The sequence below is a fragment of the Polyodon spathula genome, chromosome 13 (genome assembly GCF_017654505.1).
Source record: "Polyodon spathula isolate WHYD16114869_AA chromosome 13, ASM1765450v1, whole genome shotgun sequence".
In the NCBI taxonomy this organism is placed as follows: Eukaryota; Metazoa; Chordata; class Actinopteri; order Acipenseriformes; family Polyodontidae; genus Polyodon; species Polyodon spathula.
The window spans coordinates 28,933,797-29,061,744 of record NC_054546.1 but is presented as its reverse complement, the minus strand read 5'-3'; the positions used below and the strand labels follow the sequence as shown (position 1 = coordinate 29,061,744).

Sequence of the window (127,948 nt, the reverse complement as noted above, 5' to 3'; positions counted from 1 at the left end):
GGTTGGTACAGTAGCTTCAGTTTGGCAGGGTTGGTACCGTAGCTTCAGTTTGGCAGGGTTGGTACCGTAGCTTCAGTTTGGCAGGGTTGGTACAGTAAAATAAGGGGACAAAGAAGAATATAAAAAGAGAAGGTAAAAGGGGCTTCAGTTCGGCAGGTTGGTACAGTAACTTCAGTTTGCGGGGTTGGTACCGTAGCTTCATTTGGCGTGGGTGGTACATATCTTCAGTTTGTGCAATGGTTGGTACATTAGCTTCATTTGGCAGGGTTGGTACAGTAGCTTCAGTTTGTCGGGGTTGGTACAGTAGCTTCAGTTTGGCAGGGTTGGTACAGTAGCTTCAGTTTGTCGGGGTTGGTACAGTAGCTTCAGTTTGGCAGGGTTGGTACAGTAGCTTCAGTTTGTCGGGGTTGGTACAGTAGCTTCAGTTTGGCAGGGTTGGTACAGTAGCTTCAGTTTGTCGGGGTTGGTACAGTAGCTTCAGTTTGGCCGGGTTGGTACAGTAGCTTCAGTTTGGCAGGGTTGGTACCGTAGCTTCATTTTGGCAGGGTTGGTACAGTAGCTTTGCTGCTCCCCTGGTTTTTGTTTTATGATTTCCAATCATTCTGAATCATTCTTATTGCAATTACTCGTATCATATTGTGTTTTCCTCTTTTTTTATGTTTTGTGCATTCCTTTTATGCATGAAATATTGAAAACAGCTGGGAAAGAAAAGTAGTTTTGGACACATAATAAATATATTTTTCATTGCTTTGTATATTGGGGCATCCTCATACGAGGCTGTCATGCATCTGAGTCGTCCGTATGTCCCCATACCATCTCCAGACTAGAAGAGGTTTTTTATTTCTCCATCACCATGCATGACCAGGGTAAGCTGCTCTGACACCACTTGCCTAAGTTCTGTTCCATTCACAGTCATAACACTCTGCACTCCCTTCGATGCAGCATTACCCAAATTAAACTGTAGCATAGTTATTTTAGAATAGTACTTAATCCATTGTGTGAAAATTGTATGCTGAATGTTCATTTGTATTTCCACCTGTATTGTACCTTTTTATCAGGCGTTCAACGGCCCACAGTGCGAGCACCACTACCCCCAAGCTATTAGATACAGTAGCTGTTACTGGCACTAATGCATCGCTGCAGAATTCAGTGTCCATGGCAGATTCCATAGCCCTGGGGATAATCCCTAGTTGCTGGGCAACTAAAGGACAATATGAAGAGATTACAGTAACCTATTGTTGTTCTATTATGTCCCTGTCGGCTGATTGAGAACTGAGGCTCAGCTGGTGAACAGACACAGAGGACCGTGTTCACAACCTAGGGATAGAACGACTACTAATCTGACAGTGGAATAGTTGCAGTCATATAGATCGACTAGTTATCATATTGTCACAGATACTTTGCAATGAGTGACCTGCACCCGAAGCCCACAGTGTGTACAATACCTAGTGGAAACAGGTGGTTCTGGTAGGCACTGCTGCTCATCTGTAGCTTATCCCACGATACGGTGCACGTCATCCTTTATGAAAGTTTACCATAGCAAACGCAAAGCAGAGTGTAATAAAGCATATTAAATCATAGGTAAGCATTGTAAAGAATAGCGAGATACCAGTGGAGGAGCAATAGCAGGTGAGCACGCACTCAGAGAACCCCGGAGGGGTTCGAAAGTTGTTATTATTATTATCTTTTTTTTTTAACAATGATAATATCCTTCGCATTTATATTTGCAGATGTTACACATTTGTATCACTGTAGCTGCCGCTGTGCGGGGCCAGTAATTCAGATTGTATCTTCCCTCATTTCAACAGCTATCGCTATTGTCTTAATTATCCTAAACGTTTCCCCCCGGAAGCTGGTACGAGGCACGTGTTCATGGAAGGTTTTGGGGTACTATTCAGCACAGACATTTGCAGTTATATTCTGTGTGCACGATTCATCTTGTAGTTTAGACGGAAGCTGTTGGGTGTTGCTGCGGGCACCAAAATAAACTACAGCAAATCAACATGCCTGCATTTCTGATTTAATAAATAATAATAATAATAATAAAATAAAAAAAAACCCAAGACACACTCTGTAACAGACGTTTACATACATCTAACCCACTTAAGCCATTTTTTAGGGGTAATTTCTGTGATAGCAGAATTGGGGAATCCTAGTAGGACTGGTGATTAAACCTGTTTGTTTATGATTCAAAAAAATAGTGTAGTGCTGGAGATTATAAGGTCCTGCAATGGGACCCAACTTCCTCTTCCTCTGCCACTGCAAGATATGGTTGAGCATATTAATAAACCTTGCAAACCAGGGTGAACTATAGTAAATGTATAGAATAACCATAGAAAACTATGGTAAAACCAGTGTAAATATACTGTTGTAAACTTGTATAAGGGATGCCCCACTTCTACAAACATTACCAGTCCAGGAACCTGTGCATGTCAAGTAGCCGTTTGAATGGTCACCTGCTCTGACGTTTCTGTGAAGTCCCTGAGTACCGCCACCCTTCCCGTCATTGTTGCTGAATAGATGCACACAACTCTCACACAGCCTAGGTCGATCCAGGAATTCGGTTTGTATTTAAGTAAAACTGGAAACAAAAAGTAGTTTGACCCCTCGCCTTAGAACCACACTGTTTTATGTTAATGCAGAATATCTATATTGTCTTTAATAAACCCATTAAATAAGCAGTCTAGGGTGCATGGCTTCACAGAGGTGTCTAAACCCAGGCCGGGGGCAAATGTGTTCCTCCAAACTAGCGAATCCAGCCCTATGACCTCTGAGCCCGAATTCATCTGACAAGCAACTTCTATTGGTAATTTGAATACTATATATATTCAGCTATAGCGAACCTGTTGGATTCCAAGCCTTTTGTTTGTTATATCGAAGGGTTTGTTATAGCAAAAGGACAATCAAAATGAACAATAAACTGTTGGAGTAAGTTAGTGAGATGAGATTGTGAATAAGAGTAGAATTACAGGTATCTGTTCATTTCTTGTATGCAGTATTCTGCCTTTGCTTTCGTTAATGAATTAAAATGCAGTACAAAAAGCAGAAATCCCGAATTGAAGCTGCACTTTTATTAAAAATCGTATGTTTTTATATTATCTTTTTATTAAGAGTTGTCTTCACTGCAGAGGAGGCATCCCGTATGTACAGACCAGGATGCTGACAGCGTGTGTTTATATTATCTTTTTATTAAGAGTTGTCTTCACTGCGGAAGAGGCATCCCGTGCGTACAGACCAGGATGTTGACAGCGTGTGTTTATATTATCTTTTTTAGTTTTTTTTTATTTTTTATTTGGGGTCCTGGGGCCAGGTTCATTATAGCCGAAGGTATGTTATAATGAAGGGCGTTATAGCAAGGGGCGTACAGTATATTTGTGTATGTGTGTGGTGTGTGTTTTGTGTTGTGTCACGATATATATGTATATTATCTTATATATATATATATATATATATTATATATAATATATATATATATATATATATATATATATATATATATATATATATATACTAGATTATATAGAGACTATATAAAATATATGGATAAGATTTATATATATCTATATATCTATATATATGGTAGTAAGATTATAAACAGTGCAAAGATATAACAATAATAAAATTGCTGTGTAAATTAAGAAGTTGTCTCAATAATCTATCGGAATAGATTGTGTACAATTTTACCACCGACAGCACTGTACTGATCTATTTTCGGCTCCTTTGTAATATGTGTAATAGAGAAGAGTCTGTTTGTCTGAGAATAAGAAGCAAGGTAAAGAGTTTAAAAGGTTCCCATGAGAAACCTTCCAGTTTGTGGTCTGCTGCGGAAGTGGCGGTTTCACGATGCAGTGGTGGTAAGAAAGAAGTGAGTGGCTGTCTGCTTGAGGAGAATCGAGAGCAGGTGCAGATTCTGATTATTCACATGACAAGGACAGGAAACCAAGAGAACCAAGATTGAGAGGTCACAGATCGGTCACCAAGACAACGGCCGGGGCAGGCGTCTTAGCAACTTCACAGTTTCTGATAACGACATCTATAGTCTGAGATAGCCAATGCAAATCTGTATAGAATGGTTGTTTTAAATTGTAGACGCTTGCAATCTTTGATTACGAAGGATAACTATACAAGAGGTTCCCTTTCCCGTTTAGTATGTGACAATGTACGAAATAGTTAAAAAGCAAGACAAAATCTCCTCATTTAAACTACAGAAAAAGTTCCTGTCGTTTAGCAGCTTTTTAGGACATTTTGGGGAATTACCTGAAATATGCTGAACACACAGCAGAAAGCAAAGGCCTTGCTAGGAATGCTACATGTGATAGAATGGTTTTAGTTGCCAGTGGGCCTGGCCAAAAAAAAGAAACGCAACTTTCGGTATTTGCAAGTGAATTTGAAACAGCCTCCAACCACTTGGGCAGATAATATGTCAATACGTTTCTAACGTGAAAGCTGCTGAAATGAGAAATAGAAGGAAGTCAGATTGCAGCACATGCAAAAAAAAAAAAAATTTCTTTTTACCAAATCCACTGAAACTAATCGGGAACACAGGGTGTTCTGAAAGTCTCTTTGCTCTGAAAATTGAATGCGTGCTGCAAGTTGTTGAAATGACAAGAAAGAGAAGGCAAACTGACACTGGATTTAAAAGGAACACAATTAAAATACATATCGCTTAATAGTTGGTTTTACTCAGTCATATCAAATACCCACTTTATTGTGTTATTTTCCTAACCTATCCACTGTGCTATTATCGTATGTGGAGCAACTGTCATTCTCAGCATTGGTTAGTGTCATGGTTACACATTGTACATTTGACTCGCTCTTTAGTCTGGCAGTTTACTGTCACAGGGAAACCCTACCCACAATACAGACTCGATTCACATTGTGTGGAAGATGTCGTAAGTCCCTTTTCACAAGGTGTGCAATTTGTTTCCATTTAGTTTAAATGAGGCTCAGGGGGGGGGGGTGTATTTTACTGATCTAAACCAGGACTGTAGCCATTGATTAATGGGACTGTATTAGAGTTCACCACTCCAATAGACCCCCAAGTAAAATAATAGAAGTAACACTGAAGCAAGGACATCTATGTGATTTTTATTAAAAAATAATGTCGAAGTTATAATGCTAGTTTGCAGTATTGTCCCTTTCCTGTAGTAAAAACAAAGCAAAGTGTGGAAAAACATAGGTAAGCACTGTGATGACCAGAGAGGAACAGACGCTAGGATTACAAAGGGGTTTGGATCATTTGTCCTCAATTTAACCTAGTTTGTTTTCAACTTTATTACTCTTACAATAACTTGAGACTTTATTAGTTCTAGTTCCAACATGCTAGATTCTCAGAGCTCTTTTCTCCAGATCATGAGCAGGGTTGGGATCAAAGCAAACAGGCACTACTGTAAAACCGATGGGGGCTAAGGTTGCCCCAATTGTTTTAAATACACAAGCTAAGTTAGAAGAAACAATTGAAAACTTTTCACTGGGAATCGAACCCGAGACATTGGTCCAATGCAGCTTGCAATGCAGACACCCTACCTTCAAAGTTTGTACCATTTCACAACATTTGCAAGTAGTATATCAGTAAAGTTACAGTTTTTAACAAGTAACGATGAACAACATTTTGTAAATAATGATTATGTATTATCCCGATTGTATTGAAAGCTTTCATCTGATTTTGCAAACTATCATAATAAGCTTAATTCATTAATTTAGTATAGTGTAACATTTTCATGTTTAGGAAGTAGTACTCAGGGAGACAGTGTTGAATTCTCAAAATGTTTTATTTGAAACTACAGAGAATTCCTGTCAGGGGGAGGAATTCACGGCACCAAATTAACAACCCTACATTTTAGTCTTGGCACTTTCGCGGCATATTGTCTCCGGTCACAGCTCACACGCTCGCAATTGTCCAGGTTGTTACAATGTATCTTAATTTGAAAGGAAAAATATGATGACCTTTAAGTACAAAAGTCTTCGCTAATATACAGTTGAACAAGAACTGTTGATTATTCATTTCAACAGTCAAAATTACCTAACCCATCTCTACTAATAATCTTTAGGTAGGATGATAGATAAAGAAATAAATAAATGTCTAAGTATTAATTTATGTATTCATGTATTTCAATATTTATTATTGTTTTACTTTTACCAAATATATAGGCTATCCTTCAGCATAGCTAATTCTCAGAAAAATGTACGTTTCTTTTTGTCCAGTGGGGACCACAAATAGCGTTACTCTCATCAACCAGTATCGAGTGGAACTGTACTTCCTTGCCCCAATATGGACCACAATGAGCGTTACACTGACAGGAAACCAACAATGTTTCAGAGCTCAAGATCAGAATCGCATAATGATGATGATGATGATGATGATGATGATGAGCTGAGGAAATCTTGTAGAATCAACACACAGTTCCTTATATTCCTCGGGCTCGTAGAGATCCCACTGCGGTAAGACAAAGTTTTACGTTACGTCCACAACATACCTAATGTGGACTAGCGAAACGTGTGATTTCCAAATAACAAAAGTTACGGAGCAGTACCTGTCCTGGAAAAAGTTTCTATTACAAATATAATTTTTTTTTACAAACGTCCGTTGCAAGGTAAAGTTTTATCTTTAGTAAATTACATATTTACATATACAGGTGTTATTCATTGTTATTTGCGTGATAGTCTCATATAAAGGTACATAAATACAGTATTGATGTCCTAGTAATATACAATGCATGGTAAAAAGTGCCCTGGTTCACGACCCAAAAAATTTTAGTGAGAAAAAATTACTCCTGAGATAAGAAGGAGGAGGGCATATTCCGTATGTTGTTTTTTTTTTTTTTTGTTTTCTACATTTCACCTAAAAGTGTTGGGAACTACAAATTAAAAGTAAAATGGTGCTTTTGGCTGATTTACTTTTGCTGTGCCAATACACTGAAAACACGTAAACTATCCTTGCTGTATATATAACAGGCATTGTTTAATTTACCTCCTCACCATAAGTTGCCCAACAGTTTAAAAAATGACAAATGAAAAAGAAGTCCACGTCAAATGTGAGATACTTCTATAAAAACACAGGATCAACACAGCAGCTCTTGAGCCTATGCTTAAAAGTTTTAGACAGCAAAAAGTAAACAAACCAGATTGAAACCGATGGAAAGCCAAAAAACACATTGTGCTGCTTTAGAGCAAGTCAGAATCTCATGGGACAGAAAAAAGGCAAGCACCTCATTCTGAAATGCCTCGCTTAAACAGTGCCCAACTTGCTGGAAATGTTGTGTCGTGATTTTTTATATAGATTGTATATATTATATATGTTTTTGTTGTGACTTTGTTATGTAGAATGTAATAAACGAGAACCAAAATGATGTTTTTTGCCCATACATTTACAACTACGTTCAACCGTTGCCACTGTTTTCGTGACAAGTTCAATTAATATATGTAAATACAGTCTTTATGTACTAAAGACCTCTCTCCTCTTAGTTCTGGGATGAACAAAACGGAATGTATCTGCCGCATCCTTCTAGACTGTAGTTACGTTCACTGGGGTATGAGTTTTAAGCCCATACACACTACAACTTCTTTACACAACTGGCACATTGTTCTACTTTAACGTGTTACATATTGTAAGTGTCTTGCTGTAATTTAATAAAGGAACACACATGAGGGGCCACGGCATCCCTGCCCCTGCTGCTATGCTGTCCTGCCTGCATTCTGAGTAATATAATGGCTTCTATTTTTTTTTTTGTATTCACCCCCCTGCACAGTTTTTTGTTAATATCTGTTGACCGGCCCCCCCTGCAACAAAGTTTTTCCCCACCCTCCCACAATTTTGTTGGCAACCTAGACTCATTCCCTCTCCACGACAGAGCTTTATCAAAAACTAGACACTTTAACTATGTAGAATCTACCACGTAAACTACTTTACTCTGGCAAGTCCATAAAGTAAAAAAAATGCAGACTCTACACAAACTACTCCACATTGATAAAGTAAAAAACATGCATATAGAATATAAATAAAATTTACAGAAAAACAGATTAATCTCAATTGCATAAGTATTCAACCCCTTTGCTACTGCAGACTCCTAAATCAGCTCAGGTGCAAATGATTTGTTTGAAAGGTCACAAAATTAGTGAAATGGTTTCAGCCTGTGTGTACTCAAAGTGGTTTAACTTGTAGATAATTTCCCTCAGGTATATAAAGACTTTCAAGCTGCAACTCACATAGTGATCCAACAAAGCAACCATGAAGACCAAGGAGCTTTCAAAACAAGTCAGGGATAAAGTGGTAGAGAGGCACAGAGCGGGAGAAGGGTACAAGAACATTTCAAAAAAGGTGCTGATTATCCCTCTCAGCACAGTGAAGTCCATCATAAAGAAACCTCTCCCCCCGCCTGGAAGATGCATCATACCCCCACAAAAACCACCCAGACACTACCCAGATCAGGTCGCCCTCCGTTTCCCCACTATAGAAGTCAGTCTACAGCAGGAGCATTTAAAAGTGAGCAGCCAGATCAGGCAAGCAGGAAACTGGAAATTGGTTTGGGATGTCACTCTGAAGCCAACAATTAGCTTGAGAGATCTGCAAAGTTCTGTGTCTGAGATGGGAGTCAGTGTTCACACATCAACAATAAACAGGTCTCTACACAAAGTTGGCCTGTATGGAAGAGTGGCAAAAAAGAAACCATTACTCAAAAAGCCTCATCTTAAAGCATGTATGGAGTTTGCGAAAAAGCATGTAGATGATACTGCAGACATGTGGAAAAAGATTTTGTGGTCAGACCGCGAGGAACTAATAAATGGTAAAAATTCTACAAGCGTTTACCAAAAATCTAAATTCCAAGCATTACATCTGGCGCAAGCCCAACACTGCACATCACCCAGTCAACACCATCCCAACTGTCAAGCATGGTGGTGGCAGCATCATGTTATAGGGATGCTTCTCCTCTTCAAGCAGGGACTGGGACAGCTTAGAAATTCTCTTATATCAGGATAGAGGGAGATTGATTGGTTTGCAAAGTAGAGAGGGGAGAATGGATGGTGCAAAGTACAGGAGATTCCTTGAGGAAAACCTGTTTGAGTCAGCCAAGACTCTGAAACTGGGGAGGAAATTTACATTTCAGAAGGACAATGACCCGAAGCATGAAGCCAAAGCCACACTGGAGTGATTGAACAAGAAGAGAATTAATGTTCTTCAGTGGCCCAGTCAAAGTCCTGACTTAAATCCAATTGAAAATTTATGGCGAGACTTAAAGATTGTAGTCCATTCATGATCCCCAACAAACTTGTCAGAAATGGAGCAATCTTCCTGTGAAGAATGGGCAAAAATGTCACCATCCTACTGTGCAAAGCTAGTAGAGACCTATCCAAAAAAGACTCATAGCAGTAATTGCTGCAAAAGGTACTTCTACCAAGTACTGACTTAAGGGCTGAATACTTATGAATGCACTTTCCAGAAGAGAAGGGCTGAATACTTATGAAACCATTAAAATTTTTCATTTTTGCCAAGCACATATTTTAAATAATTAAAAAATTTTTATATATTATTTTTAATTTTTATATATATTAAAAATAATATTATATATTAGAATAACACTACAGCTTTGAATGAAGTATTAAATTAAAACAAGTTGGGCTGACATTTTTGAATTTAACACCACAACCCCTCTTCCCCTCTTTCCCTTTTTCCTTAAACTCTCACTCTTGTCCCTCCCCGTTATCCCCACCCTTCGTATTTTTCTCCCCTTCTTTTTCCTTCCTTTCCTCTTCTCTTTTTCTTCCCTCCCTTAAGTTTAAATAAAAAAAACTTTTCTTCTTTGTTCCCTTTTTCTCCTCGCTCCTTCTCTGAATAATAAACCCTCTTTCTCTTCTTTCTTTTTTTGTCTTCTCCTTCTTCTCTCTCTTCCCCCCCTTCCTTCCCCCTAATTGAAAATACGCGCCTCTATTCTTCCCTCGCTCTGACCACTCCCCTTTTTGTCCCCCCTTCCCCGTCTTTCTTTTTTTCGTTTGGTAAACAGTACGTTTTAGTAAAAAAAAACCACTAAACAAAGCTTTGAATAAAACAAGTTTGTTTTTTTGAAAACTGTAACATTTTAACATTATGTAAAATTTCAATATAATGTTCATACATATATACTTCTGTTTCTGCAAACCCACATATGCCTGTAAGTTTGTGTGTATTTTTAATAATAATAATATATAATATATATACACACACACACACACACACACACACACACACACACACAACACACACACACACATATACACACACAATCATCCCAACTGCACACTTTTAAACTGGCCTGGAACACTGCTCTGAGTAGGTCATGTGAAAGACTCTGTTGATGGAGCACAGCTGTGTGAGAAACTCCAGAAAAGGGTGTACGTTTAATAATGAAACTACTGTATGAATACTCATTATAATATTACACAATGTTGCTTCACTTTGTCTGATATGCACGCTACTAAAATTACAGCAATACAATTGTCACTGTCTTTTAGTCTCAAGATATTATTTCCTGGTTTAAAAAAACAGAACAAACTTATTTTAGTTGCAAAAACCAGACAAACAAACAAAAAAACTCAGACAAACAGATTCTTCACATTAGCTTTTTCTGATTTTATAAAAAAAAAAAAAAAAAGATTTTCGATTACTTACTACGAACTAATGACAATTGCTTGATTTTAGGTTTTTTTGTGTTTGTGCAGTACTGAACTAAAATCTAATTTGTGACATGAACACCCATGGGTTTTTTTTTTTTTTTTTTTTTTTTTTGTATAAAGGCCTTTTTTTTATTTTTAAAGTATAAAAAGGCCTAATACTCGCGAAAAGAAACCACTCACTTTGGAGCTGAGAGCGTACTTGGAGCTCAGCCCTGACATTAGTGTAATATCCACAGTATGTTAATCCAATAGAAGCTGTAATTCTTTTCTTTGAAGTAAATGCACTGCGTTGTGTGTTTCATTGAGATCTCTGCCCACTTTGCCATCAAAGCATTTTATTCAAATAGATTACATCTGGCATTATACATATGGTAGCAGTTTGCAGAACATTCTTTATTGTATGCGTGCACAATACTTCAATAGTTGGCTTAGAATGTATATTGCAACTGAATCATTTTAAATGACATTGCTTCAAACCCACAAGATTGCACTACAGTGTTGCAAAAATAAATAAATAAAAAAAAACATAAACAAAAAAACGAAGAAACAATAAAAACAAAAAAGTTTGAAAAAAACAAAATGTACTAACATAAAACACAAAAAAAAAACCGTGCGCCACCCGAGGGTGCCCTGAAGGCCGGCCGCGGCCGGGCAGCGTCTACAAAAAAAATTACTGGCTTTTCTTTACTCCCTACTACCTGATCTGAATTGCAATCACGAAGTATTAGTATCAGCACATCTCAATATTAATAAATTCTTGCTTGTATGAGGAGTCCCTTATAGGAAATGGGTGGCAAATTTAATTCAACCCTGCTAACATTCTTGTAGATATCGCCCCTCCGCTATTCCTTCCATTTAACTATACAAGACAGCGATTATATGTTGAAGAGAGAGAGCGAGAGAGAGAAGAGAGAGAGAGAGAGGCCCAACTAAATGTGCTTGAAGACACACAACTCAAAAGTGGGTCAGTGATCTAAATTGTAAATGCCACGTCATTGCTGAATTATATCAGACCCAGTGAACACATTACACTCTCCCTCCACCCCCTTGCCTCTCTATCTCCTAGTTTCCCCATCTAATTTCGTTTTACTTCTATACTCATCACGCAACAATTGCCCTGTTTCCAGGCTAGCACAGCAAAGCTCACAGCAGGCAATTTCAGCACCAGACACAGCATAAGAACTACGGCTTTTATAGCGTTATATAGTGTTGTACCGCAGGAGGGAGAGGTGTGGTGGGGGGGGGGAGGTTGATAAGCAAATAACATTGTTTTTAACATGCATCAAGTTCCTGTTGATCTGTGCTAACTGTAATTGCTTTTACAAATCCTGAATTACCGTGTCATAACAATGAATCTTATTTGCATTTTAAATTGAAATTGAGAATGAAGGTGATGGTGAAAGAGAGAAAGGGGAAGAGGGATAGAGAAACACAGTGAGGTAGATAGAGAGATGGCGAGATAGAGACAGACGAGATAGAGACTGCACTAACCTGAGCATTTGAAATAGAAGTATTGTTACACTCTCGTGCTGCTAATAATATTCTGAACTACACAAGAGTCAAGTCTGGTTTCTGTTGATGTGTAGCGTTTTGTTGTAGAAAAACTACAAACGTAGCTGTCTTTTTTCCATTCTGAAAAAGCTGAAAAAGTCTCACACAAGAGCAAATATAACGGTGAAGGGTCTTAGACACTATTTGGTTATGTTATTAAGGTTTGAAAGTTTGAAATAAACGGCAGAATGCACACTAACTATTCCTCTACCTATGAATGAAATATTATATACTATATACTATATATATATTATATATATATATATATAATATATACAATACTCCTGGCGCATCGGCGTAAAAGCCATCATTTTTTGGGAAATGGAACTTGTTTACAGGGTGAGTAATCAGCAGTCCGTGTCAATTGCAACCTCATTACCATATTCCTAGTAACTGACATTTATTTTTCAAAAAATTTAGGAACCAATTTTGTTTTTTTAAATCCATACTAACGAAAAAAAGATTTAGTTTTATGAATACTTCTGATCTTTTACATAATACATCGAGCTTTCAATGTCATATTTGATACATATATATATATCTATATATATACATATATATATATATAATACACACACACACCACACACACACACACACACACACCCACACACACACACACACACACACACACCACAGCTCTGGAAAAAAATAAGAGACCACTGCAAAATTATCATTTTCTCTGGTTTTACTATTTATAGGTATGTGTTTGGGTAAAATGAACATTTTTGTTTTATTCTATAAACTACTGACAACATTTCTCCCAATTTCCAAATAAAAAATATTGTCATTTAAAGCATTTATTTGCAGAAAACGACAACCGGTCAAAATAACAAAGATGCAATATGTCAGACCTCGAAGATGCTAAGAAGATAATTCATGTTCATTTTTAGATATACGCACATCACTAATGTTTTAAACTTAGGAAAAGTTCGAAATCAATATTTAGTGGAAAAAACCCTGATTTTTCAAGTACAGCTTTCATGCGGCTTTGGCATGCTCTCCCACCAGTCTTTTCACATTGAGGGTATGTTGTGCTTTATGCCACCTCCTCTGGTGGCAAAAATTCAAGCAGCCATTTCATTCATACTTGTGGTTTGTTCATTTTCATTTTTTGTTACTACTTAGGTTTGTGTTCAAATAAAAAGCAAACCACTTCCTTGACTCCTCACAATTCTTGACTAATTTAATTACCGTTTGACTGGCACAGGACTGCTGGTGGTAGCTGCTAGCTTGTTGTCTTCAGACGGTTCATCAACAGTTTTCTGCTGTTTAGACAAATTAGGACGACCAAAACAAATAGCTAATTTTTTAATTATGTTTCCCTTTCCCCTACCGCTGTCAGGCCATACTTCACGTCTCTCACTCAGTGTTACGTCACGTTGCGCATCCGTTTGGACTGTAAAGTGTAAAAGCTGTGTGCATTGTCCAATCAGAAGAGTTCAAGGTTGAACCTCTCACAAATGACAGTAAATAGCCCAATCACAAACAGAAATTTGAAATGCGCGCTTTGGCAGACAGCAAGCATGTCATTGTTCAGTTGTGAGTGGCAGTTCACGTGTGTACTAATTGAAAGCGGTACCTATTGAAGTGTATTGAGGCCACCAAAAGAACATCCTTTCAGCAGTTTTTTTTTTTTTTTTAAGAAATATATGCGCCGCCACTGCTCGCAAGCATTTTCATTTCTGAAAGTATAGTGTAAATATACATATTTTTATAACTTAAAAATAAACATAGCAATCGTTTGTCTGATTGACACACTACCTGTTACACTGAAGGAACCTAGCAGCCAGTTTAGTTTGCTTCCTGTAAATTATTGAACACACAGAGCTGCAGGCTTTCTTTAAAATGTCTTCAACAAAAAAGACCCCAGCCGCAACAGAGATCAGAAATATTTCTACTAAAGATCGCCACTGTCCATTTATTTACAGTGTACAGGAGTTAATTGCTTACAGACTACCTAGAAAATTCAATATTTGTAATTATGAAAATATTTTAGCCTTTTCTATACTTGTAGTTATGAATGAGATTTATTCACTTGTTTTAACCATTTGTAACCTTACTGAACGTTTGTTGTATTGCTAAAATGACATATCATTATTTGCACCCAGTGTAAAGTTACTACCAGGAAATTACCAAAAGAGTATAACTTACCTTGAAACAGAAATTTAACAGACGGTGGCTGTTGTATTATGCACTTTGCCTTTCCATTGTATTTTAATGTTATTTAATGTGTTTTTTTTTTTTTTGTTTGTTTTGTTTTGTTTTTTGCTTTATATCATGTATTATGCATTTCTCTGTATTTAAAGTATTATGGATTTTCTTGTTGTTACTGCATCTTGTAAAGCACTTTGTGATGGTGGTCCACTATGAAAGGACACTATATAAAATAATGATCGATTGATTGATTGTGAACCCAACGATTCAGAGAGAGGTGTACAAGAGTTAATTTCTTACAGACTACCTAGATAATTCAAAATTTGTAGTTATGAAAATATTGTAGCCTTTTCTATACTTGTGGTTATGAATGTGATTTACTCACTTGTTTTAATGATTTGTAACCTTATGAACGTTTGTTGTATTGCTAATATGACATATCGTTATTTGCACCCAGTGTAAAGTTACTACCAAGAAATTATCAATACAACTGTAGTCTATCTGAACTCTGGATATGTACATTATATGACAACTGACTTCTACTGTAGATTTTATTTGAATTATACAAATAAAAACCTAAGAGTAAAAAATAAATCTTGGTATAGAAAACAGCATATTTGATATTATAATAATGTTTCCTTAAGTGACCTTGGCTTTTAACACCTGTGTTTTGTCCACACAAGAACAAAGAACAGACGTCAAGGATACACAGATCCACTTGGAATGTGATCGAGAATCGAGAATTTGCCAAAACATATTTAATGTTGTCAGACTCCCACCACACTTTATGCACAATGTGCACTTTCACCTTCACATGTTTGTATGTATAGAAAATATTCTTATAATACTGTAAGTGTTCTGTGGCTATACTTCTAATCATGTTGAATTTATTTATCGTGGAGGCGAGCAAAGAGTACCGGACAAAATGTATGATTAGAGGAATTCACTGAACAATTAATTATAAACAAATTGTGTATTGGGTTAAGGAGTTCTATCATAATTGTAAAAGCTTCATAAATATATAATGAAGTATTGCATACATGGTATACATGTATAATAACTAACAATTACAAAACAAATGTATTTATTTATAGCCTACAATCGTACATACTAAAATACACACAAAAGTAGATGTCAACACAAGAAAATAATTTTTTTTGTCTTTTTAACCAAAATAAGATTGCAGAATTTACATTTAAAGAGTTGCACATAGTAAGCTGTGGCAAACTATTCCCTTTTAATCCTGCCGTCTGATTTTTCCCCGCACGCCAGATAATCATGAATCACCATATTCTATGTGATGTGTTCTAAATAAATACATGACAAAATGCACAATTTTAAAAGAAGTTCACATTTAGACACAAAATCGATATTCCCATTATTTTTTATTTCCATTTGGCTGCTACTTGCTTGTGGGACAGCCATCTCCCTCTACGCTTGTAGTTTCCATAACAACGAATTATGCTTCCATTAGTTTCTATTGATCTCGTTGACATGCATTTTATACGTTCATTAACAACCTCGTCGACTTAATTACAAAGCATGACAGATTGATTTTTTCAAATTTCATTTGAAAATCACTTGCTACTAAAGCTCTTGTTACTATACCACGAGTTTGATACAATAACACTGGTTTTGAAAATGTTTAATCATGAAATATCTTGAAATGCCTATTTTTAGACCCTGAAAACATGAAAAAAGCTCTATCCATAACTATTGAACAATCAACAATGTTACATTTATAAATTCTAAAATAAACTTAGTCACTGAAAAAGATTTCTAGGCAGAACTTCCATGGATGTATCTCAATATCCTCATAACTAGAAAATGCATTAATGTTTTTTTAATACATTGCTTTGAATGTTAGGTGTAGCTGTGGTGCTTCGGTCTAATGAAGTGTGCTGTCTAGTTTGGATTTTCCCAGCAGGGCAGTGGGCTCTAATGAACCGTCAGTAATTAACCCTGTGACCTTGGTAATGCATGGATTAACCCCTAATCACTGAATTTATTCTGTGATTTGCCATAAAAAGCCACGGATTAAGGAGGCTGCTGTCGAGATTAAAAGCTTCTCAAGGAAATACAACTGTCGAGAGAGAAGGGGAGGGGTGGGGGGACATAAGGGGGAGGAGGAACACAGAAAGGGAGAGTGAAAATAATAATGGAATAAAGAAAGTGGAGAGGGACGTTGGAGGAGAAAAAGGGGGAAGGGAGGAGTGGAGGAGAGGGAGAGGGAGAACAGGGGGGTGAGAGGGAAGAAGAGTAAAAGGCCAGGAGGTGGGAGAGAGAGAGAGAGAGAGAGAGAGAGAGAGAGAGAGAGAGAGAGAGAGAGAGAGAGCGAGAAAGAGAGATGCTAGTGTGAAATTGGAAAAATAGAAAACCGAGACACTTTCTGCAGTAAATACTTTGGAGTGCAACCTGTCACAGCCTGAGAGACCCAATAAAAACATTGCTCTTTCTGTTTGTATTTGTTACTGTTACATACAATAACATAAAAACATGCATACTATGTGGATCTGAGAGGGAAAGAGAGATAGAGAGAGAAATGAAGGGAGCGCTGACACATTCAGAGCAAGATGATGAAAAGGCCAGTCATGCGTGAATAGCTGAGTATTTCCCCGGGACGGAAAGTGAATTCTCTAAACAAGGTGACTGGAGAGACAGAGACACACAGAAATATATTCATATGACTTGAGTGGGCTTATTTCTGTGGAGGTATCAGCTGATCCCGGGGCATTGTGATGACATGCTGCTTAGAAACTATAATGCATCAATTTCAATGTACCTCAAGCTGCAGGATGACATCTGGGTCATTCTTTGCTAAAGGGTACAAAAAAAGTCCATCCAATTGAATATGCAAACATGATAGAAGAAAAATAAACTTGTTGGAAGACACTGAGAAAGACTTCTTGTTATGTCTAGTTATGGATGTACAGCTATGGTCAAAGGATTGAGACATCATTTAAAAAAAAAAAAAACTATATGAACTTAATTTACGTAATTTGTTTAACAACATGTAATCAAAGAACTTTGCAGTTTTAATATCGCAAAAGTCTACAGATATATTTCATGTTAGATTTGGAAATGTCACATTTTCAATTGTCTTTATTTTGTTATTAAGTCTTTTTTTGTTAAGTATATGGACAACTACAAAGTGGTATGTAATTCAATATGTTAATGTAACATGATTCAGCAGGTTTCATTTGACTTTATGAAGAAGAATTAGTTCATTCTACAGAGTGATGCAAAACCTTTGGCCGTAGCTTTAAGCATTAAACATGGTTAAAGGTGTTAACTTGAAAGCATTGAGAATGTTTGTTACCAGTAAGAAAAGCCACCATTAGAAGCCCAGCATTGCTTTTGAATAAATTATTGAAACACATATTTGCGTATGAGACTACAATTAGCACAGATTTTTTTTTTCATTAAAATTTTAAGACAGTTGGTGTGAACTCTATGGAGTTTGAGAAGATGTCCTGCAATGATTGAAGGGGATATGGACTGTGAATAAATATGAATATGAAATACATTGGCTTAAACTATCCACTTATAGTATTACTAAGTAAACATGAATGCTACATTTGACATGCACATTCTTGAAAACCGTTACACATTTTAAATACTTTACACTTGGCTGCTGTTGAAATGATTAAACTATAAAGAATGACACCCCAATTTCACGCTCAAACAGAGATCGACTGAACATGTTATTCAATGTAAAAAGTGTGCAGTACAGTTCTGTGCTCAGGACAGATCTATATGTAATTGATTTCTTATCCGTTATTCACAGAAGTTCACCTTGGTATAGCTCTATCTGTCTTTTCTGGAAAGTTATATACCTTGTGCTAGTATTCCCAGAGAATGCATTCCTTTCAATCAAATACTGTAATTATTCTGACAACTTCCGTGAACCTGTCTGTCTATTCTGATAACACTGTGTAAATTTTTTTTTTTTTTTTGTTCCTGGGTAGTAAGTGTTATTTCCTAATTGCTTATGCCTCAAAAGTATAGAAAATGGCTATTATTCCCCACAAACTTTGCTTTTGTGACCAGGAGAGTGATATTTCAAAATATCACTATTTCCAATGGGAAAACGGGCAAATGTGTGTCTTTTCGTTCACATAAAGTCAGAAAAAAAACAACATATGAATCCAAATTAACATGTATTTATACTAAAGTAATACAAAAATGACTACAAAAGATTTAGAAGTGAGTAGTTTTTCGAGATTTACGATTATACTGTATTTACAGTATAATCTATAGTCTTTGCATTTAAATGCAGTTGTGCTCAACCTTGACTCAACTTGTCCAAGTAAGTCTCTCAAGTGTGTTTTTATTGTGTTCAGTTCACAGCTAGAAAAGCTGCCTTTCCCTCATTTTCCCTCATCTATACAAGCAACTGCAATGAACATTGAGTGAACACATCACTGGCAATGAACCTCTGCCCTGAGTGATTTAAGCGCTGAGTGAATTATATACCAGTGTTATACATTAGGAGCGGTATGTATCTGTCAAGTATAAACATGTATCTGCACAGCCCTACAATAACAAACTTGGATTACAATTTGAACTACAAAATTAATTAAAACAGCTGACACATGTTGCCAGACTGTGGAAGGGCTGAAGGTCTGCACATACAAATGTTTTGTTTTGTTAGTTGTGTTTTTGCTGTGTTTTGTATTGTTAGTTGTGTTTTTACTGTGTTTTGTGTTGTTAATTGTGTTTTTACTGTGTTTTGTTTTGATAGTTGTGCTTTTACTGTGTTATTGCTGGTAGTGACACATGGTTGTTTTGGTTGTAATGAATCTGCAAGCCTGAGTGGTAATGCCAACTTTCTCTCTCCAATCTCTACTGTCTGTCAGTGGCTACCAAATCCTCCTATTACACCCCTTCGATCCGTCCCTACGTGAAATGCCTGAGCTGTTTATTTCGGGTATGAAAACTTTACTGGGGGTGTTTTTCCCTTTCTGAAAAAATTACACTATTGACACTCTGGTGTAAATAGCAAAAATTCCTTACCCAATAAAGAGCCTTTGTTTGTTACAAACTCTCAGGTAGGTGAGAGGCTGCGAACCCTCTAACTGGGTTTACATTATTCATTGAAGTACAATTGGTGAAACTGGCCATCTGATCTGTACAACAGCAAGTACTGTGAGTCCAGACCCACTGAACTGCTTTTAGTATTTCCGAATCATCTTGTTGTCTTACCAGTACAAGCGCTCCCGTTCTGATTGGACTCAAACCCCGCCTCACATACACACACCCCCACAGGCACCATCCAATCACCATCAGCATTGCAGTGCAACTTGGGGGGCGTGGCTGTCTGGGATTGGGCGTTAGGCACACAGCTCCCGTCCACCGGCACCAGCGAGGAGGGCTCTGCCCCTGAGGGCATATCCGGGAAGTGAGCAAGGCTATGGAATGTCTCGGGGCACTTCCTGTAGAACAGTGAAACACCAACCAGAGAGATGCAGGCGCCACTGTCCACAAAACCCAGAATGAAGCTGAGGAGAGAGAGAGAGAGAGAGAGAGAGAGAGAGAGAGAGAGAGAGAGAGAGAGAGAGAGAGAGAGAGAGAGAGAGAGAGAGAGAAGAGAGTCAAAATACAGACCCGAGACAAACACACTGTCACAGCTAGAACAAGATAGACACACACATTGACAGACCGACACTCAGACAGACCGGCACATATAGACAGTCCCACCACATATAGAGTCACATACACATACAAAGTGGAAAGACAGAGAGAGAGAGAGAGAGACACACACGCAAACACCCACAGACAGACACACACATGCAAACAAACAAACAGATGTACACGTATGGACACATGGAGACATACAGACAGGCAAACACATGCAGTCAGACTCAAACATGCATGAAAACACATAGACAGACAGACACACCCTTTGTGAGTGAGTGGTCCGAAGCTCCTGGTCTTGACGTTCATTCTGTGGCCCTTCTTGCTCTCATATTGTTGGCTCTGTTCCACTCTGGAGAAGCTCTTATCAGCAGCGATGGTGTCAATCTTCACCCAGCCACCACCTCCCGGCTCTCCGTCATCCTCCTGCAAAACCACCACAAGACACGGTCAGAATCAGCAGCCATGCCTCCCTGTGAAGGTTTCTTTCCAGCTGTCCTCTCTCCACTCCTCACTCCCAACTCCTCACTCTCCACTCCCCTCTCCTCTCTTCTGTCTCCTCTCTCTCCTCACCGTCTCTCCCCAGCCCTGCAGTGCCTCTGTCTGGGAGTCAGCTTCCTTGTAGTACAGGGTGAAAGTCTCCTTGCAGCTTGCTCCCACGTTCCGCACGCTGCTGCAGTCTCGCACGCTGAAGCGCAGTGTCACATGCATGCGGGTGGCGGGGCCTCGCATCACAAAGGGCGTGGCCAGCCAGTTGTTCTGATTGGGCAGGTTGAAGTTACAGACCTCGTAGGTGCGAATCAACTGGTTGCGATCGTCCAGGACACTGACCTCATCCCACTGAGAGAGAGATAGAGAGAAAGAAAGAGAGAGAGAGAGAGAGAGGAGAGAGAGAGAGAGAGAGAGAGAGAGAGAGAGAGAGAGAGAGAGAGAAATACTGAGAGAAATACTTGCAATAATTTATGGCAAGGAAGTAGAACATAGACTTATCAAAAATATAAACCATCATTTATTTGTGTAACTGGATTCTGTTTTTTGTACAAAACTATTTTTGTTTCACTTTCTGGCAACACATAATGTTCTGCATGTGAAATATTTGTGAGGCTGGATTTAAATAAAAATAATATAATAGAGGGGTGGCTAATCAGTATATCATAGTGATGCAGAAATGAGCGCTGCAGGGTTAAGGATTGTTTTAAATAATGTTTTTAAGGACTAAAAAAAGATATTTCCACAGCAAAGTGTAATACAGCACAGTGAAAGCATGGGAAAGCACAGGGAAGCTTTGTAAAGCACAGATAGGTATGATAACGCACATTAAGAAAAAAAAACTAAATGTTTCCCATAGTAAAATCATAGTGTGACAGGGCAGAAGCCATGCTGGTGTAAATGGTGTGTGGGTTGATGTAAGGCTGGCAGGAATGGGGTTAAATCTACAAGTGTTGTTCTTTTTAAAACCTTTTATTTTGGCCCTTGTGCAGTGTTTTGTTTGTTCCTGTTTGTTTTTATGTTTATTAAATGTGTGCTTAAACTGCAGTGTTCTGTCTCTGGGTCTGATTCCTGCAGGTAGCCAGCCTGGGCCATAATGCTACACTGTCACATGCAGTGTCAGCAGTTGGACAGTGTCCCACTTCAGTTAAAAAAAAAAAAAAAAAATTCATTCTGGCTCCTTTTATACATGTGGCCACACCCCAATTAGCACCAATTACCTAATTCAGGAATGGCCACACCTGTGATTGCCGACAGGGACAGATTTAACCCCATCCCTGCCAACCTTACACACACACACTATTTACACCAGCATGGTGAAATCACGATAAAGCATAGGTAAGTATTGTAAAGGACAGAGAGGTATGATAGCACACATTAAAAAACATGGTAACCTATGGTTAATGCATTGTATAACCATGAGAAAAGCATGGGGTTAAAAAATACTGTGCAAGAACTGGTCAGCTTTTATAACGGGACATTTATAAATTATATTAGATTCAGTATCATGATTTTAAATATTTCCAAATGAATACCAACATTTTGCTTTATAAAAATATGTTTAAAAAATACAACTTATATGTATGTGCCAGTTCTCCAAAGAGGGCTGCCAAACACCCTTGGTGAAATAATTCAAACCTTGAGACCACATCATTTGTTTCGGTTCAATAAAAAATGCTTCATGTTTTGTTTTTGCAGTTCTTTGAAAATAGCTTGAAGCAGCCTTTGTGCAACTATGGCTGATTAAAAGGACTAAACTGTCAAATCTTTTTCTGTGAGTGGCGGCTTAGAGCACTACCAAACACATTAGTCACTAATTATCTTTCAGGGCATTGCAATCATTCTCAGTGATTCTAGGTTCTGTTGCTCCAGCACATTATTACTAAATCCAAATCTGTGGGAAAATATGCAAAAACAATGCAGAACTTTTAAGTAGCTATCTGGGGAGTAGTATGTGTTTAGTATTTGGGTTAATAATGGCTGATAAAAATGAAAATCAAGTAACATAATCATATCAAACAATGGATGGGTTAAGAACTTTCAATTTAATATAGCAAGCATTTGTGTCAGTAAAATCTTTAGAAACTGTCAAACAAAAACCATCACATCACATCACAAGAGACTTCTTATTGGGCCACATTTTCAAAGCCTTAACTCCAGTCTTTAATTAACTCCTACTTTTTAAAGGAGACAAAGCTACTTGTTCATTTAACAAAACTGGAACTGAACAACTAAGTATATAATCCAGGTGCCTTTAGCAGTCAGTTTATGAAAATTAAGAGGACGATGTAGCTGTAGAACATGGCGAAACTGTGAAAGAGTGTAAATTCTGCTTTTTCCGAGGAGGTCTGTTATCCTCAGAATTGTCCTGCCCATACTTATTATCATTGTCTCTAAATCTGCTTTTACCTGGCTTAGACTTCTTTGAGCTTGTCTGGAGAATCCTAAGTGTCGGGACTAACCAGCCTACCTCGTATCGTCATTCCACACATATTCTCTTTGTATATACAGTCAACTGTCATTAATGCGAAGTTCAAGCAACCAGCAAAAAAAAAAAAAAAAAGTCTTTCAGTAATTCTAGTGTCTGTTTCTTTTGATGTTGGAGTAACCCTGTAATCCAATTTCAATTACAGTACATTTTGAGCAATGTTTTATTAATTCGCACAACCAGATAATTGGTGTTAAGTGAATCTGTATCATAAGAAGTCATTTATAATAAGTGACTGCTAAATTTGCCAAGTACCATGTAGAAATTTGTCTAATCCCAGTTTGTCCTGATGAGAATTGACTATTAGAACGAGAGAGAGAGAGAGAGAGAGAGAGAGAGAGAGAGAGAGAGAGAGAGAGAGAGAGAGAGAGAGAGAGAATTGAGAAGTCATATTGATACATGATTTAAATTGAATGAGGTAAGCTGTTCAGTCCTGGCACTTAGAATTCTCCAGATAAGATCAGAGCAGCTCAAAGCCAGTTAAAGGCAGATTTAAAGAAAGTGGCAAGGTAAATATAAGAAAAGACTATATGGATACTTTATACAATCTACATGGAACAGCGAGTCAAATGGATTGTGAACATAAAATAAAATGGATATGTGAAAAAGAACTGTGTCATTCAGGCCTGGTTAAAACAATACAGCAGTAAACTGGTTATCTTTTACCAGACAAAGGAGAAAATCATAGAATACAGCGGTGTACCATATCTGAAGACACTATATGAAGACACACAGACATACTACTGCTTACCCCAGTGTCTGGATGTGTGCTCCATCCCATCTCAGCCGTTGAATGAGTCGTGTCAAGAAGCATCACTGCCAAGAGAAAAAACAACACAAGTGTCTTTATAGCATGGTATCTATCTACCATTGCCAGAGGTAGGGGCAATTCCTGTTCTTTAATTCCATTTCCAGTACCAATCACAATTCCAGAATAAATTCCCAATTTCAATTCCAATTTCTTTAAAGGAAATAAAATTGAAAATTTCAGACACATAACAATTGTTGTGATTGTTCAACTGATTTCATTTGATGCCAATTTAATTGACTACAAAACAGTCACTTCAATTTAAGTAACGTGTTGATACTGAGAAAAGCTCATTTTAACAGAACGTGGCTAATTGCAATTTTGATTAATAATGTGTTGGAATTGATTAAACGGGAAAGGGAATTGGAATTGCGAATTGATTTTAAAAAGGAACTGGAAATAGAATTGGTATTGGAAAACAGGAATTTACTCCACCCCTGACTATTGCTCCTTAGTATCATACAGAACCCTAGCATTGCCACTGCAGTGCAATTCTGTCTCTGTTGCAATTGAACATCATTTGGGAAAGGCATAGTTACTGTAGCATACTGCGGTCCTATTCAACCATTGGAAGCATCATGCCATTGTAGCTTGCCGTTGTACTGTATAAATATCACTGCCTATCTGTGTAACTGTGTGTCTGCCAATAAAGATAATTTAGGAAAGGTATAGTTAGCAAACTGTGGTCCTGCTCTATCAATGGTATCCATAATGTATTCTAGCTGCCCCATACTTTATTCCCTCAGTATAATACAGAACCATTTTTGCATTACCATTGTAGTGCCACTGCCTGTCTATCTGTATTGCCACTAAAATCATTTGGGAAGTGCATACAGTAGTTAGCATACTGTGGTTGAGTTCTACCAATCATCTAAGTTACCCTTAATATAATGCAGAACCATTGCATTGCCATTATAGTGCCACTTTCTGTCTGCCGATCTGACAGTGTGTCTGTCTTCGCCATCCACCTTAGTGCAATACAGAACCATTGCATTGACATTGCTGATCCAAGACATATTTAGTATGAAATACTGATGGTCATCTTACTTGTAATTACCATATTGATAAAATGTTTTTAAAGTTAGGACATAAATTAGGTTTTCTTTTTAGGAACAGGACAGCATTTTTCCTGTCTAGCAGGTTAAAGTCAGTGACTGTTGCTATCTTCCCTGTTTTTGACAATGATGATTCTATTTGCCAGTTTGCTTGTAAGCAGTCTCTACATAAACTATGTGTACTGTGTAATTCATGTTGCAGATTTGTTCTAGAATGTTCCTCTTTGACACATCATTGCCAGAAATACATAAAATGAGGCTTATCAACCGTAGGCTTTTTCATTGGTATTGTTTCAAGTTTTCCAAGGCTTGGTACAGTACCTCCCTAGTTGAGTGTTCTGGTAGAAAGGACGAACATTGGCTAGAGTTGAGCTCTCAGGATTCTGTTCATTTCACTGTTCTACAGGTTCAAACACGTTTGGGACAATTATAATTTTCATATCAACTCCCAAAGACGTGGGACTGTTTCCATCACAGAATGAAGGTGGAATTTGATCATCTTTCTTTCTCTGGTTTTAAAGATCTTAAAGATGGTTTTTGTAAACTAGGCCTTGGTCACAATGGGTAAATCTCCTGGTTAAATGAATAAAAATATCCTTGGCGCCGGGTGCAGTGTTTTGGACCCAGTCAGTGAGACGACGCATGGCTGGTGTATCGAAGACATTTCTAGAATCTCTCTGGATAATAATCATAGATGGGGGCTGGCAGATTTGTAGCTCTCAGACTCTTTACACAAGGGATCTGATCCTTTCTGCAGAAAAATGGATTCATAATAAAGCAGTGGTTCATTCCACAAGATAGTACTGTAAATGAATGGATACAAAAAAAAGAAAACTACAGTACATACGTACAGACATATACGCAAATAACAATCAAAAATCCTAATCCAAAAGTATCTAATGGGACATTTAAAGGAAAGTGAATTAATTGCACAAATGAGCTTTAATCAATTCAATTTTTGTTAATCCATAAATTAAACATATATATATATGTTGCTGATCACTTTATAGGTGCCTGTGTTAGAGACTATTATGTCCCCCCTAGCAACCATTACTCAGGAATTGGTTCCCCGTCTGAATATTTGTAACTCCTTATTTTCTTGTAACAAACACTTGTTTCTCTTTCTTTGCATGCACATCTATATCCATGAACTTTTAACTAAAACCTTAACTTTAAGAGCCAAACCCCAAACAATAATCCTAAACTTGTACCATTTTGTACAATACTACATGATAAAGGCCAGCAAACATTTACTAGCAACTTGCATGCATAATTTACATTAAAATAGGATAAGTAACAAGCACGCATGTAGAGGCAAAGAAATGTTCACTGGTGTGAACAAATATTCAGGGGAACAAATATACGTTGGATTCACAGAGTACTGTAGTTACCGTAGTTACTGTAGTCCTCTTGAGTGCAGTAAAAATCAGCAGCACACTAAAGTGCATGGGTTTTCTTTTTCAATATATGACAAAGAAAGTATATTTAAACCTTGTTTAATTTAAGGATCATTAGATCAGACTCTGAAATCTGCTTTGTGGAATCTGGAGCATAGATTCCAAAATGAGACCCGGTAAAAAAAAAAATTCAGTCTGGCATTGAATCCGGAGAAATTCCACTCCCAATACAAAATACCAGTATGAAATACAATACTGAAACTGAAACCATTGATATTTAATAGTTGCATTTTAATACATTGTAAATATCTTATTTTCAGATCTGGGTTACAAACAATAGGTATAAATACAACTAAAAAGTCTCCATATTCATAATGGGTATTTCACAAGCTCAGGGTTTTACTGGCATTGCCTGTTCTGTGCTGGGCAGAGCCTTGCTGTACTGTACTGTACTGTACAGGGCAATGCTGGCAAGACCTCAATATAAAATCCTGTATAGCAGATTCCCAACATGGTGTCTATATACAGTTGTAATCCAGTGCGCTGGCATTGTCTGCTGTGCGCTGGGCAAGGCCTCACTGTACTGTACACAGGGCAATGCTGGTTGAAATAACAGATGTATTTACTTTTTAATGGCTCAGAGTAAACTACATTTATTTAAAAAGCAAAATAGTTTTTCACAGTTAAAGTCACTTTAAATCTTGAACTGTTTCGATTGCTAATCCATCATATATCTTGTAAACATTTATTTAAATCAGTATGCAGAAAATAATAATAATATTTAATTGGCCTATGGCTACATTTCAACAAAAAAATATTCAGATAGTTTCCCAAGATTCCATGTTTTTGTATCTTTTTGCAAAGGGTTGCCAAAATGACATAGACAGTTCCTTCAAGTTTCCGTCTCCACAGTTTGATATATTATAAAGCAGTGGTATCAGCAATGATTCAGGTAGTGGTCTTCATAGGAATTTGATGCCTGTCTACAGTTCTTTTCTGTAGCATTCTACTTGAAACTGGAAAACCTATAGGAAAACCTATAGGGGGAAACAGCCTGGCTTTAACATTGGGGTCTATGGAGGGAAACAGACTGGCTTTAACATTGGGATCTATGGAGGGAAACAGACTGGCTTTAACATTGGGGTCTATGGAGGGAAACAGACTGGCTTTAACATTGGGGTCTATGGAGGGAAACAGACTGGCTTTAACACTGGGGTCTAAGGGTAGAAACAGCCTGGCTTTAACACTGGAGTCTATGGGGAAATGTAAACTGAGATTTGAAGAAGATCTTTTGTATGGATAACCCCTTATAAAAGTTTACCATGCCATTTTTGGAGATGCTTTCTTTTCCCATGGCTATACTATACAGAAAAAAACAAAGCAAAGTGTATTAAAGCATAGTGAAAGCATAGTAAAGCATAGGTAAGCATTATAACATATAGCAAGGTATGGTAAAGCATATTAATAAACATGGCAAACCAGGCTGAACTATGGTAAATGTATAGTATAACCATCGGTAAGCATGGGGGGAAAACCTCAAAAATATCATGGCAGACATTTGTAAGGGTGTTGGGGGTATATCTGCAGAACTTGTTTATTGTCTCACTTTTCCCATGTGTTTTGAATCCTGTTTAGGTCCAGATGATGCTCATTCTAAGGTCATGTCGCCTACTTTGACTCAGTCTTTAGTGTGGTGTTTAACATGAGGAGATGTGATACATATTAAAGATCTTTTTGTTTCAAACTAAGCAAAATGACCTTAGAAATTTATGTCCTTTTACTTAGCAAAATTGTGCAAGTGGACCTACCTAATACCATACACATGGAATACAAACGTGAATGTTAATTCCTGCGAATATAGCCTATGGTGTTACCATTAAAGGGGAAACCACTTTCACCTGTGGAAGGGGTGTGGGTAATTCACTGACCAGGAGACAGACAGGTGTAATTGAAAACACCACACAGGTGCCCAGTTTTTTTTCAGGGGCACGTTGGGTTTCTTTAGCCCGCAGAGGGTGCTGTTGGTCCGTGGTCTGCTTACCAACTATGGTAAACAGAACCACGGGAATACCAAGCAAGGGTAAACAGTTCAGGCGCACTCGCAGGTGCTTCAAAACAATACTACAAAAATCGAAGGCACAAAGAAACAGGAAAAATAAAACAATAACAAAACTACAAAGAAAAGGTGCTGCACTCTGTAGCAGTATCCCAGTCGCCGCTGCCCGTGCGACCCGGATCACCGTCCTACGCTGCCGGCTACCTAGCCTGCTCGGCTATCCTTATTCAGGGATCTGCCCAAGGGTTCACCTCCCTCACTGTCTCGCTCTGAACCTCCGTTCAGTTCAGTCGTGGACCAGCGTTTCCGCGCACTCTATGAGTTTAAAAGGGCAGATCTGAGGAAACAACAGACCATTAATTTATAGGGCTAACAATCTCCCAAGATGCACCTCTCAGCCATTCAGAGAGGGGGAAAGTCCACACACCCACTTTCCCACCTCCCTGTGTCACTGCCATGACTCACAGGCGGTTGTTGGACGACTGCCGCCCTCTTCCTGCAGCCTGTGAACACGCCAGCAGAGTCAGTACAGATCTCTCCCTGTTACACCATCTTATAATAGTTTCCCACAGTAAAAGCATAGCAAAATGTAATCAAGTATAGTGAACGTATGGTAAAGCATGGGTAAGCATTGTAACCAGGAGAGCACAAAATTCAGCAGTGATATCAGGTCAAACTGACTGTAGTACTTTCCATGCGTTTAAATCATGTATGGAATAGCTCTCAGGCTAACAAGTGTATGTGGCTTCACACAAATATAATGCCAATGCATTTTACATTTTTCTCCTTACAGGCAACATAATTATTATTTTTAAAGGAGTTCTAACCATGGCTTTTTGGAAATCAAATTTCTTACCTCTTATTAGCCACTGGCAAAATATCACTAAAGGAATTGTCTGAATTATTGTTGGTCGCACTGCTGTGTAATGTATAAAACTATGGAGACTGAAACTCAATCATATGAACTGATCTTCCAGTGTGGATGCAATATTCTTCCAATACACAGTTACATACAGTATAAAGCTGGTTCTTATTACATTTCCTGCTGGAAACCCATTACACAGAAGTACAAAATTGCACACCATACGTTCCACCATGTGTGTCAGACGCTATGAAGATGCAGATGTTGACTGTGTAAGTTAATGGGTGCAGAGACTGGAACACATCATTCAAGCTCCATCTGCCCACAGAACCTGTCCACCAGGTTTAGTCAGAGAGGTTCAAGCATGTTATGTTGTGTATAATTGGTATAAAGCTTTAAAAAGGTGCCATTTATAAAAGCTACAGAGGCAAGGGGAGGGGGATGGGTGTTACTAGAGGTAGAAAGAGGTAAGGAAGTGTATTTAAAAGCCCCAAGTTGCACTGTCGCAAAAAATGATGTTGTTGCCAGGGCTAATGCAAAGTAAGAACATGGAGTTAATAGCCTTACCATTCCTTTAAAAGCACTGGTTAGCACTCCTTCAAAGGAGGATCAGTAATAATGTTTCTAAGGATAATAAGAGATATGAAATTTATTTTAAAGCCCTGGCCAGCACTCTTCAAATAGGGATCAGTATTATGGTATTAATAAAGATGATAAGAGTTATGGAATGGATTGTAAAGCATTGGTTAAATAATTCTAGAATTTTCATTATAGCCAGAGAAACACAACCCCACTCACTCCCTGTGTAGCCTTGCTCTCTCCACTTTCCCTATCTCTCTGTCCCATGCCTTCTCTCCTCTCTTCCTCTCTCTCTTTATCCCAGTCTCTCTCTCTGCCTCTCTGCTTCCCTCCTCTCCCACTCTCTGCAGTCTCTCTCTCTCTCTCTCTCTCTCTCTCTCTCTCTCTCTCTCTCTCTCTCTCTCTCTCTCTCTCTCTCTCTTCTCCCTCTCCCTGTAGTCTCTCTCTCTGCCTCCCTCCTCTCCCCTCTCTCTCGCACTGCTGACTTGCTCTGTCACCGTGTATTAGTGTCTGTTAGGCCCAGAGGGGCTTTGTGTTAGATGGATATTCTTACCCCCACCCCCCTTTGGTCCACTTACTGCAAAACATAGATCAGAGGGGAAGAGAGGGAGGAAGGAGAAGAGAGAGAAAGAGAGGAAGAATGGACTTTAATCCACATGTAGTTTTAGCTCATTGCAACATCAAGTTTTTTCACCAACTTAAATGTGTTACTTACTGATAAATACTCAATGTACTATATAGTGTAGTATGCCATAAATGTTTGTCCTTCATACCTACTGTATATTCTAAAGAAATGCCAAATGGCTGTGTCACATCAATATCAGGGTCAACTATATATTTATAACATATAGTCAACCCTGATATTGATGTGATACAGCCATCTGAAATGTCTTTATAATATATAGTAGACCCTGATATTGATGTGATACAGCCTTCTGAAATGTGTGTGTGTGTGTGTGTTTGTGATTATGTAACACCTAGTGTAGTACGGCTTTATTTACAATGGAAAGGTTGAAATATTGTTTTTTTTTTTGTGATGTCTCCAGTTGAAAGGTCACATTGAAATATCACATTTTCACATGATTTCTCAAAAACCAGGAAGCAAAGACAAAAAGCATAACAGCACATGTATCAAGTAAGAGATCATTTAAGAAAATCTCAATATTGTGAACCATTGAGGGAAATGATCAGAAAGGGCAAGAGAGGAGTACAAAGACATACATTAAAATGTGCAGCTACAGGGATTAAATTATTGTTTTGAAAGAAATAAATCCATTTATCAGGTACATTTTAGATTTAGCATCAGAGTTTAAAATCACCTTCAATCTTTTAAATTGAAGGATTAAAATATCAACCAGAACTAAATTCAGATTCTTAAACAGAAGTGAGGATAGTAATTTCTCATAGGACAGACTTAGAGATATTGTAGACATTGCCTGCTGTGTGTGAGCAGAGCCTTGCTTTACTGTACTGTACACAGGGCAATCCTGACAGGACCACACTATGAAATCTGGTAGAACCACAAGATTGGAACCCAGGCCTTCAGATAAAGGTGAGACGAAAGAATGAGAGATTGTTAAAATAGCCCTCTGTCTGTCTATCTGTCTAAGAATGACAACAAAGCCCATTTCAAGACGAGTCTCTAACTTATTGTAATAAAGACGAATACTGAAATGTGTCTTCAATCCATTTCTGTGCTTGCAATTTATGATTCCCGTCACGTGTAAAAGACAGCAAGAAGGAATGCATTGGGACACTTAAGCGCACATTAGCACACAATGAAAAATTGAAAGGACTTACTGCAGTCATTCTTCTGTCAAAAAGCAGAGAGCACGGACACCTCGCAATCAATAATACATCGGTCCGTTTATCAATTATTGCTAGCCGTGGGGAATGATACACGGAAAAGTACAATATACAAATTCAAGGCCCCCACACCTTCTGAAACAGTGGCAACTTTTGCATAGATATTTATATTGTACTATCTCACAGTTGCCAATTGCAGAGGGGCCAGAATTTACAGTAGCACACTCCTCATGGTCGTTTCCAAACTTCCTCACTGCCGAAATTCAGCTTTTAGGAGTCTTTTCAGAAGCAGCTGCAGAGACTGAAAAGGATCTGGAAGGTCAATAGTGATCTGAGCAGAAATGGCCAATGCGCACAATAGCATATTAAACACATTAAAGAGGTAAAGAAACGAAATATTCTGAAAATGTAGCTGGAAGCTGCAAAACTTCTGTTCCTAATTCCCTAAAACAGAGCTGGGATATTTGAGGTAAGCCACACAATTTTCTTGCAACTCAGCCCCAGCTGTTTTGCATTAGAGATACAATTTATTGGCAACCAGGTAGAGGTTTATTTACAGATTTTGGCATCCCAGTTTAGAATTTTTATATTGGCTTTATACTTTAATGGTTTTTTCCTTTCTTTTTTTTCTTTTTTTGCAATGAATATGGGAATTCTTTAATAAATCTGAGATGGGTTGATAGACTACATTCAAATAAAACTTCTTAAAAGACTGATAACCAAAGCTTCTTCAAAACCCATTCTCTTCTCTCTTAAGCACTAGCAATGTTATCACTGCCCCCTTTTCAAGGAGTGTTGATCACGACTTCTATAACTTTGAGTCCTGGCAGGACCTCAACATCCCGCCTTATCTTAGTATGTTAACATATTCCTTCAGACTGCTAGGTCCCAGTGTAGGGTAGTGTATAAATATATATGTACAAAAAAGAATTCTGTTCTCATGTACACACACACACGTTTGTATTCCTATACTTGTGGGGACTTCTCATTGACTTTCACTATATTTTTATTTACTATTTCTAACTCTAGTCATTTAAAACGCCACACAGGGTAAACAAAATATTTTGGCACTTTTATTTATTTATTTTTTTAAAGGCATATTTAGTTCTTAGAAAGATGTTTTACAAAGTGGGGACGTCCCCACAATGTTGGTTTTTCAGGAGTTACTATCTTTGTGGGGGCAGGTATAGTAATATACCTGGGCAGGTATATAGTAATACCTGCCCCCCCCCCCCCCCCCCCACACACACACACACACACACACACACGCTCACTCACACACACACGCACTCACTCACACACACACACACACACACACACACACACACACACACACACACACACACACACACACACACACACACACACACACATACAATTTACAGGAGTGCTAACCAATGCTTTTTTAGACCGCATTTTCCAGCCACGTATTATTTTCTATATTACTAAATGTGCGTAAAATATATGTGCTTTAATGAAAAACAGACCGTAAATAATGTGCCTGTAATTAAATCCATGTGAAAATCCGGCTGTAACTTCATGAAACTATTTTTAAGCCTCTTTTAGTTTTTCCCGAGGCTTTTTTTTTTTTTTTTTCCAAACCACAATTGCATATTAGCAGAACTGAAATATTATCCGGGACCGTCAAGAAAAAAATGCTTTGCTGCTGATTTTCATGCTCAAAAAAACTGCAGTTTTCCCCCAATGCTTTTCTGATTTTTATACTAGGAATCAAATCAAACTTTAAATTAGGTAATAATGAAATGTGTGATAATAAAATAATAGTAAATATAAGTATACATGTTTTCAAACATTGTATTGTATTCTAATAGCATTGTTTCCACTTATGATATTTGAGTTGCTAATTTTCAATGATTGTTTCTTGATGAGTTAACTGAGGTGAGGTGTTGATGTATTCCATGGTGTGGGGGCTGTGTCTATTCCCTGCAGCCTGGTGAAGGCTGTCTGGACCAGATGTGGCTTTGTTTTTAACTTTGTTCTTTTTAAATAATACATAATAAATAAATGTGATCTCTGGTCTCGGTGTTGCACCTCTGTTTTCATCAATTGTGATCAATGTTGGTAGCTCCCAGTAATGGGTGTATTATAAGAGACTGTCGATAATGGTTAATCTGAACTTTACTATGTATTTACCATCGTTTACCCTGGTTTGCCATGTTTATTAATATGTTTTATCATACTTTTTTTTTTTTTTTAAAAGCAGATGCCTTTATCCAAGGTGACTTACAGAGACTAGGTGTGTAAACTATGCATCAGCTGCAGAGTCACTTACAACAACATCTCACCCGAAGGACAGCACAAAGAGATTAAGTGACTTGCTCAGGGTAGGTGAGTAAGCGGGTATTTGAAACGAGGACATTCTGGTTTCAAGCCTTTTTCTTTATTCATCTGACCACACAGCCTCTCGATGTGATTTATATTCATTATGCCTTGTTCCATTTTGCTTTTACTCTGCTACATTTTTTAAGGGACACTATACCCTCCTCAAAATAAACGGTTGTGTATTCAGTTATGGAGCAATGGTAGCACTAGCCATTGGTATAATGGGGCCACACTACACTAACTATATCCTTCCCAAATGATTTTCCATTGACAGTGACCAAAGCAATGGCAGTAGTTATATTCTATACTAAAGGGCAATGGGAGTACAGGTATAGGGCAGCGTTGACGATATTTGTTTGACATGCCAAAGGGATTATTTTGGTGGATTAAACTCTCTCTCTCTCTCTCTCTCTCTCTCTCTCTCTCTCTCTCTCTCTCTCTCTCTCTCTCTCTCTCTCTCTCTCTCTCTCTCTCTCTCTCTCTCTCACTCTCGCTCTCAAAAACTCTGTCTCTCTCAAACTCTCATGCTCTCTAATTCAGCTTGCAGGTCAGTGATTTGACCTTTTGTTCCAAACTAGGTTATAGATGCAGGAACTGTTTGAATAAAACAACAGACTTGGAATCAAAAGATTCCCACACACAACAGAGTATGTATCTCTATCTGACTACAGAATCTATCTATCTATCTATCTATCTATCTATCTATGATATATATATATATACAGCGCTGGAAAAAATTAAGAGACCAATGAAAATTTTTCTTAAATCAGCATCTCTACATGTATGGCAGCCATTCCATTCCAGTGTCTGTTGAATTCCAACACAGGCACACCTCATTCTACTGAATGAGGTACTGATTAGGCAATCACCTGAACCAAATCTTATTTAACGAGGAAAAGTACAAAAAACACTCCTGTGGTCATCACTATCCTCTTGCAATAGGACCGGCTGGATGGCAAAACAGTGCTAGTAGTACCTCAAAAGTAATTGGAATCAAAAAATAACTATTTACCATGCCCAAAGAGTTGAAAAGGAAAGTTTTGAGTGAGGAAAAGAAGGGTTCAATTCTGGCTTTACTGGCAGAGGGATACAGTGAGCGTCAGGTTGCTTCCATCCTTAAAATGTCAAAGACGGCGGTTCATAAGAACAAGGTCAAGCAGCACACACTGGGGACAACAAAGCTACAGACCGGCAGAGGGCGAAAACGACTCTCCACTGACTGGAATGACCGCCAACTCATTCGAATGTCACTCAACAACTGTAGGATGAGATCAAGTGACCTACAAAAAGAATGGCAAACGGCAGCTGGGGTGAAGTGCATGGCGAGGACGGTTCGAAACAGGCTCCTAGGGGCAGGGCTGAAGTCGTGCAAAGCTAGAAAAAAAGCCCTTCATCAATGAGAAGCAAAGAAGAGCCAGGCTGAGGTTTGCAAAAGACCATAAGGATTGGACCATAGAGGACTGGAGTAAGGTCATCTTCTCTGATGAGTCCAATTTTCAGCTTTGCCCAACACGTGGTCGTCTAATGGTTAGACGGAGACCTGGAGAGGCCTACAAGCCACAGTGTCTCGCACCCACTGTGAAATGTGGTGGAGGATCGGTGATGATCTGGGGGTGCTTCAGCAAGGCTGGAATCGGGCAGATTTGTCTTTGTGAAGGACGCATGAATCAAGCCAAGTACAAGGTTGCCAGATTGGTTTTTCCAGCAGGACAATGCGCCATGCCACACAGTCAGGTCAATCAAGGTGTGGATGGAGGGTCACCAGATCAAGATCCTGTCATGGCCAGCCCAATCTCCAGACCTGAACCCTATTGAAAACCTCTGGAACGTGATCAAGAGGAGGATGAATGGTCACTAGCCATCAAACAAAGCCGAGCTGCTTGAATTTTTGCGCCAGGAGTGGCATAAAGTCACCCAACATCAACGTTAAAGACTGGTGGAGAGCATGCCAAGACGCATGAAAGCTGTGCTTGAAAATCAGGGTTATTCCACCAAATATTGATTTCTGAACTCTTCCTAAGTTAAAACACTATATTGTGTTGTTTAAAAATGAATATGAACTTATTTTCTTTGCATTATTCGAGGTCTGACAACACTGCATCTTTTTTGTTATTTTCACCAGTTGTCATTTTCTGCAAATAAATGTTCTAAATGACAATATTTTAATTTGGAATTTGGGAGTAATGTTGTCAGTAGTTTATAGAATAAAACAAAAATGTTCATTTTACCCAAACACATACCTATAAATAGTAAAACCAGAGAAACTGATAATTTTGCAGTGGTCTCTTAATTTTTTCCAGAGCTATATATATATATATATATATATATAGTATATATATATATATATATATATATATATATATATATATATATATATATAGATATGTAAGTATGTGTGTGTGCTTCATTTTTGCAATAATCTCGTGTACGAAGTAATGCTGACACTTAAGTAATGTGGATACCTTATTAAACACACTATGCAAGCTTTTAGGGGTTACATTATGTGACACAGTTTAAAATCGAGAATTTCACAAAAGTTGTTTTTTTGTGGATGAGGAAAAAAAAAAGTAATCATACCCTGACAAGGAAAATTAAATGACTAGCTAGTTGAGGCACCTTTAGCAATAATAACCTCTTTCAAACAATTAGGATATTTGTTAATGAGCTTTTGGCATGATTCTTTAGTGATTTTTTAATATTCTTCAATGCTAAATTTCCTTCAATGCTAAATTGTCTAAATTGCACAGCCTTCTTCAACTCATACCAAAGATTATCAATCATATTTAGATCATGACTTGACTAGGCCATTCCAGAACCTTGAAATAGATTTTAATGTATGCTTTGGATCGCTGTTGTGTGGGAACGTCCAATTGTTCTTTATACCAAGTTTTCTAGCGGAGGGTTTCAGATGATTGGCCAATATCGTCTGGTATGCTATGGAATCCATTTTACCATGTATTGGAACTAAATTTTCCATCATTCAAATTCTTGGCAATCTTCTTGTATCCTTCTCCAGCTTTATGACAATAAATAATTTTCTGCTTAAAGTCTTCAGATAGCTGTTTACTTTTTCCCATATTGACTTATTGATAATGACAGCAATCATCCTATGTCTAACCCTTTTATACTCTCGGAAAGTTCACCTACAATCAAGCATTTTCTAGACTTTTCTAGAATTAGGTTCTGCATTATCATATTGAATTTTCTAGCACTTTGTAGACAATACTATCGTAGCATCAAAGGGTATGACTACTTTTGAATTAGCATTTTTGGAGTTCTGCAAAAAAAATTGCTGAAATAAATAATTGTAGACATCTATCTCTTGTCATTTTTTTCCTTATCCACAAAAGCAAAACTTTTGCTACAAACCAATTTTTCCTGTAATTCTTTGCTTTCGAGAAATTTCTAGAAATGCTAAATTTCCAATGGGTCACTATTAAGAAGGAAACATTCAAATTGTCTTTGTTTTTGTGATTTTAAGGCATTTTCTTTACATTGTAGGTGATCTATCTATCTATTTGTTTTATTAAATCCATTCCATAAGATACACTAGCCCTAATTTTTATTATTGTTCTGCAGTCTGTTTCTTCAGCTCCTATCTCATGCCCACCAGTCTACACTCTGCTCATTGAAGACTACTGGGCTGGAACCTGTTGTGTTTTACGTCATCTAGGATCAAGTAATAATCTAACAGTGCCCTTCACTTTAGATTGTACCCTAATATGACTACTAAGGTTTTGAGACCTATTGCTTCATATTTTGTGAATCTTATGACAAAAATGTATGTATGCATGTATGCCACACGGAAGCATTTTGGCTTCTGTTGTATAGAGATAGAACAGTTGTCACATTCCCACATTGTTTTACCCTCTGGTCATAGCAGTGATAAGATATTTTCCACATACCTGTTTCATGTTTACAAATCATTCAATCAGAATGCCAATTCCCCTTGCCCCTGTGTATGCTTTGTTTTTGTTCACAAAAACACAAATTTCTAGTTGCGGCTGCATGTAAGCACAAGAGTGAAATGATTTCCAAGAACCTTTAAAATGCTCTCTCTCTCTCTCTCTCTCTCTCTCTCTCTCTCTCTCTCTCTCTCTCTCTCTCTCTCTCTCTCCTCTCTCTCTCTCTCTCCTCTCCTCTCTCCTCTCTCTCTCTCTTTCCCTCGCTCTCATATATCGGTAAAACTGACAGCTGGCACAGATTTTATTTAAAGTCTGGCTCTCAGCCTTCAACATGTTCAAGCAAACCTCCATTCCTTGATCTCTCTCTCTCTCTCTCTCTCTCTCTCTCTCTCTCTCTCTCTCTCTCTCTCTCGGGCTCTCTCTCCTCTGTCGCTGGTCGTCAAAGTTTACTCCCTCCTCCTAAAAGTTTTAAACAAATTTTAAATATATCTGATATATATAATATATATATATATCCATTTGTACTGCTTTTTTTTGAAATAGCTAATTTGTCCATCGATTAAACCCCATTCCCTGTGACACAAAAATTATGTTACAGACTACTGTCTGTCTTTTTAATAATATAAACTAATGGAAGTGAATCTGTGAATCTGGCTCACTTTCCCTGTCACTTTATATAAGACTACTGTCTGTCTTTTCATTATAAATTAATATAAGAACTTTTCTTTGTCTCTTTCAGTACAAAACTAATGTCTGTATTCTTACTAAAAAGAAAAGCTATACCATGAGAAACAGGACAGATTCACTTTTATTAGTTTATATTAGTGAGGAGACAGACAGTAGTCTTGTACCATAAGAAATAGAGAATTATTATTGTTATTGTTTTTATTTATTATTATTATTATTATTATTATTATTATTATTATTATTATTATTATTATTATTATACTTTCCATTTTGTTTCCAACATGTTGGACAAACATCTATAAAGCCTCATCCTATACTATATTATAACCCCAGTAGTGCCATTGTCTGTGTGTCTACATTGCCATTGAAGATCATTTGAGAAGGGTATAGTTAGCATACTGTTGTCCCATTATACCAATGGCAGCCTCATCCAATTGTAGCGGCCTTATACCTGGGCTACCATTATTATAATACAGAATTAGGATTACATTGTCATTGTAATGTGTCTGTCTGTCAGCCTCTCTGCATTGCCATTGAAGATCCTATCAATTCCATTGTGAAATTGCCTTGATGATACTGCTGTGGTCTGCTAATGGGTCTATAGCTGTGCTGTACACATAGACTGTACAAAGCACTTTTGTACAGTCTGTGTTATTGTAAATGCTCAAGGATAACTGTTATAAACCAGTATTGGAGTTGGAACCAACCACCTATCTATCTATCTGACTGTGGAATCTATTTCGTAAACCAACTCTCAATGAGTCTGTATGCATTTAACATTATATAGTGTGGAATTAATACACCATTATGGTGGACCAACTGTCTGTCTGTCTATATATCTATGTCAGGTGGGGAACCTAAAAATTTGAATGCATAATTATAAAAATAATCTTTATATATAAAAACACCTTTCATAGTGAACCACCATCACAAAGCACTTTACAAGATATGAGAATAGAATGTGTGAACTATGCATCAGTTGCAGAGTCACTTACAACGTCTCACCCCAAAGACAGAGCACAGGTGACTTACTCAGGGTCACACAATGAGTCAGTGGTTGAGCTGGGATTTGAACCACGTATCTGCTGGCTATAAGCCCATTTCTTTAATCACTGGATCACACAGCCTCCTATAACTGTAAAATTATAGCCTTAATAATCAGGTATATAATGATTGACAAATATAGTATTAATATGCTAGTACAAAAATAAATTGTAAACTGGTTTAGGACCAGTTTAAAGTACAGCTATCAATCACCAGCCTAAATATTCATTGTTAAACCACTACAGACGAGTATAGGAGTTTGAACCCACCGTCCATCTGTCTATATGTCTCAGATACAGAATTGAAAACAGGAATGCATCGGTGTAGCTGTAACTAGCCAGCATGTATTTAATGCTTAATTTCACCAGTTCAGCCAGTATGGCAGTTTAGACCTACCTTCTACTGGTTCTACGGTCCATCGGGTCAAAGCTGAGATAATCCAAACCCAGAGGGGAGATGAACAGAACCGCATTGCTAGCCAACAAACGAGTGAGTAAGAGAGAGAGAGAGGGAGGCTGGTAGGGAGTGAGCAGGGGAGAGAATGGAGAGAGATGGGGTGAGAGGGGGAAGAGGAGGAAATGGGGTGGGGGATTGAGAGGAGGAAAAGGGGGAGAAAAAAGAGAAGGGCAGACAACGGAGGAGGAAGAGAGAGGAGAGGGAGAAAACTGGGGGAGGGGAGGGAAAACGATAAGGGAAAGAGGAAATTTTTGACAGGGGGAAATGAGAATGATGAAGAAGACTGCTTGACTGTTTTACAAAAAGCTTCAAGTTAACTTGCGATTCTGCAGTCTGATAGACAAGAGATAAACAGGTAGTCATACAGATAGATAGATAGATAGATAGATAGATAGATAGATAGATAGATAGATAGATAGATAGATAGATAGACTGCAGTCATACAGATAGATACAGTTCTAGTACAGAGCACAATAATTAACAAGTTACTTGAGCGTGGTTGCAGTTTTCTATTTCTCTCTCTCTCTAACTCCCGCCTCTCTTCTTTACCAATCCCTCCTACGATCCCTCCATCATTCCCTCCCCCTCTGTCTGATTACCTCTGTTGCTCTAAAAAGTGCCATCTGTGCTTTTAACTGTTTGTCCGTCTGCACACATAAATGCATTTCTCTGTCCGTCTATGCGTGTTCATTCCTCCTTAGTTCATAGCCAATATTTTGCCCTTGTAATGTGGTCTGCCTGTCAGTTCCCCTTTACAAGTTTAACATGGTAAATGTGGAGGTTTCCCGTGCTTTTCTCATGGTTATACTATGAATATACTTTGTAATATACTTTAAATGTGCTTTAAAATGCTTACCTAAGCTTTACCATGCTTTCACTTTTTTACACTTTGCTATGCTTTTACTATGCTGAACTTTTAAAAGTGTATATTTGCATTGCCACTGAGAATCATTTGGGAAGGGTAGTTCACATAATGTGGTCCCATTCTACCAATGGCAGCTTCATCCCATTGTAGCTGCTCAGTTTGCCTGCTGTCATTGTCCCTAAGTATAATATACAACCATTATTGCATTGCAATGGTAGTGCTATTGTCTGTGTCTTTATTACCGTTAAAGATCATATGCTGTAGTTAGCATAACGTGGTCCCATTCTACCATTCTTATCCCATTGTAGCTGTCCTATATTTCTGCTACCATTGCTGATCAGTATAATATAAAACCATTGCATTGCCATTGAAGGTCATTTGGGAAGGGTGTAGTTAGCATAATGTGGTCCCATTCTACCAATGGCACCCTCATCCCACTGTAGCTGCTTATACTTGTGCTACCATTGCCCCTCAGTATAAGACAGAACCATTACACTGCTTAATTTATAGTGCCAATGGATTGACAAAGGGGGTGTCTGTCTGCATTACCATTGAAGGTGATTTGTGAATGGTGTCTGTCTTTACTGCAAGGCTATCTTTAAAACATTAAAAGTTTTCATACCTGTAATTATACATGTTTTTTCTTTTTATAAATTCCCAACTCTACACCTAGGCTTAAGGCAATGATATGACCTAGTTTGCCAAAAAAACTGAGGGTGATTCACAAATCTTTTTTTTTTTTTTTTTTTTTTTATTGCTCAATAAAAATGACACTTTATCTTAACAAAAAAGACAGTACATTTCTGCAAAGGACAGGAAATACAGACTCTGCAGAACAAATGGGGGTTACGCAGCTCCACAATTGCAGCCTCCCCCCAAAATGTTCTCCATTGACTCAATGAAATCTAGTCTTGACAGTCATCATCGCCAAACAGTTTCCTGGTTATTTTAGTGGTGGAAAGTCATGGCTGTTAAGTACAGACAGGTAGTGTTCAGGTAATATACACTAGTCATGCAGAGAGGGCCACTGCAGTTAGATAGGTATGGCAAGATGTTTAAAAACAGAAACAGTGTTTGTTTAAAATGTAATTTATTGTTGCATTGGTCACATTCATTAGTCATATACATACAAGAATTAGAAGCACATATTATATGTAGCACATACTTTTGTTTCAATGGGCTTTCCCATGCATAATTTAAATTGTATATAAATCATGAATTCAAGTCAATTTGGAAATATCAAAAGAAACTTAATGCATTTAATAAGAAACGTTTTAACTAAAAGTCTTATTTAATGTCTTCAGCATCGTCAGGCTAATATCAAGTTTTGCACTCCCTATCGATTAACTAATGGAATCCTGCTGAATAATGTTACGTTAACATATTGAATTACATACCACTTTGTAGTTTTCCACCGAGTACAAAAAATAATAAACTGACAATTTTTAAAATGTTGCATTTTGAAATCTATAATGAAATACAGTACTACTATTACGGCTTCCGGTAAACTTTTTTGTAGCTTCTTTGATTATATGATTTTAAATAAAAGATCAAAAGATCAAACTTATGTTCATAAAATTCTAGTTGATGCAAAACTTTTGGCCAGAGCTATATAATTACGGTTTTAATCGATTAATGCTTAATCACACCTTTGGGCTTTGGTCGATTAAAAATTTGCGGTACCAAAAAACAATGCGCAACAAAAACACATCTTGAATAAAGGCGGAGAGTATTTCTAAAAACATTGACAAAATGTTTAACTGGAAGGCACACCCAATATTTCAAAATATTTAAGAATGAAGAAAAAAATGTCTGCAACTTGGCATATTTTCTCATCTATGCTTTCCCTTCACGGCAGTACTACACGTTTATCGTATTATCTTAGTCGCAAGTAAGTGGCAAACAGTATCAGAACATTATCAGTTATATCATGCTTTTTCTTCAGCCGAATAAATCAAAATAGCACTCAATAAATGGCATTTCTTTTCAACTAACCGAAATAAAACAGCACTGAGTAAGTTACCTTTGTAGTCTGAAACTTGAAACCTCACGGGGTACCAAAAACTGATCTGTTCAATACAGTACTCTAGGCTGGTAATTATATATATATATATATATATATATATAATATATATATATATATATATATATATATATATGTGTATGTATATGTGTGTGTGTGTGTGTGTGTGTGTGTGTGTGTGTGTGTGTGTGTGTGTTTCTAATCTTTTTCTGTTAGACGTGGCATTTGGCTGAAGGAAACACAAACGGATAGCAAGTACAACATAAAGGAAAATGTCAGATTACTTCACTAAAAGTGTAATGGTCTTTCATTATAATTTCATATCACTAGTAAACTTATTTTCTTTTTTTTTTTTTTTTTGCATGTACACAAAAGGTTTAAATTTACTCATTTGGTTTTATTTTGGACTGAAGCCCTTCTTCAGCTGTGTAGAAAGAATATATATATATATACATATATAAATATATATATATATAATATATATATATATATATATATATATATATATATATATATATATATATGTGTGTATGTGTGTGTGTGTATATATATATATATATATATATATATATATATATATATATATATATATATATATATATATATCTAGATATATATCTTGATATAGTAAAAATATTTGTTGCACAAATTTTTATTTCGCTAAACTGTTAATTTATGTAGAAATACATTTTGTTTGACAACGTTTAAAAATAAAGCTAAAAAGAATATGTATTATGCCAAATACTATAAAAAGGGTAGATTGCCATGAACTACATCTACTGATACAACAGTATGGAAAACCCTGTACAGCTCCCATTCAACATCTCCATTTTATTACAAACCAAACTGTTAGTAAAATTCAGCCAAACAACAGAAATTAACCAATTCCTTTACTTGAAAACACACTTTTGGTGCCACCATGTGGTCATTTTTGATACCACAATAAGCAAAGCTTTCCTTCAAAAATAATTTAATTGAAGCTAAGCAAACAATACCATAGACATTGATTTTAAACCCTACATGGGTCTCAGGTGTGCAGTACTAAAATATCCACGTTATAGCCAGCATGTTTTTCCATTTTAAAAAAAATCTTGCACTGCATTTCACCTCAACATTGTCTTGTGGGTCAAAGCATGTTACTGGCAGAAAGCCGTGAGCCACACTTTCAGCCTCCAAGGTGACACGACCAAGGCATGGCTTTTAAACAGAGATTCTTTATTAAACCTGGTACTAGATGCCATGTTTTTGAATGAAAATGCATGTTCACTGTAACATATTTTTCTCTCGAAACAGCTGACCCAGAGAATGGAAGCTGGCACCTCTTTAACGAGACACAGTACTGTCAGTTTCCTCCAGTCTGAACGCAGGATAGACTTTCTGAGTGAATACAGTTTGGCATTGGTGGAGAAGACTCCAGAAACACTCCTATTCTAGTAAAGCAGGGGAGTCTATTCTAATACTTTCACCACCATGAGAAACTGAGTAACAGCAAGCGCGACACTCCAAGCACCAGGAGTTGCTATCCCCAGTCTGCTCGAATATCGGTGCCTATTTCTTTCAATTCTGGCGTAAGCGACTCCTAACTGCTCCATCTAACCTCGCAGTACCCAGACCCTCTCAGACCTGCTGAGCAAAGTACTCATGGCTGCTCAATAAATGTGAATCCACTCTTTGGGTAGCTGTTATTGTTGTTATCGTCGGTTCGTCTCCATATTGTGTTCCATTTATTCAGGCTGATCTCTTTATTAACAGTTGTCTAATCAAATTGTAGGTAACTGTTATCTAATCTGAAAGAAAAAGATGGGGAGTAGAATAACAGATAAACTACAAATGTGTTTTTGTCACAAAAAAAAAGTTAATTCCTCCCCAGTGTTAAGCCCCTTTCACAATGGCACTCCTACCCGGGTCCAGGTCCAGCTACCTAGGTAGGTTCTGACCCAGGTATAGCATGAAAGTGTGAAACGGCTTTAGATCATTCGATACAGACACACAATCATCATTCTGACCTCCATCGGTAGCACGTCTGTTATGAGACGCAGGACACAAGGAAGACTAAACAACAAGTTGCTACATGTATCAAATCTCTATGTACATTATTAACAGTATGAAGAGTGCATATATAAATTCTGAGTATGATACATCTTACGGTTTACATTTTCGAGTGTTCAAATTTTGTTAATAACTCATTGAGGCCACTATAAGGCAACAATCATGAAAAAAGTTAAGAAAATATCCTTATGTTTGGTAAGGTCACTTCATTTTGGTACTACTTCAGTGTGATTCACTGAGGAGAAAAAAAAAAGCAAGTTAAAAAACCACAAAATACAGTTCAAGAAATTAACTGGTAAACATTAAACACACCCTCAACTGTTCAGCCCTTTCTGTCTTTGTATCCCTGAATAGATAATCACCCCCTCTTCCAATACATGAACAAGATTAATGAGCAAACAGAACCACTGGGGTTTGATATCTGTTGCTCCTATTACCCCACTCAAACCCTAGTCAAGGAGACAGGAGTTTGGGCTTATGCCTTTATCATCCAAACTCTCTGTCATAAATGTTTCAGCAAATACAGTAGTTGTATGCGCTTTAAGTACTACATAATACTAATTAGCTAGCTATATGTATATGTAAGGTATAAACCATGACGGGCCGTGCGGTTCCTATGAAATGTATATAAGCTTGGGTGGTGATTAGGTTCATGGCGAAGCCAAGGGACTTTAACCAATCAGAAATGAATGTATTTTGTGGAAACTGCACAGCCCAAAGTGGTTTATACCACTTATGAAACGGCTAATTCAAAGTTAGTTGTCATTTGGCTGAAGAAAAATGATTAAAACACTTTTTAAATTTAAAAATATATACTTTTATTATGTGTACACTACCGGTCAAAAGTTTTAGAACACCTATTTTTCCAGTTTTTATTGAAATTTACGCAGTTTAATGTCTCTGTACTCTGAAATTAAAGCATAGAACAAATAAACAATTGGAGATAAAAAAAATAAATCATGGAATCATTTTGTTTAACAAAATTTAATCTAAATTTTTGACTTCTCAAAGTAGCCACCTTTTGCAGATATAACAGCCGAACACACTTGTGGCATTCTTTCTACAATGGAAATCAAATATTGTTCGGAAAGTTCTTCCCAACACTGCTGCAAAAGTTCCCACAAATGTGTTGCACTTGTAGGTTGCTTTGCTTTCACCCTTCTGTCCAGTTCATCCCAAACCAGACAGGAGACTGTGGACAGGAGACTCCTTAAGACAGGAGACTGTGCTGGCCATTCCATGAATTGAAGCCTACCGTCTTGTTCTTTTCTTCTAAGATAGTTCTGACATAGCCTGAAGGTATGTTTTGGGTCATTATCTTGCTGTAGGTTGAACCCCTGACCAACTAGGCGTATACCAGAGGGTATTGCATGGCGCTGTAAAATGCTGTGGTAGCCGTTTTGATTCAGGGTGCCAGACCTCTTCCTGCACTTGGAAACTGAGTTTCCTCCAGTTTCCAAGTGCCTTTTGATGGTGTAGGAAATTGTACTCACTGACACCTTGGCTTTCTTTGCAATTTCTCTAAAGGAAAGACCTACACTTTTAAGGGTTATAATGGTGTGTCTGTCTTCCTTTGTTAATTGCCTTTTTCTCGCCATTATGATAGCAAGATACTACTTCCTGCAGTACAATACTGTCCAAATAATGCTTAAGAGGGTGTAGTAACACAGTCTGTTCCAACACTGCTTTTCTACAGACAGAGGGTTTGTAAGTAATCAACAAAAGTTGGAACACCTGTAGGAATTGTTAGCATCAACTTTCAAGGCTTAATTTACTTCCATTGCTGCAGAACAGCTGAAAGTTGTTAACCCATTACTTGTTCCCTAAAAAAGGCCTTTTTGTATAACTCGGAAAAGTACATTATTTTTCAGTTTTTGGTAACCTAAACTTTTTTTTTTAACCTCTGGCAATGGGGATGTTCTAAAACTTTTGACAGGTAGTGTACATCCGCAGTGTTATATAGTCCCAAAGGACAAAACACTTAATTTGTATTCAATTATTCATTTTAAGTTCTACTTGTTAAAAATGAACAGCACATTTCTATTTATCACAGAGAAAAACGAATCTGTTTCAGAAGATATGGAGAAGGGGGTCTGTGTTTGGAGAAAAGAGACATAAAGAGAGGAGCTCTCTTGACTTGTCTGGGAAATGTGTGGGTTGTATATTGGTATACTGGAGCACTCACAGTTGTGAAAGGGAGGAGAAGCGAGCAGAGCTGACATCGCCAACTGTCCGGAGCTAACAGCTATGGGGAAGTATTAACCTATTATCTGTTATACTGTGTTAGGGCTAGTTTATAGAGTCTAGTAGTAATGAATTGCTCTGTATAATGTTACCTGTATGTTAATAAAATCTGATGACAGTGACTTGGAATTGCTTGTCGTGCCTGGTGCTTCTACTCTCAGGGTTGCAATAGATATTAAGGAAGCAGTAGGCTTTGTTTTCTTACAGTACTGTATTACACTATAGTTTCATGTACCTCATTATGGAGGATATTTTAAACCAAAATGAAAAGTAAATAAAGAGAAACATATAAATGACAAAATAAATAGATTTGTATAGACATGTATTCATTTAGTTCTATATTTACTTATTTTGGCATAAATGACCCTCCATACCCGGTTGCACTTTATGAAAATGAATAACACGTGAGTGTATAACAGGATTTCATAGAAACAATCGGTAGCAAAGAATGACCCGGCTGTGAGCGATACTGGCACTGCATGGTCCTTCAATGTGCTTAACTGAATCCTCTTTAACTTCATCACATAAATACAATATCATAGCCTTCTGCATTCGATATCTTTGTAGCACTTGCTCTTCTATCAGGTCCAAACAGGTGGTTTATTTTAGACCCTGTCTGAAATAGGTTCCCCTCTCCATTAGGACTCTTTGAAACAGGTAGTAACCATTTTAGACAGAAAATACTCAATCCGACTACATCGACCCTTTTGATTTTTGAACGGGGGTATGTTAATTAGGTACCCACTTCATTTGCAAAAAATTCTTCATAGTGTCAGAATTAGGGGTTTGCAACTGTTCTCATCCTTCCTGGCCATTTTTGATTTTCGCTCAGAACATGAAAAACAGCTGGAAAGTTAAAACCCCAACGGTCGACCAAGTGAACACTTCACATGGTTATGCCTTTATTTTGTTGTTCTTAGTCAGCTAAATAAGTACGGTGCTAGGCAGACAGGCTAATGTAGCAAAATAGATAGATTTGCAAGACAAGATAGACAATGGGATACACGTCATATATATATATATATATATATATATATATATATATATATATATATATATATATGACTTGTATTAAAAAAAAAAAAAAAACATTCAATTTTTATTCCTGTGCAACCGATAAGTGTAATTAGGCTTGACAACTTTAAAACTGTATTTAAATTTTAAAAAAAAAAACAAACAAAAAAAAACAATATTCAATTAGTACTAGCAGTTTGTTGAACATATGGATTTGATTGTAGTCTACAGCACTGTTTTTAAACATGGGGATTGGACTTGGACCAATATTGGTACTATAGGGGGAAAACTTGCGCTGAGATTTGAAGATGTCCTCCATGGGCAACAAAAGTGATTTGCGTTACCCATACATAATTCTAAGAAACAAAAAACATCACTCATGATGACAATAATAATACATGTATTTTTTTTATTTGTAAATAAGTAATTGATAATCACTTTAAAATGACTTGTGACAATACATTGTGAAGATTAAGCAGTTGACTGGCAAAATGAGCATTCCTGGCTGACGGCTGGCTGTACAAATGTGCCAGCGACAAACACACCCCACCCCCACCCCGCCCCGCCCCGCCCCGCCATGCTGCAAAGAACAACATAAAAACATAAATGGATAACAAAAGATAGAAAGAAAGAAAATCACCAAGACCTACATCCACCATTTGCACATTGAAAATGGAGAGGCACTGTGTAGAGTCCAATACTTTCAATAACTACGTTTCATCACAATTGGACAATGGTGGATAATGAACCAAAACAAACGAGAAGCACTTTTCAATTACTGTGTTCATCTTTGCATACAGTGCTATTGTGTTGCACTGGTTCTTTGATTTCTATAATATATTTACATTCAGTCTTGTCTTTATTATTATTCAGGATAATGATTGGGGGGCACTGTTGATCTGTGTGCAGCTTTAAGAACCAAGATCTTTCTTTACTTTATTCTAATAAAACAGAGTGCACAGAGAAATTACAGACAACACGAAATTATATTGCAGTGTTCAACTGAACATGATTGTTGGGCACTGTCTGTCTGTGTGTGTGTTTAAGAGCCTCAGTCAATATTTCTTTCTTTCTTTCTTCCCATTGTAAAACATTTTAAACACTGCAACTGAAGATAATCTAATAGCCTAATGGTTACTAATATATACTGTACTATATTACAAAAAAGACAAATGTACAATACTAACAATGGTGTTTCATATTAGTTGTTTTTTTAAGCACCAATTTGAGGGAAAAAATGCAAAATTCCTAAATATTGAATTGGGAAAGTTAAGTTTCACAAAGAACAACACGCACACACATACTCCAAACTCGTTGTATAAGCTGGTTATAAAAGCTTCTGGACTGAGAAAAATAACAAACAAATTTCTGGATAAATATCAGGGTTAATATAAGGGAAGAAAAAACTGCTTTTTTGTCTGAATGCTAGCAGCTATCTAACTGAAGCTGGGAGAGTTAAGCTGTACTGTATTAGTACTACAGTACAATAATAAGACAGACCACCTTGTACTGCACTACTCTCATTTAGAAATTTACAAATCAAACTTGTTTAATTAGTAACCTAGTTTTATATACATATTCAGTTCAGTATCATGTGTGATGTTTTCAGTGAGTTAATAAACTGACCTACATTGTGAGGATCCATTCAGTAGCATCTCTTTAGGTGAATGTAACCTATATATCATTGATGTTTATAACCAAGTTACATTCTGCATTGAGAGGCTCACTCACACTCAACGTTGTGTATAAAGAGGGATTCACAAAACACCAGAGGAAACAATAACATTCATAAAGAACACGTCTTTTGGTTTGGTTTGAGGTTCAGGTAGACAGTCATAGTATCACCTACTAAACTATCAGAAACACTATTAAACTTAATGAAGTTGATTTGCTTCCAGTATTTCTTAAGACAGCCCTAGTAGACAGGAGCACATAAAGTACTGATCAATGGATTTGACTTGGCTTTGGTCTGTCTGTCTGGACTCTAGTCATGAAAGGCCTCTGCTGCACCTGAAGTATTTTGCCCAGAACAGTCTTACACACATACTAAAGTCTGCATGTTCTGCATTCAACACTGTGTATGTCTACTTGTAAACCTGAAACCGTACAAAAATTTAAAAAACTCCCAAATAACGTTCCAAACAGATTATTAAAGGAAATGCTAACCAAGGTTTTACTTACTTCTAAATTAGCCCTAGCAACACTATCACTGAAAGAAGTGCTGATCAAGCCTCCTTTTAAAATTAACTTCCTTACCTTCCTTTAACAATAGCAACATCATCACTGGTCCCTCTTCAAAGGTGGCTAACCAACGATTATATATATATATATATATATATATATATATATATATATTATATATATATATATATATATATATATATATATATATATATATTCCCTTAACTCTTATTAGCGCACCAGTAACATTACCACTGCCATCTGTAATCCATTAAATCTTGGTGACTGTTCACATACTTTTTACAAATTTTATTTTGAGGACTTTAGGGGTCATCTGATCTAAGCAGTGGCAGAGTGTAAATCCTAGATGTTAAATTAGTACCAAAACAGTCATTTTACTTCCTTTTAAAAGACTAAAATTACCCTTAAAGAGCCTCATGCACACTTTTAGAGATGTTGTGTTTTTCGTAATCATTTAGTTCCACCACCATTTAGATTAACTGACTCTTGCATGCAAGCGTTCACTGGTGTTCCTGAACCCTGTTTGACTTTGTCACACTGGACAGACTCATAGGGATGGAAATAACGCTCTTATTGCATAGCACTTGCACCCAGTCCAGGTTTTACTACAAGTTTGAGTAAAAACTCAAAAGTAAAACAAGGAATGGATCAAACAGCTGTGCAATGGGAGTGTAGTTTCCATCTCCGACTCGTTCTCTAGCCCTCCTTCAGCATGTTGATGCGCGCACAGATCTTCAGCGCTGGTCCCAGCTTGATGTTCATGGCAGCCATCAGGTGCTCTTCCTTCAGAAGCAGTAGGGCCTGCCCGTCGATCTCCTGTGCCAGAAACTCCGTCGCCACCTCTTGGCAGCCTGCAGAATTATGACCGGGGGGGGGGGGGGGGGGGGGGGGGGGGGGCGTGTTAAGTAAAAAGGCTGAAGATAAAAACTACTACTACCACCACCAAGAACATTTTCAGAATATTTTATTTCTTAGCTGTTTAATATCTTGTTGTGCGTGTCTGTTTCGGCTTAGATTACTGTTTACCGGACGCACTAACTCAGGAGTGGAAATAAGTCTCATATTGCTCAGCAGTTTGATCCATTCCTGATTTTACTAGGAATTTAATAAGACACACCTGAGCTTATTACCTGTAAACTGTGGCTAATCAAGCTCCTAGTAAAACCTGGAATGGGTGAAACTGCTATGCAACAGAAGTTTTGTTTCCATCCCTGGTTTAACTCTTTCAACCACTGGGTCTGTAATAAGAAACTCCAGTTGTTAAAATAAAGGCATTACTTTGTAAGCATGGTAAATAATGACTGAATCAAACAGAAAGAGAATATACATCAGCTCTGTAAGTGACTAAAAGTCCACTGCTGTAGACAGAAACACAGACAGACAGAGAGATGGAAAGACTCACCTTGCAATGAGGAAATGAACTCACACACTTCCTCCACGCTCCAGTGGGCGGGACTCCCAGACAGGAAGTGAGGCCCACCATCCAATGGCAGCTCAGCAGGAGCGGCTCCGGACGAATCATGCGCAGCCTGTTCTGAGTGGGAGGGGCGAGAGCAGGAAGGGGAGGGGCTTGGGGATGGAGCCTCGTCTTCATAGCTGGAGTTCTCATCCGATCCTCGGCTGGAATCAGAGCGAGTCTGAGAGACACAAGAGAAATGTGAAATTAATCAAAGAGAAAAGTATTTCAAATTACATCTTTTCTTTACTCTTCCCTTATCTTGATATTTGACGTCATTCTGAGTGGTTCTTATTGCAGTAATTCAATATTTTTTTTTTTTTTTTTTTTTATATATATATATCTATGATATTTAGTAGCAACTCTTCAGTACTTGTTGCCAGCCATAGACATCCTGAACAGGCTAGATCAGCTAAAGTCCCTTTATAGTAGAAAACTAGAAAAGGATGTTTGGCGTTCACTAGGTAGATGTAACACAGGCTAAATCAAAGTGTTTTAATAGTAGAAAAGTACAAAAGGAAACCTGATCTACAGCAGCTGTTCACAAGATGTCAGCTGGCTCGGACCACTAAATGGCTGATCTAGCCTGTGTTCCCATCTCTCTCTCTCACCTTTATATCAAGGTGTCTGCCAGTGATCTTTGCGCGGGCAATCTCGCTGCTGCTCCTGTGAGGACCCCTGCGCCTCATCCTGATTCCTCCCCCATCCCCAAGCCCGGCCCCCTTCACCTTCTTATGTTTAGGGCGGAACTGGTGACTGCAGCTCACGTTGTACCTGAGGGAGAAACAGGACACAGCATTACACCAGGGATGGGGGAGGGGAAGGATACAACATAACACCTCAAACTGATGAGGGTGTTACACCCAATAGTAGTAGCCTAGGGACTTTGGGTGGGGTGCAGGGGAGCAAATACAGTGATACACCTAAAACTGGGGAGGACACAAAAAAAGGGGCTAAGCAAGGGGGACCAAATTAAGCGTTACTCCAGGGAGTATATACTGGGGACAAATTACAGCATTACACCAGGGTCTCAAAAGAAGGAGGTGTGGGAAATACAGTGTTATACCAGGGTCTGGAACTGGGGACACTAAGGACCGAAGGGACCAAATACAGAAGCACAGGTGAATACAGTGTTGTTGGGTGCGGTGAGGACGGGACATGTAGTGTCTGCTCACAATCCTCGGCACTCTTCAAGGAGTCCCCTCCCCCAAGCCTACCTCTTGGCACAGGTCATGGAGCAGAAGCGCTTGGATCCTCTGAACTGCTGCGCAGGCTCCAGGTTCCCACAGTACTCGCACTTCAGCAGAGAGGACTTCCCATTTGAGACTGAAACAGCACCACACACAGCCACAGAATCAGTGACGGCAGCAACATACAGAGACTCACAAACACTCAGCAATCCCTGTAGAAAATACAGCCAGTTCACAGAAGCAGATATCATCTTTTAAACGGAATTTACATGTAATACTTCCAAAAATGCACACTGGAGGCAAATGTAAAATGTAGCGAATGGTATTATTTTGTTAACTGCAATTACTTTAAGCAGAAAAGGGGGTTCATTTTGAAAAAAATGTGTAGATTTTTAGCTCATTTCTTTCTCCTTCTAGTTTTACCTGTGTTTTGATAATAGTGATCAGGAAGTGAGGAAGGGGATGGGGCTAGGAGAGGGGACACTCCTTCCTGCCTGTCTTTCACTGGTCCACCCACCTGTCAATCACAGAAGAAGATTTAAGAAAAACACACTGATTTTGCTCAAATATTTACACCTGAATTTGGAACATGCTGATATTTCAAAGACAATGCCGAAGAACAGCTGCTGGTACTATTTCCTGGTATCTAATCACTTCATGACTGTGATCACTCCAATGGCTGAGCTCCAATCAGACCACATGACCTACAGCAAAGGTACCAGGATGGAGCAGTTTATCTACAGTGCTGTATTTGAACATCCTAAATATAGACTGCCCAGGATCTTTCAGCCAATCAGAGCACACGTTTCTCCTTCCGTATTCCACGACACAACATAGAAATCCTATTCATGACATCAGCCATGCCACTTTCAGCTTCATCAATTGCTTTTATAAATAATACATTTAAAAAAATCACACCCGAGGAACCTCTCAGAATTCCATTCGAATGTCGAGTCCATTCATAACGGTGACATCATTATGATTAAAAAAATATACCTGGATGCTTAACGTGTAGATTAATAATAATAAATTTAACTTCTACTTGTGCCAATATTACCCACACACAGATGTTCGCTGTCCTATACCATGCTAGCTTAAGCCACTGTGGCTCCATTGCGGAACCAGCACACAGGGCTCCAGTTTCCTGCAGACCTGGCATCAATTACAATTTTAATTAATTACAATGCAATTGTAACCTTGGCACACCCACATACATGTAACTAATTATACCATGTAACTCATATACTGTATTCGCTCGAGTAAAAGATCATTATTCTCGCATTTAACTAATTTAGTGACCCCATTTGTTTGAAAAAATGTAAGTTATGTTTCTGTACTTGTACCTGTGATTATTAAGAATATATAAGAGTAAAACATGTTAATGTGTAGCTGTTTGTTACTTTAGTATAATTGCAAAATACCACTGTAATTGTAATTTCAGCTCCCAATGCTGCTGTTGTATTTGTGTTAATAATTACGCTTGACTCCAAGTCTGGTTCCCAGTACACAGCAACACTCACAGGGAAAGGTTCTGCGCCTTCCTGAATCACAAAGCCCTCGATGAGATGAGTCAGAACCTGCGGCTTCACAATGGCCTGGGGAGGCTTGGAATCATTCCCGTGGCGACCGCTGGACAAGAGGGAGGGGCCTGAGGCCACACTCCTGGAGGCAGTGGAGGGGCCGGAAAGGGAGGGGTCCAGTGGAGTGAGGTCTGAAGAGAGGAGAGAGATATTATTTATTTTATTACAATTAAGCCAGTTTCACTTACAAATGCCAGTACGGAGCCAGAATTGTGCCATCTATGCTGATATAATACCGTCATAACCCTTTCACACAGGTAATGAGATCACAAGAGACCATCTTTCAAACCTGTCAGTCAACAGATCATTCTCATGGCAACAGAATCCACTTCAAAAAAATCACAAAAAAAAAAACAAAACACAAAAAGCCACTGTCATCGGCCGAAGAAGTGGATTAGGCAGCATTTTGTTTGCTTTTAATTTCCAATGATATTATACAATAGAACAACCGATTAAATGCCAAATAGCAGGAGCTTCAGGCACATTGTATGTCTCGCATTTTATTGTGAAGTTTCTAGCTGTTCAAGCAACAGCGAAGAGCAAAAATATTGCGGATACTTATTTACATAAAATGATGATTGTGTGAACACTTAACTGGTGTAAGGGAACAGCAACGTGTTGATGTATTTTGCATGTACATCTAGTTTACAGTCACGTGAGAAGTTTTTAATCCATGGCCACTAGTGGTTTAGTGCCGGTGCAGCTCTTCACACAGCCCAGCATGCCGCTGCAATGCCTCCTTTGAGCTGTAAAAGCCTCCTTTGAGCTGTAAAAGCCTCCTTTTATGCATCTCCTGTACAAATGGGCGGCCAGAGACTAATTGAGAATTGCAGGAAGGCAGTTTCACAACCACTACAGCAGGGGTGTCCAATCACAGTCCTGGAGGGCCATTCCACTCCCGGTTTAAAAGATAAAGTTATATAATAAACCACTTCAAGGTCTAGACGCAGGTGTAATTGGTTCAATTAAACAATTTAGTAAAAGAGGGTTAGAACAGACATCAGGAGTAGAAGAGCCAACTTTGGCCACTCCTGCTCTGCAGTAACAAACAGCCTGAAGCCTTTTACCTGAGGCCTGGTTTTTCTCTGGGGTGTTGTCTGGTTTTTGGTACGGCCCCTCCAATGAGGGATGAAGGGAGGGTGGGCTGTCTTTCTTTTTCTCATTCTGTTCATCTGCCTCTGCCTTTCTTTTTATTCCTCCCACTGGCTGCTTACCCTGCATGGGAATGAGAAAAAAGGGGCAGTAAAGTTTAGTTGTGTCCCCCAAACAAACACACCATTGACTGCAATTATGATTTCTGAACCAATTCTTACTCCTGGCAGGGTGAAAAAGGACAAAAAACTCCAGCACTCTTCAGTTTAGCACACTTCAATTTTAATCAAAGCAAATTGCAAGCACTCACCAGTAGGTTTTACCATATCTTTCACACCAACTACAGAACACTAAACTGCTCAGGCACTTACAGACTTATCAAATTACAAAAAGGCCCAATCGAGGGAATTACTCACTCACGCAAAAAGAAGATGAAAAGTAAATATTCGGAAACTGTGTACATTAACTCTGTATTGCTAAAACAGTGCTTACAGACTGCACTTAGTGGCTGATATCTCCAGCGAATGGCAAAACATTTAGTAGCAGGGTTGTTTCAGCTCAAATGGGTTTATCATTTTTTTGTTGGAAAGCCCTTGAAACAAGTCCAGCTCATCCCCTCCAAATGGAGGAAAACGTGACCAAAATTCATTGGAATGGGCATTTCCAAACACACTCACCATGTGGGGCATAGCATGTGGTTTACATATCGCTACCACCACGAATGGAGGAAACATCTCCCCAGGATTGGGTCCACTCGAGCCAGTAGTAAACAAAACTGAAGCGTGGACATGTTTCAGCTCCACACCTCTGACACACGCGCTGTGCAACAGTGTAACACATGCTCACATACCTGCAGTTGCAGTGGCTGCACATATACTCCGCTGGCTGCAGCAGCTCCTATCTTCGCTGTCACGTCCATTGCAGAGGTCTGCGCGGTGCTGCTAACACTGCTAACGCTTCCAGGCCCCAAAACAGAACCGCAAATGGTAGCACTACAGGGTCTGACAATTTGGGGCTGTTGTTTCTGCTGATGCTGGTGGCTCTGTTGCTGTTGTAACTGCAGTTGCTGGGGCAACACAGCTGCCGTCGTCACCGAAGAAGAGAAGCCCATACCAAAAGATGTGGTGGCGGGAGACACTCCCACATTACCAGATCCCATTGACTGCTGGACCGTCACGCCTCCTCCACCTTGCTGATTCTGATTGGCCTGGCTGTTGTCATGGACGGCCCCAGAGACAGGCTTGACGTGCACATGTTGCTGACCGACCCCGCTGTGTAGCGTGTGCTGAGGTTGAATACTATGAATGTGACCCATTCCATTGCTGTTACTGTTACAACTTTGCGCGCTGCTAACGGCGATCGCTTGTGTTAGGCCCAAAGCCTGGGCACTCGCTTGCCCTGGCTGCCTGGCTCCTACCAGCTGAACCGGAACGTGGGGAGCGTGAGAAGGGGGGGCTGGTAAAATGGGAGGGGGGTGTTTGACTGGGAACTGTGAGTGGGAATGGGAATGGGAACCTGGAACTGGGATCTTAAGCTGGGCAGTGGCCGTCACCATTTGTGAATTGGTTTTGGGTTGTATGGGAACTGGTGTCAGGTTGCTGTGACGGGTTACTGACAAGCTGTTTTCGTAGGTCTGATTCTGGGGTGGTAATGGTTGCACCACCAGAGTTTGGGCTCCCCCCAAGGACTGGGTGCTCTGCGACAGCCCAACTGCCACCGAAGTGTGCAGAATCTGAGCGGTGTTGGTCACCGAAGTGATTGCTCGGGGCTGGTAACTGGGAGTGGAGGTATGGAGGACCATCTGCTGGGAGCACTGGGACGAGCTGGGGTGCTGCTGCTGGTGGGCGGCTGCATTGGCCAGTGACGCAAGGCAGTGGGAGTTGTTTGAAGATGCGTTGGCGCTGGATGCACTGCAATGGTGCGTCTGCTGCATAGCTGTGGTTGTGTTGTTTGCTTGCTGGTGCTGGTGCTGTTGCTGGTTTGTGTGGTGTGCAGTCAGGCTGCTTGCTGATTGCTGCTGGTGATGCAATAAAACTTGCTGCTGGTGCTGTTGGCTCGCATTTGTTTTTTGTTGTTGGTGAGAGGTGAACTGCTGTTGAAGCAATGAGTAAGGTGCTAGAGAGAGAGAGAGAGGTTACACATTAGCATTTTGATCCCTCTAAAGTGAAACAGAAATTACATTTGTGAAAGAGTCTGCAAATAAGCACATGGGCTTATGATGTGGTTTATTTATTTTTTGTGAAAAAATGTAGTTTACCCTTTGATTTCAGATATAAGCCCCCTCTTGATAAGCAGTGTAAATGCAAGGCATGGAGGCTGTGATGTTTAGAAACATGCACTGCTGAGCAGCAGCAAGGTAAGCTGTGACAGTGACACTAATAAAATATCATGTTAGAGCCTGCAACAATAATACGGGACCAACGGAACCTAGAACCACTCCCAGAATGAATGTAAACACTAAAAAATAGCACAGGAATACAAAACAAAAAAAAACAATCTTCTTTTAGCGAAGGGGACTGACTTGTAGTAATGAGAGTAGCCTGCGAGTTGCTGGTATTCCTGTTGAGATTGATGCCCACTCCTCCACCTCCACTCTCCCCCTCTCCTCCTGCTTTCTTCTCCCCCTGTCCCACACTCTCTGTTTTAGGCAGAGCGGTTCTCTGAGCAGGTCCTAGAGCAGCTGAGACAGACACCACTGCAGAGCTGGGAGAGCAACGCAGTGCCAGGTTCTGAACCTGAGGAAATAGATAATCACACACGCATAGAGAGAGAGAGAGAGAGAGAGAAGGGGCATCAGGAACAGGGGTGAAACGACTGATCGCGTAGATCGCTGTGCTACATCGAAGTATGTATCGTGATACAAGACCACAGCATTGTAGTTAATCAAGTGTTTTGTGAATGAAGTGTGTTTTACAGTTTGTAAGAATACATACTCTCCCCATCTCGTTGGATTTGTAGTTTTTGTAACAAAATGGCCCATCGTTAAATGATCATTTTATCTTATTATGCATCATATAAGTAACCCATCTGGATAATCACAGGTATCGTGAAACTATTGTATTGTTACAAGCCTGGTTCGTAAACTGAAGTTCGTAAGCAACCATTATGACAAACTACAATACAGTACTGTAATATAATAAACTACTGAATGTCGCTTAATTCAAGCAAACCAGTCTGCACTTTCCATCAAATCGGGTTTCATTTGCAGTTACCTGGTCGGTGTCGGAATGGCCGCTGGTGTTGGTGGGCGGAACTTCCTGATGATGTTGTTGTTGCTGCTGCTGCTGCTGCTGCTGCTGCTGCTGCTGCTGCTTGTTGTTGTTGTTGTTGTTGTTGTTGCTGGACTGTTGCCACGGCAGCAGCCCCGCCCGGCATGAGAATGAACTGAGAGGAGAGGGGAGTTCTCAAAGAGCGGTTCACCTGAAGACAGAGAGAGAGAAAAGAGGCTAGGAAACTGCAGTCTGGGCAGCAAAATCTTGGCTTGATCAATAGTTTAACAGGAGACTGGGTCAGCATGAAAGACAAAATGGGGCCAGCTGCAGATCACCCCACTGAATGCAGTAGAAAAATGAATGTTTGTGGTGCACCATTTTGGCTGATGAAAAATGCAAGTCAAGCAATCACATATAGCATGCTTCCCCCACACCCATCTGATTCCTGGGATCCACGAAGAAGCAGAAACTCACTCTGAGATACATCTGCCCTTGCCCAGCCCCTGCACTGCCCAGCAGCACTGATTGGTTCAGAGCACCGGCCTGCGTGGAGGGGGTGGGACCAGTAGCTCGTGAGGTGAGCAAGGCACCGCCCCCAGAAGATGCGGTTAAGTTCACCTGAAAAGTCAAAGAGAAAAATTTAAACCTGTGTAATATAAAACACCATGGAGATTGACACTTAGAACAGCCAAGAAAAATGTAAAAAAAAAAAAAAAAAAAAAAGCTATATGGACCTCAGTGAGATGGGACCCTACATGGACCATCCGACGCAGTCACGACCGTAACCCTCTTAACCGGACAGACGACTGCACGTGTAGCACACATCGGACCCTCCCTTATACACTGTCTCTCGGAGTGCACGAGAGTGTGTGTGAGAGAGAGAGAGAGAGAGAGAATACATTGGTTAATATCTGCAATGTTAGTCCGTTCATAGCTCACACTATGTCCTGGAGGTCTATGTCACATAGCGAAACCAAGAGGCCCATTTGATTCAGACAACTCACTTTCAAAAGCCCACCTCTTAAGAAATATGTCTACAATTACTTCAGCAATTTATTTTGCAAAAATGCTAATTCAAAACTATTCATACACTGACAAGGAAAATTAAATTAATAGCTAGTTGAGGCACCTTTAGCAATAATAACCTCTTTTAAACAATTAGGATATTTGTCAATAAACTTATGGCATGATTCTTCAATGATTTTTGACCATTCTTCAACACAAAATTATTCCAGTTCATTCAAATTCTGAGGACTTATTTTGTGCACAGCTTTCTTCAACTCATACCAAAGATTCTCAATCGGATTTAGATCACGACTTTGACTAGGCCATTCCAGAACCTTGAAATAGATTTTAATGTATGCTTTGGATCGCTGTTGTGTGGGAACGTCCAGTTGTTCTTTAAACCAAGTTTTCTAGCGGAGGGTTTCAGATGATTGGCCAATATCGTTTGGTATGCTATGGAATCCATTTTACCATGTATTGGAACTAAATTTTCCATTAGAGGAAAACCCCATGGAAGGATATTACCAGCTCCATGCTTGACAGTAGGTATGGTGTTCTTTTCTTTGTACGTCTCACCAGACTTTATCCAAATAGTTCGATTTTTGTTTCATCACGCCACAAAACCTTTGACCAAAACTCATATCCATCATTCAAATGCTGTTTTGCAAACTATAAACAATTGTGGTTGTGACATTTTCCTAAGACTGGCTTTTTGCTTGGCCTTCGACCATTGAGACCTTCACCATGCAATACTTGACCTATTGTTGAAATGGAAACCCCAGTCTCACTTCCAGCCAATTCACTTTGAATATCTTTGGCAGTCAATCTCAGATTGTTATTAAACTTCCTCAAAATTGTTCTACTTGTTCTTGGTGAAAGAACCTTCTTTCTTCCAGACCGAGGGAGCGTTGTAACAGTACCATGAGTGTTGTACTTCTTCATAATAGAAACAATATTTGAAATTGGGATACTCAAATGCTTGGAAATTTTGTTCCCTTCTCCAGCTTTATGACAATAAATAATTTTCTGCCTATGGTCTTCAGACAGTTCTTTACATTTTCCCATATTGATTTATTGGTAATGACAGCAATCATCCTATGCCATAACCTTTTATACTCTCTAAGAATACCGACCTACAATTCAGCATTTTCTAGACTTCTCTAGAATTTGGTTCTGCCTTATCATATTGAAATTTGTATCACCTTGTAGACAATACAATCACAGCATCAAAAGGTATGAATAGCATTTTTTTGCAAAAAAAAAAAAAAAATGCTAATAATTGTAGACATCTATTTCTTGTAACTTTTGCTACAGAAGACTTTTCCTATAATTCTTTACTTTTGAAATATATTTAGAAATTATAAATTTCCATTGGGGTATGTAAACTTTCGACTGCAACTGCATATATTGGAGGTCGGCCCGGGCAGAAAATCCAGGACTGGGTACCTGCCGTGAAAAATACCTGGCAAATGATTAATAAATAAATAAATAAAATAAAAACATACACACATACATTAATATTTTAAATGGATGGTATATACTTAAACACTATACAGTACACAAACATTTAGTGTTAAACTGATGTAACTGGCATACATACTGTCAACCGAAAACAGCTTGATAACAACTTGAAGAAAGTGTTGCTTACTAACCGGTTCGAACCACCACTGGGATGGCAGGCACCTGTTTCTACATTTTTGAAGTACAAACAACATGTAGCTGAAGAATTTTTCAATTCCGAGCTGTAACCAACATTACACAACAGTGTGAGTATCGATGGGATTTATTGAGCTCCATGTGTTGTGTTTAGCGCTCAGGATGATATCACATTAGTTTCGAAACCACTGACTGACTGGCACTAACTGACAAATCACTTGAAGCCATTGTGAAGACAATTGCGCTGTGTGCCCGGCAAAATCTAGCTCTTCATGCGGACTTGGATCATCGCAGCAGCTTTTCCGCTCTTCTGGAATACAGAATGCAAACGGACAAGAGCTCTAGCAATGCATGTGAAAAAAGGTATGCGAGTCATTACATACAAAATTTGCTCAATAACCTGTGTGGAAATCATATTCAGAAATGGCCTGTAGGTCTGTGCAAAGAAGCACGTCAACTTAAGTTTGCTTGCTGATGAAAAGTGTGATTTAAGCACAATACAGCAATTATCTTTAAGCTTGTGTTGTGTCATCTGTAGATTTTACAGTTAGCCATAATCTGAATTTAGCTCTGTGTCAAAGTTGCAACGCACCTGTTACTCGTAACATGTACACAGTTAAGCTAAAAGAGATCATGAACTGTTTAATGAGATTTGGAGCAGTGGTTGTGTTACCTCGTCTGAATATGACATTCATGTCTGCGCAGCAAGAACAAATGTACGGCAGCATCAGGATTAGATGCATCACCTAAACAGTACTGGAGAATAAATGCCTTTCTTCCATTTATCGACCACCTAACAGTCTGCATTTGTCAACTTCTGCCCCGCCTGAAAGCCAAACACATTTGACCTCTGAATGTAATGGATATTACACAGGAAAAATGGGATGACATTAAACAAGAGTACAGAAGATTTTTTTTTTTTTTTTTAATGAAGATAGCATTGACTGCAAACTACAGCTGTGGCAGATAGCAGTCCAGGAAGGGCGCATCAATGCACATGATCCCACCTCACCAACTCTACCAACATGCCTCTCTGAAAGTTATCTTAACAATGCCTGTTTCTACTGTTTCTGTGGAATGATCATTTAGCTGCCTTCAACATCTTAAGACATATCTGCAGATTACAATGTGCCAAGAAAGACTAACAGGGCTTGCACTATTGAGCATACATGGGGATATGGAGGTGGATATCAAACGTGGTCTGCAAGATTTCGATGTGACAGGACACAGATGAATTGCCCTTGTTTTTGATGACCAAGAGTAAAATGGCGAGTACAATTATAATTATTATCATGTAAAGCTTAAGCTTTTATAACATTTGACATAATAGAGTACTTATGTTAGGGTTAGAGGTTAGAGCAAATGTGTATTATTTGTATATGTGTTTTGATGCTTACTGTTAAATGCTGCACTTACAACTATTTTTGAAGGGCTATTGTGACATATTCCTTAAAGACTATAATCTGCAATTGTGGGACAAATGTTTTCCTAAAGCAAAAAATATGTCTTGATTACAATTAAATGGACTTGTTTTAACATTGATGTTCATTTGATTTTCCTTCCCATTTGTTATGAGCTTCAATTTTGACATGGCAGTTTGTTTATGTTTTTTTCTTTTTTTGAAGGGGGTGGGGGTGGCACATGGATTTGACTTTGTGTATGTTTTTTGGTGGGCTAGTGGCAGGTAGTAACAGTGGACACCAATAAACTACGTTCTCAGAGTACATTATGATTGAGCTAGGACAGTTTAGATCTGTGGGCTTTTTTTTAATGTTTTATACTTTCAGCTAAAAAAAAACACTTTTTTTATAGTCAACCTTTAAAAATGTATAGTGGCACATGTGTGACTAATTTAAAATTTACATTCATACAAGCACATTTTTTGTGGCATGAGACCAAATTAGTCGCACTGTAGAGACCTGTTATGTTAGGTTTCCAATTTAGTTCCTGAGAATAGTCGCCACAGTTATTGAGGTGTACTTGCCGATCGATGTGTGTTGTTTCTGTAAAACACTGTTATCCTATCAGTTAAGAAAAGGCCAATGCAAGAAAGAGAGAGAGTGTATAGGAAGCAGTACGATACAGGCCGATATCCACTCCACATGAGGCAAGAGCAGCTGCCCACATTTAGCACAAAACCCAGGTTTCAGTCAAAGAAACTGGTTTCAAACTACTGCCTCACATACCGAGATTGGGGGAACACCTGGTGTCATTTGCAGCGTCGTTCCCTCATTTCTTATGCTATTAACACTCATTGTACTGACCTGCTGCACGGCTGCGAAACTGTGGAGTTGAGCACTACTGATGTGCTGCTGGAGCATCAACTGCTGGAAGTACTGAGCCGCATTGGGCTGCCTCTGCAATGCTTGGAGAGCCTAAGTGGGAGAGGAGAGAGTTAGTACACACACCAGGGATGGAAATAGGACTATATTACATAACAGTTTTATCCATTCCTGGTTTTACTAGGAGTTTAATAAGACACACCTATACTTGTTACTTAGACAACGTAGCAAATCAAGCTTGCATTAACATCTGAAATGGGTAAAACTGCAATGCAACAGGAGTCTTATTTCCATCTCTGCAGTCAGACAGACACACAGTCACACACAGACAGCCAGACACAAACACAGATAGGCATACACACAATCAGACACCCACAGATATTCGGACAGATCCACTTGAAAGACTCAGACAGTCACACACACAGTCCTATGAACAGTCAGATACACACTCAGTCACAACACACACAATCAGGCACAGCCACAGAGATTCTGACACAAACACAGACAAAGATATCACCGTGTAACAATCTTTTTTTTTTTTTTGGTTCCTGGGTAGTAAGTGTTATTTCCTAATTGCTTATGCCTCAAAAGTATAGAAAATGGCTATTATTCCCCACAAACTTTGCTTTTGTGACCAGGACAGTGACATTTTGAAATGTACCTATTTTCCAGAACATTCCAGACAGATTCAGTGCTGAATAAACTTGGAGTAACTTCTAGAAGTTTCTAGAACTTTCCAGTAATATAAATAGTAGTATAAATACAGGGGCCTTAAGCCCACCAGTTCAGTTTAGTTCCAGCTGCTTAAGTAGATACATATCTGCATTTTTCTGAGATGGCATCAAGAGGCTGCAATGATGGCATTCCTGATGGGTCTCCAAGGCGGTTTTACCAAGTTTCCCTGCTATCTTTGCCTTTGGGACAGCAGGGACACCAAGGCGCACTACCACAGACAGGACTGGCCACAGCGGACCGAGTTCTCTGTGGGGATGAACAACGTCAAGTGGGAGCCACTGGTGGACCCCCGGAAGGTGCTGATGCCACCACTGCACATCAAATTGGGCCTTATGAAATAATTTGTCAGAGCTCTAGATAAGGAGTCAGCAGCCTTCAAGTACCTTCAAGACTTCTTTCCTAAGCTGTCTGAGGCAAAGGTCAAAGCCGGTGTCTTCGTCAGACCACAGATAAAGAAGATCCTGGAGTGCAATTAATTCCTCAAGAAGCTCACTAGTAAGGAGAAAGCGGCTTGGGCAATCACTGGGCTTCCTGGGCAATCACAAGGCCGAAAACTATTTGGAGCTGGTTGAGACTCTGGTGAAGAACTACGGCACAATGCGCTGTAGTATGTCCCTCAATGTCCATATCCTTGATGCTGATCTTGATAAATTCAAGGAGAACATGGGAGCGTACTCGGAGGAGCAAGGCAAGCACTTCCACCAGGATATACTGGACTTTGAATGCCGCTACCAAGGACAGTATAACGAGAACATGATGGGAGACTACATTTGGGGGCTAATTTGTGAAAGTGATTTACAGTATAATCGTAAATCCCGAAAAACTACTCACTTCTAAATCTTTTGTAGTCATTTTTGTATTACTTTAGTATAAATACATGTTAATTTGGATTCATATGTTGTTTTTTTCTGACTTTATGTAAACAAAGACCGTTTTCTCAATGGAAATAGGTAAATTTCAAAATATCACTGTCCTGGTCACAAAAGCAAAGTTTGTGGGGAATAATAGCCATTTTCTATACTTTTGAGGCATAAGCAATTAGGAAATAACACTTACTACCCAGAAACAAAAATTGTGTTACAAAATAGTGTATTCACAGCCACACAAACAGTCAAACACACACACACACACACTGAGTCATATATACAGCCAGTCAAACACACAAAGTTACCTGTACAGCTTGTCTCTCATACAGCGACATCTGTGCTATCTGTGTGGGGCGGGAATTTCCCCCAGAGGCTGTGTTCCCATTGGCAGAGCCAGAGTTCTGATCGCCATCAGTCTCCATGGCGAGATCAGGACTGCTTGTCACTCAAGCCCAAGGAGAAGAAAAAAGGATTCTGTAATAAATGTATTCAGCTTCAGACAAAATGTTTATTTATGTTTACCTAATACTTCCCTGCTCTGAAGCCTCTGCATCACTAACATGCTTCCCTGTCTCACTTCCCAAAAATTGACTTTGAGGAGTCTCTTCAAAAGCACAGTCTGCAGTTTTAACAACTCTTTTTAGCCACTTTCAGTTTCTTATTTTTTATTTATTTAATTTTTTACTTCAGTTTGTAATATGTAATATTTCGAAGATATGTCAAGACAACGCTGTACTGCTGCTGCTTCCTGGACCCTAATCACTTACACTACAGCGGTTTTTGCATTTTAACATTACCAATGGCACCCATTTATTGTGCTGGAAATATTTTCGTTAATTTAGGATGTGCAGCTATTTCAAATACAAGATTATAGGTAAGGTAACAATAGCTATGACAAATGATTTTAAGACTCTCATTATTTACCCCTTTACATTTTTCAAAACTCAGGGACAATAAGCATGAACTGTTTCTCTTTCAGGAGCAGGGCCCGCTGCGCTACACACTTCGAGGATTAAATCAACTCTACAGAAACGAGCAGAAATTGCTTCTGTATCCGTTTGATGTATTTCAATATTTATTTATTCAATTATTTAATTAAGTTTGTTTTCGGAACACTGTAATCGTTTTGAACATATATATTTAATACCAAGAAAATGGAACACAATGACGTTTTTTTTTTTGTTTTGTTTTTTTTTTTGTTTACCGCCAATCTAATCAATTATCTATTTTTTCAGCCAAAAAAAAAAAAACCTAATACAAACTGCTTAAACATGTCTAGACACTCGTTCTCATGGCCAGTGGTTTTGTACAATGAGGTTAAAACCTGGACCGTTGTACAATTTGCGCGCAACAATGTGCACATTGTTTACGGGTTACAGATATTATGTACCTTGTCTGAACTCACTGTGCAGGGTCGTACCCTAGTTGCCCATGAGTCAAAAATGTAATTATCAGTCCAGCTTTTCACCTAGTTGATTTAAGTGTATAACATGCATACTAATTCTGTTAACCACAAACCACTAACTGGTTTTTACAAAAAAAAAAAAAAAAAAAAAAAGTGGCAGGCTGTTTTCATTTTGACCACGAACAGATTCTATGTATTTTAAAAATATAAATATCATACCTTTTTTTCTAAGGTGTGTGTGTATATATCTTTTTTTCTCTTTCCCCAGCCTCCTAACACTTTTCTTGAATGTTTACCTTTCTGTGATGTTCTTTTCTTTTCGGTCTGGTTTTTTTTTTTTTTTTTTTTTTTTTTTTCTTTCTTTTTTTTTCCACGAAAACCAACTTCCGTTCTTCGGCTGCCCCCCATTCCGTCGCGTCGTCACTGACGTCAGTTCTCTAGTTTGCTGTAGGCAAGCACAGTGGTTTTGTGATATCGCAACCCATATTTTGTGTTTAAAAAACGAGAATCAGACTAGTTTATGTCCCTCCTAATCTATATTTTCTAGTTTATATATTTATTTTTATTAAGGTTTTTTTTTTTTTTTTTTTTGTTACACGTTCCTAACCTTCCCATCACTTTAGCAGTTAAAAAAGGCAACTTTTCAAAAATTAATCAACTTTAAGAATCGCGTGTAATTTTATCACACTGGGGTTGTACCTTTGGTTGTGCAGTTAAATATTTGTACAACCAAAAAATAAATAAATAAATCAAGAATCCAAATATTGTCAGCGATAGTAATTTTCTGATAATACGTAATGCAATGAAATTACTATTCCTATATATGTTAGAATTGGTGTTAGACTGCACGTTGGAAGCAGTAACATTGCTATTTTGTATTCACATTTTTTTTCTGAGTACAAAATTATAGCAGTGTTGAACATCGTTGACAGCACAGTCATTTATGTTACAAAAATACAATAAAGAAATGTATAGATTGTTTAATAATTCTGATTATAATCTGCATTATATAGCGCCTTTCATAGTGGACCACAATCACAAGCACTTTACAAGATACGAGACTAGGGTGTGTGAACTAGGCATCGGCTGCAGAGTCGCTTACAACAACGTTTCACCCGAAAGACAGCACAAGGAGGTTAAGTGACTTGCTCGAGATCACGCAATGAGTCCGTGGTTGAGCTGGGATTTGAACCGGGTACCTTCTATTTATAAACCCGTATCGTTAACCACTGGACTATGATTTAACTAGCTTAAAGTTAGTCCATACTTGATTAACACAGCCTTTTTATAACTCATTATATAAAAAGAGAAAAAATGTAGTCCAGGAGGGGGTAACAAAAGACTACATCCCCCAGATTGCCACAGGGAGCCAGGATGAGAGTCACCTGGCTCCAATCTCTAATAATTATCCCATGAGAAATGGTTGTTCAGGGCTGTCACAAAGAAGAAACCTGTGTCTAAAAGGTAGAGTGAATACCTTTTTGTTGTGTGTTGTTTTGACTGGTAAACGGCTTAGCCCCGCCCAGTGGTTAGTTAAGGGGATCGAAGAAAAGTGTTTAGTAAGCGCTCCAAAACGGAGTTAGGTTTTGTTTTATATTCTTATATTTCTGTACAATTTAAAAAAACATCCACCAAAGTGCTGAAAACGTTCAAATCCTGTGGCTGAGTCTGCATTATATATATATATATTATAATATATATATATATATATATATATATATATATATATATATATATATATATACACACACACACACACACACACACACACACACACACACTACCGTTGAAAAGTTTGGGGTCACTTACAAATTTCCATGTTTTTGAAAGAAAGGAAAATATTTTGTCCATTAAAATAACATCAAATTGATCAGAAATACAGTGTAGACATTGTTAATGTTGTAAATGACTATTGTAGCTGGAAACGGCTGATTTGTAATGGAATATCTACATAGGCGTACAGAGGCCCATTATCAGCAACCATCAGTCATAAGAACATAAGAACATAAGAAAGTTTACAAACGAAAGGAGGCCATTCGGCCATCTTGCTCGTTTGGTTGTTAGTAGCTTATTGATCCCAAAATCTCATCAAGCAGCTTCTTGAAGGATCCCAGGGTGTCAGCTTCAACAACATTACTGGGGAGTTGATTCCAGACCCTCACAATTCTCTGTGTAAAAAAGTGCCTCCTATTTTCTGTTCTGAACGCCCCTTTGTCTAAACTCCATTTGTGACCCCTGGTCCTTGTTTCTTTTTTCAGGCTGAAAAAGTCCCTTGGGTCGACACTGTCAATACCTTTTAGAATTTTGAATGCTTGAATTAGGTCGCCACGTAGTCTTCTTTGTTCAAGACTGAACAGTTTCAATTCTTTTAGCCTGTCTGCATATGACATGCCTTTTAAGCCCGGAATAATTCTGGTCGCTCTTCTTTGCACTCTTTCTAGAGCAGCAATATCTTTTTTATAGCGAGGTGACCAGAACTGCACACAATATTCAAGATGAGGTCTTACTAGTGCATTGTACAGTTTTAACATTACTTCCCTTGATTTAAATTCAACACTTTTCACAATGTATCCGAGCATCTTGTTAGCCTTTTTTATAGCTTCCCCACATTGTCTAGATGACATTTCTGAGTCAACAAAAACTCCTAGGTCTTTTTCATAGATTCCTTCTCCAATTTCAGTATCTCCCATATGATATTTATAACGTACATTTTTATTTCCTGCGTGCAGTACCTTACACTTTTCTCTATTAAATGTCATTTGCCATGTGTCTGCCCAGTTCTGAATCTTGTCTAGATCATTTTGAATGACCTTTGCTGCTGCAACAGTGTTTACCACTCCTACTTTTGTGTCGTCTCCAAATTTAACAAGTTTGCTTACTATACCAGAATCTAAATCATTAATGTAGATTAGGAATAGCAGAGGACCTAATACTGATCCTTGTGGTACACCGCTGGTTACCACACTCCATTCTGAGGTTTTTCCTCTAATCAATACTTCCAATGGCACGTTGTGTTTGCTAATCCAAGTTTATCATTTTAAAAGGCTAATTGATCATTAGAAAACCCTTTTGCAATTATGTTAGCACAGCTGAAAACTGTTGCGCTGATTAAAGAAGCAATAAAACTGGCCACCTTTACACTAGTTGAGTATCTGGAGCATCAGCAAGTGTGGGTTCGATTACAGGCTCAAAATGGCCAGAAACAAAGAACTTTCTTCTGAAATTCATCAGTCTATTCTTGTTCTGAGAAATGAAGGCTATTCCATGAGAAAAATTGCCAAGAAACTGAAGATCTCATACAGTGCTGTGTACTACTCCCTTCACAGAAGAGTGCAAACTGGCTCTAACCAGAATAGAAAGAGGAGTGGGAGGCCCCAGTACACAACTGAGCAAGAGGACAAATGCATTAGAGTGTCTAGTTTGAGAAATAGACGCCTCACAGGTCCTCAACCGGCAGCTTCATTAAATAGTACCTGCAAAACTCCAGTCTCAACGTCAACAGTGAAGAGGAGACTCCGGGATGCTGGCCTTCTAGGCAGAGTTGCAAAGAAAAAGCCATATCTCAGACTGGTCAATAAAAAGAAAAGATTAAGATGGACAAAAGAACACAGACACTGGACAGAGGAAGATTGGAAAAAAGTGTTATGGTCAGACGAATCTAAGTTTGAGGTGTTCGGCTCACAAAGAAGAACATTCGTGAGAAGCAGACCAAATGAAAAGATGCTGGAGGAGTGCTTGACACCATCTGTCAAGCATGGTGAAGGCAATGTGATGGTCTGGGGGTGCTTTGGTGGTGGTAAAGTGGAAGATTTGTACAGGGTAAAAGGGTAAAAGACTATCACTCCATTTTGCAACGCCGTGCCATACCCTATGGACGGCACTTGATTGGAGCCAATTTCCTCCTATAACAGGACAATGACCCAAAGCACAGCTCCAAACTATGCAAGGTGGTCAGCACAGTCACCAGATCTCAACCCTATTGAGCTGTTGTGGGAGCAGCTTGATCGTATGGTACGTAAGAAGTACCCATCAAGCCAATCCAACTTGTAGCAAGTGCTTCAGGAAGCATGGGGTGAAATCTTTTCAGATTACCTCAACAAATTGACAACTAGAATGCCAAATGTCTGCAAGGCTGTAATTGCTGAAAATGGAGAATTCTTTGACGAAAGCAAAGTTTGAAGGACACAATTATTATTTCAATTAAAAATCATTATTTCTAACCTTGTCAATGACTATATTTCCTATTCACTCATTTCATGTATATTTTCATGGAAAACAAGGACATTTCTAAGTGACCCCAAACTTTTGAACGAATGTGTGTGTGTATGTGTGTGATATATATATATATATATATATATATATATATATATATATATATATATATATATATATATATATATATATATATATGTGTAGGTGTGTGTGTTTAAATCGTGAAATAACTATTCATAAACAGTTAAATAAGCAATTCTGTACCATGAAAAAAATTCCACCCAGATTGTGTGTTCTCTTTCTTTCTCTATTGCTGTTTCTGTTCTGGTCATTATTTACCAGGTTTACACACTTCTTTGTCAACACATCTGAAAATTGACTATTTTATTTATATAGTGCCTTTCATACAAAACATCTCTCGAACTCACTATACAAGACAAAACAAAAGAAAGTGAAAATCAAATGCATTTGTATATAGAAAGAGTAAAAAGAAAGCTATATTTAACAAATAATGAATTCCCTTTCAATAGCTCTTTAAGGTACAAGGGACAATGATGCTAATGTTTATTTTTGCAATGAGATGCACAAAACAGGATTTAAAATTTACTGGTTGGTTCTACCTGGCCGTACAAAGTGTCAGTTCCCTCCCGAGTCACTCTTAAATGTATTTTAAGAAAGAAACCCTTTCAACAACAGCTCAATTATTTGTGCACTTTAAGGGGTTAACTAAACACAAGGAATACATGGACACACACACTTCTCAAATGTTTTTTTTTTTTTATCCCCCCCCCCCTTTTCCTTGTTTTTTTGGTACAAAACAGTTTAACAGCAGATGAACATTTTTTCTCTACCAAGTAGTTTCATGTTAAATATGTTTAATATTATTTCTGTTTAACACAATACAACAGTGTTCAAAAATATTGTACTTTGTTGCATTTTCTAATATTTATATATTCTGAATGCTGTATTTTATCCCCATGTTTCCACCCATTTCGATCATCACCTCATCGCTGTAATCCACTTACTGACAGAGGGGCAACCTCCATTCCTGCAACATTATCATAAAGCCAATCCGAGAAGCATTCCTGACCTATCATAAGGTAAGCAACGTTATCACTGCCACGCCCTTTAAAGAAGGGCTATCCATGGCTTCTTTAAAATCCATTTTTTCCTCCTATCAGCACTGTTTCCAGACTTCTTTATTTTCACTTGTTTGACCCAGGTGACAAAACCCTTTAACCTTGCAGTCGCCACATTGTGACCTCATTTCCTTTCTAACTTCCTTCATGTGTTCAGAGAGATATGGCTTAAACCTTTCAGTCCTGACCTCACACGACTCCTAGGTCCCAGTCTCAGGTATACGTAGAAGTAAAACATATTTTTTGGTCCTGTTCTCATGTACAATCAATAAAGGAGTACCCCTTTCAGCATGACAAAAATAATTAAAGACTGAAAGGGTTCAATTGTCTTCACTCAAATTGAAAAACAAGGAAACCTGGAAATCGCAATGCTGCTCGACAGCTAAATTTGAACTCCAGTTTGTGGTGATAAATCATATTAAAAGAATGGAAAGCATTTTTTAAATACACTTTTTTTTTTTTTTTTTTTTTTTTTTTTTTTTTTTACATAAAAAACAGCATCGTAAGTTTTTCAGTATTTAAAGCAAAGGCTTCACAAATGCTATTAATGGTCACATTTTAATTGATTGACAGCAAATCGAAATCATGAGAAAACATACAAATCAATCATAGATGTCACACAAAACAAAATAAAATAATTAAAAGCAAGCACCTGCAAACCAAACCCTTCCTACAACCAGCCCTCAATCAAAGTAGGTTCCGTGTTTCATACTAATATTAATACAAATAAAGCATTACAACCAAAAACATACAATAACTGAAGCAAGGTTTGCATTTACAGCATTTTCTTTGTAACAGCACAAAAAAAAAAAAAAAAAAAAACTGAAATAATATATGTTGCAGTTGGACGGACTAAACAGTAGTTTAAAGGGTACATTTCCTTTCTAATATCCTGTTCTGTGTTCAGTGTAATTCTGTAATGTTTCTGCTCCATTATCTGGCGTACCAACTACCAACTATCACGTCTGAAAATACTCAAGGCTGAAGACTTTGGGGGGTTGTGTAGCAAATCACTGTTGCACGCTACACTGAAACCGACAGGAAAGTGCAACACTAATATTCTTCCCCACCTCACTTCAACCTTGACATGCCTTTTCAAAAGCACAGTTACTTAGTAAGCCACATACTGTAATGACAAAACACACATCATATGACACTCAACAGGCAAGAATGAAATATCTGGAAAATGTAGACAATATCCCTTTAAGGAGAAAATAAAAGTTTTAAAAGGGGAACATTTTTGACAGACTAAAACAATAAACAACATATGAAAATAAGGTACAATCAATTATTTGAATTGTAACTCAAAAAAGTATTCAACCACCAATGCTGATTTGTGGTGCTTTTGGGGGGTGGGGGGCATTAGTTGTCCCCTTGTTTTACCCCACTACAGCCCCGCACTCCCCCCTCCTCCCCCTTGCTTGCTTCCTTGATTTCTGTCTCTCTCAATATCTACAGTATTCCTGAACAGATAATCATCTCCCCTCATACATTTTAATGAGCAGGCAGTCCGTTAAGTGCAGTGCCACCCCAAATAACTTATTAAACATGAATTCACAATGACTGACTGGGTGGGGATATTTGATCTTCATTTTCCCCAAAAAATTATGTTTCTGCAACGGTGATTGACTAGCTGTCAAGCCAGGTTCAACAATGTGTGCAGCTGTGTGAATGTAGCAACTTTGGTTAACTGTATTAAATTGAGGATTGTGTACACTTCAATCAAGTGCCCTCTTTCCCTTCTTTTACATTCTACTCTGAAAAGAGTCTTTCAGTCTGTCCTGTATTGAGCCCTGGGATCAGCCTAACTCTCTCTTCCTTCTCAAATCATCTCAATGCAGATTTTCAAATGGGTAAGGGACAGTTAGTCTTGAACTTGCTCATCTACTGCACACTGTAAGCAGGGAGAGCAGACTTAGAAAGAGCAATGCAGAATAGTGATTCCGATACAAAGTCCTGTAAAGGACAAAGACAGAGCTGCTGTATCAGAATCATGAAAAAGATCACGACCTACATCCACTGTATGCACATGGGGGCAAAGTCTGAGATACAGACAGTCTTCATGCACCCCAATATTAAGATACACTCAATAACTGGTGCTAAAGAATGTCCATACCAAGTTTCACCCCAACTGATTAACTGCCTCTATGGATACACGTCAAAATGTAAGTGTGCTACACAGATGGACAAATACAAACAGCCCCCAAACGCCCCGCCATTCTGACACCCTCAAAGCTAGTGCTAAAGAATGTCTTCACCAAGTTTCATCACAATAGGATAAGTGGCTCCTAGATCTATGTCAAATTCCAAGTGCAACATGCATGCAGACAGACAGACAGACAGACAACTTCCCCCCACATTCTGACAATATCAACTCGTGCAAGACCAATCACAAGTGGATAAGCTGTTGTCTAGATACATGCCAAAATGTAAGTGGGACAGACAGACAGAGACGCCATACACCACCAGATATTGAAATGAAGGTTTCAATAACTTGTGCTAACACAGGTTTCATCACAATCGAACTAACAGTTTTCTACCACACGCATCTCCAAAGAGAACCAAACTTCACTATTTGTGCTGACAGTGCTACTGGAGCGCTAACCAAGGTTTACAAATCTGTTCGCTTTCCTCTTATTAGCACTAGCAATAACAGAACAGGTCCTCCTTTCTGTTGAAGATCATTTGATTTTGTACGTTATACTTTTGGAATATACAGTTATCTACATAACAATGCTAAACAGGATAAACACTTCCTGGTGTGCTGTAGGTCAAACTCACTCCAACCGTCTAGCAGTAATCAGACTAGTGACCTACAGCAGCCAAGATGCAGAAGTTTTTCAGTAATATTTGAATTATTTGCATAAGTATTTCAAACAGATTCATGACAATAGGACCCGGTGATAATGTTGCTGGTGATATTAATAGGAGGTAAAAAATTTGATTTTAAAACCTTGACAAGCGCCCCTTTTCATTCTGGTCTTTACTCCAGTTAAAGACAGACAGACACACAGACAGACACAGTGCTAGGGAGTGATGCCACAGATCACATGGGCAGCAGGTGGTCATCTCTCTCCTCAGTCTCCTCCCCTCCGAGGGGTTCCGAAGCCACGCCCCTGTAAGTGGGAGGGGCATTGCGTGCTCTTGATCGACAGACAAAGTCACAGCCATCCTACCGTAGAGAAGAGTCATTGTAATGCAGTCTCAGTCATTATAGCACATACAGTATTAGTAGAAACAGCAGACGCCTACATGTATATAAACTGCAGGAGCTCACAGTCTTGTTATCTTATATGGTTAATCGTTAAGTGCTGACACCAATTTTAAACTGCAGCATTAGCTTTCTAAAAATAAAGTTTGAAATAAACTTCTGGTCTGATATATTCCATTTCGCTCTTGTCTGTTCATAGTGTCACCAGCACCCGTTGATAAAATATAGCTACCTAATGAAAACTACTGATTATTATTATTATTATTATTATTATTATTATTATTATTATTATAGCAGTAGTAGTAATGTTTTTTTTTTTTGTATTACAGACTCAAATGGAATCACATACAGAGGCGCCAACAGACCCACACACATACACACAGACTCACAGCTGTCAGGTTTCCCAGGTCTTGCCAGAAGGAATAGTTGGGGAATTGCTCCATCCCCTTCGCTCCTACGACCAATCGCTGATAAAGGAACCCGCCCACAATGTAGAGAGTCAGACATGAGAAAAACCTGTAAACACAAAAATACACACTTCACACAATGAGCCTGAGTTACACAGGACAGGCAACTAGAACTGAGAGCATCTCCTGAACTCAAATTATAGGGACAGCAAGAAACGTTACAAATGCAGTAGTCCTAAACAGGACATATCTGGACACATTCACGTTGTCCAAAATAACAAGGTGTCCAGTTTAAAATTAAATAAATAAATGGCACGCGCGCACACACACACACACACACACACAAACAAACACATTTATAGTGCTCAACTTTTACTGTAGCCTACTTACTACACAATTAACACAAAACAGATGTTGGTGCCACATTATGATGCTACACAGTCCCTTACATATACTGCACACACTTTACAGAAATAAATCACTTTTAAATGTACATAGAACATTTTACAGTGCACGTGTTGCTGCAAGTAAAACACACAGCCTACCTGTTACTCTTTCTGTTGGTATAAGTCACTCTTTTCTTTGCAAAAAAAGCAATTAAAGACTTCAAATTCAGAATTGTAATTATTGTGGTGCACAGCTTGCATTTCGAACTCCTGGAGTCCAGCAGGATTTCTGAAAGCTCCTTGCCCTTTTCCAACCGATTAATCTGAGTTTGTTTATACTGTGTAGAGTTTATATGCCCTCTTTTAATAATGTTCAATTTTAGGGATTTAATAGCTACCTGTATCTGTTCTGCAATTTATTTTCATCCTGTCTGGGGTCAGTATAACAGCAGGTTTTTTTGTTTTCTTTCTTGTGTATTTGGATTACGCAACTCAGTGATCGAGCATAACACTTAACTGGTTATTACTGGAGGTCATACGTTGTGTCTGACATATCCGAATGTATAGCACAACTGTATTATCAAGGGACTACTGTCCATTAACGCTAATACCACGAAACCCCAATAATACTAATGCAATAACTGCCCCTTTTCCAACACTACCCCAGATCTAGCCCCACCAATGTAGCAGTGATACTCACACGATCAGCAGGATGGAGCCGGCACTCAGCTTGTTGGTGATCTCGGGGCAGACAGTGCTGGAGTCCAACTCAAATAGGTAGAAGCAGTCTTTGGGCTTGGTGCGCTCCTCGTCTATCACAGTAAAACTATCCTGAGACACATAGACAGGATTTAAAACTACATTTCCCACAATCCTCTGGGAGTAGACAATTAGGTACGGCCGATGCAATCATACGCTGCAATGCATCATGGGAGGTGTCTCTCTTTTACGATGGGTGTGTTCTTTTATTCACCTCTGCAAAGAAACCGATGAGGCGGAAATACATGCACCGGTGACTGGATTAAAACAACAGTTTGCTGACATCAATATGGCGACTAGTACTAGTAGGAGAAAACGTTGTGCTGCGGTGGCAGACAAGGCTGTAACTGACTCGCTGTTGTCAGAAAGAAAGACATTTTTAGAATGACGATTTGTTAAACAGATTGGGGCCACTGCTTCAATGCAAAAACACACAGCAATGCAGCGATACCTGCAGAAAGACTTGCAGGTCACACTGCACAGAGCAACTGGCAACTCCACTCCTTCATTCAGGGTGTTCTTGCTCTTCACAAATATATCACGCAGTTTTCTCCATTGGGCTTTATACTCTTCTAATCCTTTACTATTTGTTTCTGACTAATACACATCAGCTCTGTTTCTATTATTTGGGCATCGCTCTATTCTTTAACTAAGTGAGGGGTTATATAAAAGTGGATGTTTATGCACTTCTACCAAAAACTATTTAATAGTTTTTTGTGCAGATAGTAACATGTTATTAAATGTAATAGCAAATCCATACAAATGTTTTGACATGTTTTTTTTACATTTTTTTAATTAATTTCTTATTATGCTAAGTAGTACTCTTTCTTTATGACTTAATTGCGATGACATTAAATGCCAAGGTTAGATAATAAAAAGTGTCACCTTTACAAACTCCATCACCTTATATTCAAATGTCTTTGCTTTTGGATTTGACTACTTCCATGGAAGGGAAAAGTTCATAAATGAATGGGATTCAGTAGGACCATTTCCTAAACGATTTGTCGTCAGAGTCGACTAAAATGTTTAATTTGGTCTCCCCACACTCCACAGTCTCCATGGTGGCGTCCATGTTGTTTTGGTGAATCTCACTAGCTTTCTAGCCCAGTAAGTCTGGTGGCTCATCGGTGAGTTTAGCAACAGTTTGGTGACCACAGAGTCTCACCGGGTGAGCAAATGGTGAATAAAACAACACAGCCTTTTTAGACAAAGTCACAGAGACAGACTGCTGAAACTACATCTCCCACAATCCTTTTGGAATTTGGTTCTCTGACACACACAAGAGACTCACCCCAATAGTGTTTCTGTTGCAGGATATCATCACCATTGACTTCCTGCTTTCACTGTTGCAATGGCTGTCATAGGTGGAACCGTTTTTATAAATCAGCATCACCCAGTCACCTGTGTTAGAGACAGGTGTAAGAAATCAACTAGGGTGTGCTGATACTGCCTTCAAGTAGTATTAAATCAGCAGGTATTAAATACATCCATTCATTACTGAGTTGATTTCAAAATAGTTACAAGGACAAGCATCAGCACAGCCCTAAGAAATCAACCATTAAAAAAAATCAGTTACAGAGGGGACAGATGTTACAGCTGCACGCCCTCTAGTGATCATATTCCAAACCACAGAAATGAATTCAGCTTTATGGAGTCGTTTCATAAGGTTGAAAAAGCATATTACTTAGTAAACCTGGTTAAAAAAAAAAAAATTCTGCGGGAATAAAAAAAATGTTAGAAGACACACAAAATAGGAAATTAAATAATTATTATATATTATAAATCCAGCTGCCTAATATCCTGACAGAGAGGTTGAATCTGTTAAATTCCCAGATGCTAGATTCATTAAAAAGGGATGGAAATAAGACTCCCATTACATAGCAGTTTGATCCATTCCTGGTTTAAGACACACCTGAGCTTGTTACCTACACACCGGGGCTAACCAACTCTGATTAAATGCAATAAGCATATGCAATAAGAGTGTTGTTCCCATCCTTGTTAAAGCAACAATGGCTAGATTATCTAATCCATCTGGCAGTTGTGCTGATTGTTTTAATGATAATCAAAAGCCCACTCACTTCCTCCAAATATCTCAGTCTCTGTGTATTGTCCGATGACAGTTTTGATGCCGGACTTGTCGATTTGCACCAGCCCTGCGTTGCTGGTATTGGCCGCGTTCCCACACACTGAGAAATAATACTTGTAGCTATCGTCTTTATCCTGAATGACAGCGGAGAAACTGAGAGGAAGAGAGGGGAGAGAGACTTAGTCAGAATTCAGAGCATTTTATATACACTGTAAGTGTGTGTATGTAAGAGGGACAGAGATGTAGGAGAGACAGACAGAATTAGTCAGTGTAACATTTTATCTACACCAGGTTAAGAGCTCATTTTAACATACTGCTAATTGCAATTTTGTTCAATGATGTGTTGGAAACTGATTAAAAAGGGAACAGGGATTGATTTAAATATGGAATTAAAAAACAGGAATTGACCCCATCCCTGATGTATGCTAGCATGTGGGAGGGAGGCAGAGAGAGGGAGGTAGAAGGAAAGAGGGAGGGGGAGATGGGAGGAAGGAAAGAAAGGGGAAATGGGAGAGGGTGAGAGGCAGAGAGGGATAGAGAAAACAATGTGGCAGTGAAATTATGGATTTTTACCAGACAACGACTGCAATGGAACTTGACTAGGAGAATCACAGAATACAGCTGTGTACCAAATATAAGTAGCGTTACTCAAACTGTTGGTTTCACAGACCTGATTAGTACTTGGACTATGTTAAGTTACAGGGATGGAAAAAAAGTCTCTTATTGCATAGCATTTTCACCCATTCCAGGTTTTACTACAGGCTTGATTAGCCACTGTGTAGATAACAAGCTCAGGTAATTCTTATTAAAACGGACAGTAAATTCACGAATGGAGTCTAATTTCCATACCGGAGTTAGTAAAGGTAGTCCAAAATCAGAGTCAGGGTCAATTCCTGTTTTTCAATTACATTTCCAATTATTTTTTAAAATCAATTCAAAATTCCCATCCCCTTTTAATTAATTCCAACACATCATTGATAAAATGCAATTAGCAGCACTCTGTTAAAATGAGCTTCTCACAGTTTTCAGCTTACTTAAATTGAAGTCACTCAATTAAATTGGCTTCACATGAGAGCAGTTGAACAAACACAACAATTATTATGTCTTTAAAATACCAATTCCAGTTCCTTTGAAGAAACTGGAATTAGGAATTGATTTTAAAAAGTAGTTGGAAATGGAATTGGAATTGAAAATCAGGAATTGACCCATACCTTGTGACCAAGATTAGTGCTAATCAGGGTCTGTGAAACTAACTGAAAGAGTTCTGTCTTTTCACAGCAGACAAACATGATCCTCATATTTATGCTGTGATATCTCCAGCCGTGGCCAGGGGTGTATTCACCTCAGAGAAGCCAGGGGTTCCAGTTTGCTCAGCAGTTTTCTCTCCATTTCAGATTCCCTCCCATGGTCACTGGCCAGCTTACAGTTTTTGGTCTGCCCTTGGCATCGCCCCCATTCAGCAATGACTAGGAGGACTAGAACAGACCAGGTCAGTTGTCCAAGCACAGACATCCTTCTTAGTATCTGCAAATCAAAAACAAACAAACAAAAAAACATTCAGTAACTTGCCTAATTTTAGTTTGTGTTGAGTTTTAAAACTACAATAACTAAAATGACTTTTTCTTGAGAAAGCAAGGCCTATTTGACAGTTAAGTTTGTGTACATTCTCCCTAGAGGAAGGTAGTATTTCAGCCGTGGGGTCGCATCCCCCCTCTCCACCTTGAAACCTGCTTGCCACTACACGTGTGTTACTCTGTTAGTCAATAAAATGGAATACAATGGTCATCTACTCCTACCACTTGCATCACAAGTACAGTGCCTTGCAAAAGTATTCAGACCCTCTCACAGTTTTCACTTTTTGTTGCTTTAAAGCTTGCAGTCATGACTCTTTGAAGTAGGAATTAATATGTGTTACATACACAACATTAGGTTATTACCATAACCCTGGTTCCCTGAAAGAAAATGACAACCATTACCGAATGAGAAGAGCCTCTCTGACCGTCAATCTCTGAGCAAATATACAAAAGCTGCCCTATCAGGGCCCTGCTGTGAAGAGGAAGTCCCTCCCACCTCCTGCTGAAGAAGGTTGTCCTCACAGTAGCAGATCGCCATTTTCTTTCAAAATCGGAGGTCAGCTGGGGACACGACCTCGAAGGGTAATGGTTGTCATTTCTTTTCAGGGAACCAGGGTTATGGTAATAACCTAACGTTCCCTTTCAAGTGGAATGACAACCATTACCAAATGGGAAAAGGTACCAAAGCTGTCGTGGCTCCAGATTACAGACAGTACAGCCTCACGGTGATAGCCTCAGAGCTCTCATGACGCCTAAGGGCATGCTGCCTGCAACACCCTAGAGGACAGAGAGAGTCTCACTCGGTTTGCAACATCAAGGCGGTAAAAACGCGCAAATGTCTGACTACCTGTCCATGTAGCAGCATTGCAAAGCTCATCCAAGGAGGCGCCATGAAAGAGAGCCCACGAAGTCGCTTGGCCCCTGGTAGAATGAGCCATAATGCCCCTTGGCATGGGGGGATCTGTCTGTTCATAAGCCAAGAGTATGGCATCTGCCACCCAGTGCGCGAGACGTTGCTTCGATAGGGCCTGACCTCCTAGCCATAGAGACAAACAGTTGGTTGGACTGTTTCCAGGACGCTGTCCTATCCAGGTAACAGCGCAGAGCATGAACCGGGCAAAGTGTGTGCTGTCTACAGTCCTCCTCTGACTCGTGCGGGGGAGGTCTGAAAGTTTCCAAAACCACTGGTCGGCTAATATGGAATAATGAGACGACCTCTGTCAAAAAGACCCGCGAGTCATTTCCAGTGAAAGCCATACATGTGTCATCGATGGACAGCGCATGAAGCTCACTTACTCTTCTGGCAGGCGTAATGGCTAATAAAAACGCCACTTTGAGGGAAACGACGCAGCTCCGCAGCACCAGTTCCAGATCTCACTTAGGGACCAAGCTTTTCATCCGAGGATGGAGCCTCCAAGCCCCTTTAAGAAACTGCACAGCCAGGAAGTGTGCCCCAGGGGACACAGAGTCACACTAGCACACTGATATTGTGGCCAGGTAGACCTTCAGAGTGGATGAAGATTTTCTCGCAAACAGGTGCTGTAAGGTGGTTAGGATTGTCTCAATAGGGCAGGTCACATGATGGTGACCTTCAGCAATGCACCAGTCTTGGAAAACTTTCCATGAATACTGGGCTCTAGTGCTCGGCGCCCTAGCAGACCGTAGCGTCTCTACCATTGCATCTGGCAAACCTCGTCTGGATAGACGGCTCCGTTCAACTGCCAGACCCAGAGTTGGAGCTGGGCTGGGTTTAGGTGCCATAATAACCCCTCCGCTTGGCTCAGGAGGTCCTTGCGCGGCAGGAGCTGCCCCGGCTGACCCGACAACATGTCGGAGAGGAGAGCAAACCAGAGGCGCCTCGGCCATCTGGGTGCGACCAGCAAAACCTGGGCTCTCTACACCCTGATTCTCTCTAGGGTCAGGGGTAATAGCGGTAGCAGAGGGAATGCATACAAGAGCCCCTGTGGCCTGGGGTGAGCTAGCGCGTCTACTCCCAGGAGGCCCCCGTCTCTCTCCATAGAGAATCATAGGGGGCAATGAGTGGACTCAGCTGTGGCGAAGAGGTCGACTTCTGCAGTATGAAACCTCCTCCAAATCTGTTTCACCACCTGAGGGTGCAGTCTCCACTCCGAGCTGTCTGGAGCTCCTCTGGACAGGAGGTCTGCTGCCCTGTTGTCCACACAGGGGAGGTGAACCGTCCTGATGGAGTTTCTGTGCGTCCAGGATAGAATTCTGTGCGCTGTGTGGTGAAGGCCCGTGAGCACAGGCCACCTTGGTTGTTTATGTGGGCTACCACTGTAGTGTTGTCCGTCTGGACCAGCACATGTTTGTGCGCTAACTGCTGGCAAAAATGAGATAATGCCAGGGCTACTGCTTGTAGCTCTTGGGCATTGATATGTGCTTGCTGCCAATATCCCTTCTACTTATTCCCCTCCGATTCCAGACCACTCCCCAGCCCAGGCTGGAGACGTAAGTAGTAACAACTTCCATTCGGTGAGGGGAGCCGAGGGGAGATCCGAGGCGCAGATTGCCGGGGCGGAGCCACCACTCCAGTGTCTTCCAACACTGTCTGGACACTTGCACCAGTCAGTATCTAAAGCGGACCGGGTGCAACTTGAGCGTATTTACCCAGGCTTGAAGCGGGCGCATTCTCAGCAGCCCTAGGGGAAGGATTCTCAAGGCGGCTGCCATCAGCCCCAACAACCTTTGAAATACTCTGACCTATAGAAGAGCATCCTCTCTGAACTGGGAGAGTGTGACTTCTAATGACCGAATCCTGTCTGAATCCTGAATCCAGAGTTCAGTTTGGATTGAGACGATACTGAGAAGGTACGAACTTGCTCTTCTGTTGATGTATGGAGAGCCCTACCTTTGTCACATAATATATGACCTTTCTGGTGCGCGCCTCAGCGCGTGCTTTGGAACACGCACAAACTAGCCAATTGTCCAGGTAGTTCAAGATCCGAATAGTCTGCAGCATGAGTGGAGCAAGTGCTGCATCCATGCACTTGGAAAATGTGCTTGGCACCAGAGAGAGGCCAAGTGGCAGCACGAAGAATTCATACACTTTGCCTTGAAAGACAAAGCGCAGATATTTTTTTTTATGGATCAGGACATGGAAGTAGGTGTCTTGCAGGTCGATCGATGTGAACCAGTCGCCCGGCTGGACGGACTGGAGGTTACGCAGTGCAGTCAACATGTTGAACTTCATTTGTTTGAGGTACATGTTGAGGACCCAAAGGTCCAGAATAGGTCAGAAACTGCCGTCCCTCTTGGGAACCAGGAAGTACCTGGAGTAGAAGCTGCTGAGGGCATTACTTGGGTTTACTAAGCGCACAGAGTTCTTCTGTTGAAGACTGGCGATCTCCTGTTGAAGGAGAATCGTGCACGCTGGTTCAACGGTGGTAAGGAGCACACCCTTGAAAGGTGGCGGGCCTAAGCAGAATTGCAGAGCTTAACCGTGTCTCACTGTCGATAGCATCCAGGAGTCCTGGGTGCAGCCTTGCCATGGGTGGTGTCCAGTGGTCAGTCCGATTGTGAGGGGGGAAGGTGGCAGCTGGAGCCCCTCAGGGGCGGTCTCCCTTGGGCTTGTGAGGGGGCACGTCTGTCTTAGGCCCCTGCCTCGGTCTCCAGCTGGAGAACCGGTTACCCCTGGCCCGCAGTGGTCCCTTACCGCCGGCTCTTCCTCTGCCTGCTTGCTTGGTCTGGGGTAGAGGGCAGCATTCAGGCCCAGTTGTCCCTGCAGGCTGGGAAGGCCACCTAGGGCACTGACATTAGGCAGGAAGGCGTGAGAATTTCGAAGCGACCTCTGGGGCCTTGTAGCACCGTTCAAGGCTCACAGTAATGGTCGCTCCGAACGTCTGCCGCAGTGTTATAGGGATTAGCCAGAGGTGTCGGCAAGAGGCTACCAGCGCCGCTAGAGACCTGCCTGATATCTGACCTAACTCCCCCATTAGATCAGTCATTGTCCCCTCTCCCGTGTCCGCCTCAGTTGCCTGTTCCTGCAGCCTCGCTGCTAGCTGCGACTGGTAAAGCACAAGTACGGCCATTGCATTTGCAGCTCGGACTGATAACGCCGCTGACGCATGTGCTTTTTTGAGCATGGCGTCAGTAGTCCTGCATGGCTTGGATGGGCAAGTGGGGTCTTTGTCCCCTCTGGTGAAGGTGGAACCTTGCACCAGCACCGGGACTGTATCCCCAATAGTAGGGAACGTGCCTAGGCCAGCTTCTTGGGCTCCTACGGTGTGTAGCACAGACTCTGCTGCTCTGGAGCCTGATGGAGTGGATGCCGGGTTGCTCCAAGATGAGAGAACCAGCTCCAGGAAGTCCTGGCACAAAGGGAGGGCTCCCCTCCTGTTCTGCCGACCAGGGAAAGTCCATGGCAGCAGCTGCACGCGGCATCAGGGCCCGGAACTCCTCCCTCTGCGATATATGCGGAAGGGGCAGTATGGAGCCCCCCGCTGTGGCCTGCCCAACTGAAGTGGCACGGTCAGACACATCCAACCTCTGTAAATGACAGCTCGTCTGGGCTTGGTGGGTCTAGGTGGAGCCGGGGATGGATAGCGGAAGTGGGTAAGCTGGGGCTGCCCAGTGGTTAGAGGCAGTCTACCATGAGACTTCAACAGGGTCTCCAGCATGGTCTGCTAGGCTCTCACTGTCTCTGCGAGCTCCTGGAAACGCCGCTCAGCAGAGCTCTGGCGTTTCTGTGGTGACTCAGAGGGAAAGCAACTGCGCCTACGCAGGGAAGGAGAGCGGTACCACCGCGGTGACTGCCTGCCTCCTGGGGAACGCCCTCTTGAGTGGTGCCGCCTAGGCAGCGACCATCTCGTCTCCACGGAGGGGAACCTATGCCTCTGCACTGGTGGAGGGGAAGGTGAGGGTGACCCCAGGGTATGGGGGAGCTCCCTGGTCACAGTGGTGGGTGGGGTTCCATAGGACCTTTGGGTAGGCTCACAGATCTCATTCTCCCCTGCCCCGAGGAGAGAGACTCTGCTGGTGAGAGGGCTGCCCTCCTGTGCTTTATTCGTTTTGAGAACTTTTGGCATGGAGAGCAGTTCAACTCACCCGCCAGCGCCCTGGCCGCGTAGTCTGGCCCTAGGCATCTGTCGCAGGTGTTTTCATCCTGCCTGGGGAGCTTTGCCGCACACTGGTTGCACTGGTGGAACCCAGCGGAAGACGCTGTAGAGCACATTGACATGGCGCAGGGACTCGGTGCCAAGCTAACACGTTGGTGCCGAGCTGTTAGTGTTGGCAATCGGCGTCGTGGGTGCACTGATCGGTGTCGGTGCTGAAAAGAGCGCGGACGGTGCCGGGCTGTCACTCGGTGCCAAATGTATCGGCGTCGGTAACAAGGAAGCGCGGTCGGTGCCGAGCTGTTGCAATTGGCGGCGAGGAGGAGAGCGCTCTGTGCCAAGCAGTTGGTGCTGAGGAAGCGCGCGATCGGTGCCGAGTCAATAGGTACCGAGGAAAAGCGCGGTTGGTGCCGAGCAGTCAGTGCTGAGTCAATCAGCGCCAAGGTCGGTTCTAACCGGTGCAGAGTTTAATCGGCGTTGGGGTCACGCCGAAGATGTTCAACCGGTGCCGAGTCAATTGCCGTCAGGGTCGGCGTCGAGGAGGGTGTTCAAGTTGGTGCCGAGTTAAGTCGGCGTCGGGGTCGGCGCAGAGGAGAGTGCGGTCGATGCCGGGCTGATATAGCCGAGTCAATCGTCGTCGGCATCGAGAGGAAGCACGGTTGCACTAGGAGAGCCTGAGGCTTGAGAGGGGCACATAGGCCTAATCAGTAGAAACTACCGACATGAAACTAAGGCAATAAGCAATCGCAACGCACTTAATAAGAAGCTTACCATGTATCTCAATTTGTAGGTCGAAACTACAAAATCAGCCAATTTTCTGAACAGAGAAAGCATGAGGTAATCTATGACCAGTCTCAGTGATATGAGAGAGAACGGTGATATGCTACTGTGAGGATGACCCTCTTCAGCAGGAGGTGGGAGGGACTTCCCCCTCACAGCAGGGCCCTGAGGGCAGCTTTTTTTATATATGCTCAATGAATGACGGTCAGAGAGGCTCTTCCCATTCGGTAATGGTTGTTATTCCACACGTTCAAAGCAAAAACAAGAAGAAAGAAGTAAATAGATAATATAAAATAAAAATGTTAAAGTCATGATTGCATAAGTATTCAAACCCTTTGCTGCGGAAAACAAATTAATTGCACAAAATGACCTTAACGAGCCACACAATTAGTTGAATGGACACTGCCTGTGTGCAATATTAGTGGTTCTCATGATTTCAAAATAAAAACACCTGTCTCTGTGAGGTTCCTTGGTCAGGTAGTGAATTTCAAGCAAAAACTCAACCATGAAGACCAAGGAACTTTCAAAGAAAGTCAGGGATAAAGTCACTGAAAAGCACAGATCAGGAGAAGGGTACAAAAAAATATCAAAGTCTCTGAATATCCCTGTGAGCACAGTCTGCTCAATCATCAAGAAACGGAAGGTGCACTGTACCACCCAGACACTGCATAGATCAGGTCGTCCCTCCAAACTGAGCAGCTGTGCAAGGAGGAAACTGGTGAGGGATGCCACTGTGAGGCAAACGACAACTTTGAAAGAGCTACAGAGTTCAGTGGCTGAGATGGGAGAAAATGTGCATCAGTCAACAATATCCAGAACACTTCACAAAAGTAGCCTGTATGGAAGGGTGGCAAGAAGGATGCCATTACTAAAAATACGCCATCTCAAAGCCTGCATGGAGTTTGCAACAAAACACCTGAGTGATCATGCAAAAACTTGGCAAAAGGTGTTGTGGTCAAACGAGACCAAATTGGAACTTTTTGCTCTAAATGCCAAGCATTACGTTTGACGCAGACCCAACACAGCACATCTCCCAGTCAACACCATCCCTACAGTCAAGCATGGTGGTGGCAGGATCATGCTATGGGGATGCTTCTCCTCAGCAGGGCCTGGAAAGCCTGTTAGGATTGAAGGAAAAATGAATGAAGCAAAGTACAGGCAAATACTAGAGAAAAACATGTTTCAGTCTGCCATAGACTTAAAACTGGGATGGAAATTCACCTTTCAGCAGGACAATGATCCAAAGCACAGGGCCAAAGCAACATTGGAGTGGCTTAATAATAAAGTGAATGTCCTTGAGTGGCTCAGTCAAAGTCCTGACTTGAATCCGATTGAAAATCTGTGGAAAGACTTAAACTGTTGTCCATACGTGATCCCCAAGCAACTTGAGAGAGCTTTAGCAAATCTGCCAAGAAGAATGGGCACAAATTGCACCAAGCTGGTGTGCAAAATTGGTAGAGACTTACCCAAAAGACTTGTGGCTGTAATTGCTGGTAAAGGTGCTTCCACCAAATATCGAGTTGATGGATCTGAATACTTATGCAATCAACATATTTCAGTTTTTTCTCTTTAGTTTTTGCTTACATTTACTGTAACTTATCTTACCCTTAGAAGTCTTCAGCTTGAGCATTCAAGTTATGAATAAAATATTAAGTTTAAAAAAATGTGTATGCATCATTTTGTAATTTCACAGAACAGGGCACCATAGGAAGGGTCTGAATACTTTTGCAAGGCACTGTATAGGAGGAATAGAATACATAAAAACACTGTACATACTAAACCTCTTCTTGGAACTCCTTAAAACATGCAAATCCGGCTATTCAGAAACAACTTCCGTCATTCACAGTACAGCTATAGCCAAACAAACTGCATCACCTAGAACTTTAGGATTGAAATATCATAATAAAATAATAAAAAAAAAAAACCTTAATACTAGTTTTTTTTTATTTAACATCATGTAATCAAAGAAACTACAAAATTATATCAAAAATATCAAAAGTCTACCGGAAGCTATAATAGCAGTACAGTATTTCGTGTTTGATTTGAAATATCATATTTTTTAATTTGTATCAGTTTTTTGTTAAGTATATGGAGAACTAATTCAATATGTTACCGGTACATTATTCAGCAGGTTTCATTCGACTTTGTGAAGCAATATCTATTAAGTGATGCAAAACGCTTGGCCAAAGGCGCAAACACTGTTGAGAGACAGACAGACAGATGGATAGCTAAAGATAAATACTTACCAGCAGATCCACAGTTCCAGTTTATGAACTAAATAAAGAACAATACTAAGTAATATTTATCTTAAATATGTTATCTAACTACCACTGTAATTAACGACGAACGGTATTTTTCCAGTTGTTTAACTGTAAGAAGATCGCATTAAAAATGTGTCACGTTATGCTTCATATGCAAAATTACTTACGATATCAAACACGTTGATGGATTCAAAATCATAGAGCTAGATATTGCAATACAAGTTAGTACCGTAGTAATACTTGTACGTTTGCAAGATGCGTGCAAATTATAGTTTTGCATATAAATATATACGATATTAAACAGAGATTATTCACTATATAAGTGCTGTATCATAATATGAAAGAACCTAAATATCGGTTGCAAAGAGGAAGCAGGAAGCGAAACATATTCGGACCACGTGATTTATCATAAGTTCATGACTGAGACATGACATGTGACTAAAGCAACCACAGCAATACATCGGTCATGTGATAGGTGTGTAAAAGGCAGTTTATTGAAGCGCTATCCGGGCTATGTTGGTAAAGTTAAATTTCACATTGCATCTTAAGAGGAGTAAAACCGCTGAACCCATATTAGGTAAGATACATAGGGTCTGTTCACGGAGACCACTCTGCGCAGATTCTGTGCAGAATCTGACCAATTTAGCCAATGGGTGCGTTCACGGAGATCATTCTTAGAAGACCATTGGTTACATTTGACAGATTCTGCGCAGAATGATCTCCTTGAACGCACCCTAGTTCTAACTGCAGTATTTACAGCTCCCAGCGGTAAAAACATGCTACACCAGACAGTTTTTGAACACATGTAGCCTTTTAATTAAATGCACATTTTCTTTACAGAAAACTAGCTTTGTTTTCAAAAATATTGCTTTCACGTCTCAAATCAATTAAGTTCCTAAAACCTAGATCTAGTATTATAATCTGGTTCGTATTAATTATTAACTTTACCCCCACCTTATGACAAGACGTCTAGAAATTATTAAAATGAAAAGTGAAGCCTTTTGTTCAACAAGGTTCTCTCGTCGATGCCGAGTCGCATGAAGCGCTCATGCTCAGTGCAAGGTACTGTGCTAACCCCCCTGCAGTCCTGAACAACAACGACCTGTGCGCTACTGAGATAACTGCCAGCCCAGAGGTCCAATGAGCGTTTCCCGTCGGGTAATTCTGGGCCAGGTATAGGAGAACGACTCCCAGGTGCCAGTGAGGGTTAGGGGGAGAGTTATTGGAACCAGGGTGCAGTTTTGCCAGGTCCGCGGTTTTCCCGCGGAATTGGGCTATTTTAAAATCACAGCCGCGGGAATATTAAGGTGTTGCGCTTTGATAATGTAATTAGATTGGTGGTACTTACAAAAAAAATGAAACTGTTTTCAAGTTTGCAATAGTGTTTGGGATACAGTACCAGCATTAGTATTTCAATAAAGGGATCACTGTTAATTCGGTTGCTGGCCTGGTATGAAAGTTGATTTGTCCCTTCAGCGCTTCCATACGCGTTTGTTGACGTGTGGATGGGCTGTACGGGGTTTGTAGTTTCTATCAGATTTATGTTATCTTTTCTTAAGATAGCTTTTAATTGTGCTTTTTTATGCATAGGCCTGTGTGTTAAAAATAAGCTTACAGTTAAAACAAATAATTGGGCTGTTTTTAAGTGACTTTGGGCTATAAACCCAGCAGAAATCTGGCAACCCTGCCAGGGTGGTCACTTTGCTGTACACGATTTAAGGCATAATAAACACGTTATTGAATCAAAAGTAATATGGTCCCGACTTCGTTATTGCTTGGACGACCAGAGCGCTTCAATATGTTAAATTAGTATATACAATTAAGAACTGCACTATGTATGTTATATCATGACCTTGTATCGTAGATAATGCACAATATTAAGCAATTATACATTTTCTAGGTAGACTGAGAATATAGACTATAATTTAAATATGCGGTACCTTTTTTCGTTTTTATCGTTCATTATGGTTGAGAAACAAAACATTCTTAAGAGACTGGTTTTGTTTATTCATAGAAATGTTGCAAAAACTGTAATAAAGTGCCACACAATAAGATACATGTATAATTAGTCTTATGTATACAACAAATTTAGATCTTAACGTTCAGGGTCAGTGCAGCAATAGCGTACCGCCAAGTTAAAATGCAAGTATCCGCGCTAGAGTGGAATGTGCACAAAAAGACAAGTACAATTAGGCCTATCGGTATAGATTATGAATATGTATTTTAAAATGTGTTTACCCAAATCACGTAGTAGCCTAATAAAAACACTGTTATCATTAATAGTCCTATATTGTGTTCGGTTTTTTTTGCCGATGCTTTCAATATCCAAAGTGTTTTTAATCAAATGTTCGTAATGACGATGTACAAGATGCCTGAGTTTGTCTTTACAACTTAAATTGTGAATTTTCATCCACACTTGTAGAGGCTTATTTGGGTTAATCCTCAGGGTGGCTAACTTCCACTTGTTCAGACTAGCTAAACCACTTGCTGTTTGGTACGCTGCAATCAGGACTAGCATAATACAGATCTGCAGGATTTGCTAGACCACTTAGTCCACTTGATGCAGACTAAGTCACTAAGCTGCAATCGATCCCCATTGTTTAACCCTTTGTGTTGTTGTTGACACTCCTGTTGGTTCACATTCCATAAGGGTGCACCTGTTCCTATATATGTAATCTACAGGTTGTTCTATTGCAGCTCTTGTATGCTAGGTATCCTAATTTACTGTGTTTACATATGCAGTAGTGTTCCAAAGTCTGGAAACAACAAATGATTTACAGCAAGACTAGGGGTGGGGATTTTATTGCTAATTTTAAGTCACTCAGACTCTTTACTTACTACATACCTTGGTATCTCTGAATAGATAATCATCTCTTTAACCATATGCTAATATTTAAATGAGCAAGACATCTCCCAAATGGGATGTTTCTGACCCCAGACGGAATGTATGGCATTGTCTTTTAGAGAGGGGTTGTTCTTAATGATGTGAGATTACTGATGCCTTTTACTGGTCGTCTTGCCAGGACACCCTTGTAAGAGGCCTGAGCCTTAGTGGGTTTATTCCTGGTTAAAGAATGGATGATTTGCATTGCATTATAGTAGCTGTTGTTCACCTTATACTAATATTGGACTCATCAAGATAGAATTAGATATTAGTGGTGGGGACCAAGGAAGACGCAGCTTCACTGTAATATATGACCGTTCGGTGCTTTTCTGCCTTCAGGTAACGTGGATTTGCTGTTGGCCCGGTGTTGATGGGTAATGTGTCATGCTGGCTCTAGGGATCAACCTATTTGAGGCCTCCCTAGCGCCTCAGCATAGCAACCGTGTGGAATGGGTATTGTAAAGAACAGAGGTATGGTAAAGCATACTAAAATTCCTGGCTAAACAGGTTAAGCTGTGGTAAATGCTTGTAGAACCATGGGAAAAACATGGGAAAACTTGTTTTGTGGTAAACTTTTATAAGGGCAAACTCTAATATATGCCTGTCTCGGGGATATGCATTATTCTAAGTAAGGGATAAAGACAGGAGACAGTGATGTCTTATTTTTGAAACACTCTCTACCTCTCCTTCTCTTTCTCCTTCTTTCTGATAATATCAGACGTGGGTGTGTCTGCTCAAGTTATGACCTGCTTCTGACTCATTCCCTGCAATTCCATTGAGCATCAGCCAATCAGAAGCCAGGTTTCCTGTATGCACCTGACCAAAAGAATGTAGGTGAGAGAGAGAGAGAGAGAGAGAGAGAAAGAAAGAGGAGAGGAAAGAAACACTCACCGACCTCCTTAAACACACAGTAATGTTAACTTTTCACCATCCGTAGCTCACGATAACACACTTCAGAATATTCAAATATATTGTGCACCTGGTAAAAATAATTTAAAACTGAGGACATTTTCTAAAGCAGAGCGAGACAGGGTTGGACACAAATCTCAGGTAAGCACGTTTTTTTTTTTTTTTTTTTTTTTTTTCCTCTGGAGTTGGCCTTTGCTTGTTTGGGCCTTTGCCTGTGTAATCATTAATGAAGTGCTTTGACGAGCAATTTAAGTGTTTGTAGGGAGATGGGGGTTGAGAGAAGGGGAGGGAAGACTTTTATGGACATTCAACTGATGGAACGGCAGACACTTCTTTCCACCCCCAGATTCTTATACTATCAAAACTTGTGCTAAAGAATGTGTTTAACAAGATTAATCATAATGCATCAGAAGTGATTCTCTGGATATAGAAAAAAAAAGTGTTCTATAAAGACAGACAGCCATATATCCCTTATGAAAAGTGTAAAAAAGCATAGTGAAAGCCTGGGTAAGGATAGCCAAGCATTGTAAACCACAGAGACAGAGAGGTATGGTAAAGCATATTAAAAATAAATAAATAAACATGGTAAAATGACCCTGATAAAAGTTCCCATAGTAAAAGCATAGCAAAGTGTAATAAAGCAAGGTAAAGCTTTTTTTTTTAATAGTTTATTTGGCAGACACCTTTATCCAAGTCGATTTTTGGGTGTTACAGGGCAATACAAGATTACAGTGCAAGAACAATATTTAAATACAGTGTAGTTTACAGTAAGTGTACATATTGCTAGAATACAATATACGATAAGATTAAGACCATTTGTATCTGCTATGACATAATAGTAGTGTGGTGGTGCAAGGATAATGTGTCAGCATTGTAAAGTCCAGAGAGGTATGGTTACGTATGTTAAAAAAATAAACTGTGGTAAACTATCCCTTATAAAAGTTTCCATTGTAAAAGCACAGCAAAGTGTAATAAAGCATAGTGAAAGCATGGTAAAGCATAAATAAGCATTGTAAAGTTCATAGAAGTATGGTAAGTCAGATTTAAAAACATGGCAAATGATGGTAAATTATTACCATGCAAATTTACTATGGTATTCTGAAGAATTCCCTTATCAAGTTCCATCACAATTTCATAAAAGTGTGTCACCAGTTGTAAAAGTGTAAATGTGACAGACAGACAAACACATATATGTTAAGACAGATGGACAGGCGTCTGTTTATATCCTCAGATCTTGGGGTCTCATTACTTAAATATATTTAGAAATACTAAAAAAAACTAAATACATTAAATGACAAACGTTTTGGCCTAAACTGTTATGTTATTAACTTGGCTTTAGTATTTATAAATGTAGTCTATTGAGTGTTGAATAGTTCTGGATTATCAAAATATATTGTATATACTGTAAAACCAAATATTTCAACAATATTGAAGGTATATTTGTAATATATTTAATAGGGATTTTAATCTTGACATTTTCTTTTGATCGATAAATCATCATTGATATACAAGTGATTAATCGATTAATTACACCTGTTTGCTGGCGATATTGAATTTTATTGAAAGAAATAATACAAGTAATACAAAGTATTAGCTAATGCTATTTACTGCAAATGTTTCATAATGTTTAATAAACAAATATTTACTTTCAGACTAACAAAGGTAACTTACTCAGTGCTATTTTATTTAGAGAAATATCATTTATTGAGTGCTATTTTATTTCAGTTGATTGAAGAAAAAGTATGATATGGCTGTTCAATAATCAACTTACTTGCAACTAAAGCCCCTTTTACATCGACACTCTTACCCAGATCCGGACCTGGGTCTTGGCTGCCCGGGTCACAATTCTGCTTAGTGTGAAACCACATACCTGGGTCGGATCTGGGTTAGCCAGATTGCAGCAGGGATATAGAAACATTTGCTCAAATCAACATTTGGCCGGATGGTTCAATCCAGAGAAGCTTGGATGGAAGATTCAGTAACAAGCTGCTTCCTGGGCATTGATATGCATGTTGTACACTTGCGTCTGTCACCCAAGTCAACCCTGCTTTATCAAAAGCAGTGTGAAATCTCGTACCCAACCTGCATGACACCGAGTCCTGCCCAGGTAGGTTCTGCCCTGGGTAAAACATGCCAGTGTGAAAGGGGCTTAAGATGATACGATAAACTTGCAGTACTGCCTTGAAAGGAAAGCACCTATGAGCAAATGTTGCAAGTTGCACTCTTTTTTTTTAAAACTTAATTCTAAGATTTTGTGAAATATTGGGTATGTCTTCCAGTTGCTTTTTTGCCTTTTTTTGATACCGTAAAATTAATCAATCAATTATGTTTTAACCGACAGAGGTATGGTAAAGCAGACCTCTTTTGATTTTTTTTTCATATATAGTGTACACTGAAGTTAAGCCTTCTTTTAAAACATGTTCTGTGTATTCTGTTTAGCTTTATTTACATTTTTTCTCACCCCACATCCTGACATACCCACACTGTAGATTTACTCTCTCTGTGCAGCAGGGATTAGGATAACACATCCTGACACTCATACACTGTAGATTCACTCTCCCTGTGCAGCAGGTATTAGGGTCTTGTAATTGTAAGTGCATTTTAAATGCATTAGTAAATTGTATTAATATATTGACCATACATGTAAACGTGTACAGGGATTTTACAAATAATAGATATATAACTAAAATATATTTGTATTAACATGCGTTATCTTATATCAAGAGAACTGCTTATTCAGTTATGATTAATGGTGGTACAGACAATTTGCATTTATTTAGACTATCAATATTAGGGTATTAATCCATAAACACATAAAGTAGTATATTCTAAAGTAACAAAGAGGAAAGGGTTAGGGAGAGGGAGAGAGGGAGAGAGATTTGGGTAGCGGGAGTGAGAGGGAGAGAAGGGGAGGAAGCAAGGGACAGCAACAAAGGGGGTAGAGTGAGGGAGAGAGAGTGAAAGAGAGAAAGGACGCTTTAGGAAGAAAGAGGGGGAAAGGAAAGAAAAGGGGAGAGAGAGACAAGAGGGACATGCAGCTGCAGCCAAACAGCCTGTTTTCATTCTCAAATATTTCTTATGTTCTTATATATTTTCTTTATTTGTCTCAGTGTGTGTTACAGAGGCTATATGTTACAGATTGCATATTACAGAGGCTATATTGGATATTTATTATCATATGTAAAATTGTTTGTAATTTATTTGTCTGTTTTATTTCAGGCAACAACACAGCATGTTGCTATGGAGCCTATCGAACAGAATAGGCTCCTTCCAGCCAGTAATGAGAGGGCTGAGGAAGTCACGCAAAGCCCTATTGGTCAAGGGGTGACTTCAGGGGTCGGATCAACAGACGAGGGGGAGAAGCCAGGAGAGCTAAACCCCGCCTTCAAAGAAACCACGCCATCCTCAGCTTTGAGTTCAGGACTTCAAGAAAGTCCAGACACAACCTGGGCCGAATCTATTTCACCAGGTGATTTAAAAAGAGACATGGAGGATACAGAAAGGAGGTATACCGAGATATCAGGAGAAATTGGAGATCCCTTGAAAACATCAGGGAGAGAAGAGAGCTTCAGTTTTTCAATTATAAATAGGTCCTGCACAATATTGGACAAGGAAAATGATCCTGGGGACAAAAAAGAACAAAACTGGTCTTCAGTAAATTCTGAAAAAGACCCCACAGAGAAAGAATTGAGCATGTGTTCATTTGATGGGCAGGGTAGTAACACAAGTCTAAGGGTTCATCAAATAGATGAAAGTATTTCCGGAGTTCAAAAACAGCACACAATGCCTAACAGTACAGAGACTGATTTGAGTCCTGGAATTAAAGACAGTAGTTCTTCTACTGCTGATGAAAATAAAGAATGTTCTTTTTTAAAGACTCTTACAGAGATTGAAAACCTGTCTGTTAGTGAAAGACCAAATCTAATTTCTCATGGAAATTCACTTGCACAACCAAAGTCTTCTCAGGTTATAGAGATGGGGGAAAGCAGAATGCACCAGGATCCAAAAACTGGAGAACCCTGTTTGAAACAAATCGACAGTACCGGAATTCCTGATATTGGAAGGACAGATGAGCAAAATGAAGCCAGAAGAAATCAATCTGATTCCTTACTGACTGTAGAAGGATCAGATGAAACTGCAACAGAAAGGAGGGGGAAGTCATCATCTGAAGACGACGGCGAAAGATTGAAGGATGTCAGTTTGCAAAACTGTCTTGAAAGAGAATCAACTCTTACAAGTTCCCTAGAAAGTGGAGGGGAAGGAAAACTGTGTTCTTCTGAAGACCAAGGGAGTGACGCTGGTCCTGATGAAGCTAGACATTCAAAACCAGACAGCGATTTGGAGACCAGCCTTGCTGTAGAGGAGGACGGTTTATCTGATAAACACACAACAGAACCAAACTTTCACAAAGAACAACTGCAAGGCAGCTTAAAGAACCAGGAAGACTTTCGAAGTTTTGATTTTCCTCCTGTGGATGTATGTACCAGAGAGAACTCCCCACTGTCACTAACAGATGAGGAGGCACTTTCTTCTATTGCAACATCTCCAGTGTCAAAAGACACAGTATCAACGAAGAGTCCCCCCAAAAAGCAGGGAAGAAGATCAGTTGACCAGGAGAAGAGGGAGAAACAATCTACAGAGACAGTGTGTGATGAACTAGACAGTGAATGCAAGGATCAAGAACCAGCTTCTGATAGATCTGTAGAAACAGCAAATTTAAGGACAGACTCTAAAGAAGAAAGTGGAAGGATGATGTATTCCAAAGGTGATGCAGAAAGCACAGGATCCATGTGTGCCCTTCAACAGGAAGTCAAGGACCAGGAGTTTGTCTCTGATTGTGGTCCTCTGTCTTCTCCCTGCAGTGGACAGTGTGGACAGAAGTCTGTCCAGAATAAATCATCTCCACCTTGTTCAAGTGAGGATGAGCTTTTAATAAAAGCCAGGCCTGGACTACCAGTCTCATCAAGGACACGAGACACATACCGGGATGTTGGTACAAGTGAGATTTGTGCTACTGGACAATTAGAAATGGATGACAGGGGCTTTAGTGAGGAAAAGTTTTCAATAAAACAAGATGGACTAGTATCTAAAATAACAGGAGATGAACTTGTAAGAACAAGTGAACATCCTCATACAGAAGTTTGTCAAAGTGAAATATCTGCTACCAAATCATTAGCAAGTGAGGATAGGAGCTCTGAGGGAGAAGACAACAATGATTATCTCAGTAGGTGTGACAGTAAAGACATATTGCTCAAAAAAAGAGAATGCTTTTCTGCATCCAAGACGAAGTCGAAGGAGAAGGGGAGAAAAAGATCTTCAGTACTCGAAGATTCTTTTTTCTTTGGAGAAGATGGACTTCAGATTAGACAACAGTTTGGACAAACTCCTGAAGGCCACAGTCCAAGCAACTCTTCTGTCTTTACAGATGAAGACCTGTCTTTTACAGATGGGCAATTAAGAATGTTTTTTGCCGAGCAGAGAAATCTACCATCTCATGAGGAGGAGCACACTAAAAGGGAACTAGACATGGACAGGTCATCCGATGAGGTAGCTCTCAAGAAAGATTCAGGCATCTATAGCTGTTCCAGAGAGTATGATCATAACACGTCCAGAGACATTTCAGAGGACTTGAATTTCTCTTTCCCTTTCAAAGATCAAAAGAGATCCCGGGAAGACACTCCATTGGGAAAATCTAGGAGCCTCCCTGAACAGGTTCCAAGGGAAACCACTGGGCTATCCTGCAAATCCATGAGCATAGAGAACTGCCATTTGGAAAACAAAGCCCTAGGACAAGAGGTGGAATCTAAAATTCATTCCAAACAAAGAAAGTATTCTCGAGAAGATTTCAAACGCTTCAGTGAAGACGTTAAAGAAGATTCAATTAGTCTAGTTAATTCTCAACCTGGTGCAAGGAAAGCGCAAGCTGAGTTCAAAGAAGAGTCTCGTGAAGAAGATGACCAGGGCAGACGGTTTTCTTATCACTCTGAAGCTTGTGAAGGCTCCAACGACAATCATGATTTCATCACTCTATTTAGTTCCCAATCTTTAAACAGTGCCAAAGAAACTGATATGAGGAAGGAAGAATCCAAAATAGATGAAAAAGACGTACAAAATGATTCAAGACTTTCTAGCAGCACCAAAGATGCCCATAGTGGCTCCCAAGCTGCTGAATCGATGACAGACGTGGCTGGTGCCAATACAGGCGTTGCATTTAAAATAAGAAGACCCCAAGTCCAGGTCTACTATGTGATTGGTCAACAATTGCCTGAATTACAGCCTCAGGAGGAAACACAGAAACTGACATCGACATCTAGTGTTGATAAAGAGGAATTGCAAGACAGGCAGAAGTCTCTAGATGTGAGTGAGTATGAGGCAGCCAAAACAAATGTCTACTGTGGAATTAGACATCAAAAGCTGGTATCTGAGACAGAGACAGAAAAAGAGACCCTTACTCAGGACAAAGAGAAATTGGATAAGAGGCTGGAGGAGATACACAGTGAGAGTAAGTGTGAAATTTTATTTTTATTTAATCATTGTCTTTTTTAGAAATTGTACACAGGAATATAGGTACATTAAAACATGTCTAATTCAGCCCCTCTATAACCCGGCATTTTGTATAATTTAATGTTTTCAAAATATAGAAGTAAGTATGTTGCATAAATATGCACATGTCCTGTGGCTATGGTACAGTAAAACTTTTGCATTTGAAAATGGGATGATTATCTTGTATTCAGAGCAGCTATTTTCTTTTTTAAATATATATGTTATTTTCATACTTCTAGCAACTTCAGTCAGAGCATTTGTAAAGGCAGGATATAGATATATTGCAGTCAGGATAATAAAATCCCTAGTGGTTTTGTTGGCTTTTAAGTGTTGTTTTATAGCAACATGACTCACTATGTCTACAAGGTGCCCTGTTGGTCAGGCATTACAGGCAGTATCATATACTAGGGGTGTGCTGATGCTCCTACTTTGCAGATATGAAATAAATGCATTCATTATTGATTTCAGAACAGGAACAGCTGCTCTTCCCTCGTCTTTACGTAATAAGGCTGTGGTACAGCAGTATGGCAGTAAACATGTCAGCTCCCCGGATGAGAGGGCAAGTTAATTGCCATTGATTGGTACTCAGTTGTAAAGGTGAGGGAAGGACAGCTTTTCTTGTTTTTTAAACAACACAACACAGTATCTGCTGGTAAATATTTCTTAAAGGCAGTTACGCGTATCAGCACACCCCTATCATTTATTAATCAGTATGTTCACAGAACGATGACCCTTATTTTCCATGCATAAGTTGCATCCAGTAAATTCATTTCTCTTTGCTGAAAGACATTTTAAATCTGAAAGAAACGGAGAGAGTCTACCTATGATGCCTGCATTGTTGGACACCCTATATATATTTACTGGGGTTATAATTTTAAGAGTTAGCCATAACACAAGGCAGCTCTCTTCAAACAGTAACAGGCAGCAAGATATATTATGGGCTCTGGTGAAGGTTAGAAATGTACTTATTTAATCATCTCGTTTTTGTACAAGGAGATGCCAGTCAGTCATCGAATTCGGGTGGCGAGAAAGATGCCTGTCCCCTTTCCTCACAATCAGAACTACAGAGACAAAATGCAATAGAGGGGAATATAATCCCAGAGTGGCATTCCACCTCAGACCCCCAGGAATTATGGGACTGTGACAGACATGTCATGGAGGACTTGACTGAAATTCCTACAGAAATTTCTGAACTCAACACTTCAAAATCAGAGGCAGTTTCAGACCTTGAAACTCAAGTCACCCAACAGGGCAAACATCACTGTGCTACTGAGGGATTGTGGGAAGCTGGAGGACCTAGCGAAACGCAAAGGGGGAGTATTGCAATTTCTTCTCAAGAGGACCGAAGCGAGCTAAGAAGTGCCAATGGTGGAATAGGTCAGACAATTCAAGGAAATGGCAACAATGGATTTCCTTCCCAAAATGACGGTTCTCCTAATTCTGACTCTGTCAAAAAGGGACACAGAGATGGTGGTAAGTTAAGTTTTAGAGTTCTTAAAGATGGGATGACTGCCATTGGTTCTGCTGACAAGGGATTGTGGGATGCTGGTGGACTTAGCCATAAAGATCATGGTAACATTGTACTTAGTTTGGAACAATATAGCTTACACAAAGCTTAATTTGAACCAGGACCACTTTGGTTGAGTCCATTCAAACTTACTAATATTAGGTGGGGTTTGGCTTTAACAATGTAATTTCAGAAATCTGTTGTGCTCTTCCATTCACTATGTTTCAAAGGTACAGTGTTGAAAGAAACATTCCTGTCATCGCAAACGTGGATTTATTTCTTTAAATCACTACATGACAGAAAGTGCTCAGTGAAATGCATTACTCCATCACTTTGGAGGAAATTTCTCTTGGGTATTTTAGCATCTTACCAGCTGTAAAGAGTGTCAGTCATTAGGGGAAGCAGCTGGATTGTTACTGATAGGAATGAAGGCCCTGCATGCAGGGGGTAGGACCAAGAAAGTGCAAGAAAATCAGAATGCAAGGCAAACAGAGATTTAACTAGGTTTTGAACCAAGTGTTTTAAAATGAAAATAAGTGTTTTCTAAAACATAGATTTCTATCAAAACTATACCTACAATATATAGTGAATGGATGTACATGGCATTAGAAAGTATATGCATTTATTTATTTACTTTAAGTGCATTTCTATGTGTTTTATAGACAAAGAGGATGAAGGGGCTCCCCAAACTCTTCACAGCCCCCCAACCCCACAGCAAGGATCAGGGTCCCCCAGAACACCCCTGAACAAAGCCATCAGCTGGGCGGGCAAAACCAGTACTCTTAGGAACTTGGGACTGAGGCGCGAAGAGGCAGAGAGCTTTAAAGAACTGGGAACCAAAGCCAGGGCTAGGAGGAAAGGAATAAGGAGGGCTGAGAAATCAATATCCAGCTTGCCAGGTGAGGGGAAAGAGAGGAGAGAAAGGGGAAAGAGGAAGGGGATGTGGGAGAAGAGAGAAGAGGGAGAGGGGAGGGAGTAGAGAGAGAAAAGAAAGGAAATAGATGATAAAGGAGGAAGAGGAAAGGTGGCAGAGGAGAGGGAGTGAAAGGGAGAGGGGAGAAAGGGGAGGGGCAAAGAGGGAGGGTAGGATGGAGAGGGCAGAGAGAAGGGAGAGAGTAGAGGAAAAAAGGAAAGGAGAGGGGGAATAGGGGAAAGGAGATGAGAGAGATGTAGCAAGACTGCTAACCTCTTTTTTATCTTGTTTTTCAGAGGACGATGAAAGCTATGTGAGAAAGAGTTGGGCTAAAATTACAGAGTAAGACAGCTGTTCTCAAAGATTTCTGAAGCTGTAACCCACCTCATTGTAACATTGATCAGTACAAAAAATGTAATTTTCTTTTTTTAGGTGCATTAATATAGAAGACGTGATGAATAATATGGAGCGAAGGAACTGCACTGTTGTTCAAGCTTGTGAGTGTGAAATCAGAGTCCGAAGCTATCTTTTATTTCAATTACTTTATGAAGTGCCTCCCTCTCACACTTCTTTCTCTGGCTTTGAATATGTAAATTAAATAACCCTCTCTCTCTCTCTCTCTCTCTCTCTCTCTCTCTCTCTCTCTCTCTCTCTCTCTCTCTCTCTCTCACTGTCTGAGAGTCGAGATGGTCCTCATGTGTGCTGTCGCTCTGGACAGAGAGATCCTTCGACACGCTCGCTTAGACACCCTCACTGAGGACAGCAGCCCCCCTGTTTTCCGAAAACAGTCCCAGACCCTCCCGCTGCCCCCTTCCACATCTCAGCGCTTCTCCCTCTCCTTGAACTCCACTCACTTACTGTGGCAGGAGCTGCCGGGGGTGAGGGAGAGCAGAGAGCTGCAGCAACTCAGTGACAAGAGCAGAAAGCTGCAGGAGGTGAGAGAGTTAGAACTGCAGCTCCCAGAGTGCTGTTCAGCAGAGGGTATCACGGACATGGGGTCTGCAATACGGGATTGTGAGTAGTGTAGTTTTTAAACTGTGTTAGAAGAAGAGCAGAGTCTCATGGGTAGCAGGAATCTACAGGAGGAGAAATAGAGACAGATAGTGAGAGAAGTACAGCTACCTGAGTGATGTTCAGCAGAGAGGTTATTGATAGCAAGAGGTTATCTGCACTCTGGGTTTGTGGGAGGTGTAGTTTTTAAACTGTGTTTGACGGGGGAGCTGAGAGCTTAGAGAATGACAACAGTATGAAGCTACATATGATTTCCCTGCGGATCCTGATCAAAACCGTGGCACCCCAAGCAGCAATGCTGGCGCCAGGAGGAAGCCTCAACTTTAGGTCATTTTTAAAGCTTGCCGACAGTGTCCCACGCACAGCCATGTCTGAGAGGACTGGTGTCTAAGACTGTAGTTGTATTTGTGTGTGGCCCCACAGGTGAAGTTTGAGCTGGTCACCTCGGAAGCCTCGTACCTGCGCAGTCTGGACATCGCCGTTGATCACTTCCAGAACTCCCGCCAGCTGGGTGCGCTGCTGAGCTTACAGGACAAGACCTGGCTCTTCTCAAGGCTGGCTGAGGTTAGAGAGGTCAGCCGCAGGTAAACTGAGTTCATAGGGCATTCCAGAGGTCTCTCTGCCTGCCTGCCTGTCTATCTCTGTCTGTCTGCCTGCCTGCATGCCTGCCTTCCTGGATTCTTCTGTCTGCCTGCATGTCTGCTTGCCTGCCTGTCTGTCTGCCTGCATTCCTTTGTCTATCAGTTTGTCTGACTGCCTTTCTGCTTGTATTCCTTTGTCTGTCTGTCAATCTATCTGTCTCTGTCTGTGTCTCTGTGTACCTTTGTCTATCAGTTTGTCTGACTGCCTTTCTGCTTGTATTCCTTTGTCTCTCTGTCAATCTATCTGTCTCTGTCTGTGTCTCTGTGTACCTGTCTGTCTGTCTGTCTGCCTGCATTCTGTCTGTCAGTCTGCATGACGCTGTGTCTCATTGTGACGAAGTGCCCGCCCCTGTGTATATTTTCTGTTATATGTTGTGTGTTAATGTTGGTGTATAGTCATTGGTACACGGGATATAAACGGGTCTGTGTAACACGAGTGTTTAAAATGTATATTTGTATTTAGGCATAAGGATTGCACAGCACTTCACGTGCAAGTAAAACGTAATATGTGAGCACGGGGATTTGCACTTTATTAATTCACGTGCAGTTGTACCGAAACTCCAATTGAATGATTGATTAGCAATCGAGTCTTGGTACAGCTGCATAAAAGCAGCATGTTTTCACCCACTCGGGGTTGGGTGTTCAATGAGTGGAGAACGGGATAAGAGACGGAGGTAGAAATAATAACAAAAGTAATCATTAAATAGAAGCTCACCGTGTTTGTCTGTCTAGTCCATTTTGTCTGTCTTTTTGTTTTGTTGACGTGTGCCATGTCCTGTGTTTCTGTTTGTTTGTTCAACCCTTTTATTTTTCAATAAACCGGCACAAGCAAGCGCCATCATCATTTCACATCTGTACTGTGTTTGTGTATTGCATTGCTTTCCTGGTTCTGATGCCGCCCATTTCAGCCGTCTCTGTGACACTCATTTATCCAGGTTCCTTGCTGATCTGGAGGAGAGAGTGGAGAGTGAGATCCTGCTGTTCGATGTCTGTGACATTGTGCTGAAGCACTGCGCCAGTTTCCAGCGAGTATATGTTCCCTACCTGACTAACCAGTCCTACCAAGAGAAGATATTCCAGAGACTCATGTGAGTATGAGAGGGCTAGCAAACCAACCTTGCCCTACACACCACCCTGGAAACAAGTCTTCACACGGTGCACTGTTGTTCACTAGATGGCACTTACTAAAATAAAGGCGCTTTGACTCATCTATCCTAAATTATAGGTCATAGGAATTTGTAAAGCTGGGCAGGCTGGTTGGATGATAATCCAGTCTGGAAGGCAGTATAGAGAGTTTAGACATGGATTGCTTGGACAAGCACATAGCACATTTACTTTAGTAGTCATGTCACAGAGTCGGGTGCTTCTGTTATTTAGCCCTCTAGTCAGCCCACAGTACTTTGAGTACATCTGAGGCACATCTGCACAGCTCTCCTAACACTTGAGAGATATTCAATAAGCCAGTAGGTGGCACAGAATATACACGCTGCACAAAGGTACAGGAGCCAGTTAGTAAAGGATCGTTACAGATTGAAAAGCAGCTCCTGAACTCATAGTGAAATCATTATATCAGTACAGTACATTCTCAGGAGATGTATTAAATTCCATCTAGATTTGCACCAATGTACTGTGTTTTAGTGCTGTTTTGGGACTACTGATCCTATGATTTCGAGTTGCATAGACACAATTTCTGCCATAGTGCTCATGTATCAATACCTTGCAGAAAAAAAGTGGAGGTGTTGAAAGCGATGCACCACCATACAAGAAAAAGAAAGATGTTGCTGAGAATTTAAACATTCCCGAACACTTTGTCACTTTCAAGTGTAATTTGAAGCTACAAACTCTCTAGTGTAAAGAGATCAATTTGGGTTTCATGCTGGTTTTGTAGGAGTCACATTTTGGGTTTGATTCTGGTTTTGTAGGAGTCACAGTTTGGGTTTGATGCTGTTTTGTAGGAGTCACAGTTTGGGTTTGATTCTGGTTTTGTAAGAGTCACAGTTTGGGTTTGATGCTGATTTTGTATCAGTCACAGTTTGGGTTTGATGCTGTTTTGTAGCAGTCACAGTTCAGGTTTGATGCTGTTTTGTAGGAGTCACAGTTTGGGTTTGATTCTGGTTTTGTAGGAGTCACAGTCTGGGTTTGATGCTGTTTTGTAGGAGTTACAGTTTGGGTTTGATTCTGGTTTTGTAGCAGTCACAGTTTGGGTTTGATGCTGTTTTGTAGGAGTCATAGTTTGGGTTTGCTGTTGGTTGTGTAGGAGTCACATTTTGGTTTTGTTTTTGTTTTTGTAGGAGTCACAGATTTTTATTGTTTTGTTGTGTATAGGCCTTTGTAAACACAGCTCTACATGTTTCTTTCTGCAGGGAAACAAATCACCAGTTTCAGTCAATCGTAGAGAAACTGGAAAAGGACCCGGTGTGTCAAAGACTTCCTCTGAGGTCATTTCTGGTCCTGCCATTCCAGAGGATCACCCGACTCAAACTGCTGGTTCAGGTACTGTACCTGTGAATACTATATTTCCTTGATTTGTCCCTATGAGGTGAAACCAGGCAGTACCACCTAAGCCCGTTACACTTGTAACTATTAAACACTCACTAGTGCTACATTTAGAAATACTAAAAGAACCTGAATCAATTCAATGACAAACAAGTCTTTTTTAATGTCTGAATGTCAGACTTTTAGTCTTTCTAAATAATTCTGTTCCACCTCCTTTTCTCCGTCTCTAAATTACTATCAATTCAACAGGCACAATTTAAAGCCTAGAATAGCATTTGCTGTGGCTGTTACCTTTGCTGTATCCCATGTTGTCCCAATTGCAGCAAACATTGCTTCTGAAAGTGGGGAAGCCTATTATTGTTGCGCTCTATAATCATTGTAATCTTTGGGTGACATGAGAAGAAGCAGATACTGTTGAACTCGTTACTGTTTCTGATGAATGCACTAGCAGGAACGCTGGCAGCTTGACTCAGCACTAATTAACACTCTCTCCCTCTCTTACTCTTTCTCCCTCTTTCTTTTCTATACTCTTTCTCTCCTTCCTGTCTCTTCCCCCTCTCTGTCTCTGTCCTTCTCTCTTTTCCCACTCACTCCTTCCTTCTACTCTCTCTCTCCTTCTCTTCTCCCCCCCCCCCTCTCTCTCTCTCTCTCTCTCTCTCAGAACATTGTGAAGAACACCACTCCTGGTTCTGAAGAGGAAGACCAGTCAACGAGAGCTTTGAGAGCACTGGACAAGGTAGTGCAGCGGCCATTCATTCATTCATTCATTCATGGTGTAATCATGTATCTGTCTGCCTGTCTGTAACCCCTGATATCTCTCTCAGCTGATCCAGGAGAGCAACAACAGCATCAGGCAGATGAAGAGTATTGAGGAGCTGGTCTCTCTCAGTGGAAGAGTGGAGTTTGAGTGTCGGGTGAGCGCGCTGGCCTTTCACTGCCAATCTGTCTGTTAGTGTGTCTGTGACTGTCTCTGTGTGTGTATGTGTTTCTGTGTGTGTGTGTGTGTGTGTGCGTCTCTGTCTGTAACTGTGTGTGTGTGTGCTTGTGTGTAGAGTGGAAGTAAATGTGAACTCCTGAGAGTATGTGTTTGGTTTGTATCACACTGTGGTTAATATCAACCCCCCCCCCCCCCCCCTTAGATCTTCCCGCTGGTCTCTCAGTCTCGGCGTCTCGTGAAGGAGGGAGAGCTCTCTCAACTGCTGGAGCTGCCAGGGAAGATCAGTGAACGACAAATCTACCTGCATCTCTTCAACGACTACCTGCTGCTGTCTCACCGCAAAGAGTATGTGTACCAACTGCCTGACTGTGTGTATTGACTGTCTGGCTTGGTGTATACTGACTGCCTGTATGTGTGTATTCTGACTCCTTGTCTGTGTGTATTCTGACTGTCTGTATGTGTGTATACAGACTGTTTATCTGTGTGTATTGTGCCTGCTTGTCTGTGTGTATTTTGACTGCCTGTGTGTATACTGACTGCCTGTCTCTGTGTATTCTGACTGCTTGTCTGTGTGTATTCTGACTGCCTGTGTGTATACTGACTGCCTGTCTCTGTGTATTCTGACTGCTTGTCTGTGTGTATACTGACTACCTGTCTGTGTGTATACTAACTGCTTGTCTGTGTGTATACTGACTGCCTGTCTGTGAGTATTCTGACTCCTTGTCTGTATGTATTCTAACTGTCTGTCTGTGTGTATTCTGACTGCTTGTCTGTGTGTATACTGACTGCTTGTCTGTGAGTATTCTTACTTCCTGTCTGTGTATTCTGACTGCCTGTTTGTGTGTATACTGACTGCTTGTCTGTGTGTATTGTGACTGCCTGTCTGTGTGTATACTGATTGCCTGTCTATGTGTATTCTTACTTCCTGTCTTTGTGTATTCTGACTGCCTATCTGTGTGTATACTGACTGCTTGTCTGTGTGTATACTGACTGATTGTCTGTGTGTATACTGACTGCCTGTCTGTGTGTATTCTGACTCCTTGTCTGTATGTATTCCAACTGTCTGTCTGTGTGTATTCTGACTGCTTGTCTGTGTGTATACGGACTGCCTGTCTGTGAGTATTCTTACTTCCTGTCTGTGTATTCTGACTGCCTGTCTGTGTGTATACTGACTGCTTGTCTGTGTGTATTGTGACTGCCTGTCTGTGTGTATACTGATTGCCTGACTGCTTGTCTGTGTGTATTGTGACTGCTTTTCTGTGTGTATTCTTACTTCCTGTCTGTGTGTATTGTGACTGCTTATCTGTGTGTATACTGACTGCCTGTCTGTGAGTATTCTTTCTTCCTGTCTGTGTGTATTCTGACTGCCTGTCTGTGTGTATACTGACTGATATTGATCTCTACAGAGGCAGTCGGTTCACAGTGTTTGATCACACCTCTGTATCTCGTGTGCGTGTTGAGAACTGTCAGATCAAGCTGTACTCTCTTCAGAAGAATCTCTTCAGACTGCACCTGCTAGAGAACAGTGAGGGGGCCACCGCTTCATTCATGCTGCGCAGCCAAACACAGTGAGTGCTGTTACTGTAGACTGCAGAGGAGCTTCAGCAACTGACTATTCATGACATTAGTCGAACCATACTGACTTTCTACCATATGCCCATGGGATGCAGCATTCTTAACACATAGCAATCACTAGCAAAGCATGATCAGACATTGTATGTCTGGTCATCTTTCCACATTAAAAAATGTATGTGGTCAGTTATTTCATTCATTTTTATGTTGTTGCCCATCAGTGACATGCATCTACTGTGTAAATATAGATGTATTTAGAATCTGCTCAAAAAGCAACTCTTGTATGTTTTCCCTCACTTAAGTGTTGTGGACATTGACAGAACACTCTTATGTGCTTCTATATCTGAAAACTGCTGTGAAGTCAGGCTGTGGTGCTTCATGTTGCTACCATAGACTGTAGTACTAGTTTTGGAAATTGAGCAGTTTCAGGATTTAGGATTTGGACTTGAATCTATATCACTATATCTGTAACACTGCCCACTGACTCAATCTGATTCACTTCTTTCAGGAATGAAAAACTGCGATGGCTTTCTGCACTCTCACCCACTCCTAAGATTGACTTTTCATCTTGTCAAGGTCAGTGATCTGTCTAACTATCTATCTACAGGGATGGAAATTAGACTCCCATTCGATAGCAGTTTAATCCATTCCTGGTTTTGTTGTGAGTTTAATAAGACACACCTGAGCTTGTTACCCATACACTGGGCTAAACAAGCTTGTTGTAAAATCAGCAATAGGTGAAACTGCTATGCAGTAGGAGTCTTATTTCCACTCCTGATATATCTGTCTATCTGACTACAGTCTTTGAATAATTAATAACAATATCCATTTATGAAAATTAAAATGACAACTTTTAAAAAGTTTTTAGAACAACAGCCACAGCCCACTAGAAAGGCTCTTATTTAGTAGAGCTACACACACCAATTAAGCTTTCCATAGGCAAAAGTCATTACTGTTCTCCACAGAGACTGAGAAAAGCAGCAATCTTCACAAACCCAAGCAGCTGTTTCTACAGTCGTTTCACTTGTAAAGGTAAATTAGCTTCATCAACAGCACGCCCCTCATTTGATTGTCGGTACCAGATTTCTGTGGCGAGCTCCATTTGAATAACGAAATAATGATATAATTGTTTGCGCCGCTCTGTTGTTTAGCGAGTGTTGTCTTGCTTGTTCTAGACCTGCTGCAGGTGCTGTGCCTGCGCTCCTATGTGCCACACCAACCGGATGAGCTGAACCTGGAGAAAGCTGACGTGATTGTGGTGCACCAGCAAACCAGTGACGGTAAGAGAGTACTCCAGAGCTCTGTGCATCACGAACAGAGGAGAGGCAGTGAGGTCTCGTACTTGCCTACCAGGGGATTGTGTTCCTTCATGCATGAAGGCCATGAATTTGCAACTGTTCCCCTTTCATTGTTCTTCTCCCCCTGTTTCTCAGGCTGGGTTGAAGGCACCAGGCTGGCTGACAGCGAGCGAGGCTGGTTCCCCCGTTCTCACGTGGAGCTTATATCCAGCCAGCGCGCTCGACTGTGTCTCCTTTGTCCCGCCCGACTCGAGGGGCGGGCCCTGCCCTGGCTTTCATCTTTTCCCTCCCGCCGCCCGCCCGCCTCTCCCCCCGCGGTCCGAGCCCCCTCGCCTTCTCGATCCCCCCTGGTCCTTGCCGTGTTTTTCCCCCCCCAACCGTCATGCCTCCCGCCTCCGGTTTCCTTTTCGCCCCGCCCCCCTCTTCTGCCCGTCTGCCCCCGCGCTCCCCGCGTGCTTGGCGTCCCCTTCGCGCCCTCCTCCACCGCAACCCGGCTGGCTGTTCTTCCCCAAAATCAGGTGAGGGAACGGTGGGGTGGGAGGGAATTGCAGCGTGGGGAGATGAACAACGGGTGAGGGATAAGGCGCTGGCCAAAGAGCCCGGTGATAGGGGAAGTGGGGGGGGTGAAGGGCGGGTGGTGGGCCGGAAGTCGCGCAAGGGCCCCAGGCGGTCGGGGCCAGCATGGGCCGGCGCACGGGCCGGGTGGTACGGGCAGGGGTGGGGCCGTCAAGCCGGCCGGTATCGCTCGAGAGCGTGACGGGGGAACGAATGCCCTCGAAGGGGGGGGGAAGGGGTGGACAAAGGGGGGGTATCAGGGGGGCGTGGGCTCGGGGAAGGGCTCCGCGAAGTGCACAGGAGGCGCTGGGGGACGTACGAGGCAGCTACGGCGGGGTGGGAGCGAGGGGAGAGAATGTGACGAAAGGAAAAGGGTCATGAAAGGGGGCCGGCTATGGACGGGTGGGACAGGGAGGACAGGAGGGGGCAAGGAGAGGCAAAAGGGAGGTAAATCGGAGGGACTCCGTCGCACAGGCCCGAGCCGCGCCCAGCCCCGAGGAAAGGGGAGGGGGTAGGGACCCGGCAGACGCAGGAGGGGGATCAGAGGGGCGGTGACGGTTCGTGCAAGAAAGTGGGGGGCGCTTGAGGGCAGGACGGGGGGCAGAGAACTGGGCCCAACAGGGGCGGGGCGTGACCGGGAACGGGGGATGAGGCGAGGGGGGGTCCCGGGGGGGGGGGAAGGGTGCCAGGGGCGAGGGGGCAGGCGGACTGAAGATACGAGACGGTGGACAGACCGGATGGGAAGGTGAGGCGAAGATGGGACCTTTGAATGAGAGAAGTTGGGGCCAGTACCCGCGGGCAGGGGGACCAAAGCCTTTCGCCCGCGAGCAACAAGATTAGAGAACGGACGGAACGAAAAAACGCCGACAGGGGGAGGCGATGCGATGAACGTTTGGCGGAGACTTGGGTACACAGAAATCTAAAGGGCGTGGCGAAAAACGGGTCAGGCCAGGGGCGGAGGTGCGAATGAGAGGGGACTTACGGCATCCCGAAGGGCCGTTACGACGGGACCGAAAACCCGCGCCAAGCCCGGACGATCGTGGGACAGGGGCAGTGACATACTAATCGCAGCGTGGAGAGGCTACCCGCAGACCCGGGGGGGTCACCGCAAGGGGGGGCCCGAGGCAGAAGCCAGGAGACGAGAGGAGGAGAGGGAAGGACGAAAGCAAAGCCCAGAGCAGCGCGGGGGAAAAACCGGGAAGCGGCGAGCGGGGTTTTTAGCCGCCGGGAGAGGCACCGTGGGAGCAATCGGCGTGTCCAGGGAAGAGTTGGACTAAGATCGGGGCGAACGGGACCCGGCGGGGTACCGGTACGGGAAGAGCTCCGGGCACATTGCAGGACGGACGGCCCGTGCTGGAGACGAGAGTGAGAGGATACCCGTGTAGGACGGAAGGCTGCGGCCGGAGATACGGGGCGTTCGCCGCAAAAAACAACTGGAGTCGTTACAGAATAGATCTGGTAACACCCCGTCGGAGAGTGGGGGCCGGGTGGGCTACGCTGACCCGATGGAACGCGTGGTCACAACAGTAATAGGGGGACTCCCTGCCTTAGTCCGCCCCTCCATTTGACCTCTTGTGTTCAGTTTGGTCCCCTTTCCCCCCCCCCCCCGGCTCTGGCTCTAGCCGCGTGCACGGCCGTGTGACCCCGCTTCGGTCGGGTTTTTTCACCGGCCTGTCTCGCCGCCCGGCCCTACCCCAGACTGGTCTTCTTCGGTCTTGCCCTCCACACCCCGCCCTATGTCGCGCCTACTTCATAGCCCACCTCCCCCTCTCAACGTATTGCAATTCTGACACGGGGACCTTTTTCGCGCTGCCCCCTCCAGCCACCACAGTGATCCGGAGTCACCCTGGCGCTCGCCCCCCGGGGCACTCCGCACGCCCCTCGGAGAGGACTTTTTTCACAGCGCACTCGTGATGGTCTGCTATGGCCTCCCCAGTCATGTGTTGCCAAGCCTGCCACCACCTGGGATCTTCCCGGGTAGCGGAGCTTTCTTGGGCTCCATCGCTCCTAACACCACACCGCGCCGCGGGCGGCCTGGCACTTCTTCCGTTTGTCAACCTTTCTTATGTGTCTGAGCCGTGTCAGTATGTTACTTCCTTTGCCCCATGTATACTCTTATATGATACTTCGTGTCTTCCTCACCGTCTTTCAAATGCTTGCCGATGTTGTTTGCCGTGGGTCAGGAACGGCAGATCACTTTAGTCATGTACAGCTTCCCCGTAGCATACCTTCTTCATGGTTGTCATATTCCTTCGGTTTTTTTTTGTTTTGCCACCCACATTCTGTGTTTGTCTTGTTCCTGTAGCACGCTGGAAGCCAGGATCATTCACTTTTTTGTTCGAACGTTTTGTACCTTCCACTTCTTTGCCCATGCTCTCTTGGGTTGTGTAGTCTTCTCCTTTTCTTTACACTTCTCCGCGTACCGCGCTTCCCCTTTATGTCCTACCTTGTTCGGTGGACACCCCTCATGCTATTTTGCAGTTAGGTCTTCCGATCTGTGGATGGCACTGCGCGTACGGGTCCGGTTCCTTTTCACGCGTGTCACTAGTCGGGTCTGTGCCTTCTTGTGGCGTTCGGGAGTTCACACCCATCCCCAGGCTCTCTCGTGTGCTTCGTCTGGTCTGGATTGTTCTCGTGCATCTGTCTCGATGCCGTCTATGCGCGCTGTGGCCTTGTAGGCGGCCGCCCGTCTTTTAACGGTTGTTCTACCACCTGTGTCTCTTCACAGGCTTCCGTACAGGCGCTGTGTGCGGCACGTGTTCGTCTGCTTCCTTTCCCGTCTCGATCTTTCCTCTATGTTCGTTGGATGGGCGGCGCCTTCCTGTCTTCGGATTGACCCCCCTGCAACCGCTGGTTTGTTCCTCACTTTTCCTTATGTGAACTCCTTCTTTTTGATGTCTACGTTTTTCTGGTGTTTTTTCTGGCGCTCGTGTACGTTATGCCCAGAACCCCCTTTTTTTCGGTGCTCTGTGCCCATGTCCTGTTTTATTCACAATTAATCACTCTCCTCGTAGTTCCCCCGATTTGATGTACTCTCTCTTCTCTTTCGCTATCTCCTCCTCTATATCTCTTTTTTCTTCTCCCCCATCTTTTTTGTCTGTATGCCACGTATGCTCTGTGTCTTGCGTTCATGCGTGCTTCTTACGCGGCTCCGCTCGGTTTCCGATCTGCTCTTTTGCTCTCCTTTTTCCTCAACTATCAGTTTTATATTCTGATCTATGGTCCATCCTTCAGCATTTTTGTGTTATGTTCGTAGTAGTTTTTTCTTGATTAGCTTTGTCTATTGTGTGTGTATCCCCCGTATTGTACTTGTATGTCTGTGCCCTATACAACCCCCGGTATCCGTACGGTACCATGGTTTGGTAGGTAAGTGGTCTTAGCACCGTAGTGCCTGCCCTCCGCGCCCTCGTGTTCTTCTTTCTGGTGTGTTGTGCTTTTGTGTGCGTTTTCTTATGTGGGTTGTGTTCGTTGTTTTTCTGCCTTGTGGTGCTTGCTGTTTCTTTGTTTACTACTTTTTGTGCATTCTGTTCTCTCTTCCTTCGCCTCATGTTTTCCGTGCTCCTATCATGTCCTCATGTGATGTTTGATATTACCTCGGTTTGTTTCTCTCTCCATCCTAGCGGCGGCTTGTGGGCATGTGGACGCGTGGGTGACCTGGCCACACTCGTACGGAACTGGTGGAGGAAGGATTTTCAGTGAACGGAGATTTTTGTCCCCCTTAGTAACCCGTTACTAAGGTTATTATAGCTAACGTGCCGCCATTTTTAAAAAATGAGATCTTGGAGAATGAACTTACTTACTTACTAGTATGGCAAGCTGATGTCCACAATTAAAAACATTCCATTAGGGTGTAAAAATGCCAATGTTAGGCACATCCTGTCTTTTCGGAGACAGGTGTTTTTACTGCTGAATAACCCGTGGCAGGTGATTGATGTCGTTTGGAGCTTCAGTGTGGATGGTACAGGCTGTGTTGTATTTGTCAGCTCAGACACAATGCAGTGCTTTAACTGTGGGGAACTGTCCGAGAAAAAAATAGAAATGAGGAAAGGCAGGAGGATGAGTCAACTCCCCCTTCACAGCAGCAGTCGGAGTCTGCAGAGACCAGGATATAAATGGGTCTGTGTAACACGAGTGTTTAAAATATATTATTTGTATTTAGGCACGAGGATTGCATGTGCAAGTAAAATGTAATAATATGTGAGCATGGGGAATTGCACTTTATTAATTCACATGCAGTTGTACTGAGACTCCAATTGAATGATTGATTAACAATCGAGTCTCGGTACAGCTGCATAAAGGCAACATGTTTTCACTCACTCTGGGTTGTGTGTTCGGTGAGTGGAGAATGGGATTGGAGACGGAGGTTATAATAATAATAATAATAGTTAATATTTAGAACTGTCTTGACTCACCGTGTTTGTTTGTCTGTTAGTCCACTGTTTGTTTAGTGTTAGTCCGTTTTGTTTCATCTCTTTGTTTTGGCTACCAGTGCCGTGTCCTGTGTTTTGTTTGTCTTGCAAACTTTTATTTTCTATTTATTGATTAAACTGCGCAACAGCTCAATTCACATTTCACCTGGCAGTACTGAGTTTTTCTTCCGGGTCTGATATCACCATACACGTCATCCTGTTACAAGCCGCCGACACCACAGCCGAGGCTGAAGAGACTCAGCCGCGGTCCTTCACAAAATGAAGTTACTGAAAATGATGAGTCATTTGTCACGGTAACTAAATAACTAAAAAAAAAATAAGGAACCTGCAGAACTGCCTAACAGCGAACGTGGAACGGAGCAGATCCCCTAGTCTGTGCTGGAGGGGAGCCTGCAGTCTCAGGCAGGGGTGTCTGTCCCTCCTGATATGGAGGGGAAGGGGAGTGGCACAGTGACGGTTTCAAAACCCGGCACTGTGCAGAGCTCTTTTCTCTCTCAACCCCAGCAAGCGGAGACAAAGACAGATGCAGTGGTGACGGCTGTGGCTGTGCTGGGAGGAGAAGAGGTGATCGGGGCGGTGGAGGTGGAGAGAGCCGCGGAGGAACGGACAGTCATGGATGGCGGAGCAGACAGCAAGGATGGAGCAGAGGAAATGGAGGGGGAGCTCTCTGACTCCTCGCTTATCTCTGACATCCCCGATAGCCAACCCGTTAACAGGGGGAAAAAAGTTTATACCCTGGATGAATTTAAACAGGTCATGGAGAATACAAAAGGAAAAAGGGGGGTTGAAATTGAAAACTTCTTCCCAGATCTGAGATTGTTCCTCCACTCAGCACACATCGTCACATGAAAGGCAACATTGAAGGAATTTGACCAGCAAAAAAAGGTACCACCTTAAAAAATATGTTCAAATAATTAAGAAAAAGATTGCTAATGTTGCCAAATAATAATATTTTTAAAATGGATACTTCTTTTAAGAATTTTTTCAGTTTTATTATTTTTAGCCGCTATGGAAAAGTGCGTTTTTATTTCTTTAAACGTGAACGGCTGCAGACAGTCTTTTAAAAGAACGCAGCTGTGTGAGTTTTTAGAGCGAAGCAGGTGGGGGTAGCGCCGCTGCAGGAAACGCACTCAGACAGTGAGAATGAGGCGGCGTGGCTGGCAGAGTGGAGGGGGCCGTGTGTACTGAGCCACGGTTCAAGCACTAGTGCAAGAGTATCAGTTTTATTTAAGCCCAGCCTAGGAGCAACAATTTTAGATATTGAAGAGATTGAAAAGGGGAGGTTATTAAAAGTGAGAGCAAGGTTGGGTGGCACTGTATTTGTTTTTATTAATATTTATGCACCAAATAAGGGGAAGCAACGTATTTTAATTTTTTAACAAACTAAAGCAAGCTCTTTCAAGTGTTGATAATGATGATGTGGTGGTAGTGGGAGGAGATTTTAACTGCACCATTGATTTTATTATGGATAGAAACAATGAGGAGCCCAATCCCCAATCCGCCAGTGAATTAGCTGCAGTTTTTCAGTTCAGTGGCCTGGTTGATGTCTGGAGGTGTCTGCATCCTAATGCAAGGCAATACACCTGGTCTCATTGTCGCTCACAACAAATATATACAGCAAGGTTAAACCGCTTCTACAAGTCACACACTCATTTCAATAAATTCATTAAAGACAACATCATTCCCAGTAACCTTTTTGACTGCCTGTTAGTTACAGTAATGCCTACCACTGACTCTTATTACAGGACAAGGTTTTTGTAAAGCAATTTAAGCAATTCTGGAACATATGGAAAAAAGAAAAAACACTAAAAATATGAGACAGTGGTGGGACATTGGCAAAACACAGATTAAAATCTTTTGCCAGCACTACACATTTAATTCAAATGGGTCACTGAACACAGCGGTGAGAGAGTTGGAGCTTAAAATTCTCCAGTTAGAGAGCAGCCTGGACACAGACACAGCCTGGATGCCTTGCGGCAGGGAACTGTACAGCTGGGAGAAGATTAGCGGGGAGGTAGTAAAATTTTATACTGAATTATATAGTAAAGAGCCATGTGACCAACAGGATATGGACCTGCTGCTTCAGGATTTACCCACCCTAAGCAAAGAACAACAACATCAATTAGATAAGCTGCTAACAAACCAGGAGCTGACCACTGTTGTTACACAGCTTTCAAACAGAAAAGCTCCTGGCATTGATGGACTGCCCGCTAAATTAAAAAAAAAAATTCTGGACTGTGATTGAGAGGAATTTTTGCAGGTGCTGGGAGAGAACCTCCGGGACAAAGAACTGCCCATCAGTTGCAGGGCAATAATCACACTACTGCCCAAGAAAGGAGACCTGTGTTTGTTAAAAAAACTGGAGACCTGTTTCGCTTTTATGTTCTGATTTTAAAATAATTTCAAAATGTCTTGCCAATAGATTAAAAAATGTATAGGGGCTGTAATTCACATGGACCAAACTTACTGTATACCGGAACGCTTCATTTTTGATAATATTTTTTTAAGTCGAGACTTTTTATCAATGGCAAATACATGTGATTTCAATGTTGGGCTGGTCTCTTTAGATCAAGAGAAGGCGTTTGACAGGGTCGACCACACTTACCTTTTTAAAACCCTGGGAGCCATCAAGTTTGGCTCTGTTTTTATTTCTTACATTCAGCTTTTATACTTAAATATTTTTAGCATTTCAAAGATCAACAATGGGCTGAGTCAACCCTTCCCAGTGTACAGGGGTATTAGGCAGGGCTGCTCCCTGTCTGGAATGCTTTATTCACTGGCCTTAGAGACCCTGCTGCACCTACTGAGGGGTAGGCTGGTTGGCTGGGCAGTGCCCTCCTCACCCTCCTCTGTCACAGTGAAGGTGTCTGCATATGCAGATGATGTGAATGTGTTTGTGTGCAGTGACGGAGACATCGAGGCACTACAACAGAGCCTGCACACATTCCAGAGAACATCTATGGCAAGAGTTAACTGGGCAAAGTGCGACACCTTCTTGTCAGGCAGTTGGCATGATTGCACTCCCCCTGTCTTGCCTGAGGTGCTGAGATGGGACAGGACAGGTATAAAAGTGTTGGGTGGTTTTTTGAAGTGGAGACTTATGTGCAGAAAAACTGGGAGTGTCTGGTGGACAGGGTGAGGGGACAGCTGCAAAGATGGAGGGGACTGCTGGCCCAGCTGTCCTTTAGGGGAAGGGTCCTGGTGATTAATAATCTGGTGGCCTCAATACTGTGGCACAGGCTGGTGTGTCTGGACCCTTCCTGTGGTATGGTACCAGAGAATATTGCTGGAGTTCTTCTGGAGTGGGAGACATTGGTTGCGGCCAGCAGTCCTGTATCTCCCCACTGATAAAGGGGGGCAAGGACTGGTCAGCTTTGCCAGCCAGGTAGCAGCCTTCAGACTTCAGGCCGTTCAGAGGCTCCTGTACACTGGGGAGGAAGCTCATTGGAAGAGGCTGGCTTGCTTTTTTCTCAGCAGAGTAGAGGGTCTGGGGATAGGCAAGCACCTGTTTTTAATTGAGAGTACTGGATTAGCTAAAATAGGTCTCCCTTATTTTTACTTGAGTGCTTTAGATGCCTGGAGAGCAGTGAGGGTGGCGAGAGATGAGGGGTTTCTGACAGGCAGGGTCCTGTTGGAGGAGCCCCTATTCTTCAGTCCGTACTTCCCTGTGTGTTTCTTTCAGTCAATAATGCTCTATGCTGGTTTTGTGAGGGCAGGAGTGACCAGGCTGAGCCATTTGATCAACCTTGACCTCTCCTGCTGGTTGACTGCCACACAGCTGGCCGGGCGGCTGAGCTGGCACTCTGAGAGGCTGGCAGAGAAAATGATTAGTGAGCTGAGAAGCTCTCTCTTCCCCGAGCTCAGGGAGGCTTTGAAGGAGGAGATGTCCAGCGGCACAGGATAGAGACAAGACTTCATCTTTCCAGGGTTGCTAGTGTGTCCAGCAGTAGGTGAAGGAGAGGGGGATGGAATGGGAACGCTACTCAACTTTAACTCAGTTAAAGACTTTACTCTTCACACAACAGGGAGTAAGAAAATCTACCAGTTGTGTGTGAAGATATCACATTTTCACCAGTTGAGGGGGTTGGTAGATTCAAGGTGGAGGGCATGTCTGGAGGTAGAGGAGGGGCACAGGCCAGTATGGAGGGTCCTGTATAAACTACTTCTCACAAGAGAGCTGGGGACCTGCACTGGAGGATCCTGCACTGTATTGTATCCACCGGCATGTTTCTCCACAGAGTTGATTCCAGTAATAGCTCAGAGTGCTGTTTCTGCTCTGCAGAGGAAACAGTGTTCCACATGTACAGCAAGTGTGTTAAGCTAGGACCACTCTTCCATCTCTTACAGGAGCTCCTGCAGGGCCTGGGTGAAGGCTTCAACACTCAGACCTGGATCACCCATCATGCTAGGGGCAGCAGTTCGATTGGCTGAGGGATATGAGGATGCATTGGCATCAGCTCTCATGCTCCTGATCCTCCATCTAACCGACTCCGAATGACAGGCCCAAGGACAGGACCCCCACATCACTTCACCTCTCCCCCCACAGCACTTCACTCATCGGCACTCCACAGGTGGCCTTTCTCCACAACCATAGATTGCAAGGTCGACCCCCAGCTGGGTGAGAGCAGAGAGCCCCTCCCCATTGCCAAACTGGCAGAGAGACATACAAGCTCTGTGGGTGCCCTTTCACCCCACTACTTACCGATGCCATGAGGTCAGCCACCTCGTCCGAAATTGTGCGGCGGCATTGGAATGTTGTTCGGCCTCCCATTACCTACCAACGGCACCAGGCTCTGTTGACGGGGGTACCTTGGTGGTCACTCAGGGTAGTGGTCATTTCCTGTATTCATGGGGATAACAAGGATTACCCCCTCACTAAATTTGACTGTTGGATGTCATACCCACCACGTAATCGTGTCTGTGGCTGCAAAGTTGCCATATCCAGTTATTTTAGTTCGAGACTGGCCACATTTTGAAACTATGATCTATAAAACGGTAAAACCAGTCTCCGGTAAGACCATGGGAGCAGCGAGGGAAACTATTGGGAAAATCTTTCCGCTGCAAGATGATTTGTTCCATTCCTGATTTTGGCCAAAAAAAACAAAAAGAGAGTGAAGGATTGAAATGGGAAGGAATGTCAATAAGACAAGGCTGGGGTTTGTTGGGGGGAAACTTCAGAGTTTTTTTAATGCAAGGGAAAGGGGATTGAGACTCAGTGTGACCTGCAGGGGCAGGTTACTGAGGTCCCCAGTACTGAAGCTACTGTTGCTCCGCTGTATCCCGAAATTCTGGGACCGAGATGTAGACCTAGGGTTGGAACAAAAAAAAAACGATCCTTCGATGGCACACATCTGGGGGCAGGTTTGGTCTATCGAGGGGAAGGATGCAGAGGATAACCGGCTGCTCACATATCCTCACCACATTATTGTCGAGCATTTGCTGTATAGGGTATCCCAAGGCATGAGCATAAGCCAGATTGTAACACAATTATTCGTTCCTCAGTCTTTTCAACGAGAGATCATGCGGTTTGCTCACAGTGTCCCATGTTTGGGCCATTTAGGTAGCAATAAGACTTGGGAACAAATATTAGCTCAGTTTTAATGGATGGGAGTTTTTGTTGAGGTGATGCAATATGTGGCGCAGTACCATTGAGATACACTAGTGCCGTAGCAATTGCTGGACAGTTAGTAAAGATTATAGCGAGAGTAGAGATTCCAAAAGAGATCCTCACTGATCACAGAACAAACTTCTCATCACAATGTTTGAAAGAATTGTGTTATTTGTTGCAAATTAAGTCCAATCGAATCTCCGTTTATCACCAGCAGACGAACGCTTTGGTGGAACGTTTTAATCAGACTTTAAAACAGATGCTGAAGCAGTTTGTCAACCAAGAGCAGAAACATTGGGCTAAACGTCTCCCCTACCAGATGTTTGCAATGAGAGAGGGGCCTCAGAGCTCAACCGGGTTCTCTCTCTTTGAGTTGCTGTATGAGAGACAACCATGAGGTAACTTGTGAAAGAAGGGTGGGAGGAGCAATCAAAAACTTCCAATAGCATAGTCAAGTATGTAATCATGTTAAGAGACCACCTAGTATTGGCTGGTCTTTTGGTACAAGAAAATCTAAAACTAGCTCACCATCGCCAGGAGCAGCATTACAGCAAACAAGCACGAATTCAGACTTTTCAAGCCAGGTGATAAAGTACTGTTGCTGCTTCCTTCCTCAGAATCTAAGTTGTATGCTAAATGGCAGGGGCCATATGAGGTGATACGGGGAATTGGTAATGTGAATTATAAAATTAGACAACCCGATCACCGAAATAAGATATCAATTTATCACATTAACTTGATAAAACCTTGGAGTAAAAGGGAAGTCTTATTTATAGCTTGAGACAGTTTAGAAGAGGATTTTGGTCCAGTGGCTAAAACTAACAATCCGATGGGGGAAAAGTTACTTCCCGATCAGAAAAGTGACCTCCACCAGTTGGGTTTAGGTTTAGTGATGTTTTTTTTTTCAACTTGCCCGGCAGAACTAATGTTATTTATCATGCTATTATTACTCCGCCAGGTGTCAGGGTCCTGGAGAGACCGTATCGGATCCCAGAGAGTCACAGGGGTCACGTTCGCAAGAAGGTGGAGTACATGCTCAGAGTCATTGAGTCTTCCCGGAGCGAGTGGTGCAGTCCTATTGTGATGGTGGGCAAGAAGGATGGCTCCACTCGGTTCTGTGTGGATTTCCGAAAGGTTAATGCCATCAACAAGTTCGATGCATATCCAATGCCCCGAGTGGATGAGCTTCTTGACCGACTGGATAAGACGCGGTTAATCTCGACTTTGGATCTGAAGATGGGATACTGGCAGATTCCACTCACTCAGAACTCGACTGAGAAAGTTGCTTTTTCTACCCCAGATGGCTTGTTCAATTTCTGGACCATGCCCTTCGGGTTGTTTGAAGCTCCTGCCACCTTTCAGAGACTGATGGACTAGGTCTTAGCTCGCCATGATCAGTACGCAGCCGCGTACATTGAAAATGTGGTGATTTTTAGCTCCACCTGGTAGATTCATATTATTGGGTTTTCAGCCATCCTACAGTCTCTAAGGGAGACAGGGCTAACAACCAAGCTAGGCAAGTGTGCATTTGGCAAACAGGAGATCCAATATCTTGGCTACATTATGGGTAATGGCATCACTCTGAGGGGTGAGATATGTGACAAAGAGAGAAAGGATCGATGTTGTAAATCTTCCTCCTGATCAGAAAGGGCATTGTGTAAGGACGGTGGTATGCTCCTTCCTAGATGGACCGCCTTGATGGTAGATGGAAACCGGAAGGTGACCCGGAATGACTCCATTGCAATCAATTGCAAGACAGCCCTCTATTGGAGAAACCATGGTGATGGGTTGATTGCAGGGAGGAGGTCATGGGTACAAAGGGGAAGCAGCTATGTCAGTGCACCGCTTTGCGCTGAACAAAATGTAACCTAATGGCCGGAGCCTATAGTTTGTTGTTTTTTGTTACGTGTGATTTTCTGTGTTGCAGAGGAGAATTGAGCACCTCAGAGCTGTCGTAACAGAGAATTGAGCACCCCAGAGCACTTCCCTGCACAACACCACGTCTTCTGGCACTGACTGTTTTTGGGAGAAATACTGCCTGGACATTACTTTTATTCACTGCACCACTTACACCTGACGACAAGGGAAAAAAGTTTTTATTGGGGAAAAAATTATATATTAAAAATACAAAACTGAAATATAATAATTGGATAAGTCTCCAGCCCCTTGAGTGAATACTTGGTGGAAGCACCTTTGACAGCAATTACAGCTGTGAGTCTGTTGGAATAGGTCTCTACCAACTTTGAAAACCTAGATTTGGCAATAATTGACCATTCTTCTTTACAAAACTGTTCAAGCTCTGTCAAGTTCCTTGGGAAACGTTGAGGGACAGCAAGTCATGCCACAATTTTTCGATTGGATTTAGGTCGAGGCTCTGACTAGGCCACTCAAGAACATTTACCTTTTTGTTCCTTAGCCACTCCAGTGTAGCTTTGGCTGTGTCCTTTGGTTTGTTGTCATGCCGAAAGGTGAACTTCCGTCCCAGTTTCAGCTTTCTTGCAGAGGGCTGCAGGTTTTTCTCAAGGACTTCTCTGTACTTTACTCCATTCATTTTCCCTTCTATCCTGACAAGTGCCCCAGTCTCCAACATGATTCTGCCACCACCATGATTCACAGTAGGGATGGTGTTCTTTGGGTGATGTGCTGTGTTGGGTTTGCACTAAACATAACTCTTTACATTTAGGCTAAAATGTTCAATTTTAGTTTCATCAGAACACAAAACTATTTGCCACATGGCTACAGAATCTCCTGAGTGTTTTTTTGCATACTTCAAACATGATTCAAGGTGGTCGTTCTTGAGTAATGGTTTCCTTCTTGCCACCCTACCATACAGGCCAGATTTGTGGAGTGCTTGGGATATTGTTGTCACATGCATACTTTGACTAGTCTTGGTCATAAAAGTCTGAAGCTCTTACAAAGTTGCCATTGGCCTCTTGGTAACCTCTCTGATCAGTTCTCCTTCTTACTAAGTCATCCAGTTTAGAGCGATGGCCTGATCTTGGGAGGGTCTTGGTGGTGCCATACACCTTCCACTTCTTAATAATCATCTTGACCATGCTACTATAATGAAGGGGTAACAATATTAATCCAGAAATTGTTTTCTGGATAATAATAATAATAATAATAATAATAATAATAATAATAATAATAATAATAATAATAATAATAATAATAATAAAGAACTAATTGATTAGATTGAATTTAACTTACTCTACCTACGAATAATTGTATTAATTATATATATATAATATATATATATATATATATAGATAGATAGATAGATAGATAGATAGATAGATAGATAGATAGATAGATAGATAGATAGATAGATAAAAATTAGGTCTTTAGTCTGCAGATATGAAAACCAATGGTTCTCCTTTCACTTTCACAATTAACCAGTCTCCCTTGTACACAGTGTTAGTTTGCAGTGGTTAGTTTTTTTTGCACTACACCCTGTCTGCAGACTTCCGGAGTCTGCAGAGAACTCTCCCAGTGTCAGAGTGACTCACAAATGCTCACAAAAAGTACATTCTTTTTTTTTGCTTGTTTGTTTCAAGAAGTTATAGCAAACAAAATAATCTAATGCATCTTACCTGTGGTGCACTTCCATGAGTTATTATAGATCTCAAATGTGCAGCGTTGAAAGAAAGACATGTTATATACAGAGTGGTGCTGCGCTTGGTAAAAGGAAAATTGCTCTTTTCTTGCATTCCTTTCCAGAAAATCTGCTTCAATGCCTCAGTCAATCCAATAATATTCCAGTTTTTGGATATCAGAGACTGAAATCTTTTGAACTAAATGACAATTTATTTTTTTATTTTTATTTTTACACCTCACAAGATGGAGAGTGGCTTTACCATGACTGGGATTATTGGCCACTCTGACCTTGAGTGGATACAAATCAGCATGTTTCTGACATCCTGTTTTATATTTTTAATACTGTTAAATATAAATAATTAAATGATAGAAGCTGATTTTAATGCAGTGTCATTTGCAACTGATACGAACAATTTGATACAAAAAAAAAATCTAAGATTGCTGTATGACATCAATAAGGGTCTACTATATATTCTAATGGAATTTCAGTTGGTTGTGTCACATCAATATCAGGGTTACCACATTTTCTAAGAAATTTCAGAAGGCTGTATCGCATCACTACTGGGTCTACTATATGTTATAATATCAGGTGGCGGTATTGCATCAATATCAGGATCTGCTACATAAGAAATGTTATATGGAAGTATCGTATCAACACAAAGGTCTGCTTTATATTGTAAAGAGTTGTTAGATGGTTGTAGCACGTCAATGTCAGGGTTACTGTATATACTAATACATTTCAGATTTCTGTTTGCATCAATAACAAGGTTTACTGCATCAAATAGTCAGCACTGCTTATTTTATCCAGCTGAAGAGCTTTTAGTCTGAAAACTTCCTGATATCATTGATTTTTTTAATCAATTATTCACATTTTTAAGTATCTGCATGTCACAAAGATGGCTGTAGTGGGTGACGTCAGACCAGAAACAGGGACCAACACAGAACAAACAGAGACATGGAGTTTGGTGAAGCTGAGCGCTTGGTTGCGCCCAGCATTTAATAATTAAACAGACAACAAATAAAAGGTTTAAAAGACAAACAAAACACGGGAGACGGCACTGGTAGCCAAAACAAAAAGACAAACAAAACATACTAACAGACAAAACAAGTGGATGAACGTTAAACACACAAGTAGAGTGCTGGCCCTACAGCACTTGTAGCAATTGACATTATTTTATCTACTCTCTCACCCGTTCTCCACTTCCCAAACACACAATCCCAAGTGAGTGAGAACATGCTGCTTTTATGCTGTTGTACCGAGTCTTGGTACAACTGCATGTCTATTTATTTAGTGCAATTCCCCGTGCTCGCATATTATTACATTTTACCTGCACGTGAAGTGCTGTGCAATCCTTGTGCCTATATACAAATATACATTTTAAACACTCATGCTCGTAACCCATATTATATCTTGTGTACCAACTACAATACACCAACATTAACACCATACATACAACATATAACACAAAATTATGCACAGAGTCAGGAACACTGCCACATACCTCCCCCCTTGTACGCAGCACACCTGGCCTCAACGGCCATCTCCCCCCTCACTCCCAAAGTCCCGGTCATTTGTCCGGCCCAGAAACAGGGGCAGAAATGGTCCATGGTGGCGGCCATGGTGGGGGGTCCTCCTCCATCCCCTTCTTGGCTGACAGTTCCCTTTTCCGAGGCTCCAACCATACTGTATCCGGCAGTGAAAATGCTGCTGGGGCAGGTGGTCTCCTGACCTCCCCCTCCTTCGTGGCCAGCAGCTATCTCTTGTGGGGCTCTGGCCACAGTATTTCCAACAGCGAAAGTGTTGCAGCTGGTCTTAAAGCCTCAGGTGATGACAGGCAGGCAACCCCAGGCGACATTGAACTCACCTCCCCAGGCGATTCAAAGTTGGCAGCAACCAAAGGCGAAGCAGAGCTGGCCTCCCCAGGCCATGGCCGATTGGCCTCCCCAGACAATGGCCAACTGGCCTCCCCAGGCGAAGCAGGACCCTCAGAAACCCTGGAAAACAAAAATGAAACTGCCTCCCTAAGCAATGCTGAGCCACAAGCAACCTCAGGCAATGCAGAGGAGCAGACCACCCGGGGTAAAGCAGACAGGCATCCTTGGGCAAAGCGAGGCAGGCATCCTTTGGCAAAGCGAGGTAGGCATCCTTGGGCAAAGTGAGACAGGCATCCTTTGGCGGTGTCGTGCAGGCATCCCCCAACGAAGACGTGAAGGCCTCCTTGGGCGGTGACAGAGTCAGAACCAGTCGTGCTGCTGTGGCTCCTGATCCTCTCCCCCTGGAGGTGGATAAAGCTCCAGCTCCTCTGATGGTGGAGGTGGGATCAGTAAGCAATCTTCCCACGTTGGTGGAGGCGGAACCAGCAGGTATTTACCCTCTGCTGGTGGAGGTGGTGGAGGTAGAGGCAGTTCCTGCTGCTCTGCTCCTGCCGGTGATGGTGGTGGAGGCAGAGGGACTAGGGCGGCTCTCCCTCACTTGCAGGAGAGTGGAGCGGCTCTTCCTCACTTGCAGGGGACTGGGGCGGCTGGGGGGGATGGAGACAGCATGCATTCTTCCTCTGCTGGTGGAGATGGGGACAGCAGACATTCTTCCTCTGCTGGTGGAGATGGGGACAGCAGACATTCTTCCTCTACTGGTGGAGACTTTGGCTGTGGACGCTCCGACACCCCCTTCCACACAAGCTGTGGAGGTGAAACCAGCAGGCATTCTTCTTCTGCTGGTGGATATGGGCACAGCTGCCTCCTGGGCTTTGGATTCCCACGGTCCCCCCATCTGGGCGCTGGATTCCAGCGGTCCCCCCGTCTGTGCGCTGGACGCTTGCGGTCCCCCCGTCGGGGCACTGGTTGCACAGGCTCCCTCCGCCTGGACGTTTTTAAGCTGGCATAGGGACATTCTGACCAATCATGTCCCTCTTCCTCACATCACCTGCACCAGCTCGGTGGCATCTCGGAGCAATCCCTCCAGCGGTGATCCTCCTTTCCATACCGGGTGCATCAGTGGAACAGGTTCTCTGGCTCCTCTGGCTGCTGTGGCTGTTGCTGCTGGGGCAGTGGGAGCAGCAGTCTATCACCCCCTGCTGGTTGTGGAGATCGAGGCGACCCCTCCTCCCTCTCCTCATGAACAAGACAGCGGGCCACGTATTGCTCACCTTTGCGGATGGGGCATAGTTGGGGTTGCTGTCTGAGGGGGTACCAGGGACAGTTGGTGCTGGAACCAACACCTGGGCTGTTGTTCCTCTGGCTGGTGTTGTGGCTGCTGCCTTCTGCTGATCTTTCCCATTTTTTTTTTTTTAATCCAGGAGAACTATCACCATGAAGTACCTGCTTTGACTTGAGTCCAGGAGGCACTGTTGTCCCGGTTCTGACACCACATGTCACAAAGATGGCTGTAGTGGGTGACGTCAGACCAGAAACAGGGATCAACACAGAACAGACAGAGACGTGGAGTTTGGTGAAGCAGAGCGCTTGGTTGCGCTCAGCATTTAATAATTAAACAGACAGAAAATAAGAGGTCTGAAAGATAACCAAAACACAGGACATGGCACTGGTAGCCAAAATAAAAGACAAACAAAACGTACTAACAGACAAAACAACGGACGAACGCTAGACACAAAAATAGAGTGCTGGCCCTCCAGCACTCGTAGCAATTGGCTTTATTTTAAATTAGCTGTCCTCTCCTCTGTCTCATCCATTTGCCACTTCCCAAACACACTACCCAGAGTGAGTGACAACATGCTGCTTTTATGCAGCTGTACCAAGACTCGATTGCTAATCAATCATTCAATTGGAGTCACGGTACAACTGCACATGAATTTATTTAGTGCAATTCCCTATGCTCACATATTATTACATTTTACCTGCACGTGAAGTGCTGTGCAATCCTCATGCCTAAATACAAATATACATTTTAAACACTCATGTTATTTAAACACATGGTTGTACCAATGTGGTTACACCAATGTTATCACCATACATACAACATATCGTGCACAGCCCCGTGTGACACTGTGACATACTGTAACAAGAAAAATTAAAACGAGGCTCCTAAGTGTCGTCAAAGGAAAGTTTACATATTTGTATTATTTATTATATATATATATATATATATATATATATATATATATATATATATATTATATAGATATATATATATATATATATATATATATATATATATATAGGCATATTAGGTCTCTGCAGTTTTGAGTAGAATCATGTTTCCTATACTACAAGAGCAGTCTCATCTTCAGACAATAAAAAACAATGGTTCTGCTTTCAGTTTCACAATTAATCACTCCCCCTTGTACACAGTGTTAGTTTG

The 127,948-nt window shown here is 41.0% G+C and overlaps 5 protein-coding genes across 6 annotated transcripts; 1 reads left to right on the top strand and 4 right to left on the bottom strand.

The window, feature by feature from the left end:
* Positions 1-19,052: 19,052 nt before the first annotated feature.
* Positions 19,053-40,074, bottom strand: LOC121325369 (ephrin type-B receptor 5-like). The gene is made up of 5 exons (XM_041267813.1): positions 39,907-40,074; positions 23,720-23,784; positions 20,565-20,831; positions 20,257-20,417; positions 19,053-19,855 (listed from the first exon to the last, which is right to left on the bottom strand). Exons 1-5 carry the CDS (start codon positions 39,980-39,982, stop codon positions 19,543-19,545), a joined length of 882 nt encoding a protein of 293 aa, XP_041123747.1. The 5' UTR covers positions 39,983-40,074; the 3' UTR covers positions 19,053-19,542.
* An 8,482-nt stretch (positions 40,075-48,556) lies between these two features.
* LOC121325358 (polyhomeotic-like protein 1) lies at positions 48,557-58,328 on the bottom strand. The gene is made up of 9 exons (XM_041267798.1): positions 58,203-58,328; positions 56,532-57,796; positions 55,657-55,804; positions 54,530-54,720; positions 53,433-53,526; positions 53,037-53,145; positions 52,431-52,593; positions 51,766-52,000; positions 48,557-51,214 (listed from the first exon to the last, which is right to left on the bottom strand). Exons 2-9 carry the CDS (start codon positions 57,612-57,614, stop codon positions 51,060-51,062), a joined length of 2,178 nt encoding a protein of 725 aa, XP_041123732.1. The 5' UTR covers positions 57,615-57,796; positions 58,203-58,328; the 3' UTR covers positions 48,557-51,059.
* Positions 58,329-61,277: 2,949 nt separating this feature from the next.
* Positions 61,278-67,183, bottom strand: LOC121325393 (polyhomeotic-like protein 1). 2 transcript variants are annotated; one of them, XM_041267843.1, is made up of 4 exons: positions 67,062-67,183; positions 65,743-65,911; positions 63,819-63,929; positions 61,278-61,864 (listed from the first exon to the last, which is right to left on the bottom strand). In XM_041267843.1, exons 2-4 carry the CDS (start codon positions 65,857-65,859, stop codon positions 61,817-61,819), a joined length of 276 nt encoding a protein of 91 aa, XP_041123777.1. In that variant the 5' UTR covers positions 65,860-65,911; positions 67,062-67,183; the 3' UTR covers positions 61,278-61,816. The 2 variants fall into 2 exon arrangements, with proteins under 2 accessions (XP_041123777.1, XP_041123778.1); XM_041267844.1 differs by having other exon boundaries at positions 67,139-67,180.
* A 5,554-nt stretch (positions 67,184-72,737) lies between these two features.
* On the bottom strand, positions 72,738-89,299 carry m6pr (mannose-6-phosphate receptor (cation dependent)). The gene is made up of 7 exons (XM_041267819.1): positions 88,715-89,299; positions 80,385-80,566; positions 79,035-79,195; positions 78,248-78,357; positions 76,898-77,028; positions 75,794-75,920; positions 72,738-75,365 (listed from the first exon to the last, which is right to left on the bottom strand). The coding sequence occupies exons 2-7, from the start codon at positions 80,552-80,554 to the stop codon at positions 75,240-75,242; spliced, it is 825 nt and encodes a 274-aa protein (XP_041123753.1). The 5' UTR covers positions 80,555-80,566; positions 88,715-89,299; the 3' UTR covers positions 72,738-75,239.
* A 3,153-nt stretch (positions 89,300-92,452) lies between these two features.
* On the top strand, positions 92,453-111,272 carry LOC121325301. The gene is made up of 18 exons (XM_041267736.1): positions 92,453-92,663; positions 95,742-99,024; positions 100,059-100,538; positions 101,235-101,471; positions 101,782-101,827; positions 101,918-101,982; positions 102,167-102,420; positions 102,920-103,080; positions 104,073-104,225; positions 105,501-105,630; positions 106,295-106,369; positions 106,458-106,547; positions 106,773-106,915; positions 107,977-108,138; positions 108,651-108,718; positions 109,318-109,422; positions 109,576-109,958; positions 110,943-111,272. The coding sequence occupies exons 2-18, from the start codon at positions 95,763-95,765 to the stop codon at positions 111,270-111,272; spliced, it is 6,144 nt and encodes a 2,047-aa protein (XP_041123670.1). The 5' UTR covers positions 92,453-92,663; positions 95,742-95,762.
* The last annotated feature ends 16,676 nt before the right edge of the window (positions 111,273-127,948 follow it).

Excerpts from the sequence above, each read along its gene's own strand:
- LOC121325369 (XM_041267813.1), bottom strand. The coding sequence starts at position 39,982 with ATGCGGTTCTGTTCATCTCCCCTCTGGGTTTGGATTATCTCAGCTTTG. Across the intron at positions 23,785-39,906 it reads GACCGTAGAACCAGTAGAAG|TGATGCTTCTTGACACGACT; the intron begins GTAGGTCTAAAC and ends TTCTCTTGGCAG. Across the intron at positions 20,418-20,564 it reads TGCAGGGCTGGGGAGAGACG|GAGGATGACGGAGAGCCGGG; the intron begins GTGAGGAGAGAG and ends GTGGTTTTGCAG.
- LOC121325358 (XM_041267798.1), bottom strand. The coding sequence starts at position 57,614 with ATGCAGCAGACGCACCATTGCAGTGCATCCAGCGCCAACGCATCTTCA. Across the intron at positions 54,721-55,656 it reads AGAGAAAAACCAGGCCTCAG|ACCTCACTCCACTGGACCCC; the intron begins GTAAAAGGCTTC and ends TCCTCTCTTCAG. Across the intron at positions 52,594-53,036 it reads TCCATGACCTGTGCCAAGAG|GTACAACGTGAGCTGCAGTC; the intron begins GTAGGCTTGGGG and ends TTTCTCCCTCAG.
- LOC121325393 (XM_041267843.1), bottom strand. The coding sequence starts at position 65,859 with ATGGAGACTGATGGCGATCAGAACTCTGGCTCTGCCAATGGGAACACA. Across the intron at positions 63,930-65,742 it reads ATGAGAGACAAGCTGTACAG|GCTCTCCAAGCATTGCAGAG; the intron begins GTAACTTTGTGT and ends TCTCCCACTTAG. Across the intron at positions 61,865-63,818 it reads GTTTCGCAGCCGTGCAGCAG|AAGAGCGGAAAAGCTGCTGC; the intron begins GTCAGTACAATG and ends TCTGTATTCCAG.
- m6pr (XM_041267819.1), bottom strand. The coding sequence starts at position 80,554 with ATGTCTGTGCTTGGACAACTGACCTGGTCTGTTCTAGTCCTCCTAGTC. Across the intron at positions 79,196-80,384 it reads GAACCCCTGGCTTCTCTGAG|TTTCTCCGCTGTCATTCAGG; the intron begins GTGAATACACCC and ends TCTTCCTCTCAG. Across the intron at positions 75,366-75,793 it reads ACCTGGGAAACCTGACAGCT|GATGGCTGTGACTTTGTCTG; the intron begins GTGAGTCTGTGT and ends TCTCTACGGTAG.
- LOC121325301 (XM_041267736.1), top strand. The coding sequence starts at position 95,763 with ATGGAGCCTATCGAACAGAATAGGCTCCTTCCAGCCAGTAATGAGAGG. Across the intron at positions 100,539-101,234 it reads AAAGGGACACAGAGATGGTG|ACAAAGAGGATGAAGGGGCT; the intron begins GTAAGTTAAGTT and ends TGTGTTTTATAG. Across the intron at positions 103,081-104,072 it reads GTTAGAGAGGTCAGCCGCAG|GTTCCTTGCTGATCTGGAGG; the intron begins GTAAACTGAGTT and ends TCATTTATCCAG.